This window comes from Triturus cristatus, chromosome 10, assembly GCF_964204655.1.
Source record: "Triturus cristatus chromosome 10, aTriCri1.1, whole genome shotgun sequence".
Taxonomy (NCBI): domain Eukaryota; kingdom Metazoa; phylum Chordata; class Amphibia; order Caudata; family Salamandridae; genus Triturus; species Triturus cristatus.
In genome coordinates, this window is record NC_140593.1 from 90,151,168 (window position 1) to 90,295,346 (window position 144,179).

At 45.4% G+C, this 144,179-nt stretch overlaps 1 protein-coding gene across 2 annotated transcripts; it reads left to right on the forward strand.

The window, feature by feature from the left end:
- The first annotated feature begins 40,236 nt into the window (after positions 1-40,236).
- On the forward strand, positions 40,237-118,249 carry LOC146788927 (uncharacterized). Of its 2 annotated transcripts, XM_085630493.1 has the most exons (10): positions 40,297-40,487; positions 41,911-42,024; positions 47,218-48,903; positions 51,601-51,700; positions 52,135-52,283; positions 54,060-54,172; positions 55,808-55,897; positions 56,701-56,823; positions 57,467-57,680; positions 118,174-118,249. In XM_085630493.1, exons 1-9 carry the CDS (start codon positions 40,421-40,423, stop codon positions 57,632-57,634), a joined length of 2,610 nt encoding a protein of 869 aa, XP_085486619.1. In that variant the 5' UTR covers positions 40,297-40,420; the 3' UTR covers positions 57,635-57,680; positions 118,174-118,249. The 2 variants fall into 2 exon arrangements, with proteins under 2 accessions (XP_085486618.1, XP_085486619.1); XM_085630492.1 differs by lacking the exon at positions 118,174-118,249 and having other exon boundaries at positions 40,237-40,487; positions 57,467-59,203.
- The last annotated feature ends 25,930 nt before the right edge of the window (positions 118,250-144,179 follow it).

Sequence of the window (144,179 nt, forward strand, 5' to 3'; positions counted from 1 at the left end):
TATCCATCAGGATATCCTGCACCTTCTGGAGAAAAAATCCTTGGAAGGTGTCACAGTCAGGCTGGGCCAGACCGCCGCTATTGTCATTCAGCTGCGTGAGTTCCCTTAGAATAATAAAGGTTTCCCTTTGTTTATTCGTAGCCTCCCTGATCCGGCCCTCATAGAAGGCGGATTTCCTAGCCAGGATGGCTCGTTTGTAATTGGCCAAAAGAGTTTTGTATGTTAATGACTCTGTAGGCCCATAATCCCGTCTCCAGCTTCGCTCCACCTTCCTGAGAGCTTGCTTCTTTTCCCTGAGGGATGCATCAAACCAAGGGGCTCCTTTCCCTTTTTTCCGAGTGAGCTCTGATCGTTCTGGAGCTAGTTTGTCTAAGGCAGAGCGAATCCAGGCCATAATGGTCATGGTCTCTGCGTCCAGGTTCCCCTGCTTCATCTTCGGAGGGGGGAAAGAGAGAAGAGTTGTGACTAAAGAGTCGGCCTTGATCTTCTTTCATGGGCGGACCTTCCTCCTTGTTTGTGGAGGGGCCGCTGCTAAAGGCTCCCCCTGGAACCCAGCACTTAATCAGATAGTGATCCGACCAGATGCAAGGGCTAACTTCCAGGATTTCCATTCGGGGAAGGGAGGACCAGACCAGATCAAGGGTATGTCCCTTCTCATGGGTGGGCCCTTTTACAAGCTGGTTTAGATGGAGAGTGGCAAGATTGGTTCCAAACTCGGCCGCAGTGGGCCCCCTGGGGATCTCGTCCCAGTGATAGTTAAAGTCCCCAACCACTACCAGGGACTTATATCTGGATGCCAGATCGGTCAGCAGCTCAAAAAAGGAATCATTAAATTCCGGCGAGCTCTGCGGAGGACGATATACTAAAAGAAGCAATATACATGAGGATTTCAGTGATATTTTAATCCCTAGGACCTCTGCTCCAGCACAGTTTTCTGCGATGATTTGTGTTACCTTGAGATTCCTTTTGAATATGATAGCTACCCCGCCCCCTCTACTATCCATTGGGCGGTTATACCACCGAGCGTCGAAGTTGGGCGGTAAAGCGGCTATAATGTCAGGTGTTGAGGCAGTCCCTAACCAGGTTTCAGAGAGCGCAAGGATGTCGATCTCACCCTCGTCTAGCAGTGTAAACACCTCTAAATGGTGTTTCTGTAGGGATCGTGTGTTAAGTGTGGCAATTATCAGGCCTTGTGACCTTGTGGTGACTGATTTATCCTCTACCTGTAATAGGTCCTCCGACCATAGGGTGGCAAGCGTTAACTCATCTAGCGTAGTTCTCCCTTGATGAAGAGATCTAAGTGTAGCAGGGGTGTAGACCTTCTGCCGACCAGGGGGGGAGGCCCTACGGCCCGTCCTGGCCCGGACGGGCACAGACGGGCTTTCCTCTGGCGCTCCTCCGGCGCGACGCTGCGCGCGTACGCTGCGCGCGACCATACTGGCCTCTAAATAGCGTGTGGTAGGCGGTGCTCGCTCGAACTAGAGCGCAGCCCCATAAAACGTCTTGGGGGCATCTGAGCCCTACTCCCAAGATGGCGCTCGTGCAGGGATACAAACACCCAAGTGGTGAATGGTGCTGTCAACGTTTTAAGGTGCAGGCAATGCGGTCAGTGGGGGACAAGCAGAACAATTTAGTGCGAAATAAACAGTGAGTATACAATTTTAAAAACAAATTCTGAACAATTGCAACACAGCGATAAATTGCAAAGACCAGCGCGATGTTAGCGTGACGGTCAGTCTGTTGACCGCGCGCCGACCAACTGGCCCCTAAATACCATTTGCCAGGCGGTGCTCGCTCGAACTAGAGCGCAGCCCCGTAAAACGTCTTGGGGGCGTCAGAGCCCTACTCCCAAGATGGCGCTCGTGCAGGGATACAAACACCCAAGTGGTGAATGGTGCTGTCAACGTTTTAAGGTGCAGGCAATGCGGTCAGTGGGGGACAAGCAGAACAATTTAGTGCGAAATAAACAGTGAGTATACGATTTTAAAAACAAATTCTGAACAATTGCAACACAGCGATAAATTGCAAAGACCAGCGCGATGTTAGCTTGACGGTCAGTCTGTTGACCGCGCGCCGACCAACTGGCCCCTAAATACCATTTGCCAGGCGGTGCTCGCTCGAACTAGAGCGCAGCCCCGTAAAACGTCTTGGGGGCGTCTGAGCCCTACTCCCAAGATGGCGCTCGTGCAGGGATACAAACACCCAAGTGGTGAATGGTGCTGTCAACGTTTTAAGGTGCAGGCAATGCGGTCAGTGGGGGACAAGCAGAACAATTTAGTGCGAAATAAACAGTGAGTATACAATTTTAAAACAAATTCTGAACAATTGCAACACAGCGATAAATTGCAAAGACCAGCGCGATGTTAGCGTGACGGTCAGTCTGTATAAGTATAAGTGGGTGTCCAGGGATATTATGGTCCTAGGACCCTATTGCCAACATGTTTCTGTCCTGATAGCCCCATAAAGGGTGCGCGGACATTCTTCAGGGCGTGTACCCCCTGTTAGAAAAGACAGGGAATTTCCCTATACTACTATACAATGTAAGGGCAGATAGCTGCTCCTTATTATAAACGTGTCGTTCTGTTAAAAGATTCACTCCATCTGTGAAAAACAAACAAGAAAGACAAACAACAAATACAGCGCGTCAATTCCATTTTACACCTCATCTTTTCAACATGAATAATGTGATTGTCTCTGTATTCTCCACATCATCATGCGTGAAAACTAAAAATAGAATGTGCGCGTGATTGTAGCATAACCACTCGTGTAAGTGACACTCAACATTAGTCGGTGTGTATATTTGGTGGCGGTACTTTCCCGCATTCTATTCATACACACTCCTGTGACGTGTAACTGTTCAGGAAGCGGTGTATATCCGCTTCCCAATTCCACACATTCATTTGTGTGTGATTATAGAACATCGGTCTTCACAGTCAGTCTTCCAATATATCAGCACGAGTTTAAAACCAAATCCACTCCTGTTCTATTCCTCTACAATTAATGCGTATTGTCATTCTCACACATGTCGTATCGTGCAGCTTACCCCGATTTAGGAGAGGATAAATATCATGTGGGACCTCTATACGTGGGGTAGCCCTGTAGTCACACACTGTGGTAATGTGACACGAGTGCAGATCGGTACAATCCCGATCCAGCGATCGCGATGTTTGAAAAGATAGCTCACAATCAGGAAATCCAAAACCATGTCAGGTATCGACATATAAAAAAGAAGAAACAAATAAACTTAGATGAAACAGGTTTACGCTTGCTAGCAAACATACTGTGTCTCAAATGGTTGTTTCATCCACTCAGGTCATTCATCCAAGTTACTCACGCCACCAAGGCCCCGCACATACACCTAGTCGGTATGGGTGCCCACGATCCGCATTCACTCGCGTCCTCATGGCCATGGTTTTATGCTTCTACTTGAACTTCGAGGGACGATCCCGTCAGCTTCCGGAGTCCCGAGTCTCCGCCCCTTTCCGGAAGTGCGTTGTACGCATGTCCCGCTAGGGGGAACATGGGAGGTGAAGTTCATAAGCAGAATATGTGTAGTTCCTTAGTAGTGAATTTATCGTCTACGGGTTGTTTTGTTTCTAATGGTGTCCAATTACATGGAATTCATCCAAGTACCTTATATATGTATATTTATTTCACAGTGTTAAGCACATCATTACGAGTGAAGGACTTATAATCTATTTGATGATGATCAACAAGTTGTTTGCCACCCTATTCGTGTCACGATGTGAGGAAGGGAACCAAATTTTAAAAGTACATATATATCTCAGCTATTATGGGCTTCTATTTATATATATGACATATCTAACAAATGTGGTTATTAGTGAAGGAGTCCTAATACCTGAATGACGATGGCTTGGCCCTATCCTAATAGGACGTGTACATATCATAAGGACATGGTATAAAGTATGGATGGATACTGTTTTGCTTAGAAGAGACAGAAAACGGACCTAGTTGGATGTAATGCTAGGGTATACATAATGGAATATATGTAGTTTTTATAAACAGGTTGAGATTCATATCCTCACATGTATCCCTCAGGAATGGGTTATTACATTATCTACTTATTCCTGTTTAATTGGTTCCAAGGAATGTGGACGTTTAGGCCAGTCACGTGGGTTTTCAATCTATAAACCCCTCTTTGTTCTCGTTCCAACAGTATTTTCGATGTATTACCATCCCCTTTAACTCTCTCAATTACGGACCACCAAAGGTCGCTGTCCGAATGTTTCTTTTCTAGGTAATGGGCAGTGAGTCTGGTTGCCGATATGGATCTCCTGATCGTGCTCCTATGCTCATTAATCCGTACTTTAATTTTCCTTCCTGTCATCCCTATGTACATCAGCTGGCATGGGCATTTAATTACATAAATAACCTTATCTGAGTTGCAATTGGTGTGGGACCTTTGTTCCTATTTGTGGTGCATACCCAGATCAATTTCTTTAGTGTGTTCCGTAAATGCACATGCCACACAGGATCCACAAGGATAGTGACCCATCACTTGTGGCTGATTCCAAAGGGTGCTCTGATGTGGCGTTTTAGTTTTTTGTAGATCTGTATGGGTCAACGTATCTCTCAAACTCTTATTCCTTCTAAAGGAAAACATGGGTTTCTCAAAATTCAACCTGTTCGATGTTAATATTGGCCATTTCTTGTTAATGATTTTCTTAAATTCATTGGAGGATGCATTGAACGTAGTGACACAGATGAGGGTGTTTACTTCTGCCTTTTGGCGAGTTTCAAGGAGGACTTCCCGTGGGGTGTTGCGTGATCGTTTTTGTGCCTTCTCAATGACTCTTCTAGGGTAGGATCTTTCTTCCAGTTTTCTAGTCAGGATTTTTGCCTCATTCTTGTATTCGGTCAGCTCTGCACAGTTTCTCCGTATCCGTAGGAATTGTCCCACTGGTAGGTTCTCTCTTAGTGCGCGTGGATGGGCACTATTAAAATGTAGCAGGCTGTTTTTGTCTGTAGGTTTGGTATATAAGGAGCTCACAACGCCATCGTCTTTTGCACTGATGGTGACATCGAGGAAGGATATATGGTCTTGATTGTGAGTCATGGTGAATTTCAAATGTGGATTCTGTTTATTCAACCACGAGTGAAAATGTCCTAATGTTGTTATGTCCCCTTCCCATACAACAAGGACGTCATCAATATATCGCCACCATTTTTTTATGTTGTTTGAGAATGGATTGGGGGTCCATATACGCTCATCTTCGAACTGACCCATGTACAGACATGCTAAGCTCGGCGCGAAAGTACTCCCCATGGAAGTTCCGTGGATTTGTAGGTATAGTTGGTCATCAAATCTGAAGAAGTTCTCTTTCAGTGCCAGACGTAATAGGGTGATGATCCAGGCCACCGGGGCCTCCCAGGTCCAGTCCTCCTTGTTCAAGATCGTTTGGATCACCTCAATACTTTCCTCTTGAGGGATGCTTGTGTAAAGTGCTTCAACATCTAAGCACACCAGTATGTTCTTCTCAGGGTTGTATGGTACATCTTGGAGAGTGTTAAGGAGATGTTTGGTATCTTGTATGTAAGATCTGATACGTGTGACTAGTGGTCGAAGGAACCAGTCAGTGTATTTTGAGAGGGGTTCCAAAAGTGACCCAATACCAGACACAATCGGTCTACCCGGGGGAGGGGATTTGTTCTTATGTATCTTGGGTATGGTGTAGAAGATAGGTATCCTTGGGTCCTCACAGTTTAGAAAAGAGTGTTCTTTCTTGTTGATCCATCCTTCATTGAGTGCTTCAGTAGTTATTGAGCTGATGGTTTTCTTAAGTCGTGTGGTGGGATCTCTAGAGAGAGGTTGGTAAAATTTGGTGTCTGCCAAGAGGTTTAAACATGTTGTACGGTATGCTGTAATGCTCTGAATAACTGTTGCCCCGCCTTTGTCAGCTGGTTTTATTATGATGTCATTCCTCAGACTAAGACTCTTCACTGCTTCTCTCTCCATTCTACTCAGATTGTTGTATGTGTTTCTTCTGATGGGGTGTATAGGAAGGATTGTGAAAAAGGACAGTGGTGCATACATATATACATCAATCAGATAATTGTAAAATATCCCGACAGTGTTAATGTCCAATCATTAAATGTCAAGTCATAACATATTTACAGATAAACATTCTCTGTCATATATGTCTGACATAAAAATACAGAAGTGTCGCTGTTTCGACCCCTAAGTGGAACAGCCAATTACACGCATTGTCGGCGAGGTCTTCATTAGGACAAAGGTGAGGGTGGGGAGGGGTTTTGGCACTTACGGACAATGACATAAGATTATTTGGGTGGTGCGTGCATAAAAGAGAAAAGATTTTTTATATATACAAATGTCATGGTGATTTACCAGTAAAGACAGCTCTATTGCTTCCGGCTGTATTTGAGAAATGCTGGGCTCGTAGGCTCCTGTGAAAAGAGAGAGGAGACAGGATACTAGGACCTGTGTTCCTAGAGCTACTGAGGGGTAACAAATATACATTATATAAAAATTCCAAGACAACAAACTTACTCAGACTTCTTAAAGATGTTCGAGGTGTTCAAAAAATAAATAAGGGCCCAGGTTGATGAGTAACCTGTGGCTGAAAAACGTAATGCCTATGTCACAAATTAGCCCTCGAAAATAGGTTGAGTTTTAAAACAACATATTACATGCCAGAGCAAGGTGGCACATTTATATAAAAAACAGTACCAGTGATGTGTGTAATCGCGTCTAATAACTGCCTTGCCAACATTGATATGCAATGTGCTTATAACCACTGTTATCAGCTTAAGGAAACCAAACTGTCAGCTTAAGAAGACAAGGCCCAGGCATCTGCATGTGGCTCCAACGGAGATACTAGTATGAAAGGGAAAGCACCAACTGGTTCTTAATACACGAACACATGGATATAACGCCTAATGGGGGTGGTATAAGTAAGATATTAGACTCCTGATTAGGTTAAATAACCTCGTGACGCTTCAGCATAAAAACTGCGGGGCATATCTACAAGGCGGCGATAAAAAATTATCGCCGCTTTTGCGGACGTTTTCGGCCGAAAAGCGGCGATAATTTAATCGCTATATCAGCAAGGTCACGCTATCACGTGAAACCTTGCCTTAGCGCCTGAATTCCAAACACCCATCTCTGCATCTCTAATGAGACATTTCTCCTATTATCAAGCCTCACGCAGAGCAGCATAGCGACAAGAAAAGTAGCGATAACCTCTGTTATCGCTGCTTTCTTTACGCCTGCTTTGAAACTGACTTAGCCATGATATCCTATGGGAGGTGGATATCATGGCTAAGTGTGAGGTCCTATCAGCAAGCTATTGCCAAACTTTCTGGGATTATCACTGGGTTTCCAGCGATAATCTCACGTTAGGCAGTTAGCGTTAGGATTTTTATCGCTTTTGAGATAAGCGTTGCTAATAGCACGCTATCTCAGCGATAAAAATCCACGCTAGCCGGTGATAATTATCCTAGTGCTAAGTGCGCGTAGCGATAGTTATCGCCGGTTGTTGCTGATATGCCCCTACGTGCGCTAGATGAGAAATATGAAAGAAAGCACTCGAATGCAAATACATTGAAAATATGTGCAAAGTAATGCATCTCTGCTCTGTACAGATGCACCAAATGTCAAGAAGCGCGCTGTGTTGCATGCCCCAATTAAACTGGAAAAGTTAAAAAATGATTGTCCCAAATAAACTACGCGGTACGAGCATGGTGAAAATAGCACTTCACTCGCGCTTCAGTAAATGCCATTTGCGTGTCCCTAATTGACTAGAGAAGTTGTTAACTAATGCGGTCTGAATCATCCTACAAACAGTGTAGTACATCATGTAAAGAGATTAAATCTCCTGTCAAAGACTGTGAGCGATAACATACCTCCCGGCTGCTGGCATGAAGGGTGATCAGCGAACACCGTGAGCTTGTCAGCTGAGAGGTTTAAATACAGACCGGAGACGGGCACGTTCTGCACGTTGAAGCATGACTTCTTATTTTACGATCCAGATGCTCGGGGGCACATTATGTCCACAAAAGAAAGAATCCTACATGTCAACGCTCATTCCGAAAGAATTAGTTGGTTGGTATTTAGAAATCTATTAACCGCATCCCATAATAACTCTCTTAAAATAGAAGGTGCACTGAAATTAGGTAAACAAGCATTGGCATAGCCAATAGGTCTCGCCTTTGGGACCTTATAAGTGTTTACTTATCTAGCACAATATCCTTGGCGCAACAACATCAAGTGTTACATGGCTAGACACTTATAAGGTCCCAAAAGCGAGACCTATTGGCTATGCCAATGCTTGATTCACTAAAGTACCTCGGCTTAACACCTCACAGGCAGGACATAAATAACCTCCCGAGATGTGCCAATGACAAAAGTAATTACTCAAGGCAGTCAGTCAAACAGTAACAGCGGACTTCCGGTATCTGGACACCAGTTTATCCTGGGCAATCTGTCTTTCTGTACATTTACAGAAGTATGAGTCATGGAACACAAATGAACTCTTACAGCTTGCCGTGCGCTCACAACTGGACACTGCCTCCAGCCCGGGCACATGCCAAGATGTGTATATGGGGGTGTGAGGAAGGGTGCAGGGAGACTCTTTCTATCCCGGCTAATTAAATAAATGTGTTTTGCATGCAAGTGGGTGAATAATGGACCTAGCACTCGCATTACATTTCCCACAACCCTTCAACGGCCTGTACTACGGGGTATAAGGATGTAGATGCTGGGAGGGGTGCAGGGTCGTGCTCCGGAAGCATTAGGGGCGGGGAGCTTTGATCCACTCCCTCTGTTTACAGTCTGATTTGGCGGCTCAATGGAGTACTGATCTCATAGGATTTAAAAAGAGATTTTCCAGTTTTTCATGGCCACAGGTGCGGGACCACTCAATCTTTTATCCCTCCTAAGTCGTTGGCAGACTATAAACACCTGCTGTTCAGCACCAAGATGCCCCAAAACAAGAAAGTTCCCTTTACAAATGTAAGTTGTTTGTTTTGTCTAGAATCCATTCCAGGGGTTTCTGTTTACATGTGTCTGTATGGAACGGTTCACTTTTGAACTTGGAAAAAAGCATTAATATACCAATAGGTGAAAGCGTGGTACCTCAGTAAAAAGTACGATTTTCTTTGACTGACAGCTATCAAATATTTTACATTTCTTCTGCTGATAAGTCACGCGAGGGCTGCAACGATGGTAGATAGGTCGGGTTTGAGGAAAAACGAAGGCTGCGCAAAATGAGAAATAGTTGCTGCGAAGCTACGTTCCCGAAGACCCGGCGGAGGCGAGCTGCTTTACGGAAGCATCGCCGGCGTAATGCGCATTTTTAGGTCTTGCTGAGTCAGCGCACATGCGCTGCTCGGAGAGACTTTAGTAGGTGAGTTTTCAAAGTGCTGCTGAAGGCTGGTGGTTCGCACGTGCACACTCGCGTGAATGCAAGCTTGTCGCCAGCCAGCAGCACTTTGAAAACTCACCTACTAAAGTCTCTCCGTGCAGCGCATGCGCGCTGACTCAGCGAGACCTTAAAAGGAAGAAAAGGAAATATATATTCCTCTTAGTGGCAGATGGTTGAAGGTCTGCGTGGTGCAGTGCAATTGAAATTGAAGTTCCAATGCCGGAGCCCAACATGGGCGATAATAACTTTCTAGGTCTTGGGAACAATTAATAGCTGTAATATTGGCAGCACATTATTCGGCTTCTCCCATCTAAAATGTTAAACAAAATGAGCACTACCATTCAAATGTAAAGGATTTTTCTGTCTGCATGTCGCAGCGCACATTATAGGTAGAGCATCAATGGATAAACCTGACACATAAACCGATTTATAAACAATTATAGTTTTGGGAACAGTAAATAGATGTAACCTAGTGGTATAATCTGCTTCTTGCACTTAAATTGTTCAACGAAATTAGGGCTACCATTAAGATCCTTCGCATTGTCAAGGGTTTTTCTGTCTGCATGTCGCAGAGCACTTTATAGGTAGGGCATAAATAGATAATCCTAACATATAAATTAATTAAGAGCAAAACGGATCATAGTGGAGCAACGAAATACATGATTGGGGTTGCAAATCTTATTGTGCTAAACGCACTTTTGTATGATGGCAAAGACGCTTAGACTTTTATGTTAAATATATAGCTATATGGGACAAAGAGCTTCATGGATGCGGAGTGAGGCGGCGGCGGCCCCGGGACTGCTAGGGGGATGGCTCTTGCCCCCCCCTACTTACCCCTGATTACCCCTGATGCCCCACACTGCGGCCTTCATGGGACTGCCGCTGGGAGGTACTCGCTACGCAGCTATACCACACACACGGAGTTAGCTGCTGCCACGGCCTGCGGGGGCGTTCGCACTGTCCGGATGGGGGGTCGGACGCGGGGGGCGTGGCCGATTTGCCCTGCCGGGCTGCTCCTTCTCTGGCGCGGGGGGGCGCCCTGCACACAGGGTGGGCGGGTGCGGGCACGGACGCTGGGGAATTCCAGCCTTCTTGAAGGCCCTCTTTCCTTTTTCCCCCTCCTCTGGCCCGCGGCTTCCCACGCACGCTACGCAGTCCTGCTGTGCCCAGCTTGGCGGATGATGACCCTCCTGCTCTACCGCAGAATGATCTCCCCCTCCCTTCTTCCCCCTTCCCCTTGACCCTACTTGAGTTCACGACCCTAACCTTAACACATACTATTGCCATACATACACGGGATAGATATGGACTATGACACTGCATACTAGACTCGCCGGATCTATGCGCTGCCATATAGGTCGCTGTGAGCTATACTGCAACATCCTTGCCGCGCTTCGGCCCACACTCTGAGCATGATGCTGGCGCTCGGCTGCCCGGAGGCCTTTACACTTTGGGGTAACAGCGGCGTCCAATAGGTCTCCGGATCGGGGCCTGGGTGACAGCCGGCGCAACCGTGGAGTGGGCTGGATCACAGCGCCATCCACTGTCGCCGATAACATGCACCTGGGACACCACAAAAAATCAAACACACATAAACAGCGCCACACACCTACTCTCTTCACAACGCACGCGCCTCCCTTCTGTACGCATGCTACCCTGTACAACGCCGCCGGACCCCCGGGTTGTCGGCTGAATGGCTGTGTTCTAACATCTGGAAGCGTACGCTTTGCTTAACTGCTTCGCCGCCTGGACGGTGACTGTGCGTTGTAAGATGATGCAAATGTGCACAATAAAGGTTTTAAAAAAAAAAAAAAAAAATGGATGCGGAGTGAGCAAAGTTAAAGTGTACAATTTTCAAAATATGTATCACAGGGAGAGTACCCAAGTCTTATAAACATAATATTCATGATCATGTGTGTTACACAGAGAGCACAAAATGGGGACACAAAGGCATACATATTGTATTGGTAATTCCAAATATCGTACTATAGTGTTGAATGTGGTCAAACAACTAATTGGCCCTCGTATGGTGTTGCTTAAGGATTAAAACTCACATGTACCCACAAGGTCAAACACCCAATGTGCCCTCCTATGGTGTTACTCAAGGATTAAAACAAACATGTGCCCATTAGGGGGTTCCAGGCCCTAGTCTTTATTTAGAGTGGACAGTTGGGCTCAGGATGTTGGTAGCTGTAGTGAGTACCTGGTTGGTCTTCCTCACTTCCTGTTGACCCCGAAGATTCCAAGAAAGTGGTGAATCTCCGACTGCCTTTGTAGCCTCCCCTCCCTCTGTTGGTGAAGCCGCCTTGTTGATCTTGTCTGTAATAATCCTCCTGCAAATATGGATACGTCTGTTTCTTATCATAAAATCTGATATCCTTGGAAAGTTTATCACATTTTTTGGCTTGGGTATTGGTCTCAAATTCTTTATGGTTTTCTCCAAACATTCCAGTGCTTCCTTTGCATTGGTTAACACATTATCTTGGGAGATTCCCTGTTTGAGATCTGAAATCTCTTTCATCAATTTCTCAACTTGTTCCAAAGCGGTTTCAACACCCAGCACCATCCAGTGGAGCGAGCAATTGTTGGCCACGAAACTGAAACCCCTCCCCACCCTTACCTTTGTCCTGATGAAGACCCCGCCCACAATGCATGAAATTGGCTGTTCCACTTAGGGGTCAAAACGTCGACACTTCTGTATTTTTATGTCAGACATATATGACAGAGAATGTTTATCTGTAAATAAGTTATGACTTGACATTTAATGATTGGAGAGTAACACTGATGGGATAGTTTACAATTATCTGATTGATGTATATATGTATGCACCACTGTCCTTTTTCACAATCCTTCCTTGTATGTATTGATTTATTCAAATACTATGATTCAATTAAAGTAAACCCTTTGGGCCCGATTCACAGGACTAACTTAAGACAAAATCCTAAACTTACTACCATTTTGGTATTCACAGAAGGCACTTACTCATTTTGGTATTCGCAGAAGGCACTTACTCATTTCGGTATTCACAGAAGTTAGGAGTCCTAACTTTAGGACTCCTAAATGCCTTCTGTGAATACCGAAAGTCTTAAAATTAGGATTTTTCGCAGTTTAGTAGTAGTATAGTTAGGACTCCTAACTTTAGGACTCCTAAATGCCTTCTGTGAATATCGAAATTCTTAAAATTAGGATTTTTCTCAATTTAGTAGTCCTAAGTTTAGATTTAGGACTACTAAATTGAAATAATCCTAATTTTAAGACTTTCGGTATTCACAGAAGGCATTTAGGAGTCCTAAAGTTTGGAGTCCTAACTATACTACTACTAAACTGAGAAAAATCCTAATTTTAAGTCTTTCCGTAGTCACAGAAGGCATTTAGGAGTCCTAAAGTTAGGAGTCCTAAATTTAGGACTACTAAATTGAGAAAAATCCAAATTTTAAGAATTTCGGTATTCACAGAATAAGGGGGACATTGTGAGGAGCTGGTATGGGTGGGGTTTTTATTGGTATCAGGTTCCCATGGCAGGTGGTGTGTTGGTGGGGATTGGCTGCCCCGATGCAGCGAGTTCCGCCTATGGCAGGTTAGGTCAACATACAGTTGATCCCCCCATACTCCCTCATGACACGACTTAGAGTAACTATTTTGAGCTTCAATGTGCAGGGCCTTAACTCGCCGGCGAAGCGTAGTGCACTTTTTGCCTTGTTGAGAGATGCTAAATGTGATATATGCCTCCTTCAGGAGACCCACCTTTTGCGGGCGGATTGGAAGCGGGTTCGACAGACAATATTTCTCGTCAGGGCTGGGGAAGAAGGCCCGGTGGCGATTCTCTTGGCTACGCATTTTCAGGGGTAAGTAATGGGGATTCATGCTGAAGTCGCGGGTCAACTTCAGGCCTTGCGCGTGCTCATGGGAGAGAGAGTGCACACAATCGCGTTGGTCTGTAGCCCCAACAACCATCAGGAGGCCTTCCTACTTGAAGCTATAGGCTTAATCTTGGAGACCCCTGATGAGGATCTTATTATAGGGGTTGACTTTAATTTAGTCCCTGTGGCAGAGGTGGATAGGTCAACACTTAGGGTGGGACACACGGGCTCGATTTCGGACATGATGCTTCAGAGACTGAAGGAGGCTGGTCTCGGTCACGCCTGGCACCATCGCTTCCCGACAACAAGGGAATACACATTCTTTTCCACCGCGCATCAGATGTACGCCCGCATTGACCTTTATTGAACCTCGCATAGAGTCACGGCGTCCACGGACGAGGTTTCTAATAGAGTGGCAGCATTCTCAGACCACTCTCCAGTTGTCTTGAAGTTGCATCTCCCTGGCGGTTCCCCTCCGCAGAGCTCTTGGCGCTTCAACAGTAAACTTCTCACGTATGACACTATTGTCACTGAGCTTCGGGACACTATGACAAACTACCTGGAAGAAAATTATGTGGATTTGGTGGGGGTTGACATGCTTTGGGACGCACTGAAGGCGGTGCTCTGTGGACGCTTTATTGCGATTGCGGCGGGCCTGAACAAAGACCACAAGGCTAAGAGGGAGGAACTGGAGGGGCAAATTCGGGAGCTGGAATGGGTGCATCGTTGTACGGGAGCGGTCCAAACTGGGGCGTCTACTCACACAGGCGAGGGAACAATTGCAGGCGTTGGACCTTGATCGCGCTTAATATGCCTTGCTCCGTAGCAAGCAGTGCTACTACGAAGGGGGGAACAAGGCGGGGAGACTTTTGGCTCACGCTCTGCGGGCTGAGACGGCATCACGTCGGGTCACTGAACTCGCAACCGAACGGGGTGAGATCTTGCGCGCCGATGACGACATAGCATCCGCATTTGAGGCCTTCTATAAGACTCTCTATTCGGCCGATAAGTTGGACCCCACAATGGCCATGGAATATGCACAAGCGGCTCCGGTGACTCCACCTGGGGCACTGGTTGCAGCCAGCCTGGATGCTGACATCACCCCGACTGCGGTTTTGCGGGCCATCCAGAGAATTTCAGTCTGTAAGGCTCCGGGGGACGATGGCTTTCCGCTTGACTTCTATAAAATGTTTGCTTCGTATACATCCCTCCTCCTGGCACGACTGTTTAACACCTTCAGCTCCTCTGGGAAGCTCAGCCCCTCGATGTCCATGGCAGAGGCGGTGGTAAGCCCCAAGTCGGGCAAGGACCCTCGGGAGTGCACCTCATACCACCCCATTTCTCTGCTCAACGTGGACCTGAAGATTTTCACCAATATTTTGGTTTCCAGACTATCTCCCCACATGCAGGGCATGGTGGATCCTAATCAATCGGGGTTTATTCCGGATCGCAATTGCGGGGATGGAATGCGAAGGCTCTGCCACTTACTGGACAAGACGCAACTGACCCAGATCCTGCGATTCTCCTCTCGGTTGATGCCAAAAAGGCATTTGATCGGGTCCACCGGACCTATTTGCAACAAGTGCTTAGCCGCTTCGGTCTCGGGGATAGATTTCGGAAAGGGTAAATTGCATGTATCACGATCCACAGGCTCGCATCCGGATTAATGGGGTGGCCTCCCGACCATTCCAGATTGGTAGAGGCACGCTGCAGGGGTATCCCCTTTCCCCCTCTCCTCTTCACGCTCTAAATGGATCCGTTTGCCGAAAGGGTCCGCACAACTTTCAACGATCATCCGTATCCGGATGGGCGATAGAGAACATAAGATTTCCCTCTATGCAGACGATGTGCTGCTTTATTTAACACACCCGTCTCTGACCAGGTCATCACCGGTTTATCTCACTCAGTGTCCAATGGATGGCGAGTATTACCCATCAGAGTTTTTTTTTTTTTTTAAATCACGCGCCAAACGTTACCCTCAAACAGGTCAACACTGGAACGTTTAACGGACTGTCCAGGAGGCATCATACTGTGCCTCTAGGTCATTTAAACATCAATTTTAACTCTGCTTGCTTTGACATGACATAGTCACATTGGAACTTCCAACACCTACCTTTTACAAACAAATTTCTGCTACTCCACAGATTAATTTCATCCTGGACTAAACCACACCAACGATCATCATAGGTATGTTTCAACTTGATGAGCCATCCTTTAGTGGCACACCCCTCCTTAAGCTATCACCGCCTTACTTAGCTTCATTTCCCTCCACAGACTCACTTACAACCTTTAAGTTTTTTTGTGTGCAATCAAGGATACAAGCCACCATCATCTCTCATCGGTAAGCCGGCTATCGAGTGATTAGTCCAAACCTACCTCCATGCCTTTGCACTCTTTTGATTAAGGTTAACATACGGTGATGTTATCCGATAACTACCCACTTTTCTTGCTTCTATTTTTGTTGATTCCTATCAACTACCTTTCTCTTTTTCACACTGATCACATACCGCCGGCCTAACACCCGGAGTCCATTACCACATCTTCCCCCCCTTCTCTCTCTCTTCTCTTTGTCTCCCTCTGCCTATTTCCCATTTTTTACACTAACTCTCTTCTTTGTCTTCTCTGCAACTATGATTGCCTGTCAAATTATGCACTTAAAACTGTGATCTTTGACCACCACCATTTTAAAACATATGTATATTGTATGCAATAACAGCCCTGAAGAAGCCCTTGTTTGCGCAAAACGCATTGGTTGGTCCAATAGTTCACAAACCAAGCACAGCTGAAATAAAACTGCAGAAAAAGACTCTATTTTGACGACCTTTCTTTTTGTGCTAAATTCTATAACCTGTTACTTGTTTGTATTGCCTCTCATCCAATCAGTATAAATATTCATGTTTATGACCAAGGGGCAGCTGGTCATGTGAGGTGGGCAAAATCTCCACACTACGTGACTAGCCTAGGTTGTGCAGTCTTCGATGACCCGGCTGCTCTTCTTCTCCTTTTGAGGTCTTAGAAATTGTAGGCGTCTTTTTGCATTGAGTGTGCGTTAATCAGTGCTGAATGCACTGAGATAACATCTTTCTTACAGGGCCGTGCCAGAGTGCCCCATTGTTTTCCACTGGCACATGTGTGATGATTGTCACAATTTGGGTAACTGAAATTCAACCCCCACAAAGGGAACCTCGCCTCTGTTTGACATTTGATGGTCGGTGTGAGATCAACCAGTGCATCTCTACTGTATCTATTGTAGATCTTACCATCTGAGTGCTGCCGGGCAGCGTGGTTGGTGCTGGCTGCTTCCAGGACGCTGATGGGCGCAGATGGACTTGACTTTGGTGTGCCTTTGGCACACCTGAGGGCGTCCATGCAGCGTGTCTGCTCTTGAGCAGGAGCCCCGACGACCACCACTGGAGTCAAGCTATCCTAGCTGATGACGGCTGATAGCCAGAAACCGGTCCTAGGATGCTTGATTCCGGTCCAGGGAAGACATGGCTTGGCAGTTAGGGCTGGACTGTTCCCATGAGGCACAGGGTCAAGACTTATTTGCATATGGCCATGTCTGAACTGGGGTGGCGTAGTGGGCAAAAGAACGATGGATTTAACCCAGATCTCTTGACTGGGGGAGAATGTCTGCATTGTCAGCATTCCATCCATCATTAGTTTGTTGTAACGCTTTTCGCCCTAAGTGGGATGGGTATTCCCAGACGTGGGACCCGTGCTCACTACGCCACTGGAGTCAAGCTATCCTAGCTGATGACGGTTGATAGCCAGAAACCGGTCCTAGGATGCTTGATTCCGGTCCAGGGAAGACATGGCTTGGCAGTTCGGGCTGGACTGTTCCCATGAGGCACAGGGTCAAGACTGATTTGCATATGGCCATGTCTGAACTGGGGTGGCGTAGTGGGCAAAAGAACGATGGATTTAACCCAGATCTCTTGACTGGGGGAGAATGTCTGCATTGTCAGCATTCCGTCCATCATTTGTTTGTTGTAACGCCGACGACCACCAGAGCACACACAACCCAAAAAATGGTGTCTCTATATTCCGACCAGAAGGCTCCTTTCTCCTCATTTAGGACATGTAAACCCCATTAGTTCAAGTCCTATCTTTTAAATACACTGTTCCCTGACCATGGGGCTGCTGCAGGCCTGCCTTAGGGGTGCCTTACATGTAATAAAAGGGAAGGCTTGGGCCTACAAAGTGCGTGCACTTTCCAGGACAACATGGCAGTTTAAAACTGCACGCACAGACAATGCAGTGGTAGGTCATAGACATGTTTGCAGGGCTACTCATGTAGGGCGGCACAATCAGTGCTGCAGGCCCACTAGTAGCATTTGATTTCCAGGCCCAGGGCACACCTGGGGCATTTTACTATAGCAGTACTAGTAAATCAAATATGCCAATCATGTATAAACCGATCACCAATACAATTTATACAGGGAGCACTTGCACTTTAACACTGGTCAGCAGATTAAATGTGCCCAGAGTCCGAATCCCAGCAAAAGCGAAATGCAGCACACAGTCAAAAACAGGAGGTCAGAAGCAAAAAAACTGAAGAAATCACGCCAAAACATACCAAGTCTAACAGATACCTCCTCAATTGTGGTGGTGGCTGTTTCCAAATTTTTGGATATAGCTTGGTCAATTACACTTGAAGGGCCAAATGTACGACCATGATATTTTGCGAGTCACAAATTTAGCTCAATTGTGAGTCGCAATTTGCGACTCGCAAAATGACATGTACAGAGACACTGTTTGCGATTCTTAATAGGGTTGCAAATTGCATGTCTCAACAATATTCATGAGGCACTCACAATTTGCGACCCCATTGAGAATGGCTGGCCCTCCCAGGTATGGTGTCCTGCTGGGCTCAGCAGACCTCCATGTCTGGGACTGTTTTTAAATAAAGCAGTTTTTTTTAAATTCAGCCCGTTTTCCTTAAAGGAAAATGGAATGCATTTTTTAAAAAAAAATAATAATAATTTGTTTCATTGTTTAAGGGCAGGTAGTGGTCTCTGGGACCACTGCCTGCTCCACAAAAATATTTCCCCCTTCATTTGCAAAGGGGACCCCTTCCATTTTGCAATTGCATTACCACCCTCTTGAAGAGAGCAGTAAATTGCGAGTGTTTTGCGACCGCAACTGCTGTCCCAAAACATTCGTATTTGGCTTGTGGGCTCGCTATTAGGAAGGGAAAACCCCTTCCTAATAGTGAGTCGCGAAACTCTATTTTAGGCGTCGCAATTTATTTGCGACTCTCAAAATAGTGTTAGTACATGGCCCACTAGATTTTTGCGTGCGCAAACGGGTCGCAAACCCGTTTGTACATGCAAAATCTCTTTGTACATCTGACCCAAAGTGTTAGGCACTGCACGAAAGCCATGCCCCCGATGATTCCTTGAACAGCGCTCCTTTTAATGTGATTATAACTGTTGCCTGCACTAACTATAACGGGGGAATTTCATTGGTTTTTTATGAGTAAAATGTCCAGCTAACTATAACATGTGTGAAACCGCAATCCTCTGCTGATGCTAATACTGTATTTAGACACTTATTTGCCCATGTCTTCTTCCATTAAATTTTAGCTATACATATATTACAAATATTTTTTTTTCATAAAGACACATATGTCATCAGCAGAGGATTGCGGTTGCGTGAGTTATAGTTGCCTGCACTAACTATAACGGGGGAATTTCATTGGTTTTTTATGAGTAAAATGTCCAGCTAACTATAACATGTGTGAAACCTATGGTTTTTTCAGTGAATTTGCAAGGTTTTTTAAATGCTAATTCCTAACTATAACGTGTGTGAAACCTATGGTTTTTTCAGTGAATTTGTACGGTTTTTTAAATGCTAAGTTACTTTACGCCGTTCGTGGCGTGCGCGCCCTCTTAACGCAGTTCGTTCCGTGCGCGCACGTTGAGCACGTGGTGCGCTTTGCGCACCGCGCGCCCACTTTACGCAGTTAGTGCCGTGCACGCACGGTGGGCACGCGGTGCGCTATGCGCACCGCGTGCCCACGTTACGCTGGATGGGCCATGTACGCACGATGCGCTTCAAGCACCGTCCGCACACGGAGGACATATTATGCGCTTCGTTGTGAAAGATAATCTATTACATGTTTCTTTTATTATCATGCCATGCACAAAAGGTGCCCTGCGGGGACTATTTGCACACGGGGTGGGGAAAGGGTGGATAATTTTTTTTTTATAATTAATTTTTACCGTACGCGTACGGTAAGCGTAATCGGCGTTTTTTTGAAAAAAAATATAATTGAATTTTTTGCCTTGGGGGTTCTTTGGGGACACCTTATTCAAGGCTAGGTGGTTAGGAGCTGATTAACCTGCCCCTTTACATGTTTTCAACCTTTATTTTTCCTGCCCCCCTCAGAGTGCGAGAGAGAAAATGGCGGCCGCCGCTTCCTGGTTTCGACCGATTCGAATGTTTACTAAGATCTAACAGCCAATCAGAATCGCGCTCGCGCACGGCACCGTACGCGTACGGTAAGCTTACCGTAAGCGCACGGTGAGCGCACCGTAAGCTGCCACAGATATATATATTGATTTAAATGCTATTTTCTCAGGAACTACTGAACAGATTTACACCAGACCTACAAAAGACACTTCCTTGACCTGTAGACTACCTCTCTGCCAAATTTCAAGTAACTCTGTTCAGCCGTTCGGGCTGTAGCTGTGTCTAAAGGTCCTATGGAAAAATGCATGGGAAAAACGCGTTTTGGGACCCCCCTTTTTTCTCAGCCCCCGCTTGACGAATCCCCCCGAGACTTTCAGGGTAGGAGCGGAGCGTAGCGCCCCATTAGTTTTGAAAATTTCGCGAGGATTCGTCGACCGGCGCCAAAGTTATTCCAAATAGAATGTTGCGGTTTTCCTATGGAAACAGGGTCCTAACTATAACTACCTACTGGCGACCGCCAGTAGGTAATATATATATATATATATATTTATATATATATATATATATGTTTACGCAAATTGCCCATCAGCTTTTGCAGGATGCACTCAGCAGCAGGCAACCCCTCTGGTTAAAAGTGACTGCTCGCCTTTCATGCAGGGTTTTCAATCGTTTGCCTTACGCGTTTCAAGACACGAAGTCTCTTCGTCAGAGGCAGCTTTACAGGTGAGTAGCGGGTTGTTCTTATTTTATTTGAATACATGCTTGCATCTCATTGGATGTTTTCCCTTAGTGGGTTGTACTCTATTGGTGACAAAAACATAATGCAAGCTGGAAATCATAGTCCAGTAAGAACAACATGTTGTCTTCCTTGAGTAGGTTCCGACTCACTTGTCATTTTTAAAAGCTCATTTTGTCCCTTGAGTAGGATCCTGGATGTGTAGGCGAGTATATTAAGTCTTGCTTGCTGCGCCATTTCAGTCCGAATCAGTTTCAAACTGCAGCCTCTCACATTGTCGAGATGGTGCCATCCTGCCACGACGGGGCCGCCGTGTAGAAAATGTTTACGCAAATTGCCCTTCAGCTTTTGCAGGATGCACTCAGCAGCAGGCAACCCCTCTGGTTAAAAGTGACTGCTCGCCTTTCATGCAGGGTTTTCAATCGTTTGCCTTACGCGTTTCAAGACACGAAGTCTCTTCGTCAGAGGCAGCTTTACAGGTGAGTAGCGGGTTGTTCTTATTTTATTTGAATACATGCTTGCATCTCATTGGATGTTTTCCCTTAGTGGGTTGTACTCTATTGGTGACAAAAACATAATGCATGCTGGAAATCATAGTCCAGTAAGAACAACATGTTGTCTTCCTTGAGTAGGTTCCGACTCACTTGTCATTTTTAAAAGCTCATTTTGTCCCTTGAGTAGGTGAAGGGCAATTTGCGTAAACATTTTCTACACGGCGGCCCCGTCGTGGCAGGATGGCACCATCTCGACAATGAAACTGATTCGGACTGAAATGGCGCAGCAAGCAAGACTTAATATACTCGCCTACACATCCAGGATCCTACTCAAGGGACAAAATGAGCTTTTAAAAATGACATCCAATGAGATGCAAGCATGTATTCAAATAAAATAAGAACAACACGCTACTCACCTGTAAAGCTGCCTCTGACGAAGAGACTTCGTGTCTTGAAACGCGTAAGGCAAACGATTGAAAACCCTGCATGAAAGGCGAGCAGTCACTTTTAACCAGAGGGGTTGCCTGCTGCTGAGTGCATCCTGCAAAAGCTGAAGGGCAATTTGCGTAAACATTTTCTACACGGCGGCCCCGTCGTGGCAGGATGGCACCATCTCGACAATGTGAGAGGCTGCAGTTTGAAACTGATTCGGACTGAAATGGCGCAGCAAGCAAGACTTAATATACTCGCCTACACATCCAGGATCCTACTCAAGGGACAAAATGAGCTTTTAAAAATGACAAGTGATTCGGAACCTACTCAAGGAAGACAACATGTTGTTCTTACTGGACTATGATTTCCAGCATGCATTATGTTTTTGTCACCAATAGAGTACAACCCACTAAGGGAAAACATCCAATGAGATGCAAGCATGTATTCAAATAAAATAAGAACAACCCGCTACTCACCTGTAAAGCTGCCTCTGACGAAGAGACTTCGTGTCTTGAAACACGTAAGGCAAACGATTGAAAATCCTGCATGAAAGGCGAGCAGTCACTTTTAACCAGAGGGGTTGCCTGCTGCTGAGTGCATCCTGCAAAAGCTGAAGGGCAATTTGCGTAAACATATATATATATATATATATATATATATATATATATATATATATATATATATATTCACTGAAAAAATTAAAGGTTACATGGACGTTAAGTCATGAGTGATGTATGTAATATGTGAGGTCATAAGCAGTGCATTGTGGAGACATAAGTTATAGTTAGGTCCACAAACTATAACTGCTGAATTTCTCTGGTTTTGCATGAGTGAAATGTGAGCCTAACTATAATGTCCCACTTACCTTTTGATTTTTCAGTGAATTTCTAAGGTTTTTAAAAAAAATCTATTTCCTAACTATAATGTCCTTGTAACCTCTGTTTTTTTCCGTGAATTTCGATTTTTTTTTAACTCTATTTCTTAACTGTAACCGGTTGAGGTTTAATTTCTATGAAAGGAGCATCATGCCAGAAAAATCATCAAAGAAGACACCACCATTTTCTACAACACCTCTACCCAACTGTAGCACTTTCTACTGGCTAATAAGTGGGTGCTACCTCGTTGGGTAAATGTATAGTTCATCTTCTACACTACAGCTGTGTAAAGGATGCCACTAAAATGTCTCCAGTGACCTTGTGTGTCTGTAATTTTGCCAATGTAATTGTTTCTCAAGCGTTTTCACCAGATATCTGTAGAAATTAGAACTGCAGAGAAAATTGGATGATTTGTACTTTGCAGAAGTAAGTGGTTCTTTGTTTGGGGGAGAGGCGATTGTATTTCTGGGCATGAGGAACGGGTCTCCAAAATGTGAGATAAGGGCACTAGGGGTTCTTTTAGTAAGCTGTCCCTCATCCTTGGAAAAGGGCGGAAAGACGTTGCATATCACTAATGTATATAGGGTGGGGCCAAATGGACAGGGCTTGTAGGTAAGTTTGCATACTTCTTTTGTAAAAGTTTAGAACACGATCTCTGGCCTCGGGAGCAGATGTAAAGAAAGAACCCCCTTATCACAGATACCAGATTAGATTGTGCGCTCAAGAAAAGCAAGGATACAAACACCTCCATTAAGGATTACCGATAATGTTTCACAATGGGAATGCAGATAAAAGTTTTAACACATTTGATTTGCCTTGGGTGTATCAGGGTCTGAGTGGGTCTGTGAGTATGTATCTGAGTCTCTGAGTAGGTCTGTGAGTTGGTGTCTAAGTCTCTGAGTGGGTCTGTTAGTGGGTGCATCACTGAGTGGGTCTGTCAGTGGATGTGTAAGTGTCTGAGTGGGTCTGTGAGTGGGTGTCTGAGTCTGTGAGTGGGTACATCAGTTTCTGAGAGGGACTGTCAGTGGGTGTGTGAGTCTCTGAGGGGGTCTGTGAGTGAGTGTATTTGTGTCAGAGTAGGAATGTGAGTGGGTGTATGCGTCTCTGAATGGGTCTGTCACTGGGTGTCTCAATCTCAGAATGGGTATCTGAATGGATGCATAAGTCCCTGAGTGGGCATGTGAGTGGGTATATGAGTCTCTGAGTGGGTATGCCAGTGGCTGAATGACCGTTAATGTGTCTGTTAGTGGGTGCATTAGTGCCTGAGTGGGTCTGTTAGTGGGAGTCTCCATCTCTTAGTCGGTCTGTCAGTGGGGCATCAGTGTCTGAGTGGGTCTGACAGCGGGTGCCTCAATCTCTGAATGGGTCAGTGACTGGGTGCATTAGTGTCTGAGTGGGCATGTGAGTGCATGCATGAGTCTCTTAATGGATCAGTGAATTGGTACATCAGTCTCTGAGTAGGCTATGCCAGTGAGTGCATCAGTGTCTGAGTGAGTTTGTGAGCGAGTGCTTGAGTGGGTCTGTGAGTGGATGAATGCCATCCTACCACATTAGTACCCATGAGCCTGGAACTGACAAGCTATAATGTCTCACTTGCCCTCCTGCTCACTCACAGAGGAAAAAGTGATTAGACACCCCAGAACACAACACTCCTGACCCTCTCAGGAATCGCGGTGACAGGACACACCTTTTTGCTCTCACACCCGTACCTGTCCACAAGATCGGACAGAGACACGAGAAATGTTAAAAATATTTATTTTAACTATTGTGATCTAATATGCAGTATACGTGCCACAATGAGTAAGGAGATGCCTAACACAAATACGGTCAGCATAGTGAGTAATCCATAAATCATAAAAGGAGCTGCCATGTTTTTAGACATAAACTGGGGTGGCATGGTGAGCAAAAGAATGATGGATTTAACACAGATCTCTTGACTGGGGGTGAATGTTTTGATTTGTTCTGCATTCCGTCCATTAATTGTGTGCTTTTAGTTTTTTCACCCAAAGTGCACCGGGTGTGCCCTGACGTGGGTCCCGGGCTCACTGTACCACTGGAAGCAAGCTATCCCGGCTGATGAGGGGTGAGCCCCGAAACCGGTCCTAGGCTGCGTGTTTCCAATCCAGGGAAGACCAGGCTTGGCAGTTCGGGCTGGACTGTTCCCATGAGGTACAGGGTCAAGACTGATTTGCATAAGGCCAGGTCTAAACTGTGTGGCATGGTGAGCAAAAGAATGATGGATTTTGCCCAGATCTCTTGACTGGGGGTGAATGTATTGATTTGTTTTGCATTCCGTCCATCAATTGTGTGTCTTTCGATGTTATTAGACAGGGTAAACTAAACCCCCTCCCTTTCTAAAGAAGCAAGGTGATTATGTATCAGGAGATCTCTGGGTGTTTGCAGCAGACCCCGTACCTTTGCATGCACAGAAGAAACTTCTACATCTCAAGTGTAGTTGTGATCTCTTCTCTGAGAAAACTCTCTCCATGTGTGTATTTGCATGTCTGCGCATACCTATAAGACAAAGAGTAATGGTTCCCAAATAACTGCTGCATTAGTGTGTTTTGTCCAGGTGCTAGAGCCTTTACAAAACAGAATATCAAGGGGCATTTTAGTTCAACATTATCAATGGTGCTCAGACTGAATCCCAGGAAAGAAAAGATTGCAAAAACGATGGCAGGTTCTGTGTGAAAGTACAGCGTGGCACAAAGAAAGGTAAGTTTATATAGTAATGTGTGCAAAGCAGAGTGCAAAGTGCTATGTGCTCATGCTAGCATAGACAATGGGCCTGCACAGGACACATGACAACCTCCCCTGGATGGTAGCACCAAGATGACAACAGAAATTAAGAGATTAGCAAAATCAAAGCATGTAAAATGTAATGTCATGAATGGACATGTGTAGAAAAAGTCACGGTAAAAAAAAAAGTCTTCATAAGCAGTCACAGCCTTTTGCTGGGGCTCAAAATACAGGATGCCAACCGAAAAGGCAACGATTCCAATAGGAAGTCCAAACCTTCCGAGGTACAAATGTCAGCTGTCCAGTTGAGCAAGTCAAAGGAACAGACATGCTCCTCCATGCTAGCTGTCGATAACATCATCATGGGACAACCTGTGTTGATTTCGACGAAGCTTAGCTCCAGAAGACGTCATCATCTCAGGCCAGTGGCCAAAACGATGGGTTCTCAACTAGACACATGCCGAAGGAACAGTTCTGGTAATGGTCTCATCAACAGTTCGAAATCCAGGGCAGTTTGTGGCAGCGTAGCCAGGCAAATGTCCAGGGCCTATTGGAAGGGGCACTGGATTCAATGAAACATAGGTTGCACACAGGTGAAGTAAGCATAGCGGAAGGTTAAACAGGACTCAGCATCCAGAGTGTCCAGAACTAGTACTCCAAAGAGTTGGAGCATGTGCTCACTGTACAGCTGCACTGATGCTTGCCCTAGAAGGACCACACAGGAAGCATCCATTGCGGAATAGCAGGAACAACACTATTACACCCAAAATCAAGACAAGCAGCAATGGGAACCCACTGAACATGCTGGACAAAATAGAATGTATAAAAGCTGGCATTACCCCAAATATAGTTTGAAAAGATGTCACGAAACCGGAGCCACAAGTTAAAAAAAATGTGGCAATCTCGTGGTATTGGAGGAATTAAATAATGAGGGTAGGGGGTTGGCTCCCCCTTTATAGAGAAATGTGCACAGTTACAACCACCTTCAACCCTCAAGAAATTCCAGTCTCTGTATGGTGCAGGGAATGGGGTCCCCGGGGTCCAAATCAGCCCAGGGAAGAGGGTCCATGCTGCCCCCTCCCATAAAGGTTTTTTTTAAACATGTGGACCAGCAAGTACCAAACAGCCAGCCCCCTTTCTCCACTACTCTGCAAACGAGCCTCCTGGCACATTGCTACAGTAGTGGCTGCTACGGGGCAGCAGTGATGGGGCGGGTGGTAAAAAAAATAAAAACGGAAATGTACATTTTTTTGTAACTTTTCTTACCGGCAGCCACCTCTCCTCCGTCCTTCTTGTCTTGACGCAGGAACAGGAAGCCCTCAGGCTTCCATTTTCCTCTAGCCAACCACGACGCTGCTGATAGCAGCGTTGTGATTTGGCCTGAGCGCCATGTATCAGCAATGAGATGGGAACAGGAAGCCTGTGCATATTCCTCACCAGACTGTGAAACACAACCTGGTGGTGAATATGCAAAGTGTGCAGCACTGTTTGGTTGGGCCAAACCGTCATGTGCACTTGGTGAGTGCCTGCCGCTCCTCCCCTGCTCTTTGGACAGCCCAGCCCAGCCCCGCCCCACACCTGGAGATCTGCAGGGGAAAAATAAAATAATAACCTGGTGTTATTATCATTTTTTTTTTCATGGGATGATGCTCCTCTACCTTAGCGGAGGAGTCGCCCCTGCATTGCTCGTTGGGGGATGAAGTCCCCTTGGATGTTAAGTGTCCTTGGGAGCCAGCAAACCCTTCTGTTACCTCCAGTAAGACCCAGAGAGTGGGATTGCTCAGAGATCTTTGGAGGCCATTCCCCCTTTTACCACCGCTCTGCAAACGCACATCCTGGTGCATTGCTGGTTGGCAAATGAAGACCCCTTGGCTCCAGAGGGTTCTTGAGGGCCAACAAGACCTCCTGTTACCTCTAGTATGTCCCACACAGCAGGATTGCAGAGAAGTCTTTAAACCCATGCCCCCTTTCTCTACCACTCTGCAAACATGCCTCCTGGTGTGCTGCTGGTGGGGGATAAAGTCCCCTTGGCTGCTGAGGGTCCTTGGGGGCTATCTACCCCTTCTGTTGCCTCCAGTAAGTCCCACGTAGTGGGATTGCTGAGAGGTTCTCGCAGGCCATGCCCCCTTACTCCATCACTCTGTAAACATGCCTCCTGGTCCACTGCTGGTAATGGGATGAAGTCCCCTTGGTTCCAGAGGGTCCTTTGGGGGGACAATTACCCCTTTTGTTACCCCCAGTAAGTTCCACAGAGCACAATTGGTATGAAGACTTCAGAGGCCACACCCCTTTTCTCCACCACTCTGCAATCACGTCTCCTGGCGCACTAGTGGTTTGGGGATGAAGCCCTCGTGGATGCTGGAGGTATTTGGGATCCAGGAAGACCTCCTGTTACCTCCAGTAAATACCATACAGCAGGAATCCTGACAGCTGGTCGGAGGGCCCGCCCCCTTTCTCCACTTTTCTGCAAACGCGACTACCAGTTAAAAAACCATAGAAATTCATTAAAAAAACCAAAGGTTGCAGGGACGTTATAGTTAGGAAATAGATTTTGAAAAACCTTAGAAATTCATTTAAAAAACCAAGGTTATAGGGACCTTACAGTTAGGAAATAGAATTAAAAAAACCTTAGAAACTCACTGAAAAAACAAAGGTTACAGGGGCATTATAGTTAGGCTCAGTTTTCCCTCATACAAAACCCGTGAAATTCAGCAGTTGTAATTATCTGATCTAACTATAACTTACGCCCCAGCAATGCACTGCTTATGAACTCACATATTTCATCACTCATGACATGGTCAGTGACATCACTGATAACATCATTGATGACATCTCAAATGACATCACTGACTACATCATTGATGACATCCTCCACAGAACCACTCACACCCTCCAACAACCTCAAGTGTGCCCACTCACACAACTACTACTGACATACTCATTCACAGACCCATACCAGTACTTCCATACCCACTCACTCCTTCATAGAGTCACTCACACACCCACTTACTCGCTCGTATAGCCACTCACACAACCATTCACAGCTACTCACTCAATCCCCTATAGACCCATACAACCACTTCAACACCAATACACACAAGGATACAATCACAGAGCCACTCACATAATATATATTAGACTTAGTATCACTCAGTAGTAGACTACCTAGTATACTAGGTTAACTTTTGTAGCAGGTCCTACGTTTAACACCCATAAACTCTTAAAAATACACTCACTTGATGATGCCATCAGTGATGTCATCAGTGATGTCACTTACCATGTCATGAGTGATGTACATTTTTTACAGCTCCCACTGGGCGGGAGCGATCTGAGTTTCCATTCCCGCAAGAGGGTGGGCAGGGTAACATGTCTGCTCCCACGCACAGGATCCTTTTTAAAGTCCAAGACTTGCTTGGAAAGGGGGCCCTCCCCAAAATTTAACAATGCAGTTATTGTTTTAAATTATTTTTTGCATTGCCTGCAGAAATCCCACAGAATTCTCAAGGGATTGCTGAAAAAATCCAGATTATTTTTACATTTTGGCCCCTGAGGGGCCCACCCTCCAAGGCCTAAGGGTATCCCTTTATATCTTTTATTTTAAAGGAATTCAGGACAATTCCCCAAGTGCAGCTAGCCACTCAGAGCGCTCGCTCCTGTGGGAGCCTTACACCCACTGGAGCAAGTTGGCCCAAAGAGAAGAAGTCCCCTAGGCATTCAGAACGCTCTATTTTTTTTTTATTGAGCTTGAGGGACTCTCATGAGAGACCATCAATCTAAGCCGTCCAGCTATACAAATAGTTTTGATCCCTAATTTCTCAAAAACGATTTCATGGATTTTACACCAAATCACAACAAGCAATGACAAATGCATTTGAGTTCGCCTATGTTATTAATAAGCTATTTTTTTGTTGTAAGTTGTAGCTTCTTAGGTGGTTGTACAATATAAGTTACGGAAAGTCTGTTAAAGTGTTATAACTTGTTTATGTACAAAAAGGCCATCTATTGTGCTGTTACCAGTGGTATAGCCTGGGTAAGTAATAGCAAAATTTAGAAAAATTAAATGAAAGAGGGAAATAATAGAATTAATTGATGTAATAGCAATAGTATGTGTTTAGAGGAGTTCCGACAACTATTGGGTCTGGTGTCACTGCACCTGCTGCACCATTCAAATCATGCCCCTAGTGCCTGCAAGATAACTGCATTTGTGACTGCCTTTTTAGTAGTAAAATATAGCAACATTTGGTGTTTAGAGGAGTTATGACAACTTTTGGGCCTGATGCCACTGCACCTGCAGCACCATTGAATTCATGACCGTAGTGCCTGTTAGATAACTGCACTTGTGCCTGTGTAGTGGTTAAATGTAGCAATAATCTGCGTTTAGTGGCTCCCTAGAGCTTTTGGCCTTGATGCCACTGCACCTACTGCGCCATTCAAATCAAGCATCTTTTAACTGCAAGATGACTGCAATTGTGTCTGCCTGTATAGAAGTAAAACGTAGCAATATTAGGTGTTTAAAGGAGCTCTAACAACTTTTGGGCCCGGTGCCACTGCACCATTCAAATCATGACCCTGCCTATTTAGTAGTAAAATATAGCAATATTAAGTGTTTAGTGGGGTACCTAGAGCTTTTGGCCCTGGTGCTACTGCACCCGCTGCACCATTCAAATCATGACAATATTGCCTGCTAGATAAATGCACTTGTGACTGTCTTGTTTAGTAGTACAAGTTTGCAATAATCTGGGTTTAGTGGGGTCCCCAGAGCTCTTGGGCCCAGTGCCACTGCACTTGCTGCACCATTCAAATCATGACCCTGTTGTCTGCAAGGTAATTGCACTTGTGGCTGCCTGTTTAGGAATAACATATATCAATCTTAGGTGTTTATTGGGGATCTGGAGCTTTTGGTCCTGGTGCCACTGCACCTGCTTCACAATTGAAATCATGACCCTAGCACCTGCAAGATAACTGCACTTGTGACTTCTGTTTATAAGTAAAATATAGCAATATTTGGTGGTTAATGGAGTTATGACAACTTTTGGTCCTGGTGCCACTGCACCTGCTGCACCATTTAAATGAGGCCCCTTTCAATTGCAAGGGAATGGCAATTGTGACTGTCTGTTTAGTAGTACAATATATCAATATTAGGTGTTTTGAGGAGTTCTGAAAACGTTTTGGCCTGGTGCCACTGCACCTGCTGCACCATTCAAATCATGACCCTATTGGCTAAAAGATAACTGCACTTGTGACTGCCTGTTTAGTTGTAAAATATAGCAATAATCGCTGTTTGGTGGGGTGCCTGGAACTTTTGGTTCTGGTGCCACTGTACCTGTGAAATAATGACCCTAGCTCTTGCTAGATAACTGCACTTGTCACTGCTTTTTTAGTAGAGAAATATAGCGATATTAGGTGTTTAGAGGAGTCCTGATGAAATTTGGCCTCGGTCCCACTGCACCCGCTGGACCATTCCAATAATGACCCAGTTGCCTACTGGATAACTGCACTTGTGACTGCCCATTTAGTAGTAAAATATAGCAATATTTGGAGTTTAGCGGAGTTATGACAAGTTTTGGTCCCGGTGCCAATGCACCTGCTGCACCATTTAAATGAGGCCCCTTTCATTTGCAAGGGAACGGCAATTGTAACTGTCTGTTTAGTAGTAAAATATAGCAATATTAGGTGTTTAGAGGAGTTCTGAAAACTTTTTCGCCTGGTTCCACTGCACCTGCTGCACCATTCAAGTCACGACCCTAGTGCTTGAAAGATAACTGCACTTGTAAATGCCTGTTTAGTTGTAAAATATAGCAATAATTGCTGTTTAGTAGGGTGCCTGGAGCTTTTGGTCCCAGTGCAACTGTACCTGCTGCACTATTGAAATAATGACCCTAGCTCTTGATAGATAACTGCACTTGTCACTGCCTGTTTAATTGTAAAATATAGCGATATTAGGTGTTTAGAGGAGTTCTGCTGAAATTTGGGCCCGGTCCCACTGCACCTGCTGGACCATTCCAATAATGACCCAGTTGCCTAGTAGATACCTGCACTTGTGACTGCCCTTTTAGTAGTAAAATATAGCAAGAGTTTAGCAGAGTTATGACAACTTTTGGTCCCGGAGTCACTGCTCCTGCTGCACCATTTAAATTAAGCTCCTTTTGACTGCAAGGGAACGGCAATTGTAACTGCCTGTATAGTAGTAAAATAGGGCAATTTTAGGTGTTTAGAGCTTTTGGTCCTGTCGTCACTGCATCTGCTGCACAATTGAAATCATGACCCTGTTGTCTGCCAGTTAGCTGCACTTGTGACTGCCAGTTTACTTTTACATTTTAGTAATAATCTGGGTTTAGCGGGGTCCCTAGAGCTTTTGGCCCTGGTGGCACTGCACCTGCTGCACCATTCAAATAAAGTCCCTTCTAACTGCAAGGCAACTACAACTGTGACTGCCTGTTTAGTAGTTAAATATGGCAGTAGTTTGTCTTTAGAGGAGTTTTGACAACTTTTAGGCCGAGTGCTACTGCACCTGCTGCACCATTCAGATCATGACCCCATTGTCTGCAAGATAACTGCACTGTGGCTGTCTTTTTAGTAGTAAAATATCGCATAGCTCTTGTTTATTAACTTTATTTTTAACTCACAATGTTTATTAAAACATTTCGAATTTGATCATAATGACCAAATATATTTGGTTGAAAAAAATCAATCTGATAATGCCTACAAAGTGAAAAGAAAAGTACTGAGGCGTGAACAGGAAATGCTGGAGACGTTCTAATGCTATAGCAGCTGCTTTTCACAACTAAGTAATAACAAGCATTTGCAATGCAATAGGTCTCGCATTTGCGAGAGTTTGAGCTGTTGGCATTGTAAATAACAATGCGTTTTATTTATGTGTTTGTTTTGAAATGCCAATAGTTTAAACTCGATGCGAGACCTATTGCATTGCAAATGCTTGTTCTTCATATGTGCACAAGTTATGATGCTCAAGCATATAATATATATATATATTTTTGTAAGCTGTAGGAGTCACACTATTGGAATAGAAATGTGACATCAAATCTACCTCAGTGGAAAATATGATAGCTAAAGAGAACATGTGGATAACCACACAAGCCTGTTTGGGATTACTAAGGATATTGCTGTTCCATATATATGTTCAACATTTCACTGCTTTCTAGGTCTGGTTTTTGCCAAGACCCTTTAATTTTGCTAATAGTATGTGTATTATGTACTTACTTAAAAGGGGTTTCAGAAAACACTCTTCATTCATAAGCCTGATTTTGTGGGTCGGCACTCTTCACATATTGGATAACTTCACTCTGAGTGATGTGATTTTACCCTTTTACGTGCCAGGTACTAATTTGTAATGTGTATTTTTGAGGCAAAAATAATTTTGTTTTTTTGCCAATATATATTTTGTAGAATGATGCAGGCCTTAAAGTTGCTAAAACCATAGCAAAACAAGAATTGACAAAGCAAACCTATTGGGTTTGCCTATGCTTAATTTTCTTGATCCTAGCATGAAAGAGACCACTCATTTTGAAATGTTGTCTTAGAGTTACCAATGTCTACTTTTTAGTTACTCTTGTAGTCTCATTCTAAATAAAATAATGGATTTGCTAAGAAAGCAACAATATATGTTGGGTCTGGTGTCTCAGTGGACTAATGCACCCACTGCAAAAATCTATCTGTGATGGTCACAATTTCAAATCCTGTTGGCTCAGCTCATACTTTTATCATTATGAGATCTATAAAAGGAGTACCATCACGTTGGGCAACAATAAACATGAGTAATTTCAGTGAGTGCCAATAAATTGAGTACCCTCGGGTCACATTAAACAGCTGTTATGTCAGTCTGTGCAAAGAATGAGTGATTTACAAAAATGCATGTTACATCAGTTAAGAAGTAGGAAACATTGATGTCCACAGCAAGAGTGAAGGATACAAGTGAAACAAGAATTGGCATTGCAAGGCATTAAAGGAATGTTAAATGGTGATGTGAAGCCTTACAAGTAGATAGCATGGGAATGGATATGTATTTGTGTGGAAGCAAAGAACTGTAAAATAATATTGGTGCAGGGTAAAAGGTCAGGTAACAGTGCACTGGCAAGGGAGATATAAAAATCCAGGTAGGTTAATGAGTTCCCTCCTGCCATCTGTGCTGCTGCCAGAGAAAAACACCATAAATTATCTCGTTATCTAAGACACTTTAACAGCTTACAATGTGTGTGTGCCCCTGAAAATTCAAGCTCAGGCAGCTGGAAATTAAACAAATAACACAGCTGGGTGGAGGGCAAGCACTTTTTTGTGGAAGTGCACAACTTCTGACCAATCAAAGCATGTTCTCCTGACTACCCACATGTGGGCAATGGCAAAGCCCCTTTATTCTGCTCTCACACCTGGCGACAGATGCGCTGTCAAGCCAGACCATAAAAAGGGAAATGCGTTCGGTGTCTCCCTCATTTAGAAATCATTCCATTAAAACATAGGTTAATCTTTACAGTTTTCCTCCTGATAACTTCATACACATAGAAACATGTTTTCAATGACATTAGGATTATAGCCTATATTACAGTGCAATTGTGTTTTAGACCTAGCTTATATTTTTTACGTTTAGTATTTGATGCACTCAGAAAAATGTGGTGTTGTAAATTGAGTAAGTACCCGGTATTGCTTTCTTTGTGCAGAAACGTATGCTCGCGAGCTCCGGCTACGGAAGGCGCGAGGTGACGTGATTTATTCTGACAGGAGTTGTGTGAAAAGAACCTTCTGATTCCAAAGCGTGTCAGTCCAGGGAGCGTATCAGAGTTGTTCTTCCTCTCTGAAGAGCAAGAGGAGAGAAGCGATTTTTCACAGATAATTCTGAGCGGGTTTGACTCTTTCACGCCATACCTCAGGCTCCAAGCACTTTCCAGTCCGACACTCATGCAATTGTAAATAGCAATGTTTCTAAAAAAAAAAAAAAACAGACCAGTCGGACAGTGTTTTTCTTTCCTGTCATGTTCTCTTGGAAAGTGCTGAACAAATAAATTGCAGCCCCCACAAGAATAAATCGTTCCTGTACACCACACAACAAACCGTGTTTTTGGATGTTACAGAGCCGTGCGCTTGCCAGGAGCAGTTTCCTTAGGGGTATGTTTTCTCGTGTTCCCTAGAGTTCAAACGATGCTGGTGACCTGGAGGCGGACGCAGCTGTCACACCTGATTGATTTACTTGCAATGCTCTGGCGGAGCAAGTCAAGAAGATATCTTTGGGTTACAAATCAAAGCGTGAAACAAGTCACCCGTGTTCACCCGCCGCAAATTGCCGTGCTTTGTGGCATTAGCATTGCAGATGGTTCATCGGTGGCATCGCAGCGTGGACCTAGGCTGGCGATCCATCTATTTAAAATGCGTGCCGGCGCGGCTGTATGGAAGATGGAAGAAGCAGTGGAAAGCCAATGCACCTGGCCTTGAATTGAAGGCGTTGTCGATGTAGTGAATAGAGGCAGATAATGCGTTTTGTAATGTTAATTTAGGGTATTGCAACTTTAACATCAGCAAGGTATATACTTTGGGCACAAACTTTTTATAAAATCTAAAAATGAAATGTACTCCAACGAAGCAATGCATTGAATCAAATCTGCTTAAAGAAAATTTGCAAAAACTGTAAAAAAGGAAAAGAATCTTTAAAATTTTAAGTGCAGTATAAAAATGTTTGTATGTGTGCATGTATGCATGTGGTATTTGTGTGGCAGAAGTTTAGCAACAAGAACAAGCGGCGCGAAACTGAAAGTGATCGCAATCGCGATCAAACATCAAAGCGGCCGTGCGGCCGCGAAACTGAAAGAAAACGAATGCTTTCAGACTGCCAAATGGTGCGCGCGCCCGGAGCACATGCACTGTAGTTGGCGGCCTGAAATGCACTTGTTTCCACTTCCAAAAGTCGCTTACTATAAGTCTCGCCAGAGCAGCGCTAAAGCGCTGTCTCAGGCGAGACCTAAAAAGCAAGCAATCCAGCATACTGTTAGAAGCTGTCTGCCTTTTCTATAGGAAGAGATCTTATCTTGTCAGTGAATGGGGCTTAAACAGTGTGAATAGGGTGACCAACCGTCCGTAAATTTCACGGACAGTCCATAATTTCGGCCGTCTGTCCGTGAAGGATTCTTTAACGGACGCTATTTGTCCGTAATTTTAACCAGGCACCGGTCGCACCACCCTAAATGTATGTGTCTTGTAAACTGGAGCCTTGGCCCTTGCAGTGAGGGCTTGAAGGGAGGCGCGCAACGCCATGGGGCTCAAGTGCTTCAAAGCCCCCCCACCTCCCCCTTCGTGTGTGTGCCCCCATGCGCGCACACACAGACAGTTTTTGAGATTATCGCAGTTGTACCTGAGTACTTCACAGGTCTTTAAAAGACCATTTACATGTTAACAAGGCTTTGTTTCTTTTTTCACCCCTTCATCTCCAACAGGGGCATGGCGGAAGTCGACAAATCCTTTCTTTGGCTGCGGAAACCCTTGCTTACTGTCCTGCTGCGTGGATATTCTTTTTCTATGCCGTGCAGGAGAAAATAAGTTTGTTTATTTTTATTCACCTTTCCCAACCCCTGCAGCTGCTTATCAGATCAGGCTGCGACACTAAGTTTGACTAATGGAGTAGGTAGGAGAATGTGTCACTATTTGTTTTTCTTTTTAAAATCTGCACAGGCCCAGCGGGACACATACTTCGTGTGTGCTTCATTTAATCAGTTTTTATCGTTATCATGGCTGATGCAGGACAACAATAGGACAATAAAAAAAATGCCCAGATAACGCTGGCTATTAATGATCCTGCTGGAGAGAGCAATCATTTCTCTGTTAGTAGTTTTAAATGCAGATGAACTGTATTTTATGCGGAATCTCAGTGTGTTACTGTCATTGTGACAGAGATCCTTGTGTTACTTGCAGTTCAGAAGTTACAATCCTAACATAGGACAGTGACCAATGAACTGTCATCAAAGAGCTGCATGCAAACCTGAATGGTATAGTTAGAACTTCGCGTTTTTTGTTTTCTGATATAGTTAGAACTTCCTCAGTCTTTCATTATTCTAATGTTGCTAAAATGAGTATGTTTGGTCAGATATACATTTTTATCAGTAAAGCCAACCCCTAACCACTGGAGTACTCTTTAAATCCTGAGTTTGTGCTTCTCCAGACCAAACCCTCTTAAAATAACTGCCCACCAGTATGGATGACGTGATTCGTACACCATGTAATCCTCATTGGCTTATGTGACATTCCCTGTAGGCTGATTTACATACTTGTATGATTCGTTGTCTCTGTATAATGTGTGCGTGGTGTAAAGTACTGACACACACTACACTGATATGAGTAGCGCTACACAACAAATGAAATGCATATGAGAGAGTGGCTACGTAAAGCTGAGGGGCACTGGTGGAGGGTGGCAGCGAGGGAATCCGAGGAGGAGGTAGTGGGAGTGGCTATGGAGCGATGATGGGCACTGTTGGAGGGTGGCAGTGAGGGAATCCGAGGAGGAGGTAGTGGGAGTGGCTATGGAGCGATGAGGGGCACTGTTGGAGGGTGGCAGTGAGGGAATCTGAGGAAGAGGTCATGGGGGGGGGGGGAGGAGGGGGAGCTAGGGAGAGATGAGGGGCACTGCTGGAGGATGTAATGAAGAGGGATTCTCCCGGAAGGCTCGCACAGAGGGAGCCCGAGAAGTGTCAGTTGCCTGATACTCCCACCTCAGAAACCTCCTTTTCCCATCAAAGGAACATACTTAGAAAAAACACTTTTTGAGAGTGATAATATTTAGAAAGAGATTTGGAAAAGAGTGCGATTTACTGGGCCTTGTAAGACTAAGAAGAGATAAAGGAGGGCCCTGAAGCAGGCCTGCCCAGACATATATGCGACAAATCGAGCCCGCAGTGGCGCACCCAAATGCACCCTTGGCCCACCCATATAAAAATTCCTGGAGCCGGGCCTGACTCCGATGCCGTTGAGGTCGGGTGTAACAGACTCCGATGCAGTACCAAAGCTCAGATACCCAGCAGCATTGGAGAGGCACAGCGGGATGGCAACCCTCACACCTTCCGCCCTTGATGAGCTGTTAGGTGTTTGAAGGTGACTGAGAGGGGGGGCTGAAGCTTCAGGCGCAGGAGCATCTATTCAGATGAAAACAGCCCTGAATGGTCATGTGTCTGCAATTTAGAGGGGCCTCACACATTCCCTTTCTGCCCAGGGCCCCAAACGTCCTAGAACCGGCCCTGATTACACCGAGGCAGCACGTGGTGGTTCTCGTCACAGAGCTTAATTACTGTCACTAAACTTTAAGCAAACCTCGGTTCTTCAAGCATGCAGTCTATAATGTAATAAAATAAAGAAATGGCACAATCGAACCCACACTGATTAACAAAGTATGGAGGACAATCAGTTAAATCAGTTCTCGCGGAGTATCTCCTTTAAGTACTGTACATTATCCTGGGCGTAGTTTGCGAAGCAGCTCTACGCGTAGCTACGCAAAGTCACTTTGCACTACGCGAGCTACGCATAGCACTTCGCGAACTGCGTAGTACCCTGTTCGCACTGTGCAAGATGCCGTTTTCAATGATTGCACAGTGCGGACAAGCATCCGGCACTGTGCAATCATTGAAAACGGCATTTTGCACAGTGCGAGCTGTAGTTTTCGGTAGATTTTTACTCGAGCGGCAGCTTTCTCAACGCAGACTGGTAGTTTCTCATCGCGAGCGGTCGCGAGCATACGCGACCACTCGCAATGAGAAACCTGACCTCCTCGCGTTGAGAATCTCGTCGGGTGGTTTATTTTTCACGCTCGCGATCGGCAACTTGAGGTTGCTGATCGCGAACGAGGAAAAAGTCTCACCAGGATGTCATTTTGCTTGCTCGCGGTCGCCAACTTGACGTTGAGGACCGCGAGCCAGCAAAAAATGACCGCTGCACTACGCTACGCTGCGCTACGCGTGTTTGCACTGTGCTACGTGCAATTCGCGTAGTGCGAAGTAGCGCGAACTTCGCAAACTACGCGAGCATAGCATAGTGCTTTGCCCAGGCTTACTGTACATCACAGTGGGGGATGGCAAAACTAACATTTTGGAAAGAGAGCCTGTCTTCTCATTGTCCTGTCCACGAGGGGGTGAGGAGCCCTACCCCACCCTGGAAGAGACCAAGATGATACTAGAATACTGCATGCCCACCCTGGTGGATCCTGTTCCCCCTGCTGTGATGGCTCCTGCCCCCCCCCCCCAGTGATGGCTCCTGCCCCCCCCCAGTGATGGCTCTTGCCCCCCCCATGTGGTGGCTCCTGTCCCCCCACCTGTGATGGCTCCTGCCGCCCACCCCTGTGATGGCTCCTGACCCCCCCCCCCCCCCCCGTGGTGGATCCTGTCCCAGTCCTGGAATGGCTCCTGCAGCGAGGGTTAAGTTCTTGATGGGCCTCTTCTCAAAAAGGCTCAGCTCAAAATTAAAATGAAAAGGTGGGCGAGTGAGTAAGTGAAGGGATGGGTGGATGGCTGGATGAATAAGTGAAAGGGCGAATGGATGAATGATAGATTGAAGAGATGGATAATGAGAGAGGATGGATGGATTGATGAGTGAGTGGAAGGATGGATGAGAGAAAAGGTAAATAGCTGGATGTATGGGTGGAAGGGTAGCTGGATAGGTAAAAGGGTGGATGGATGAGTGAAAGTATGGATGAGTGAAAAGGTGGATGATGAGTGGGTGGATGGATGAGTGAAATGATGGATGGATTGATGAATTGATAAGTGCAAAGGTGAATGGATGGAGGGATGAGGAATGGGTGGATGTAAGGATGGATGAGTGAGTGAAAGGTAGGGTAGATGGACAAAAGGATGGATAGATAAGTGAAGGAGTGAAAGGATAGATGGATGAGCGAAAGGATGGATGAGTGATAGGGTCAATGGATGGATTCATGAGTGGATGAGTAGATGGATGGGTGGGTGGATGGATGGATGGGAGGAAGGATGGCTAAGTGAAAGGGTTGTTGGGGAGAAAAAGGGAGGATGGATGGATGACTGAAAGGGTGGATGGGTGGAAGGATGAGTGACTGAGTGGATGGATGAGTAAGTGAAAGGATGGCTGGATGGGTGAAAGGGTAAATGGCTGGATGGATGAGTGAATGGATGGGTAGAAGAGTGGATGCATGAGTGTACAGACGGATAGGGTGAAAGGGTGGATGGATGGATAATGGATGGATGAGTGAAAGGATGGATGAAGGGATGGATGAAGGGATGGATGAGTTTAAATGATAGATGGAAGGATACATGATGGATAGGTTTGCAAATGGTTGAATATGTTTGGATATGGCTGGGCTTACGTATATACTATTGCGCGACCTCCTCTGATGTGTCTGTAAAATGTACCTATTGTCCTGAATTTTGACCTCCTGTCCTGAATTTGTGTCCTGAATTTTGACCCTTTGTCCTGAATTTTTACACTCACCGTCCTGAATTCGCACCAATGCCAGTTGGTCACCCTAAGTGTGAACAACTTTAGTAGAAGTATCATAAATGCTTGCATACAGGGAATGTTAACAAAAAAGAGGTTCCACACAAAAGCAAATGAACACAGTAAAATGAACACAGTAATTCGGGTTATGGGAACTGATAAGAGTCCTCTTTTAAACTATATTAAATAAAAGAGATTTCACAAGCACAGCGAGGTGAAACCTAAAAAGCATGTTTTCTAAACCAAGATATAGCTTCCTCCCAAATTTAGTGTAATTCTTTTCAGCAATTTTTTTACTGTATGGCTTTCTAAAAAAATCAATAGAAAATGCTGGGGACTTTTCATTTTGGGACCCCCTTTTCTTCTCAGTGTTTGCTTCACAGATCACCCCAAAACTTTCCACAATGAAACTAGTAAAAAAATACATAGTTTTGTGAAAATGCAAAAGTTATTAGAAAACCATATAAAGGCATGTATTCCACCTACACCCTTGAAAATGTGCCTCCAAGGCGCTAGGTTGGGGAAAACCTTTAAACCACACAACAACGACTCCCATTGGTTTAGTCCTGACGTATTTAAATTTGTAGAAGACTGGGAAGGAAAAATAATCACAGGGACCACGAGGAACCAATCGAAACTCCTTCTGGGATATACAGGATATTCCAGAATGTGCAGGCAGTGGCCTTTGGGAGTTGCCAATGCTGGTTTATTGAAAGGTGAGCTGGCCGCGGGGAAAGTCCACGCCTGCCCTCAGGTCCTGCGCGTGTACACACCAATGCCGGTGCTATTCCGGTTCCTTCTATCTTCCGAGCGCCTCCCTGTAGCTCCTCCCCCACCAGGAAGGCCGCAGCCACGAGGATGAATCACTGAGCAGCCCCACAGCAGGCTTCACTGGCACACCCTCCGCTGTTCACTTAAAGCGCTGCCTGGCCCGGGCGGCAGTACTGGTTCATCCTCGCTCCAGAGATCCACACTCATCCCCGCTGAGCACAGGCGCCGAATCCCGACGAGCTGCAGGATGACGGTGCCAGGGAGGGCCCCCGAGCCCCTTCACTACTCGGTCGGGATCCTGTCCGTCTCCGCAGGTAGGAACCGTGCCCGCTGTTTACGGAGCTGGCGACGTTAAGCTATGTTAAGTAAGATAGCTCGGTGACTTAATGCGCGTGCCATAGAGACCCGTGTACAATCTAGTGCGTCCTGAAACTCAGAACTCGCGTCTGAAACTCATTCACTGAACTGTGGGAGGTAGCAATTTCACAGCGCTTAGATGCCCAGTAGTGTCAAGCGCCGTGTGATTATTAAATTGAAAATTATACGTGGGCGTACAAACAAACCCTCAGTTGAACTCTGGAAATTTAGCGTTAGAAAATGAAAAACTAAGAATTGCATGGCTTTCCATAGGAAGGCAATGCTGAATCTAGCGCCCAGAAACAACGTCGTGATGTCCTTGTGTGATGTCATGTGCATAAACTGGCGTCATAGTCTGACTCCGGGCCCCTGAAAGGACATCAAAGAGTGGGGCCCGTCTGTATATTGATGTCCAGGGACAAGATGTCACCGTCTGAAGTCAGGCTCCCTGAGTGATGTCACTTTCCAGTGTCAGTGATGCCGCCGCCTGAAGTCATGTTCCCTGACAGGTCACTGTATGATGTCATGTCCTGTGCAATATATTAATACTCTACCCAGAATAGCCAAACTGTGAGGTCACTCCAAGGCTCCGGCTTATGATCCGACTAAGAAAAAATAAAATTCTCCGCACTAAGGAGCTTATTTAACTATGTAATTATGTTAATATGAGAAAAAGTGACGTACCGGCGGCGCAAGGGGCTATTAAATAGGCCCCTAAGTCGTTGGTGAGTCGATATCTTTTTAATATTACAAATAACAGTCCGTACTTCACACACATTGGCAAAACCAGTAGGTGTGGCTTTTGTATAGTGCTTACAGACCCAGAGCATACATGAAACATGCACACATAGATGGACTTTTGCAGGTACAGCAAAATAGTTACCGGATTTCGTGCTCTGACAGACCAGCAAACATCCAAGAGTCCAGACACACATACAAACACACACACACACACAGGGGGCCCGTGTACACATTTAATATGCAGACACGAGGCAGGGCGTGTTATGCATGCTCACACACCTCACATGCACGCACCTGTGACCAGCCGCAGAGATGCCCAATGGCTCCATGTCACATGTGACACCTTCAGACACTCTTATACCACCTTCCTGTACACACTTTCATTTCAGTAATAGTGTGTGCAGTTGGAAAGAACGTTTGTAGTTAGAATAAGTGCCAGGGTGGTCAGTTTCCTCATCAGCATGGTTCAAGCAGAATGGATTTTAAACAAAAAGGAGGAGGACCAAGCTAAAGAGTTCTATTTATTAAATGACGTATTACATTTCTTAAAAGGCCATTGGCTGGGCTGCTGCCCGGGAAGGAAGTCTACAGGGCGTGTGTGCGTTCAGTATTTCAGGGCTGTTCTTCCTGTATTTCCAGGGTCTCTCCTGCTTGCCGTGAGTTCCTACACCTCCAGCAGGTCGCCGCCCCTCATCCCCAGCACAGCCCTGGGGGTCCTGCTGGTCACAGTGGCAGCTCTTCTGGGGTACACAGGTAAGAGCACAAGGGGGTGCATCCGATTGTGAGGGGTCTTCATTGAGCTCGTGGGCACTAGGGTGTGATTAGGCTGAACTAAAACAAAGTTAATCTGCTAAATTAGTGGAGGACTATAGTGCCTGCCAATGAGGAATGAAACAATGAATTAATTAATGATATAATTTATGAAGCACAACTACTCCCCGCGCGCGTCCATGTGCTACGCCCAACAGGGACAGAGTTCAGCTGGAAGACTAGTCTGCACGCGTTCAACTGAACTAAAAAGCCAAGTTTTTAAACTTTTGCAAAATTTCTGAAAATTCTCCTCACCCTTAGAGAATCCAGGTCATATTGCATAAGTTAGGGGCCAACAGGAAGAATGCTCTTCTGCCTACTTTACAACACCGAGTACAAGGGATCACCAGCATCCTTGCATCTGAGCAGGGGCGGCTCCTCCATTAGGGCGGAGGAGCGCCGCCCTACTGCTTTCTCGCCGTGCGAGAAGCAGAAACATAAAATGGTATTTTAAATACCATTGTATGTTTCTGCTTCTCGCACGGCGAGAAAGCAGAATGGTATGCCTGGTTGGGGGCGGGCGGGAGGCGGGTAGGGGAGGAATGGCTTGCCCAGTGCCGTGGGCCCTGACTGTTTGGTCGGCCCGCTGGGGCCGACCAAACCAGTCATGCGCACTCTGCATTTTCTCTATGTAGGCTGCATGCAGCCTACATAGAGAATATGGCCCCCCTACAGGCGCCCGGCTGGGCGCCGCCTGCACCAATCACAACCCTGCCATTGCAGCGTAGTGATTTGCTTAGGGGAGGGAGGATGCCTGCTTCCTGTTTCTGCCGGAGGCAGGAAAGCAGGAAAGCAGCAGGAAAAGGCAGGACCTGGCCAGGAGCGGAGGCGTCTTGGGAACCGGTAAGGTATGTTAAAAAAATAAAAAAACTTAACCCCCCACCCCTCTCCTTCACCCGGGCGAACCCCAGCGCGACCCCCCAACCTGCCTCCCCACCCACGAGTCATGTGAGCAGCAACTGTATCTGAGAAACACCCTAGGCCTGGGCGGAGTTTGCGGATTAGTGGAATTCCACAAAGTGACCCAAAAACTCTGCTGAGCTATCCGGAGTTCCGCTTGCAGCAGAGTGTGTTAGGCTGCGCTGTTCACGCTGATTTTTGGCGCCGGGTGTTTGTCCCGCACTGTAAAATCATGCCAAACGGCACCATGCACAGCACAAGAGGGTGCTGCTTCTTTCTGCCGCTAGCGTAGATGTTCGATACAAGCGGCAGATTCCTCAATGTGAACTGAATTTTTCTCAATGCGAGCGGTAGCAACCATCAGCAACCGCCGGCAGTGAGAAATCTCGCCGGGAGGTGGTCTGGAGTAAGATTTTCCTCGCTCATGCTCACCAACGTTCACGAGGGAGTATAAAAACTCCACTCCGCTGAGTATTTTGGAACTCTGCGTGCTACAAGGAGCGCGGAGTGGTAGCGGAGCGGTATTTCACGCCCAGGCCTAGAATGCCCACAGCACAAGCACCAGGCACAGAATGAATTCCGGACGTGGACAAGCTCTAAACACCAGTTCTTAGGGGAAATCATATAGCTGAGCTGAAAGTATTCAGTAGTGTCAAAAACCGAGTGTCTGCAGTTAAGCTTAAGTTGCTTTTACTACAAGGTTAATACTAACAGGAGAAAAACCACAGCTCAAAAGCTTCATGTCAAATTAATACAGCAGTTACCATTGTCATTAACATATTCTTAGATTTACTGACCAAGAGGTGTCTCCCATGCCTAAGTGGCAGAAAAATGTTTGCCCCACCTCCAAAAGATGGCGTCCAGGGTTAAGATGAAAGTGCTGCTGATCCCAATAACACACCCAGTAAAATGCCACTAACAAAGTGACGGAAGTGAAAAGAAAGTCAGGCTCGCTTTAAAGAGTGAAGCAAACACTACGAATTGTTAATCTATGGGTCGTTGGTGAAGTTTACCTCACCTGCCAGACATATCTTGCTGATATTTCATAGACACTGTAAAGGTGTGTGAGCTGTTAGGCCTTTTTCCTAGGCTCAGACGAAATCTAAACTACGGTGGCCCAATTCATATAAATTCATGTTATGTTTGGTATGGAAAGTTCCCGAAATTAAATCATTACACCACGTCCTGAATAGCACCACCGTTTGCAGCAAAAGTTTTGCAGTTTAGCGTAGAAACAGCGCAAACAACCAGAACAGGAGCCACTGTTGTTCACAAGTGTGTTTTTCGTAAATGACGGATTTGAACGTTCCATAATGGCATGTATTTGTAGCAACATTTCTCAAAATTTGTGCAATTATGTTAAAGCAAATCATGCAAATTTTGCACATCGGGTCTTGTGTGTGCCACTGACGTCACAGGGCTATAGTTACTTTTACACTGCTGAGTCCTCATGTGATGAAAAGTAATCCTACTTGGGCGTGGACTAGCAAACAGGTCTCACTAAATGAGGTGCAAAGGTCACAGTGACATTTTAGGCTGCAGGTCAAAAGTCCACTGTGACGCCTGGACGTTCTCATCACTTCTCAGGTCTCTACATTTGTCTGTCATTGCTTCTGGGTGGCTGGCATCATCTTAAACATGTGCCAAGTGCCCTATGACGTGCCAGCTCTTCATCTTAGTTTTTCAGTGGGTGGTGATACAGCTCAAGGGATTTGACCACAAGGTCCTAAGACAGTACCAAACAATTCCAAATGACTTGGAAAGACCAGCCTGGAGAGTAGGCCCTTTCTGAGGGGCAAAGATGGGTGGGCGGAAGAGACGTGCCTCAGAGTCAAAGAGCCGGAGTCCAGTTAGCGGCGCTACTGTGGATCCGAGAGTCACAAACAGCGGCAATGGACTCAGCTCAGGGAGAACACGTATAGCGCCAACTCCACCCAAAGTGAGCATTTAAAGATCCCGAGATTCAAGAGACCCTTCAAACCAGGGTCCCTGGCGGTGCCAAATGATGGAGCCCATGTCTTGTCACTCACTAGCGTTGGTCTTGGCTTTTCAGTGGCAGGTCCCCCACAAGACCTTTAGTACCAGTTGTTTCCATTAATTGATTCCCACTGGTAAAAGGAGGACAACAGATGAGGGTTCGGGTCCTATCACACCATTAACCTGCAGTCTGGAAGCCTAGGTCCCAGAAAGATGGTTCACATGTTTCCACAATTAAGATGACCAGCCTCAGCCAAAAAGGAGGCATCAAAAGGAAATTGCGGAACAACAAAAAACGCTTGCGTCCCTCCGGATGGAAAAGGGTTGATACGAGCTATGATAACGTCGCAAGGGTGAAGGAGGCAGGGCAGATTCACCAACAGACACAGTCCATTGAAGGTCTAGAATGTATTCAGCCATCACAAAATGAGGATAATGTTAGTGTGGTTGTGTCCAGGTGGGACTCCCCTCTTGCATGTTTTATATGGGGGAAACTGCCCAATTCTTGCTTTTCTCTCCCCACAAACTAAGCACAATACTGTGTCTACTCTTATTGGCTCCCACTTGGATTATTATAGGAACCTAGCCATTGGCACGAAAGCCTCCTCGTAGGGTCACCTACACATGATTCAAAACCTAGGGACCTCCCTGGAGGTGAGAGCTTCTCAGCTCAGTTATTCCAGCCCATCCTAAGCTCCTTATAATGGCTGCTGATTTGTGCGATTAATATTTTTAAGATGCTGCGCATTGTGCCCAGAGCTATATACAGCACAGCCCCAATGTTCATAACTAAACATTGATCAGATGCTGTCCATCCAGAGTTCATCATCATATCCTCTTGGCTTCCCAGCTGTGTCACTTCCTCGACTCGCCGCTACCTCCAAGGCAGGTCTCAGCTGTGCCTTGTAGTTGACCTCCAAGTCAGGGCTGCAGCAGCTGGGCAGCCCTCGAGCATGCTTTTTAGGCCTGGCTCAGGAACAAGGTAATGTATTCCCGGTTTAATCCTAGCCTTGGTGGAAAACCACAACTTTTGAGCTCTTGTCCTGGTCAGACTCTCCTCCGAGCTGGGCTTCAGAGCTCTTTCTAAGTCTAACATGACAGAGCATGAAATACAGGTATTTTTGACAAATTAGGGGCACTAGAGGACACAAGGGCCAATCACACGTTGAAGCCTTTTAAAAAAGCATAACTGTAGCTAGTCCCCCGCTGACCACGTCTTCCATAGAACACCCCTTCCATATTAGTTTGGAGGGGGTTGCACCAGTGGTCAAAGGGAACTCAGACTGGACCACATATAGCTATTTTATCCTTGGTGTGTATTACCTCTGGGAAGATCTGAGTACTAAGATGTCCAGGTAGGCAAAACATGATACTACACTAAGATGAAACTCCTGCATGGTCTCCGTGGTGCAGTGCCCGTCCGATCTCCATGCTCCGAGGGCAGTGAAGTCTGAATGGCCTTCAGCGTCAGTCGGAGAAGAACCATTTTGGGCTGCATGTAACATTTCCATGCAGTCTCCCTGCACACACCACACCTGTACAATGTACTTACAAGTGAAGGAACCTAGTTATGAGGGACCCTAACTAATATTACTATGGAAAAGACCAGTGCCCCCACACTAATCACTACTACCAAACAACCTTCTTCCCATGCACAGTAGTCACCCACCACTGTGTTCACAGAAACCTCAAGTTCATTACAACTCACCCTTAGGATCTGCTGAACTCTGAGAGCTCCTGCCAGGGAATCTAACGGGCACAGTATTAGGGTCAATGTTTTTATCACGCAAGTAGGCTGGGAGTAAAAGAAAAATAGGGTGATTTGACAAAATGTACAATATTTTCTTTTCACGTTCCTTATTTTCCTGTTTTCTCTATGGTTTCTTTTTCTATTTTCTTTATTTATTTCATTCTTTGTCCTGTTCATTTCTTTTTTCACTCCTTCTGATTTTCTACCCACCTTTATGTTTTTAACATTTCAACTGTACTCCTTCCGATTCCTTTTGCTTGTTCTGTCTCTCACAAATATACTCTCTCTCATGCTCTCTCTCTGCTTCTCTCATCGGCACAGTTTCTCTTCTCATCTTTGATAGTATCTTCTTTATCTTTCCCATCTATCCCATTCTGCCCTCTACATTCCTCTCTCCATTTCAATCCTTGTTCACCTTTTCATATTCTCTTTCTCTTTGTTCCTGTAAATGGCAGTCAGTCTTTCACTAGCTCATTCTTTCATGTGACTACTCTCCTTCTCTCTTGCAGGAGTCCGAAAGAGCCAAGGACCAATCCCTTTGTTCGTGTCCTTCTCCTTGACGGTCTCAGCATTATGGTGCAGCAAGGGCGTTATCTACATTCTGGAAGGACAGAAAGTCTTGAATGGAATCCCTGATCTCCGGAATGCCATGGTCCCTGGGCTGGCTGCCTTCGCCCTTGGTCTACTTATCATCTGTGCAGTTGGGGCTCTTCAGAAGGAAGTCGTTCTCAGTATAATGGCCCTGGCCCTCTCTCTCTCAGCTGCTCATGAGATTGCCACGTATTATGACAGTAGCTTTGGCTCGTCTGCCGTGGCCTGTAGCCACCTTATTGTTTGCATCATTGGGGTTTACTTTGGTGCAGCACGAGCTATTCATATCCTTACTACGAAGCGAATCTCCATCCCTGGCACTGATATGGCTAAGGCTAAAGCAGATGATAAGTCCCAGCCCAACGTCTCCAGCAGAAATGATTTAGTGGTAATCGGTCTTCTTCTGAACATGGCGTCTGCCAGTGTTTTTGGCTGTAGGGTCCTAGGAGTGACCACCAGCCTTTTTGTGGGGCAGGTGCCCTGGCTCTGGACAGCAGCACTCTTCCAGATTGGCATTTGTGTCCTATCGTATCGTTGTTTTGATCCCTTGTCAGCCACATTCTTTGGCTTCACCTCTATCCTAAGGTTTGCTGAGGGTTATTCGTTGCTGTACCGTGTCTGGCAGCCCGAAGAGCCTGTTTTCCCAGTCCCATTATTGGTCATTTTTGCTATCTTGTTTTCTGTCCTTTCCCTTTTTATTGTTGGGAAGAGTTTGTGGGACAGCCTGTATCTGCTGTTTTTTGTAGCATACTGCATAGCTGTAGCTTGTAAACCCAATGGTTTCTTCCACGGAGGACCCCAAGGTGTGAATGTGGCAATTTATGTGGCATCAGCTATAATGGCTCTGATTAAACTTTACAATCTGAAAGCGCCTAAGAATATCCCAGTGGGGGAGGGGATTTTCAAGAAACTGTTTTCTGCCATGAGTTATTTCAAATTGCGGCAAGAGAAAGAATTGCATTTCCCCTACCTTGGCTACTCTAAGTATGCTGATGGAGAAGTGTTGGGTCATGCATGCAGCGTCCTGGCAGCCTTTGCGATCACTATGGCTGTGGATCCAATGGACCCACGTGCCACCGTGGTCCTTCCATGGGTGGTGGTCGCTGGTGGGATTCTGAAGCTCGTCTGTGGCTCAGTTGCCTTCTCTCGTGGGAAGACCCTAGAGAGCTGTGCATTTATTCTCTATGGATTTATGTGGATCATCTGGGGCCTTACTAGATATGGTGGCCTCTACGGATCCACCAGGGGTTTTCACGTGGCAGTAGGCATCATCTGTTTCATGCTCTTTAATGGCTTCATCATCTTCTGCACACTCTTCCTAAACATAGCTTGGTTCCTCTATTCCCTCACCTTTGAGCTCATCCTCATTAGTTTCTTGCTGGATGCAGTCAATGCACTCCCCGTTGGGTATGACATTGCTGTCACCATCATTTTCGGCTTGGTCAGCTTCTACTGCTTCCTATCAGGGCTGATCGGTAGCACCTTCGAAGAACCTCAACTGCCTATGGGCCGCCCCCTAGTAAAGCTTCAAGGCTGTGACGGTGGATCCTCAAAGTGCCCTCATCTTCCTGCCAGGAGGACTACATCTGTCAAGCAGATTGCAGGTAAGGATACTCCATGGTCGAAACAAGTCAATGAATTGAACGAAACTAGAAATGATTGACATAAAGTAAAGCATGATCTTTCATCTTGAATTGCATTCCACATTTTCAACATCTGAATGTTTTTCTAGATTTGGGAACAGTCATATTCTAATGGGTCATGGAAATACTTTAGCATATTGTGGGTTCTAGTGATCCCTTAGTCTTCATTGACAACAGGCACACTTGGGATCCTTCCAATTAGCAAACAACCCCCTCCATCCTTTTGATGCCGAGGCTTTAGCATACTTAAAGATCCTGAATAACCGACTTCCGCAATGAACTGGTGCACATCCAGTGTTACTCTAAATACTTTTCAAAAACTTCCTAAAAGTGATTTACTCGTTTTAACTGGGCCTAAACTCATATATATATATATGGTATACAACGAAACGAAAGTACCATTTGATGTTGTTCAAATCTATTCTGAGGCACTGCCAATGTAGCTTCCACTATGACTGTTTAAGTCACCTCTTAGACTGTGATTAATTATTTCCGTTCTGCCAATGCACAATTAGTATAAATACACTTTCGATTTAACTCAGTATTTGAAAACGAGGCCCGCTTTATCAAGTTGTGATTAGTTATACTCAGTTAGCCGCGTGTTTAAGTACATATGTATTCAACTTAGTTCTGTTAAAATGGCCGCTATGTATGCATATGCTGTGGATGAGACTCTTCGGGACATTTTCGCTTTTTATCGTGCATGACGATACACTTTCTTAGAGTTTGGTTAAATACGATTTTGTTTGAATTGGTAACTGACATTGAGAAAGGCGTTGTTCGCTGAAACACGTCTGTCATTCTTCGTGCTACTTGCCGAATAAACCTTTATTATAATTTCCCTAACGAGTGCCTCCAGAGTTTGTCCACAGAACCGTGTATTGTGTATTGTTATATATATATATATATAGATCTTTCCTCAAACGTCCAATTGGCAGTGGGAGCTATCTTTCCTCAAACGTCCAATTGGCAGTGGGAGCTATCTTTCCTCAAACGTCCAATTGCCAGTGGGAGCTATCTTTCCTCAAACGTTCAATTGGCAGAGGGAGCACAAGAAAAAAAAAAAAAGATCCTGACATAGGCAAATCAATAGGAGATTGGCCTTTGATATCATTCAGAAGAGCACCGAATCTATCAGACCATCTGGTGAGGAGCCACTTTGAAGCCAAAAAAACAGAGTCATGGCTACAGTTAAGATCCAAAGGCTTTACAAAATGTTCAACATGCAAGGCCTGTAAACTTGGCAAAAATCTGTAGAACCTAATAGACCCCACCGGAAAAGTGTTTGAAATAAAAGAAACTATAACATGTGATTCGACGTTTGTGGTGTACATGCTCCAATGCCTTTGTGGAAAGCAATATATAGGAAGCACGATATGCCCCCTAAAAAAGCGTATATTGGAACACATACGTGCAATTCAAAACATGGACAACACATATGCCATTGCGAAACATATGTCTACCCATAGCGGTAAAACCTGGTTGGACATTAAATACTCAGGATTGGTAACAATCCCCCCAAATGAACGAGGAAGGAATCGTATACAGAAACTACGAAGATTGGAATCTCGGATGATAATGAGATTCAAAACCAAATATCCTCTGGGTTTGAATGGAGATGAGGAAATGTACATTCACTTACGAGACTGAAAGAATAAACAGAATGCAGGAGATAAGGATATAATAATAACTGATAAGAAATGGGTTCGATTTGATGGAACTCAATTGTTAGATTGTTGCTGCTTATACACAATTCTTCAAAATACAACAAACTATATGTTGGAATAATTATAAAATCACTGCATTTGATAAAATTTAATGTTGAAAATGAGGTAACATCAAGGTGAGATTGGATAGACATTGAATGATTTGAAAATTTGTAAACAGGTGAAGCCCATTAACTAACTATAATCGAACAAATGTTTTGTTGCATGATTTCTTTCTGGCTGTCCTGCGGATAGAGATGCCACAGCAAAGGGTAAGGGCACTCAGCCCGCTACCATAAATAGGACACTCAGTCCATAATTACATTCCAGGGAGATCGACTGCTTCAATACGCAGTATGGGTCACTTTAATTCGAGGCTTAGCCAATAATTAACTTGCGCGTTGCTCTTACTCATGAGATGAGCGCATGACGGGTGTAACATTGATTATACCCCTTGCAATGTGACATCTCAGCCACCGGCCATGCCAGAATCAATGTAGCCAACTGGTGAATAAAGTTATATATAACGTGGCTAAAAGATCTACTACATAACCCACAATGCACCAGTATTGGAAGTATATAAAAGTAAAAATTGAAAAATGACTAAATCAATACACTACCGTGATCAGGAACTACGGTTCGAAACTCGTAGGAGAAAGACACGACTTAAATAAATAATATCGTACCATCAAGAGGAGTGCCGTGCCTTTATTTTCGTGAGAATATATATATATATATATATATATATATATATATATATATATATATATACATTCATACATATATATATATACCATGCCAATTGTGACCTAAAGACCTCTGAACACAATCAAGGCCTGCATTGTGAATACAGGAGCAGAGCGCTGACAAGTGAATGACTGTATTTCTATGAATGCTCTTAGAAGGTCGCCCATGTGTTTTTAACAGGATGGTCCCTTTTGTTCTGTTGCAGAGATCCTGAAAGATGGAGGAATCTGTGGCATCCCCACAGACACTGTGTATGTGGTGGTGGGAGCCTGTAATCGCCCGTCTGCCGTTGAGAAGGTGTATAGGTATGTGTTCAGTTGTAGACCCTATCTTTCAGTCTTGCTATCGGGTACTGAAACACTTAATTTTAAGATAAACCCCTAAAATGAAAATACATTACCAAATAATGAATCCTGGAAACATATTTCTGATTAGGAATGCTTTGTGGTTGCATAGGAAGCTTTCCTCAGCGGTCCCGATCAGCTAGACAGAAGAAGAGGGGTGCCTTGTTTCTCTTTTACTATAAACTGTAGATACAATTCAAAGAATCTGTCTTTTTTCCTAAATGGTTTGCTAAATTTGGAAGTTCAGGATAAGAGATGTCTACTGCAATGTCTGAGAGGGTGGTTACAGTGTACACCCTTGTTTCGGAAAGTGTCATTTAAAGAGAAGGACCTACAGGAAGAGTGCTCCAAGCTTCCTTCCACACATTTGACATTTGTCCTAATTTTCCATCCAGGACAAAACTCAAGCCCAAGGATGCCCCAATGTCGATCTGGATCTCGAACCTGAAGCAGCTGGAGCCTGCTCGACATCTGTTCAGTCCCCTGCTGTGGGACTTCATGCAGGCAGTCTGGCCAAATCAGATCAGCTTGGTCATTCCAAGAGGTAAGCAACTGGTTCAGAATCCACAGGGAATTTAGCACTTTGTTCACGATCACCCTTCAAGGTGATAGTTTAATCGCCTTTGTAGATCCACCGAAAACATACACATTGAGTTGGAAGTCACAACAATATTCTTGCTTACTCGCTCTTCCATTTTCAATACCCACTCTTGGTACACACATTTGACACAATGTGTAGCTTTACCCTCCATAGTTAATATTACTTTTGACCTATATCTATCCCTACTTGCTCTTTTTGTGTTTTTTGAAACGCCATCTCTTCAGGAGAGTGTTGTGTGCACTCACAAAATTTCCTATGAAACAGTGTGTTTTCTTGATACCGCCAAGAAGCCTAAAGCCTCATACCTTGACTTTGACCTCTTCCCGTAATCTGCTGCTGAAAATATTGTTGAATATTGTATCGTATTTAACCCCACCCACATGTCCTGTTCCTCCTTTTCTGTGAGGTATACGCAACGTCTGGTTTATTTTAAGGTTTTACGTCGTTCACAGATCACTTCTTTGTAGATTAACCACCACATGGAGCTCACCTAATCTGTTAGTAGGACAGTCCAGATTATTGCAATATAGTGTATAGAATCTTTTCTGCAAAGCTCAATCCTAAATTTCAAGACCAAAACATTACCGATCAAATACCACAACCCTTAGAAACAGCATCAGTGCAAATCTGACATCACGGAGAGATGGCAAGGTAACATTCTAAATCTTATCCCCAACTCGCGAAACTGTCCAGATCGAAGCTCACAAAACTTCTATACCATGACCTACTTACCAACCGTACCAGAAAAAAAAACATCTAGCTGCACCTTAACAACCCACTAGCATAAATTAAAACACAACAAACACTTAGGCATGCTCCTTGTGTACGAAGATCCTGACTTCATGACACAATAAATACTTTGTTGAAGCACCCAAAAGTGTGTTGAGATACCTAATCAGATGGTGTGCAGTAGGGCCTGCACTACCTGCGTGATCGATTAAGTTAATTATTATCCTTGCATGTGACACGGACCAAATTTCTTCCTTGCACCATTTTGATGTCATTTGTAACAATACTTGTGAAAATAAAAATTCTGTAATTATATACTGCAAAACAAAACAAATAGCCCAAAAATATGCTTTATCCCAATACGGTTACAGCGCTCAGTAAACTTTATCTTAACCAGCCGGTGGAGGTATCAGGACAGCTGACCAGGTCAAGTGCTGGCACCAAACTACAGCTACCTTCCTGACTAACCTCCCACAATGCAAACAGAAGCTGATCACTCACTTCTTCAAGGGATGCTGCCCCCTACATACTGGACTGCAGCTTCTCTGTAAAATGCCCTGAATTGTAGCCTTGTCTCTCTCTCCTACTGTTGTTGATCACTAGCTAATACTGCTAATTCTGCACTGTACATATATCTTTCACATATAGACACACATAACCTACCCAGCTGTACATGTGCTTCAATTTTATTTGTCAAAAGGCTTTTTTGACTATCCTACGAGGTGCCATGCACAGCACCATAACATAAATATATTAATAGCATTTGTAATACTGTCTCCCATCATGAATGAGCTACAATCCATCAGGTCACTTGGGGTAGTCATGATACAGTACAGTGAACCATGATGTACGTGAGGACCAATGTGTTCTTGTGAATGGTCAACAAATGGACCCAAGTAATTGGTGCTCAGGGGTTAAATGACCGTTGGGTGGTCAAAGGGTATTATCACATTTTGCTGATCTTTCCTCTGTTTTATCTTTAATGAACAGGGGACTGGTTGGACTGCTTTGGTCTGAAAGACTCCGCACAGTACATCGGCACTGCTGAGAGCATTGCCATCCGGATCCCAGACTGCTCTGTAACCACACATCTGATAGATCAGGTGAGTGACTGCCTGACACTGCATTGGTAGCACTGCAAGAGTGGGGATGATAGAAGCATCTGTGTATCTTGCAAGTGTGACTCAGGCTAACTACCTTGACTTTGAAATGGTGCAGCAGACACAAATGTTATACTTTGGGCCGTGTGGGAGGGCGGATGCAGCACAATGCCATTTGAGAGGGTATGATGAAGACACAAATGTAGATCCATTAAGATCAGCTGAAATGCAATCCTTTCAGTAGAACGAGTGGCAGACATCACAATTGCATTCAAGACGGGTGATGGGTAGGCACATTACCGGTACCTCTGTGAAGGTTGGATGGTACAAACATTGCTTTAAATACTTCTCCATGTCTTTAAAGACAATGGGGATCCTTCCCCATACCATCCATTCCATTTGTAAATATAATAATTTGGAACCCACATGATGCCTTTAAAGTGGATAGAGAAGTGTATGTCTTTGAAAGTGTCGGAATGTTGAACACCACCTTTGCTTCAGGAAGTCTGATACAGCTCTGTGCTCTTCATATAAGCTGGGCTTACACTTATAGAGGGAGTAATGAGAATTCATCCAACCATCCTTTGATAAGGTGGTTGTAAAGGTAACTCACTATGCATCACTGTATCCTATGGTGTATTCAGTGGCCAAGCACCCCATACGAAGGAGGCTCCCCTCTATGCATGTGGAAGAATGACCATACCCATAGGTTCTTTGAGACAATGAGTTGGTTGGCCTCTTGCCATGCCCTTCATAAATATGAGGCGTAGGAAACATTTTTGTCTCTTTGTTTTGGGATTTTCTGCCAAAGTATAAATGCTCGCCCCTCTTAAATAGCGGCCCACTATTTTGAGTGTAACTGACATACCCAGGTGACAAATGCAAATACAAAATGGTGAACTTGTATCACTCCTCAGTGGCGCTCTTTCTATAGGAGATGTATTCTTGAGCTGAGCCAGTCACAGAGCTTTTACTTCCTAATAAAGTGAACTACTGAAATCTGGACAAGGCACAGACCCCTTCCCTTTGAATTGGCCTTTACTCCCACCAGTAATGAAAACACTTTGCCAATCCTACTCTCCGTAAGCTTAAAATATTTTATTGTTAAGAATCTATCAAATGGTACACTTGGTTAGCACGTCAGAGGATATATCATAGGGAAACAAGGGAGATAAATTCTCCTAAAGTTTCAGGACATGACTTGTTAGTCATCGGAAGAAATGCATCTAATGATCTTCAGTTTAAGGGGGATTGTCAGCCGGGTAGGTTTTAATCCTTCTTCTTTACCAAGTTCTAAGCACCAGTTGACTTTGAACACTGAAAGCGGAGTGAACCCACAAGTAAGCTTCTGTCTCCCACCTTGTGATTGAAAACTAACTTCTACGCGGTCATAGTGCCCGCAGCTGTATGGAAAGGGCAAGCTCCTGGCCCAATTAATATAAGTACAAGTTTCTGTTATACTTTTTAACTGACACAACAAGGTCTTTCTTCAAATGCTGTAACCAGAACACAGCATGCATATGTGAGCATGGGTATCTTCCTATCCAGTTGCAAGGAATGAAATGTTGAGAGTGTTACAATGAGTAGAGGCTGTGAACTGTGAAGTTTTGTGAATCTTCTATTTTTGTTTCTCACCAGGTTGGGCCCATTGTGGTTTCTTCAGCCAATCCAAGTGGTGAAGCCGACACCACACACCACAACCAAGTGTATGCCAAGCTTGGAAACAAGGTATCAATTGTTATAAACCTCAGGGTTTCAGCATTTTATAGTTGGGTGGTATCCAAAGTATTGATTGAGTGAAGAGACACCCTTGTAGAAGTAGATAGCAGAAAAATCTTCCATAGTTAAACACTCTTAAAGGTCAAACAGCAATTTTCCAGAGAAAGCCTGAGAGGTTTGCTTGAGAGTCTTAAACATCTTCCCTTGAACCTGGTCAGATTCTGCTCTTCCTGGACCGATGGAAGCGCCTGAATAACCATAGGAGGCGTGACTGGGACAAATAAAGGTTTTTATAACAAACAGAGTATATTTCTAGATCTGTGTTAAATGTTATTAAGCCCACATAATGCAGCATGTTCCATTCAGTAACAGAATAACTGAGAGGGTAAATGTGCCTTTCCTGGGGATCTTTTTGCAACTTGAGTTCATAGGTTGGGGAGCAGCCGTTGTATTATTGTGAATGGAATAAAATAAATACTGTTATTTTGGATGGCAACAACATCTCTTATTAAAAGCTCCAAAAGACATCTGGTCCTTGTGTGCACTGTATACGGCCGCAAGTGCCTCATGTTGTCTTCATATTGAAATTAGGTTTGTATCTTTTTAATTGAGGTCTGAGGGTTAATTTGTTCTAATATTGGCATAGATGACTTAGTTTATGCTCTTTGGACAGAAACTATATTCTAGCCCTGACATTAAATGATTACACACTTCTAATCTAATTAATAATACCAGTGCAGCCTCACCAGTCACCTCCTTTGCTACTAGACTTTATATTTCATCAGGAGCTCATGTATGGCTGTTTTTCTTAGGTTGATGGAGTCCTCTGTGATGGGGCTTCTCCGGAGAACATCCCTTCCACCATTGTCAATTGCACCAAGATCGACAGTGGGACCATTGGCTTCTTTCGGATAGGAACAGTGCCCAAATCCCAGGTAAGCCCACAATAGTACAGTGCAATGGCACAGTTCAGACATCTAAGGAGTGTAAAGGATGCTAAAGGCGCCTGTTGAATTTTTATTCCAAGGTAACACATTGGGTGAGGGTTACACAGCAGAGGTAAGGTCTGGAATACTACAAGATTGTGATAGAGAGAAAAAAAATATATTTCCCGTTGATTCAGGCAGTCACTGAATATGAAGGTTCTTTCTGGTTGAATGAAGCAACCTGTATGACTCCAGAGCTTCTATGCAACATACAAAGATCTAGAGTCTAGAAACTACTAGCAGTGTCCTGAAAGTGATGGAGAAGGTATAAGGTGCAAAATTATATGTTGTACCGAGCAGTATAAAAGAGCTTGGCCATGGGAAGACAACCCCTAGGACACTCTTGTTTATTGTAAAATGTGAATTCTGAATGTTCTTACATATGAATGTTATAACACATGGCAGAATGTCTGACCATTGCTCACGATGTCGCAGGATATAACATTGAAATAGTAAAATTGTAATTCTACTTGGCATTAAAGCGAAACCCTTGAATCCATTAAACTGGAGGCCAAGCACCATTATTAAGGGGGAAGGAAGTGGAGAAACTACATTCCACTTTAACTAACCGTATTGATGGCTTTTGTCTCAGGTGCTGCAACTCTTTGAGGAGGTCCAGAAGAAAATTGGCTCTGGCCAGGTGAAAACACAATCGTTGAAGCTGCCAAATATGTCAAGCACCATCACTGATGGGTCTGAAGACACTCTGCAAAAATCCTACATCAATGAAGCTTTCTCCACTGAAGACGAGCGGCTGTGAACATCACATTTCTAGAGACTAATGTTCACCTAAATGAGGGCTAACGGTAGGACTCTTAAAGAAGCGGAATCTATGGAGTAAACCATACTGTGAATTGTGGTCCCTTCCTGTTTGAAATGATCTAGCACTGACATCAAGAACATGCTCATCTAATCATTGTAGCTGTGAAACAGTTCCTTGGTGACTTGGGGCTCATTGGCAAAAGTGCACAGTGTGCATGGACTCTACCTTACATGGTCCCCGCATGGTTTTTTGAACACCAGATTTCAGCCCTAAACCGGCGCCTAGTGTTTTTTCTTGCACAGTCATTATCTGTTGTATAGATTTTGTGTCTATAGCTTTTACAGTACAAAGACATTGAATTCAAAATGTTATTATTTGAAATTAAAATGAAAATTTGAAAAAACTTAGACGTTACAGCATCTACAATACCATATTCCATTGAACATCTATCTCCCAGAGATTTGTTTGACCTGACAGGCCTGATTGGTGTATTTACTCTCTCCACCAGGGTGCAGAGGACATAACTTCTGCCACACTGATGGACAGAGGACTGCCCTATATAGAGATCACTGCTGGCCCAGCGATGGTCTCTGTACCTTCAGATGAACTGCTGCCATGGAGGTTCCTTTGAAGGTATCCAAAGGTTTGATGGATGGCAGCCATCAGGTACACCAAACATTTTGTTTTTCCAAAATGTTCTTCCAAAGTTTGAGTTTGTTTTTGTCAGAACAAATAACTAGTAACCCCAACTCCAAGGGAGATGTTTCCCTGGATGTGGGGGTCATTACTTCAATTTTTCTGTTTGTCACCAGCCCGTTTAAATTTTGGTCTGCTGGATTGCATGTCATGAGTCTTCTGACCAGTCCGCAACATGGCCTCCTGGATAAGTGTAAGCAAAACTTGGTTGAGCCACAGGGAAGCTGTCTTGGTGATACAGGAATGAACATTTATGTTGTGGAATTTTTTTTTTTATATATCGAAAAGGACAATTCATCTTTTATATTTTTTTATTGATTTTTTTAACTTATTTTATTTGCACTCTGGGGTTGTCACAATATGAAGATTTTGTTACAAATTAGTGTTCAACTGTACGTTTGAGGTAGAGAAGGTTGTTTAAGCGAGAACATTTGTATCCAGCCTTGCAACAAAATTTGAAAATACTTTTGCTGCAGCAGCAAATCACTTTTTTTCTAAATGTTTTTAGAACTTTATTTCCAGAGATTAGTCTGTGAAACTATAAAGTATTAAATAATGTATGGCAATTTTCATAATCTTTTACATGTTTGGTGATTTTCCATTGGATACCATCTGCTGTTCCTGCTTCAGCAGAGCCTTCTAGCAGCTTTTGAAAAATGAACGGCGTACGCAAATGGCCAATAACCTTATTAAAAGTACAGTTGAGCGCTGTGTTGAAAAGTATAAAAGCAGTCCACATCTATTTGTATCACAAATGAAGTTTGTAAATTTATTTTTATTGGCTTTGTAAGCTGAAATACAATGTACATTTTTTACAAGTGTTGATTAAGTACTGACTACCTAAAATTAAATTATTTTTAGCATGAAAAACAATGGACGAATTGTGGCTTTTATGAATATTGCTACATTAATTCACAGTCAAAGTTAGCAAGAATTCTCCAATCAACCTGTAAAGATTTCATGCAGCACCTCTATTATCGATATTAATTAATATCTATATTACATTTTTTTGTCTCTGTCCTATATTGAGGATTAGGCAAAATGCCTCCATAAAAGGTTGATTCCGTCCACAAGTTCCAGCAAGCTGCTTCTCATCATATGACCTCTGAGCGCCCTACCTCTGAGCGCCCTACCTCTGAGCTCCCTACCTCTAAGTTCCCAACCTCTGAGCGCCCTACCTCTGAGCGCTCTACCTCTGAGTGCCCTACCTCTGAGCGCCCTACCTCTGAGCCCCTACCTCTGAGCTCCCTACCTCTGAGCCCCTACCTCTGAGCCCCTACCTCTGAGCGCCCTACCTCAGAGCTCCCTACCTCTAAGTTCCCAACCTCTGAGCGCCCTACCTCTGAGCGCCCTACCTCTGAGCGCCCTACCTCTGAGCGCCCTACCTCTGAGCTCCCTACCTCTGAGCCCCTACCTCTGAGCTCCTTACCTCTGAGCGCCCTACCTCTGAGCTCCCTACCTCTGAGCCCCTACCTCTAAGTTCCCAACCTCTGAGCGCCCTACCTCTGAGCGCCCTACCTCTGAGCTCCCTACCTCTGAGCTCCCTACCTCTGAGCGCCCTACCTCTGAGCTCCCTACCTCTGAGCTCCCTACCTCTGAGCTCCCTACCTCTGAGCTCCCTACCTCTGAGCTCCTTACCTCTGAGCGCCCTACCTCTGAACTCCCTACCTCTGAGCTCCTACCTCTTAGTTCCCAACCTCTGAGCTCCTTACCTCTGAGCGCCCTACCTCTGAGCTCCCTACCTCTGAGCTCCCTACCTCTGAGCTCCCTACCTCTTAGTTCCCAACCTCTGAGCTCCCTACCTCTGTGCGCCATACCTCTGAGCTCCCTACCTCTGAGTTCCCTACCTCTGAGCTCCCTGCCTCTGAGCGCCCTACCTCTGAAGCTCTTCTGGTTGATACAGCATTAAAGTAAATTCACCAAAATGACTGGGGTAGCTGAATTGACATCTCACATCCTGTGATCTCCAGTGACATCCAACACTTGATACAATGACTCACACTTAGCTCCTTGACCACTCTTGTTTGCAGGTGAGGTGCTAGGGAAATGGAGCCTCAACTTCAGTATGTATATTGGGATCCTTGTTGTTAATGACGTTCCCTTCATGACCCCGGGGACCAAGGTAGAAAGTGCAGAGGCAGTAAAAGAAGGGAAACCACTGGCTGCCCCTAGCACAGTACTAGAAATGGTAGCACAGGGAAAGAATGGACAATGATGCACATATCCCTGGACAATTAAAAGCGCTTTTATCATGGCTTAAACTCTTAATTCATGAAAGTCAGACCAAGGAATGCAAAAATATTAAAACTATTTGATTTCTTTATTATAACTTAAGTGTGCAAGTGATATATGGCCAAAGCATGATAATCTAATCTGACAAGTTCACCACCATAAAGCAAATCAGTTCTCCACATGCTGCTTCTGGAAAGTGTATTGCTATTTCCAAGGATGTGGTTTAAAGTGGAGCAGTAGATGGACTGCCATTGAAAAACAGCAGAAGTCCCATCCATTCACCAAGCATTCCCTCACTTTATTATGATGGGGGGGGGGGGGGTGATTCTCCCTGGCAGAGCCTCCTCAGGCTCCATCATTGTGGATATGGTACCACTGCAAATAGTGGTGGACCAGCCTTTCAGTGTTGGGTGATTGTTCTGCATCAATCAATCAATCAATCAATCAATCAATCAATGAAGAAAGGAGCAAAGCAACATTCATTACTTGAAGACAATGCCATCTGAAGCAGGCGGGCACATGCATGGAGGGTCCTGCAATCCTATGTGAAACTGCAACCAGCGGCATATTTGGATCGGCCATTTTCCTACTATCTAAAGTCTACATTTATAGCAATACGTTTTGGTAAATTGCCATCAAATGCAGACCAGCCAAGTTGGAAATATCAGGGCCCAAAATCATGTTGTCTCTGTGGAGCTCCAACGCAGGATTTTATTCGCCTAGTCTGTATCTGCCCAGCGTTAGGCGAGGATCAACAGAAATTGTTGAGAGGGTCATTGAATACAAGAGGTGTCCGCTCCTGCAGAACTGCAATATTAAAATGCCTTGACCCGGAAGATCCACAGCTCAACTGTCGCTTGATCAAATTCCTAATTAAACATGAGGAAAGATCAAATTAAGACCAGTGGGCAGGCAAAATGGTTTTATGATGTACCGTTAGAGACCAGACTAAGGAGACCACTCAATGCCAGAGGTATCTACTCTTGCGGAACTGTTATATCAAAATGTCCTGGCAGGGAAGATCCTAGCCTAGCCGCGGCCTGACTAACCCTCATAACCTAGCAAGAGGAACATCCAAAATGGTTGTAAGAAGCAACACTTTAGGTTCCACCGCAGCCTTTTCAGGTGGATTGAGATCTGGACTTTGCCTTGCCAATTCTAAAACCATGATTCCTTTCCTTAATACTGGTGTGTTTTGGATAACTATCCTGCTGTATGATTCTCTCTTGGTTAAGCTTTAGCTTTTTAACAAATGCTCTTAGGGTTTCTTGTAAAATGTGTTGCTTTTCACAAATTCCTGGTAGCCGAGTCTCCTACTGTGTTACCCTGCAGAAAAACAAATGGCAAATCTGAGATTATGTTTTAAAAATTAGCCAATTTTAACAAATGCTTTGTTAAATTACACAGGAAGAAGTGCAAATTTTATGAACATAAATAGTTTACCCGTTTAGAATATAAAAATGAAATCGTTTTTTAAGGATATTTGTATTTAAGTTGCTATGTATAAATTGTTATGGTTTTAATTAACTGAACAATAAACAATTTACTTTCAATCAATCAATCAATCAATCAATCAATTCAGCTTTATTTCAACTCAAAAGGCCATAGAAGCACATAGAAAAAATAGTATTCAATATAAAACATAAATACTTAAGTACATGAATATGGTTAAAATACAAGTTATAAGAATGACAGGATCCAAGACTAAGCCGAGAAAGCGCAGTTTATCATGTTCCTACATCAACTAGGAGTGGGGTTTCCACTCCTGGTTTGCCCTAACTTTCCACATAAGAAGTAGGTAACGTGTTAGTGAAAAAAGTAATGCCTTACTGAGATCAGTTCTTAGTATCATTGGGGCAAATTTGTATTCTCTAGCGCCTAGGGACTGGCACAGAAGTGATATTCAGCATCGCCTACTGCTCTCGTATGCCGGGCAGAAAAACAGGACATGATCTAGGGTCTCCTTGAGGGCACCATATGACAGGCAACGGCTTTCACTGGGTTCTTTAGCCCATCTAGCTGTAAAGGGCTGGAGGGGAAGTGTCCCTTAGTGAAACTGCAGAAAAAGACGCCTGGCCATAGGAGGTTCAATCTCATGCATGAAGTTTTCTCTGCTATAAACATCCTTAACTACAAGGAACGCATAGGTCAGAGAACTTCTGCTTTCATCAGTATTTGCTGCAATATCTATGTGCTGCCAAAAGGCTTTTTTGATGCTGTTCTTGGAGTTTACAGCTGACATGTTTGGGATACTCCACATAGTTGAAAAGCGAATTTTCTCTATGAGGGATCTCACATACTGGATCCAGAAAATGTTTTACTAAAGTCTGCAAGACCGAGATTCTCAACAAGGCTTTCCGGGTACTGTTGGCGCTCCGGAGTAGTCCAGAGCCTCTTCCAGTACAGGATCAGGCAGATAACAGTTTTATCAGATCAATCAATCAATCAATCAATCATAGCATTTATAAAGCGCACTACATACCCGTGAGGGTCTCAAGGTGCTACTGGGGGGGAATGCTACTGTTCGAAGAGCCGGGTCTTGAGGAGTCTTCTGCAGGTTAGTACGTCTTGGGTCTGCCGTAGGAGGATGGGGAGGGTGTTCCATGTCTTGGCGGCGAGGTGGGCGAATGATCTGCCGCCGGCGGTCACTCTTCAGATGCGGGGGACAGTGGTGAGGGCGCGGTCTGCGAAGCGGAGCTGGCGGGTGGGGGTGTAGAAGCTGAGTCGGCTGTTGAGGTAAGCTGATCCGGTGTTGTGGAGTGCCTTGTGTGCATGGGTGAGGAGCTTGAAGGTGATCCTCTTGTTGACAGGGAGCCAGTGCAGGTCTCTCAGGTGTGGTGTGATGTGGCTGTGGCCAGGGATGTTGAGGATCAGGCGTGTGGAGGCCTTCTGGATGCGTTGGAGCCGTTTCAGGAGTTTGACCGAGGCTCCTGCGTAGAGGACGTTTCCATAGTCCACTATGCTGCTGACGAGGGCATGGGTGACCGTCCTTCTTGTTTCGGTGGGGATCCATTTGTAGATCCTGTGGAGCATGCGGAGGGTGTTGAAGCAGGAGGAGGAGATGGCGTTGACCTGCTTCGTCATGGAGAGGGACAAGTCGAGGATGACCCCTAGGTTGCGTGCGTGGTCAGTGGGTGTTGGAGCTGTTCCTAGTGCAATCGGCCACCAGGAGTCATCCCAGGCCGAGGGGGTGGATCCGAGGATGAGGACCTCCGTCTTGTCCGAGTTCAGCTTCAGTCGGCTGTTCCTCATCTATTTGGCGACGGCCTTCATTCTTTTGAGGAGGTTGATTTTGGCGGTTTGGGGGTCTTCGGTGAGGGAGAGGATCAGCTGGGTGTCATCGGCGTAGGAGATGATGTTGAGGTTGTGCAGTCGGGCGACGTGGGCGAGCGGTGCCATGTAGATGTTGAACAGCGTTGGGCTGAGGGATGAGCCCTGGGGTACGCCGCAGATGATCTCTGTGGCTTCGGAGCAGAAGGGGGGGAGGCGGATGCTCTGTGTTCTGCTGGAGAGGAAGGAGGTGGTCCAGTCCAGGGCCTTTTCTTGCATTCCAGCATCGTAGAGGCGTGTTCGTAGTGTGCGGTGGCAGACCGTGTCGAAGCCAGCTGACAGGTCCAGGAAGATGAGGGCCGCGGTTTCTCCTTTGTCTAGCAGGGTCCTGATGTCATCGGTGGCGGCGATGAGGGCAGTTTCGGTGCTGTGGTTGCTGCCGAATCCAGACTGGGAAGGGTCTAGGATGCTGTTCTCCTCGAGGAAGCTGGTCAGTTGTTTGTTGACGGTTTTCTCGATGACCTTCGCTGGAAGCGGGAGCAGGGAGATGGGTCGGAAGTTTTTGAGGTCCTTGGGGTCCGCCTTGGGTTCCTTGAGTAAGGCGTTGATCTCGGCGTGTTTCCAGCTCTCCGGGAAGGTCGCTGTCTCGAAGGAGACGTTGATGGCTTTCCGGAGATGGGGTGCAATGGTGGTGCTGGCTTTGTTGAAGATGTGGTGTGGGCAGGGGTCTGACGGAGATCCGGAGTGGATGGTGTTCATGATCTTGATGGTGTCGTCGTCGTTGGTGTTGGTCCAGGAGAGCAGGCGGTTGGTGCGGATGGTGGTCGTGGGGCCGGGGGAGGCCCTTTTGGCAGATCTGATGAGGTGGTGGTGTCTCAATCAATCAATCAAAGGCATTTATAAAGCGCACTACTCACCCGGAGGGTCTCAAGGTGCTGGGGGGGGGGGTCCGCTACTGCTCGAACAACCAGGTCTTGAGCTTCTTCCTGAAGGAGAGGTGGTCTTGGGTCAGGCGTAGTTCGGTGGGGAGGGCGTTCCAAGTCTTGGCGGCCAGGTGGGAGAAGGATCTACCTCCTGTTGTCGCTCTGTGGATGCGGGGGACGGCTGCGAGGGCGAGACTGGTCGAGCGGAGGTGGCGTTTGGGAGCGTAGAAGTTGAGGCGGCTGTTGAGGTAGGTCGGGCCTTGGTTGTGTAGGGCTTTGTGTGCGTGGGTGAGGAGCCGGAAGGTGATTCTTTTGTTGATCGGGAGCCAGTGCAGGTCTCTCAGGTGTCTGGAGATGTGAGTTCGTCTGGGGACGTCGAGGATGAGTCTCGCCGAGGCGTTCTGGATCCGCTGGAGTCTCTTCTGGAGCTTGGCGGGGGTACCGGCGTAGAGGGCGTTGCCGTAGTCCAGTCGACTGGTGACGAGGGCCTGGGTGACTGTTTTCCTGGTCTTGGTGGGGATCCACCGGAAGATCTTACGTAGCATGCGCAGGATGTTGAAACAGGACGAGGAGACGGCGTTGACTTGTCTGGTCATGGAGAGGGAGGAGTCCAGGATGAAGCCCAGGTTGCGTGCGTGGTCTGTCGGTTTGGGTGCGTTGCCCAGGGCAGGGGGCCACCAGGAGTCGTCCCAGGCGGAGGGTGAGGAGCCCAGGATGAGGACTTCCGTCTTGTCTGTGTTCAGTTTCAGGCGGCTGGTCGTCATCCACTCGGCCACGTTTTTCATCCCTTCGTGTAGGTTGGCTCTGGCGGTGGCGGGGTCGTTGGTCAGGGAGAGGATCAGCTGGGTGTCATCGGCGTAGGAGATGATGTTCAGGTTATGTTGGCGTGCGATGGCCGCAAGGGGGCTCATGTAGACATTGAAGAGGGTGGGGCTGAGCGAGGAGCCCTGAGGGACGCCGCAGGTGACTTCCGTGGCTTCTGATCTGAACGGGGGCAGGCGGACTCTCTGTGTCCTTCCGGTGAGGAAGGAGATGATCCATTCCAGTGCCTTCTCCTTGATCCCGACGTTGCTGAGGCGCTGCACTAGGGTGCGGTGGCAGACAGTGTCGAATGCCGCGGAGAGGTCCAGGAGGATGAGGGCCGCTGTTTCTCCGTTGTCCAACAGGGTTCGGATGTCGTCTGTGGCAGCGATGAGGGCGGTCTCGGTGCTGTGGTTGGCCCGGAAGCCTGACTGGGAAGGGTCGAGGGAACCAGTCGTCTCGAGGAAGGCTGCCAGTTGCTTGTTGATGGTCTTCTCGATGACTTTGGCAGGAAACGGGAGGAGCGAGATGGGGCGGTAGTTCTTGAGTTCGGTGGGGTCCGCCGTTGGTTTCTTTAGTAGAGCGCTGAGTTCGGCGTGCTTCCAGCTCTCAGGGAAGGTGGCGGTGTTGAGGGAGGTGTTGATGATGTCCCGCAGGTGGGGTGCGATGACAGCGTCGGCCTTGTTGAAGATGTGGTGAGGGCAGGGGTCGGTTGGGGAACCGGAGTGGATGGAGTTCATCGTGCTGATGGTGTCTTCGAGGTTGATCGGTGTCCAGGCGTTGAGGGTGGTGGTGGGGGGCGTTGGTTTGGTCGTGGGGAGCGTTGGTTGTGTTCTGAAGCTGTTGTGTATGTCAGCGATCTTGTTGTGGAAGTAGGAGGCGAGGGAGTTGCAGAGGTCTTGCGATGGGGTGATGTCGTTGGTTCCGGCGTTGGGGTTGGAGAGCTCTCTGACGATGTTGAAGAGTTCCTTGCTGTTGTGTGCGTTGTTGTCCAACCGGTCCTTGAATGCTGTTTTCTTGGTGGCGTGGATCAGTTGATGGTGCCTTCGGGTGGCGAGCTTGAGGGTAGTCATGTTGTCCGGCGTTGGGTCTCTTCTCCATGCTTTCTCGAGGGCTCGGCAGTTCTTCTTGGAGCTCTTGAGTTCGTCGGTGAACCAAGGGGCCTTCTTGCTTCCGGGTCTGCTGGGTGGGGTCCTCAGAGGGGCGAGCTCGTCCGCGCAGGTGGAGATCCATTTCGTGAGGTTGTCGGCGGCTTGGCTGGGGTTCGGTGAGCTGGCGGGAGGGTGCTGGCTCAGGGATGTGGTGAGTTGTTCGGCTGTGATCTTGTTCCAGCTTCTTCGTGCGGCCTGTTGCTGGTGGTGGTGGACCGTGGTTCTTTTGAAGGTGAAGTGGATGCAGCTGTGGTCCGTCCAGTGGAGTCCAGTGGCGTGGCTGAAGGAGATGTCTTTGCTGGACGAGAAGATGGCGTCGAGTGTGTGTCCGGCGAGGTGGGTGGGGGTGGTCACCAGCTGCTTGAGTCCGAGGGTGGCGAGGTTGTCAAGCAGGGTGGTGGTGTTGCGGTCGTTGTTGTTCTCCAGGTGGAAGTTGATGTCCCCGAGGAGGATGTAGTCGGCCGAGGGGAGGGCGTGCGGGCTGATGAAGTCGGCGATGTCTTCGCTGAATTGAGTGCGTGGTCCCGGGGGTCGGTAGATCAGGGTGCCTCTGAGGGTGGTCTTGGGGTCGGTGTCTGCAGGTGGCATTCTTGTGGGCTGCGTAGCTTTCCGGTGTTCGTTCACGGATCCAGTTCTTCTCTAGCTTTCGGCAGGTTTGCTTGGAGGTCTGGAGGTCTTCAGTGAACCAGCTGGCTTTCTTGCTGGTGTGGCTGTTGGGGGGCTTCTTGAGCGGGACAAGGGTGTTGGCACAGTCGTCGATACTCTGTCTGAGGTAGCGGGCGGCGATGTCAGGGTCGGTCGGGTCTGCGGGTGGGCTCCGGGCGAGGGTGGTGGATAGCTGGTCTTCGGTGACTTTGCTCCAGCAGCGGCGTGGCATCTGTTGGGTGCGGTGGTGCGGGGTGGGTTTCCGGAAGGTGAAGTGGATGCACCGGTGGTCGGTCCAGTGGACCTCGGTGGTTTGGTTGAAGGAGACGTGGGAGCTTGCGGAGAAGATGGGGTCAAGCGTGTGGCCGTCGGAGTGGGTGGGTGTTGTGACGAGTTGTCTGAGTCCGAGGTTGTCGATCAGGGTAGAAGAGTTGGAGTCGTTGTTGTTCTCGAGGTGGAAGTTCAGGTCCCCAAGGAGAATGTAGTCCGTGGAGGCGAGGGCGTGTGTGCTGACGAAGTCGGCGATGGAGTCGCTGAACTGTGGTCGGGGTCCGGGTGGTCTGTAGACGAGGGTTTCTCTGAGTGTGGTGTTGGGGTCGGTGTGGATCTGAAAAGTGCAGGTGCTCGGCGGTGCTGAGGGTGTCGTCGGTGTTTGTCGAGACTTTGAGAGTGTTCCTGTGGACGATGGCGATTCCTCCTCCTACTCTGTTGGTTCGGTCCTTGCGGGTGATCATATAGCCTTCCGGGATGGCTATGGCGATGTCGGGTGCCGAGGAGGGGTTCAGCCAGGTCTCCGTCAGGAAGGCTACATCCGGGATGTTGGAGTCAAGTAGGTCCCAGAGTTCAACGGCGTGTTTGCGGGTGGAGCGGGTGTTGAGAAGGATGCATCTGATGTAGTTGGGTTCTTTGGCAGGTGGGGTGGCGGGCCGGATGCTAGTGAAGCTGCAGTTCCGGCAGGAGAAGGGTCCTTGGGTGCGCTGCGGGGCAGCCAGGCAGCAGGTGCGTGATCATCCGACGTTGAGTGCGTGGAGGGTGCTGGAGTCGTAGTGGGGACGGGCATCGTGGCGTTCACGGGGGCCAGGGGTTATGGCGCAGACGGACTTGCCTTAGGCGCAACCGCGCAGCGGCCGGCATATGTAGGGGTGGGGGGACGGACGAGCGGCTGGGAAACGGGAGCGGGGCGGGACGCGGGATGGAAAAAAAATGAACGGCGGGAAAAGCAGGAACATAGCGAGGGGACAACGAAGGGCACCGGAAGTGCATGGCAGGGAATGCAGACAAAAATACAAAGCAAAGCTTAACTCACAGGCACAAGCTAACTCACGGGCACAAAGGTTAGCTCATGGGCACAATGCAAGTGCAGAATACAAACAGCTGACACAGGCAGGGGTGGGCTGAGGGGAAGCTCGAACCCTGTCATGGAGGGCTGGCTTGGAGGAAGGCAGCGCTGAATGCCGCAGTGCTGCTGGGAGAGTGACGTCCCGAGACCAAGGTCTGAGGACTCCTGCGCGCTCCCCAGCGGCGGCCGGCATATGTAGGGGAGGGGGGAGCGGCTGGGAGGCGGGAGCGGGGCAGGACGCGGGATAGAAAAGAAATGAATGGCAGGAAAAGCAGGAACACAGCGAGGGGGCAACGAAGGGCATCGGAAGTGCGCGCTCCGAGCAGGCAGGGAATGCAGACAAAAATACAAAGCAAAGCTTAGCTCACAGGCACAAGCCAACTCACGGGCACAAAGGTTAGCTCACGGGCACAATGCAAGCGAAGAATACAAACAGCTGACACAGGCAGCAGCGGGCTGAGGGGAGGCTCAAACCCTGTCACGGAGGGCTGGCTGGCAGGAAGGCAGCGCTGAACGCTGCAGAGCTGCTGGGGAGAGTGATGTCCCGAGACCAAGGTCTAGGTGGTCTTTGAAGGAGGCAGATAAGAGTCTCATCCAAAGGTCGAGCCTAAGAGGAAGCAACAGGGTACAAATAGAGACACCTCCGGGCTGCCTGATGAACTGATTTTCAACAAATCAAGAGAAGTCCCATCCATATGGACCCACAGCTCGGCACCATACAAAGCTAGCCGCAGAGCCTGCGATTGCTAGACTTGTAGGGCCAGGCTTGCTGGACCGAACTGTGATCTATATGTCATCTTGGAAATGCCCTCTGCAATTTGCTCTTGTTTGAGCCTCCTCTGGGTGATGCGTGCCTGCCACCCCATGTGTTCTGTAACTGTAATGCCCAGGTAGGTGAAAGATTGCACCCTTTCAAGGGGAGACTCTGCTACAACTGGGTTAGCCCTGGTTGAGTGCCCTGGGTTTAGAATCATGTACTTCATCTTGCCTATATTGATTTCCAAGCCCCAATTTCTACAAAATCGTTCAAAATGATCCAGGAGCTTTTGCAAGCCCATGGGGGATTTTGACAACAAGAGAGTGTCATCAGAGAACATGAGGGCAGGAATCCTCATGTTCGCCAATCTAGGGGTGTCGTTGTCAATCTGCCCCAGATAGTCTATAAGGCTGTTGATGTAAAGGAAAAAGAGTTTTGGGGCAAGTACTCAGCCCTGCCATACACCTCTGCTTATGGGAAAAGACTCAGAGAGCTCCCTAGCCAGGCTACACCTCACCTGCACATAGTTGTTCATGTACAGCCTCACAATGACATCAAGTACATTGCTGGGTACTCCCATCTCGTGTAATACCCGCCACAGGGTGGGTCTGGGACCAGATCAAACGCAGAGCAAAAATCAACAAATGAAACATACAGGTGTCCACCCCCCAGAGTGGCCCCCTTCCAGTAAACCATCAGGAGACAGAACACCCGGTCAATCCTGCTTGTGGCCTCTCTAAATCCTGCATGTAGCGGTGATAGAATGTCTTTCCTAACCATCCACTGCTCCAGTCTAGCGAGTATGACTCTATAAACAGCTTTTGCTAGCTGTCGATAAGACTTCTAGGTCCATAATTTGATGGGTCATTGTTCTGCTTGGGTTTTCGGATCAGATAGAACCCACTCATCAGGGCCTCACTAACCCAGCCAGAACGTTACCCCCTCCCTAGAACCTATTTACAATCCTACATAATCACATATATCTATCACCTAAGGACAGGGGATTCCTACTATGTATACCAAGATCTCACAATCGGCGGCCTCGCAGTCCCATACGAACCCAGACCTCTCTGCCCATACGACAGTATCACAAGTGGCGGCCTCGCGGTCCCATACGAACCCAGGCCTCTCTGCCCAGACGACAGTATCAGCACAAGTGGCGGCCTCTTGGTCCCATACGAACCCAGACCTCTCTGCCCAGACGACAGTATCAGCACAATCGGCGGCCTCGCGATCCCCTACGAATCCAGACCTCTCTGCCCATACGACAGTATCACAAGTGGCGGCCTCGCGGTCCCATACGAACCCAGACCTCTCTGCCCATACGACAGTATCACAAGTGGCGGCCTCGCGGTTCCATACGAACCCAGACCTCTCTGCCCATACGACAGTATCACAAGTGGCGGCCTCGCGGTCCCATACGAACCCAGACCTCTCTGCCCAGACGACAGTATCAGCACAATCGGCGGCCTCGCGATCCCCTACGAATCCAGACCTCTCTGCCCATACGACAGTATCACAAGTGGCGGCCTCGCGGTCCCATACGAACCCAGACCTCTCTGCCCAGACGACAGTATCAGCACAAGTGGCGGCCTCGCGGTCCCATACGAACCCAGACCTCTCTGCCCAGACGACAGTATCAGCACAATCGGCGGCCTCGCGATCCCCTACGAATCCAGACCTCTCTGCCCATACGACAGTATCACAAGTGGCGGCCTCGCGGTCCCATACGAACCCAGACCTCTCTGCCCATACGACAGTATCACAAGTGGCGGCCTCGCGGTTCCATACGAACCCAGACCTCTCTGCCCATACGACAGTATCACAAGTGGCGGCCTCGCGGTCCCATACGAACCCAGACCTCTCTGCCCAGACGACAGTATCAGCACAATCGGCGGCCTCGCGATCCCCTACGAATCCAGACCTCTCTGCCCATACGACAGTATCACAAGTGGCGGCCTCGCGGTCCCATACGAACCCAGACCTCTCTGCCCATACGACAGTATCACAAGTGGCGGCCTCGCGGTCCCATACGAACCCAGAAGTCTCTGCCCAGACGACAGTATCAGCACAATCGGCGGCCTCGCGATCCCCTACGAATCCAGACCTCTCTACCCAGATGGCAGTCTCATACGACAGTTCATCCTATGGTTACCATAACATACAAAAAGGGCTCACTATTCATCAGATCACACAAGGATTGCCAGTTTGAGTACAGCCTGTTCTCAGGTTCGAGGGGCTCCTCTTTCCCTTATTCAGTTACCACTTACCTGATCAGGGTTAACATCTGTTCATGTAGCCGCAGCTGACTAGAAGAATAGGCTACCCTCTTATACAAGAACACGCAGCACATGTTGGTTCACTACAAACTGGATACTTTATTACTCATTACATACATAATCACATAACATTACGATATAACACATAACCTGCAAAGAAAAGTGAAAGATTAAGTTGTACACTCTAATAAGAAAGGGTCGACATCACCTTAGTAGTATGTAGCCTGCACTCAGTGGTCATCTAGGTTCCCTTCTCGTTTGTATCTCGGCTCGCCTGGAATCACCCTTCTTCGAGTCACTGGGACCTCTTCCTTATCGGCTACTCTCTCCTCTCTGGCTATTCTGCTAGGAAAGCATCTGTCTCTCGGTTCTTCTCCGCCTTCAAGATGGCGTCTGTCTTCCCTGGAATAAGTAGTAGCTTTACTGCTAACGGCCAGATGCCGCCTACGGACTGAACATGTAACTGCCTCAGACTTTCACTAATATAGAGGTGCATTTCCTCATGGAAAATTCCGGCCCGTAACCTGCCGCCCACCAAATTCTTGTACCTCCCCGTACCAAGGACACGTTCCCAGCCGGCCGGCCTGATGTAGTGTCTTCGGCATGAAGAAAAATACAATCCTTCGATAAGGGCCGGCCTGAACCGGTTCTCTCCAAGCGAATAACACCTCATAACTAAAACATAGCTTTTGGCCTAGAAGCATCCCAAGCTGCCGAAGCAGAAAGAAAGATGGAGTCTCTCCCGTTTGAGGCCTACCAGGCCTGAATTCAGCACAGCTCCATGAAATACCCTCACTATAGGACAGGTTATCCCTAATACTAACGAATCTATCCCCTAGGCTATATATGCAAGCCCTGATCTATGGGGAAGAGCACAGAATCATATCAAAGTGCCTAGTAAATAGGCTCCATTCACTACTCTAACCCTTAGGCTTGAATGATAAGAGACTGAAGTCACATCCAATCACTTGTTAACACAAGAAGGCCAGGAAAATCGAGCAGAACAGTCATTGGGGCCCTTTCTTGTAGATGGGTATGATTTTGGCCCCAGCCCATGTGGGGAGCAAAGGATCCCCTTTTAGAAAAGGTGTAAATAATGAAGAAAAGTAAGCACCGCAGATGTCGGCCTCCCTCAGAAATATGTCCCTGGTAATGTTATGTAGACCTGGTGCTTTATTGGGTACTATACTCAGCATGGCTAGACACATTACACGCTCTGTTATTCCTTGGTCATAGAGGGCACACCTTGGGCCGCTACTTCAAGGATGTCAGCCTCCCCTCCTATAACCTTTATTAATCAGCACCAATTAACCCTACGCCTATTACTAGTGATCCTCAGTCTCCTGTCCAGTAGCTCTGCACAAAGTTCAGCCTGGTAAACAAGGGTTAAATTCAGCTTGAGAGCTGGAGCATTTTGTGGTCACTGTCCTGTTGAGGCAATACTTGCAGGTCTTCGAGATATGGCATAGTTGGAGGCCCAAAAAAAGATAATCAAACTGGTTGAATTTGGGCAATTAAAGGTATGAGCCCCTAGTTGATCTGGACTGGTTCTGCCATTAGAGGCTTTCAACCCCTGATTTATGGTAAGGGCATTGATCTTTATTGCCGTCGGAGGGCTGTGACTGACAATAAAATATCCTCTTCCGCTGAAATGGACGGGATATCAAGACCCAAAGGCTCGAACTGACAATTGAGGTCACCCCCCACAATTATTCTTGCGTCTGGTAATTGGAGTGATATATGTGCATCAAGTTGGCATAGAATCCAGTTTCTTCCAGCCGGTCTGCAGTACACGTTATATATTAGGTATGTTTCACCCTGTGGGGCCTTAAGGCACATACACAGGAAATCAGGGGGGGTCCAACCATGATTTCTTTTACCATACCCCTCACTGTAGTCTTAACCCAAATCGTGAGGCCCCCAGAGGGCCAACCCTTGCCTACAGTGGTGGCGACCCTGGTATAGTTAACATAGCCAACCTGAAACTGAGGTTAGAGGGACCATGTGTCTTGAAAGAGGCATTCGTCATACTGTTCGATAAACTCACACCAGTCTGGATGTACTATTTTAGAACCCAGACCCACCACATTCCAAGAGATGAGTTGGACCTTCCAGAGGGCACCTGAAACAACAATGGTTGGATACATTGAAAGATTCTCTACCTGTCCATAAAGACTATTGGGGGTGTGGGGAAATCTAATGTGAGTGATGGTGGGAGACACTTGGATATCATTGCCTCATTGGCCAGAACTCTCTCCCGCCTCTAAGTCACTCAGCATGGAGAACCTATTAAAACAGGCAATATGACTGGGTGCGGCCATAGGGCAGTGGGGTTGTGCTGGATGGAGGAGTGGTGGCCTATAAAAAAAATCCAAGAGGGAGAGCAACTACGTTTGTTTCAGCAAGGTTGTGAAGTGCCTTAGTGTTCAAGATATTATGTACGCATACAGACCTGCGAAAAATTTAAACAACCTTCAAAATCTTTCTTAGATTTTCCCACCCATCCCACCCTCCTGGCCATTATGATTTCATTCAATCCCCAAACATTGAAATGCTTATGCTTGGAGAGACAATCAGCAGACTCGTGCTGCCCAACCTTCAGCAGAGGAACCCCAGCCAAAATCAGGACATAGGGACAAGCTGCGGGGGAAAGACTCAGGTTGACGAGACATACGAATAATGACCAGGGGCCAGTATGGGTGACACCGTAGTGGGCGGGGCAATGGGGATTGTGTTGATCTGTGGGCGAGCATCGGGCTGAAATGCTTTACTGTCCGGGTAGGCAACAATTGTGGGTGGTCTAGGGGTCTTCTCGGCTAGCTGGATAGGGATAGTGGTACCAGTAAGATGGTCGCAACGAGCTATATTCAGGAGGTTTGGTGGGGTATAATTAACGGTGCAGGCCCTTATGACCTTGCAAAAATTTGTGAAAGGCGGGTAGCACAAAGCTTTCAAGATTATCCAGACGGTCCAACACAGGTTTCTCCAGTATTTTCCCAAATTTGCTGCACAATGCAACAAGGGTCGGGGAAATCCAGGGGGTCCATGACCTGTATGTTGTCAGTCTGCCATTCTGCATTTTGAGGGGGCAACATGAGCATTGGTTGAATTCATGTGAGCAGTTGATTCTTGGGGTTTGTAGAATCTTTGGTAATGGGGGGTTATTTCCTCTTGCTGCCCTCAATCTTTCCAGGTTGTTTTTTTCTCTTGACTGATAAAATAGGGGCTTGTTGCTGCAATGGGGAGCTGACCAGTGTAGGCGCTGGATGGAGTGCTGTTTCAGGTCTAATGACCGTACCACTAGGAGCTGGAATGGTGGAGACCCTCACTTCAGAGTTTCTGGCAATTGCATTAACTTAGTCAAGGCAACGACCCAACAATGCTCCGCTGTCAATGGAAAGTCTACGCTCAGTCAATTCAATCTCATTGCTTTCAATCCCGACAACCCGCTCCAGCATGCTATTGATCAAAACAGAAGGGTGGGCAACATTACCACCATCTTTGCGTTTCCCGATGGATTTCTGAGTGATCAAGCCAGCCAAGCCACCAGACTGAGCTGTAGGAAAGAAGGAAGGAAAGGCCCTATCCGAGCAATGCAGCCAAGAGTCCCAACTGTAGGGAGTACTCAAGAAGATCAAGGAGATCAATCTGACAAACTGAGAGCATGTCTGAAAAGTGTCCAGTTCTTACATTGCTGAGAAAAAGATCACAAAAGGTAAAAATCAGCAAATCGAACAGTCTTTGCAGAGAAGAAATTAACTGCCTGAGATCTGAAACAGAAACTTACTTCTGCCCCTGGTCTTGCTGCTGCCACACCACACACACCATATGCACCAGCTTTATTCAAGAAGGATTGAAGTCGGGAGTAGATCGCCTATTGTCAGACTCAACTCTCTGGGCTCAGTACTCCGTGCTAGAGCACTCTGACAGCAGAGGACCTGATGTGTTATTACTTCTTATATTCCTTTGGTAGACCCCCTCCTGTCGCTTCTGGCCAGTAACCAAACTCCTGCCTATTCAACTCCTCTTTCCGGCATTGAGTGGGCACCAATACAGATAGCAAGTAGTTGTCACCTCTTGGCCCTGCTGAACACCTAGACCTACTTACCTCCGCAAGGGGGCCAGGCGCAGTGACGGTAAAGCAACCACTGGTGGTACAGGCACTGACGGAATAGGTTCCTCATTGAGGCTCAAGACTCTGGGTGCACCAGGATGCACCAACACTCACTAAGTTCATCGGAGACACTGGGAGTCACTTGACTCGCTGGATGGGCGGGGCAGGAGAAGGATGAATAGAGTCAGGAGCTCTCCCATGTAGCTGGTTCATAGTATCAGCAATGATGCAATGCTGGTGGTAGTTGAATGGGCTGTCCTGGTTCAGTCTGATGTGCAGGCTCAAGGATCACAGCTCACAGCATGCGGCCCCTCCCAATTCTGGCTGTCAGAATAAGACTCAGCTAGGCAGACATGCAGAGGGGTCAGATGTGCAGATACAGGATGTGGGACACGGACACAGTCACCTGGGGGTGGTCATCTCTTCTCCTCCTCAGCATTCTGGCCCTCTGGCTCCCTCTGCGCATTTCACAGCACATCTAAGATGGCGTGTGACACAGGTGTGTGGGCGGGCATGGGTGCAGCTACAGGGAGGAGGTTGTTATGCATCCATTTTCTTTAAGCATGTACACCTTTCATAAACTTTTGTTCCATTGTGCTTCTCAAAATGGTCATCCTTTAAACCCCTGTTCCTTGTAAAGTTTGCCAACATACTCTACTGCCTCAGTCCACCTACCATGAAGAAGATGTCTTATCGTTGAGCATCATTAAAGCTCTCTTGGTAAAGTTGTCACCCCTCTACACACTATATTCAATGCCTCAACCACTCAAGGCATCTTCTCTGAGTTCTCAAGACAAGCCAGATCCTCCGATGAAGGAATTGACACTAGTACCTGATCACTTTTCTGGTTATTGTTCCTTCACTCTCATGCCGATCATCAGAAAATCATTGAAAAAACATTCTACGTGCAACCAACCAAGCGATAAATACTGATCTGGCTTAAGATCACACTGCAGCAGCGGGACAGGTACATTACAAATTATAGACAACATCCTGCTGACCACAATAAAGGTCACCCCTACCTCCTGATGTTGCTGGACCTCTTATCACCATTAAAACCATTGATCATCCTATCCTCAACACCCTGAAATCGTGAACAGAGTTTACTGATAATATCCTTCACTCTTTCTCCTCGTACCAGTCCCAGTTGGTTCACATGGCACCTTCTGGTCCCATGAGATCTCTTGTGGAGTTACGCAGGATTTTTATTTGCTCCCATCATCTTAAACCTCTAAATGTAACCCTTTGGGTCTATACACTGAAGGACACACAACTCTACTTGAAAGTCACCTTTGTTCTAGGCAGTCAAAGCCTTAAACACTGGTTGTACCTCTCCCAGTCATTGATGTCGAGCACCTACCTTAAGGTCAACCCCACAAAGATGGAATTCCTACTATGTGTAAAGAACAACAAGCAGCAAGTACTCTAAACCTTGCTTCATGACATGAATCTTGATGGATTTGGGGCCAGTTGTACGACGTGATTTTGCATGCGCAAACGGGTTTGCAAACCCGTTTGCACATGCAAAATCACTGTTGGCATGTACAATTCCTAAATAGCAAGTCACAAGTCCTTCCCTACCTAATTGCGTCTGCAATTCAATGTACAAATGTTTTGTGATCGCAATTGCGGTCGCACAACACTCTCAAATTACCAACCTCTTCAAGAGGGTGGTAATGGGGTTGCAAAAGGGAAGGGGTCCCCAGGGGACCCCTTCCCCTTTGCAAACGCAGGGGAAAATATGTTTTAAGGGCAGGCAGTGGTCCCTGGGACGAAAAATGAAACAAAAACGTTTAATTTAAAAAAAAAAAAAATGCATCCCTTTTTCCTTCAAGGAAAACGGGCTGCATTGAAAAAAAACAGCTTTAATTAAAAACAGTCCCAGAGATGGTGGTCTACTGAGCCCAGCAGGCCACCATACCTGGGAGGGCCTGCCATTCCCAATGGGGTCGCAAATTACGAGAGGCTCATTAATATTCATGAGCCTCTCTATTTGCGACCCCATTGGGAATCGCAAAACAGTGTAATAACACTGTTGTACATGCATAATAGCGCTTCGCAAATTGCAAGTCGCTAAAGACTCACAATTTGTGAAGCGCTATTTTGCGCGTCATACATCTGGCCCGCCTTGATCCCCAACTTTCACCCCATGCTAAGTTACTCACAATAACTTTGGATACTGCAAAAAACACCAAGACAGCCTGGTACTAACTGTCTCTATTGAAGAAAGTGAAACCATTCCCTCCAGAAATCAACTTCACTACTGTTGTTCAAAGCGTTCTACTGCTGCATCTGGATGGTGGCAACAGCCTGCTCGATGGCCTCCCAAACTCCACACGGGCCAACTTGAAGGGCATCATCCATACTGCTACATGCCTCATCAAGAGCCTGAGGAAATTTGACGACTTAATGGAACTCCATTGGAACTCCATTGGCTCCCCTACCCTGCCCATGCCATCTTCAAAACTATGTGAATCATCTACAAATAGAACAGAGGCTCATGCATACCTTTCGATGGCAAAAGGCAGAAACCGGTCTTGGGTTGCTTGTGCCCTGTGAATGAGCACCTGGCTTGGCAGTACAAGATGAACTGTTCTTTTTGGAGCAGGATCAATACTTATTTGCACATTGCTGGCTCTAATCTGAGGTGGCATGGTGGTAAAAGAACAATGGGTTGGAGTGCCACCCTGAGCGACTTCTATGGGCCAATTAGGATGGCGCAGCGGTGCTGGGACCGGCCGCCAGTGGTGTGGCGGTCCCGCACCTGCAATTAGGATGACACCGCCACCGTGGTGGTGGCATCTTTTATTCCCAGCATTGTGGTGGGCGGTGCTCACAACACCGCCCGCCACAATGCTGGGAATGCTCTGTGTGCATGGTCATGCACAAGGTGACAATGTAGGGGGGTACCATAGGTACCCCCCACGTGCACACCCCACTCACCCCAATACCCTGGGGGCCTGCAACGGGCCCCCGACAGCAAAACCTTCATTCCTTTCCGTGGCGGCATCGCTGTCGCAGAAAGGCTGCTTCCTGCACCCATGCTAATATGGATGGCGGTGTCTAACCACCATGACTAGCCCCTTTTCTGCCCGGTCGACTGGTCAACCGGCGGAAAACCGGTGGACGGTCTTTCCGTCCGCCGGGGTCCCCCCTGCCATACTAATATGGCGGGGGGAAATGGGTGGCGGGCGGAGGGAAATGTAGGGTGGATCGCCACCACCATGTGGGCGGTGGCGATCCACCCTACATCGTAATCAGCCCCCTAGTGTTTATACTAATTGCAAGCATTCCTCCCATCACCTTACATGTTTTGGTGTGTATTTCTGGTGACTCTGATAATCAGTCTCCAGAAGGGGAGGGAACATCACCTCAAGCCTACACATGCTACTGGAGAGCTGTGGGTCTGCTTGAGACCATTTGCCTGAGGAGAAGGGAGAGGGAGCTACTTGTATAAGCAGGAGCTGCATGCCCAAGGAAGAAAATCCCAGCTGCCGAATCCAGAGAAAGGAGCATTTCTGGAGAAGTATGTAGCTGTGGGAGTGTGGCGATGGATACAACCGCATGCATTGTGTGGTTGAAGACAGTTCACCCTCATTCTCCCTCAGTTAGGGGCCGATTTATATCTTGAGGCATAGACATTCCTTTACCATTGTGACGTGGTATCAATATGGTCAAGATAATGGTCCGCACGCCAAATTTGGATGCGGTGGACCGTAGGTTTAATCACAGTGGAGACTACTCTGTCTCCACCAAGATTAAACCCCTCCGCAGCCCTGCGTAGTAAGTGCCATTGGAGGCATACCTCTAATTCCGCCCATCGAATTTATATGGGTGGAATGAGATGTCAGTTTTAACTGTCCATCACTGCCAGGAAAACCCTGGCAGTAAGAGGCAATGAAAACTGCTAAATGCTACCCTTGCCATGGGAGAGGACTCCCATGGCGAGGGAAGAATTTCCTTCTTTATCTTCAAAAGGAAAATCCTTTGAATAAAAAAAGAAAACAGTTTGCTGCAGCAAACATTTAACAGCCTTGACAGGAATTGCTGTAACAGCAGTTACTGCTAATACTTTAGAAATTACCTCCAGCTTAGAAGTCGATACTAAGAGGCCCATTAGTATGTCGGGCGGATCGCCACCGCCCACATGGCGGTGGCGATCCGCCTGACATTTCCTCCAGTCCGCATGCCAATTCCCCCCGTCATATTACTATGGCGGGGGGGACCGTCTGCCGGTTTTCCACCAGTAGGCAATCCGCCCGATTGCCTACCGGGCGGAAAAGCAGTTAATATGGTGGCGGTGTCTGGTAGATACCGCCATCCATATTATGATGCCAGCGGGGTGTTGCCTTTCCGTGGCGGCAATGCCGCCACAGAAAGGCAGGCGGTCTTCCACATTGGGGGCCCGTAGCGGGCCCCCAGGGATTCTGGGGGGTGGGGGGTGCGCATGGGGGGTACCTATGGTACACCCCTGCATTTCAATGTCCAACGTGGCAGGCGTTACTCGGTGCCTGTCACGTTGTGCATTGAAAGGCACAACTTGCTTTTGTGACATTGCGGCAGGCGGTGCTTAAAGCACCACCCGCCACAATGTCATGAATGCGGGAAGCGCCGCCAGTGTGGCGGGTGCATCCTAATTGTAGACACAGGACCGCCGCATGCATTGCGGGCGGTCCCGTTTCCCGTGGGTATGGCGGGCGGGCCAAGTCCGCCTGCCATACTAATGACCCCCATAATTTGGCAGGCGAAGTAGTCTCGCCCTGGTGTTCATTAATTCCTCTGCCAGACCAAAGGAGAGTACTCCATCCAACAAATTAGAAATCGGCCCTTAATCTCTAACTGCTGAACAAAGCATTGACTGAGAAGTTGAATTACAGATTTGGTGGAACTTTATCAATTGTATTACAACCTCCTTAAGAGAATTGCATCGTCAAAGCATACAGACAAACCTAAGGGACATAGAACTCAGGAAAGCAGTTCCATTTCACAATAGAGAGCCTGCACCTGTGCCTTCATTTAAAGCGTCTGCCTGCTTATGTAATAATCCCTGTAGCATACAGAACATTGATGTGTGGGAATTAATGGAAGATAAAACTGATAAACCACATTGGAAGAACCCAAATCATGGGAAACCATTGTTAAGGAAAGACAATATAAAGGAAATACAAAATTATCCAAAAATAAAAGTAAACATTTTATCAGAAAGATCATTTTAAGGACAAATACAAAATTAAATTAAACTTGGGTGGGGGTTATGACTACTGTGGGGTTTTTGGGTTCAGTGATGGGTAATGTTTAGGAATATGAGGGGTTTTTAGGGGTTAGAAATAATTGGAGTTTGGGCATAGAATTAGTTTTTAGGGTTCCGAAATGGGTGGGGTGTAGAGGTGGTGAGGGATCTTTAGGGTTCACTGATAAGTGGTATTTAGGTAGGTGAAGTGTTTTTAGGTTTCAGGCATGGGTAGAGCATAAGGGTGTTGAAGGGTTTTAGGGTTCATGCAGGCTGGAAAGAGTTTAGGGCTGGTAATGGTGTTTAAGGTTCAATTATGAGCAGAGGCTGGGGTGGTGAATAGTTTTTTAGGATTAAGGATGAGGTGGAGTTTAGTGTGGGGAGGGATATTAAGGATTCAAAGCTGAATGGAGTTTAGATGTAGAAAGGGTTTTTTCAGGGTTCAATAATGAGTAGTTTAGAGTGATGATAAGTTCTTATTGGTCGTGGATGGCTGGTGTGTAGGGGTGGTGAGGGTTGTTTGGGGTTTACTGATGGGTGGTGTGCTGAGATGTTTTAAGAAGTATGGAATGGCTGGGTTTTAGGCATAGAATAGAGGTTTCAGGGTTCAGAGATAGTGGATTTATATGGTAGAAAGGTCTTTTAGGCTTTTAGGGATAAGTGGAGTTTAGGTGTGGTGAAGAGTTTTAGGGGGCAGGGATTGATGGTGTTTAGGGGTTTGTCAGGAATCACTGATGGATGGTGTTTGCGGGTGGTCATGGGTCAGCGAGTTAAAAGCTGGCAATGTAAAAGATATAAATATGAAATAATTTCATCTTAATTAAAGCACTATAATAAACAAAACCTTTTCTGAATGTAAGACCTGCTACCATTGCATTTACACTTAAAAAATAAGCATTCGAAATCCAATTTTAACCAAAAAGACGGTTCATTGACAAAACAACGACACCCAAAACATCCCCATACCACAATATCGAGTTATAAATATAGATGTCAAAAATATCGACATCCTATATTTATAAAAACAAGTACAAAAATATCAAAAAAAATATCAATGACATAAACATAGATGTAAAAAATATTGTTTTTTATACATATATATATATATATATATGGGAGAGTTAGTACACCGCTGCACGGTCCTTTCACCGTAACCTCCGAAGAAGCTCTACAGCGAAACGCGTCAGGCGACGTGAAGGGCTGCTTGTAACCAACCCACTTGGAGAATATTGTCCATACCCTGCATTTAGGCTGGTAACCTACGCCGTTCCTCGAGTGCTGCTCGCAAAGGATACCATTGTGACTCAATATAATGGCGGCAGTCCTGCCGCCGAGCTGGCACCACCCCACATCCACAGGGGGCTGTGAAGTCGGATGCACCGGCAGAATGGAGGAGCGACGAGGGATTTAGGACAGTTTTCCTGAGCGGGGGTCCAATGAGGACTTCATCTTAGCAGAAAATGTGCAACAATGATTACTAAAGGTGAAATAAATACTACATCTCCCACAAAGCCTGGAATTATTGTGATTGGTAGCCCCATGCAGGGGCGTGTTTAAATTGGCTAATATGGGAGAGTTAGTACACCGCTGCACGGTCCTTTCGCCGTAACCTCCGAAGAAGCTCTACAGCGAAACGCGTCAGGCGACGTGAAGGGCTGCTTGTAACCAACCCACTTGGAGAATATTGTCCATACCCTGCATTTAGGCTGGTAACCTACGCCGTTCCTCGAGTGCTGCTCGCAAAGGATACCATTGTGACTCAATATATATATATATATATATATATATATATATATATATATATATATTTACATATATATATATATATATATATAATAACATAATACACTAAATAATAAAGTTAATTAGAAAAAAAAAATACATTTAGGCGATGATTCCGATCTTGTAAAACCCGGGTACAAATGGTCGTACGGAGCGTTTTCTCCGTACGACTCGCACCCGGGAATTCCACCGTACAAACCAGCAAGTACGAATCGTACAGAAATACCATATCCGTACGAATCGTAAAAAACACAGTGCGGCTAAAAAATACATACAATTCCGATCCTGGACAGCGCGTACGCGACGTCCGCACAGAGTCAGGCAGCATTTTACGGACCAGCAAGTACGATTCGTACCCACAGCACTCCGCATGGCTATATGTTTACGGGAGCCAAAAAGTGCCGGAAAAGCTAAGTACGCCGCGATGCACGAGGAAAAGGGGGCCCGGTACGCACCATACACCCAGCCCCCCATATGTACGCACCATACCCCCAGCACCCCGTATGTACGCACCGTACCCCCCAGCCCCCCGTATGTACGCACCGTGCACCCAGCGCATATCCCCAACCCCGTATGTACGCACTGTACCCCCAGCCCCGTATGTACGCACCGTACCCCCAGCCCCCCATATGTACACACCGTACCCCCAGCCACCCGTATGTACTCGCCATACCCCCAGCGCGTAGCTACATGCTGGGGGTATGGCGCGTACATACGGGGGGCTGGGTGTACGGTGCGTACATACGGGGGCTGGGGGTACGGTGCGGACGTACGCGGGAGGGGAGGGAGGCTGGGGGGGGGCGTACAGCTCGTACCCCAGGCCCAAGTGTACCCGGGGTAGGGGTCGTGCACAGTTCGCTCCGTACAGGACGTTTTCCATACGCTTGTGTATTCGGGACGCCAGTACAGATCGGACTTGTGCGCTCGGACTTCAGTTTTACGACTCGTACGTAAAACTGTCCGGGGACGTGTCGTAGACTTTTCCCGAGGTCATTCGTATGTATTTTTCACGTACGTATCATACTTCGCCGTTTGTACGGGTCTTGTACGATTCGTACGTAAAAAAATACGGATACCAGTCGGTCGGTACATTTTTTTAACGGATCGGATTCGGCACCCAAATATACATTTTAACAAAAATAATAAATAAGCTGAATTTGAAAAAGTTAAACACACATATATAATAATTGTAATATATATTGACTGCAAAACAATTTATAAATTATAATGTTAAAAATATATAAATCTAACAAATAAATATATAAATATATACCTATAACAGAAAATTTATGTTAAAAAACATTTTATTATTAATTAAAACATTAACTATTTAAAAATATTCCCACTCAAGTCAGTGGAGCAGTAGGGACAGTGTTTGATAGCGGACAGGTAAAAATTACTATTCCCACTCCAGTCAATCCAACAGTGGGGAAAGTGTTGGATAGCGGAGGGGATAAATTACTATTCCCACTCCAGTCAGTGCAACAATAGGGAAAGTGTTGGATAGAGGAGGGGGAAAAATGACTACTCCCACTCCAGTGAGTGGAACAGTAGAGAAAGTGTTGGATAGCGGAGGGGTACAAATTACTATGTCACTCCATTCAGTTCAACAGTAAGCCTGGGCAAAGCACTACGCTACGCTCGCGTAGTTTGCGAAGTTCGCGCTACTTCGCACTACGCGAACTGCACGTAGCACAGTGTGAACACGCGTAGCGTAGTGTTGCGTAGTGCTGCGGTCATTTTTTGCTTGCTCGCGGTCCTCAACGTCAAGTTGGCGACCGCGAGCAAGCACAATGACATCTCGGCGAGACTTTTTCCTTGTTCGCGATCAGCAACATCAAGTTGGCGATCGCGAGCATGGAAAATAAACCTCCAGGCGAAATTCCCAACGCGAGGAGGTCAGGTTTCTCATTGCGAGTGGTCGCGTATGTTTGCGACCGCTCGCGATGAGAAACTACCAGTTCGCGTTGAGAAAGCTGCAGCTCGAGTAAAAATCTACTAGAGCAGAAGAAAATTACAGCTCGCACTGTGCAAGATGCCATTTTCAATGATTGCACAGTGCCGGTTGCTTGTCCGCACTGTGCAATCATTGAAAACGATATCTGGCACAGTGCGAACAAGGTACTACGCAGTTCGCGAAGTGCTACGTGTAGCTCGCGTAGTGCGAACTGCACTTTGCGTAGCTTCGCGAAGTGCCACTTCGCGAACTACGCCCAGGGTTATTTAACAGTAGGGAAAGTGTTGGATAGTGGGGAGGTAAAGATTACTATTTCGACTCCAGTGAGTGTAACAGCAGGGAAACTGTTGGATAGCGGAGGGGTAAAAATTACTATTCCCACTTCAGTGAGTGTAACAGTAGGGAAAGTGTTGGATTGGGGAGGGATAAAAATTACTATTCCCACTACAGTCAATTCAAAATTAAAAACAAACAAAATATCAACAACAAGAAAATATTGGAAAAACAAAATACATTTGAAAAAATGTATAAATATGTTATAAATTAAAATACAAATATATTTAATATTATAAATTAAAAAAATACAATCATATTATAATGTTAAATACATATAAGAAATACCTACAAATATTATATTAAATAATGGATACAAATATTTTTATAACAAATATTTTTAGTTAGACATTATTTATAAACAAAAACATTATTCCATACATTTATTTTATTTACATCTTACCCTATAACACCACACAATTCACAACCCACATCTAACTTAAAAATATAATGTACTTCCATAATTAACATAAATAATTGTCAATTAAATAAATATTAATAAGTAAAAAATAAATTAAAGCACATAACAAGTAACTCCCCACCCTTTACCCCTATAAACCCCACAATCCAAAACTAAAATTATTTACCCAATTCCCATATTTAATTTTCAATTAATGAGGTAATATTAATTATGAACTGATTATTAGTTAATTAAAAATAAAATACTTCTCACCCTTTACCCTTATAAACCCCACAACCCGCACCTGAAAATAATTACACAATTTAAATATTTACTATTCAATTAATTAATATTAATTAATAACTATTTATTAATTAATTAAAAATAAATTACTTCCCACCCTTTATCCTTATAAACCCCACAACCCACACCTAAAATTAATAAAACAATTTTCATATTCAATTGTCAGTTAATTAATAATAATTCGCAAGTAATGAATAGTTAATTAAAAATACATTACTTCCCATCCTTTACCCCTATAAACCCCACAACCCAGACCTAAAATTAATTACACAATATCACAATTTAATTTTCAATTGGTTAATTAATACTAATTACCAACTAATAATTAATTAATTACAAATAAATTACTTCCCACCCTTTACCCCTATAAAGCCAACAACCCGCACCTAAAATTAATTACACAATTTCCATATTCAATGTTCAATTAATTATTATTAATTAACAAAAAATTCATAATAAATTAAAGATAAAATACTTCCTTCCCTTCACCCCTATAAACTCCACAACCCGCACCTAACATTCATTACACAATTTCCATTTTGAATTATTTTCAATTAATTAATTAATTAATAATAATTACCAACTAATTATTAATTAATTAAAAATACATTACTTCCCATCCTTTACCCCTATAACCACAACCCGCACCTAAAATAAATTACACAATTTCTATATTTAATTTTCAATTTATTAATATTAGTTAACAAGTAATCAATGATTAATTAAAAATAAATTACTTCCCACACTTTACCCCTATAAACCCCACAATCCACACCTAAATTCAATTACACAATATCACAATTTAATTTTCAATTAATTAATTAATATTAATTAACAAGTAATAGTAATTAATTAAAAATACTTTACTTTCCACCTTTTACCCCTATAAACCCCACAACCCACACCTAAAATGAATTACACAATTTCAACATTTCATTTTCAATTAATTAATAAATATTAGTTAACAAGTAATATTAATAAATTAAAAATAAATGACTTCCCACCCTTTACCCCTATAAACCCCACAACCCCCACCTAAAATTAAATACACAATTTCCATATTTATGGGCTCATTACGATGACAGACGGAAAATCCCTCCGACCGCCGTGCCTGAGGGAAAAAAATGCCCGATTGTACCGCGGCATTTCTGCCGGTCACACTACGATGAAAAGCACGTAAAGTCCATCTGCGGCGGACGGAATTCACAAAAATCAGTCCGCCATGGTCAGAAAAGCACCAAATCCGACCGCTGCAGTCGGGGAAAGCTGATCAATGGACCAAAAAGACCGCACCTTCTGCGGAATGACCGCGCAGCCAATTACGATGAGATAACGGAGCTGGTGTAACGATCATGGTTGTTCCGACCACCGCAGTCGCGCTAAGGCCTAATGAATGGCAGACGGAAACAAACTTCACTACAATGCTCAAAGTCTGCCTGTATTATCCGCAGCCCTCAATAACATCAGACAGGCACCAATGACACACCACAAATGCATTTCTGAAATGAAAGCCATGGTCAGCATGGAAGATGCACCTGGTGGTCATCACTCATATGGACACACCCACATACCACAGTCTTTAAACCAACCCCTTCCTGGACCAGCATCCTTTGCAAAATAGGCACAGGGAGAGGCAGAGACACAGAAAGAAACAAGACACCATTTTGTCACACAGCACACTATCGCACCCACACAACTCCACACACCACCACTTCACACCCACACACCTGACACACCTGACACATCCTCATCACCACCTTGCACCGTGCACCTTTCATTCATTTGCACCATGGCCAATCCCAAAAGGGCCAAATTCTCAGACAGAGTTGAAAGTGCTGGTAGATGAGATAATCAGGGTAGAACCACATTTACATGGGAACCTGGTCCAACAGACCCCACTTGTGCGCAAAAATCAGATGTGTGCTAGGATCTACAACAAAGTCAATGCAGTAGGGACCACCCTATGCACACTGTGTGACATCAAATGGTGGTGGACTGACCTCAAGGCCCGGGTCAAGGCTTGGGCACAGAGGAACCACGAAGCGGTCCAAAGAACTGGTGGTGGCCCTCCCATTCCACCACTAACATTCACCTAATTCGAGGAGAAAGTGCTTGCCATACTGCATCCCGAGAGTCTCACCGGAATCGAGGGGGGAGTGGAGTCTGGTAAGTACAAACAAAATGACCACATCCCACTGTAACGTACTGTTGTGCACAACAAGTGAGCCTCAATTAGCAAACCAAATCAAACTCATGTAGAATGCAATATGAATGTCTCACAAGGCTAGCATTTCCTCACATTGACTCACCTAACAGGTAGGTAGTCAGCTCATGCACCCCGGCCTCCCTCCCAAACAGCATGGAGTACCCTCACCACCCCAAAGCCATGTGGCAGCCATCACTGTCGACAGAGCCTCCTAACAGGTAGGTAGCCATCTCACTGTGGAGGGGGTTGTTGAGACCTGACTCCAAGACCACAACTGCCACAAGGCCCTTTGTACTCCCTTCCAAACAGCATGGAGCACCCTCCACACCCCACAGCCATGTGGAAGCCATCACCCTCCCCTGCTTCACTTAACAGAAAGGTAGTCATCTCATGCACCCTGTACTCCCTCCCAAACAGCATGGAGCTACATGACCACCACATCCCTCACTTGTCAGCCAACCCTGTGAAGCTCCATAAGTTGAAGCCAGTGCACACACAGATAATGCATTGAGAGGTCACATGAATCACAGTGTCATTGATGAAGTCACATGTAACTGCAAAGCAAATCCCTGAATCGCAATGGCCAAAATCCAATGTACAAGTCACATTGTCTTAAAGCATAAAGCCTCACATCAAAACAACACATGCATGGAGACTCAGTCACACATCACTAAACACAGGAGGTCAGTGCAAAAAGCACAACAGAAATCTTGGATTTGCGGCATACTAGATAGATACTCATAGAAAAGTCACAAATATCCTAGCATAAACTGAAGTAGATGAGCCATAAGTTACTACCAGAGGACATGTGCTTGGAAATAGAATATCTTTAGTGGCGGAGCACGCCTACCGCGAGTTTAAAAAATGTGGTTGTTCCCATTGGCTGATGGCTGATGGCTATTCCTCATAGGCAGTGATGCATCGCGGAGGTCAGGAAACGCTGAACACAATCCTGCATTATTCAGTTGGGGCCAATGCCAGTACCCGCAGTGACGGAGCATGCCTACCGCGAGTTTCAAAAATTTAATCTGTTGGTGGTTCCCATTGACTGATGGCTATTCCTCATAGGCGGTGATGCACCGCGGAGGTCAGGAAGCTGAAAAAGCAATCCTGCATCATTCAATTGGGGTCAATGCCAGTCCTCGCAGTGGCAGAGCACGCATACCGTGAGAGTCAGTAAAAAAGCGAACAACAGAACTCATGAAGTGGCAGCATAGTAGACAGATATTCATAGAAAAGTCACAAATATCCTGGCATAAACTGAAGTGGTTGAGCAACAAGTTGCTACCAGAGGACTTGTCCTTGTAAATACAATATCTCTACATTTGAAAATGTTGCTTACGTCATGTCACATTGCTAACGAGCAATGTATGTACCTCTACATCATGTTCGACTGCTGACAAACTGTTATGAATGCCAAGTAATGTCAATGTCAACAGTCATGTAATCTCCAATGAAATGTGCAAAACATGAACATCAAAGTTGTGCTGTGTACTGAATATGCTGACAATATAACCTCGGTTCAACAGGAGATTCACCATCAACACCAGGCGAAACTGTGACCAACGAGCCGAGCCAGTCTCCCCCCAGGAAGGTGACCTCTTGAACAACCTGGACCCTCAGGCGTGGCCGTGCAAGACCAGTCTCAGGGTCTTAGTGTCCCTACCACCACCACAACTCTTAAAATGGCAGCAACAACGCTGACCCTTGCAACAACGACCTATGTGGTGGCCACCTCCAACATCACTACCGCTGCCTCCAAAACTGTCCCCGTGGCAGTTGCTAACAATACCACCAGCCAGCCTGGAAACGCTGGGGACAGTGTGCCAGGGCGTTGTCAGGCAACGCGACAGGTCTGTGTTTGCAGAGCAGGTGGGAGGGCAACCGGGGAACAGTCACAGGAGGACACTGAGACTGAGGCCCTGGCGACCCTTAACACAGGGCGGGGGGTAAATCAGGTTACGATGGCAATGGTGATCCGACCGACATCGTAATCAGCCCCTTGGTTGGGGGATGAAGTCCCCTTTCCTCATGAGGGTCCCTGGGGGCCAAATAGCCCACCAGGTAACTCTAGTAAGACCCACACAGCTGGATTGCTGAGAGTAGTCCGAGGCCATGCCCCCTTTTTACACCACTCTGCAGATGCGCCTCCTGGCGCACTTCTGCCCTGGGGATAAAGTCCACTTCTGACCTGAGGCCCTCAGGACCTCATCGCCCCACCAGCAGTGCACCAAGATTCGCATTTGCAGAGTGGTGTACAAATGGGCGTGGCCGCAGACCACCTCTCTGCAATCCAGCTCTGTGGTGCTTACTGGAGGTACCTGGTGGGCTAGTTTCCCCCCAGTGACCCTCAGTATTCAAGGGGACTTAATTCCCCAACTTAGGAACGCACCAGGGGGTGCGTTTGCAGAGTGGTGCAGGGAGGGGGCGGGGCCTCCGGCGAGATTCCGGCTTTTAAAAAAAATAATTAAATTTATATGGGGCCTGTGTACCCCCCTTCTTTTAGTATTTTTGGAACCCTGTGGACCGCATCCCCCAGGGCCTGTCCCCTTTAAAAAAAAATGTTTTAAACCCTACCTCATCCCCCGTGGCCTGTCCCCTTTAAAAAAAACATGTTTTAAACTCTATTCCCCGGGGCATGGCCTCCCTTTTTTATTTATTCATAGAGAAGGGGAGCTGCCTGGCCCCCCTTCCCTGGGCTAATTTCGGGCCCAGGGACCCCACACCCCCGGGCATGGCCTCCTTTTTGCTAAATTTATTTCTAGAGAAGGGGGGGCACTTGGCCCCCCTTCCATAGACCACTAATGGCCCCGGGGACCCCATCCCTGGGCCGGCCTGCCATTTTTTGCCTATTATTGAATGTGAGGAGGGGGTCACTTCTGGCCCCGGGGACTCCATCACCCGGGGCTGGCCCTTAGCGTTGGGGACCGTGGGGGAGCCCCAATACCTCCATGGTCCCAGCCGGCTCCCCGCCTCCTGCGGGAGCCAGCATTGGTTTTGAGCAAGGGGAGCAGCTGACTTGCAGCTCCCCTTGCTCAAAACTAATCCTGCTTTGCTTCGTTGAAGCGAGAGCAGGATTTCCTGCTCTTGCTTCAACGAACCAAAGCAGAGTTTGCTATGGCAGGGCAGGAGCCATGCTCCCGCCCTGCCATAGCAAACAGCAATGTCCCGGGGGTGGGCACCCCGGGACATTGCAGGAGCCGGCCCCGGGGGTGGCTTTCCACAGGGCCATCAAGTGCTCTAGGACTATTTGCATAGCCCCAGGGAGGTGTTGGTCCTCATGGCCGGGGGGACACAACGGACCTCCATATTTAAATATTCAATGCCCCGGGGAGGTGGTGGTCCCCGGGGCAGTGTGGGGGGGTGGCTCAAGTCCCCCAGACTAAATATTTATCTCAGCCCCGGGGAGGTGGTTGTCCCCGGGGCTTGGGGGGCCCGCGAGGCCTCCCGTCCTTCTAGTAATAAAGCCCTGGGAAGGTGGCAGTCCCCGGGGATGCCCCCACACATAAATAATAAAGCCCCAGGAGGTGACGGTCCCCGGGGCCTCATTCTGAGATATATATATATCTCAGAATATGGGTATGGACTCTGTAGTTATAGTTAGAGTTACCTAGAGATAGGAATTCCTCAGATCAGGTAGTAGTACAATACATTGTAATGAAAATCAGTTATCTGATCACCCATGGGTTTCACACTGTTTTCCACCACAAACTGAAAGAAGGTTGGGAGCACAAAAAATAGGAAAAATGGGCTACCTCATCGAAAAATGACAAAACTGGGGTAAAAAGTGTATTTTTTTTATTCAGCTCTGCATATTCCTGAAAGCTATGAAGCTGGTTACTTTTGCGCAAAAACAATTTGTTGATGCCATATGTAGGAAAAAAACAGATACTTTTATCTGGAGCACTTTTTTCTGTTGTTCCCTCCAAACTCCAAATTTAACTATATTTTGCCTATTTTCTCAGTCAGCTCCAGGCGAATCTACAAACTCTTGGTACCTTTAGAAATCCCAGGATGCTGGAAAAACAGTATGCAATTTTGGTGTGGATACCTTTTGTCGAGACAAAGTTATAGAGCCCTAAGCGCAAATTACCCCAAAAATACAAAAAAGGTCTCAGCAGTGGTGGGGAAAGGCCCAGCAGTTACGTGGTTAATATTTGGTTATTTACAAAAAGAAAAATGTTTTAAATACTTTGGTATTTAGCAGTTTTCATGATATATTTGTGTCTTTTATGTTTGTAACATTTTAATAATTATTTTGTGTCTGGTTTGTAGGAAAGAACAGAGGCACATGTTTTAATATATTTGTATAAATTTATAATTTACTATATTTGCACTATTTTATAATGATATTATATATATTTTAAATGTATTTATATTTTTTAATATGTTACGTGTTTATATATATTCTATTATATATATTTGTTACATAGTTTGTATTGTTTTAATTTAAGATTGGGAATAGTCAATCTGAACCTCACAAAGTTCAACACTTTCCCTACAGTTATTTAAGTATGAGTGAGAACTGTACATCTGACCTCTCCAAACTTCATTCTTTGCCTATTGTTGTTAAGGTTTGAGTGGTAATAACAAGTCAGACCCCTATAAAGTCCAACTCTTTCGCTACTGTTGCTTAGGCTGGAGTCAGAATAATAATTGTGACCCCTCCAAAGACCAACACTTTCCCTACAATTGCTCAAGGTTGGCGTGTGAATAGTAAATCCGACTCCTCCAAAGTCCAATGCTTTCCTTACTGTTGCTTAGGTTTGAACGCCTAAACTAAATTTCACCCTTCAGAAGTCCAGCACTTTCTTTACTGTTGCTTAGGTTGGACTGGGAATAGTAAATGTTATCCTTCCTAAGTCCAACGATTCCCTTCTGTTACTTAGGTAGCAGAGTGAATAGTAATTTGTGTAGCTCCGAATTTTAACAGTTTTTCTAAACTTTTTGGTTAATGGGTACGTTGGAATAGTATTTTTTTTATTTATGTGTTTTTTGGTTTTTTAATTGAGCTAAGTTGTTTGTCATTTATTTCACAATTGTTCCTAAATTAGTTGTGTGACAGAATTACACTATTTTTACCTTTTGTATTAAAATTGTGTCTATTTATATGACTGTTTGTAGGATTTGTATATTAGTATTTTTGAATTAGCAATATTTTTCATTAATATTATTTTTATTTTGTATTTAAGTTCTATAGATATAAATTTACGATTTTATTTTCTAGTTTGGTTTCATTTTAATACATTTAATTTTAATCATTAAATAAATGCATTGTATAATTTACTTTTATTCTTTTTTTAATATATGAATATATATATATGTTGTGTTCTCAATTAGTAGTCATTTTAGTTAACATTTATTTTAAGTATTATATTTCTTTATGGTTTATTTGTTGTTAAAAAATGTTATGCTATATATATTTTTATATCCAAAAACCAAGAGGGGCTCCCCGTAGTAGTGGGCTGCGTAGCAGGCTTTTAAACCCTTTTTGATTACTATATATTTTTATATGTAATATGTTAATTTACAATAATGGTCAATACTTTAAAGAATATGTACTGACTAATGTTGGTAGAGCTGGCCACTTTACTTTTGTACTCAACATGTTTGTACTTTACATTGTAAGTATGTAGATATTTTTGCTTAACACATTTTTTCAGCTTGAATTTGACATCGTGGAATTTTGGACCTGCACTAAGGGCCTGATTACGAGTTTGGCTGTGCGGGAGCACAACCGCACGCTCCCGCACTGCCAAATCCGTGGTTGAACTGTTAATCCAGATTAGGGAGTTTTCTCCTGGTCTGGTGGCTGGTCTCTTTGGCGTTACCACAGTGTTTGTACCGCAATATGAACATTAAAGTCAGTACCTGCACGGCATAAAGTGCTGCAGTCCATGGCAGGCAGGTACTGAGGTGCATGAACACAGGGGGGCACAACGTGTGTGTCCCTGCATGCTTCCTCAGGCCCAGAGGCATCAGGGGGACCAGTAGAACCCCCTTTGTTTGCCCTCCACCACGGTTTTGATGGTGGTGGAACCGCCATCAAATCCACGTCGGAGAGGAAATTTGTAATATGATTGGCTGGTCCTGCCCCGCATATTGCAGCCTCAAGATTACCGCGCTACCACCAGGAATCTCTGATCCTTCGTGGTCCCAGTGCAGCCGACCGCCCTAGTTGTAATATGGCAGTCAGAAGATCCCCACCACTAGTCTGGCGGTCCATGGACTGCCAGAAGCATAATTAGCGCCTAATGTCATAGAAGCTCTTATGGCACAAAGAAAGCAAAGTAAGTCATCACAACCCTCCCCAGAAGAGCTCTCTTGTCCAGGGATCTAGCCATTCATCCTTCCATCAAACCCCTGACATCCACCATTTCAAATGTACTTTCTGTTATCTATTAATTTTTTCATTCATCATTCAGTCTTTCACCCTTCATTTTGTCCTTCCATCTGTGTTCCCATCCATATCCAAACCTTTTCAACCATTTGCAAACCTATCCAACGTCTATTCTTCCATCCATCATTTCACTCATCCATCCCTCCATCCACCCTTTCACCCAATCCATCCATCATCCATCCACCCTTTCACTGAATCCATCCTTTCACTCATCCATCCACTCATCCACCAATCCATCCATTCACTCATCCATTCAACCATTTACCCTTTCCCCAAACCATCCTTTCACTCATCCATCCACTCTTCCACCCATCCCTCCACTCCTCCATCCAACCACTTACCCTTTCACCCATCCAGCCTACCTTTCACTTATCCATCCATCAACCATCCACCCTTTCACCGAATCCATCCTTTCACTCATCCATCCACCCTTTCACCCAATGCATCCTCTCACTCAGCCACACACTCTTCCACTCAAGAATTCCATTCACTCATCCATCCAACCATTTACCTTTTCACCCAAGGCACCCTGTCACTCATCCATCCACTCTTCCACCCATCCATCCATTCACTCATCCATCCATCCATCCATCCATCCATTCATTCACCCTTTCACTTATTAATTCATCAATCCATCCATCATTTCTCTCATCCATCCACCCATTCACTCACCCATTATCCACCCTTTCACTTATCAATCCCTCCTTTTACTGATCTATCTTTCATAATTGGTGGTGTGAAGGGTGGGAACCCCCAGGACAGCGCACGCATGCGCACACCACTTTTCTTTCACATGCCCTACTGCTCACCTTACTGGCACGATCAAATCTTTTCTACTGCTGCCTGCAGTCAGTCTGGTATTTTTCTAAATGGCCCTTGTAATTTTTATTGGAGCTGTTTGTGTTTATTCTTGTTTACAGACAGACATGCACAAACATTTCTCTATGTCTCTCATTACAGACAATTAAAACAACAGATTGATTTACATTTCTTTAACAGCTTCATAGCGAGATAAAGCGTCCTCCGCTCCTTTCACACTACAAAATGAAACAAAATGAAATGGCACCGGAGAATAACAAGATCTCACAATTTATGGAACACAAGCAGGTACAGTTGTTAGATGATACGCGTCTTCTTATGCGAGAAGGGCGAGATTATGCTTTCAACTGCACGGATCCCCTACTTGCATTTTTTCCAAGACCGAAACCCCCCAGGGCACCCCCACTGCCTTCTCTGTGCGCCCCAACTGCAAGAGGAGACTTCTTTTAACCTCGCAGTTCTCTTCTGCTTCTACCATTTGTGTCATATTTAAGCTTCAACTTTGAACGTTACCTTCCGCTGGGCTCCTCAGTGATTTTGAGCTAAGGCGCTTTAGAGGTTCAGGGTGGGATGTATGCTTTAGCAGCTCAAACTGGCCATTGTCATTCTGTATGTGACAATCAGCCGCAGACAGAAGGACAATGGGCGGGAGGGGCGGCGAGGAGGAGTGCGAGGCGCCCCATCGGGGAGCTGAGGCCGCTCGCAGGGAACAGCGCTGCTCCTTGCAGGGCCCAGAATTACGGACAAAAGGCATCCATAAAAGCAAGGGCGTCCGCAGGGGGGCAAGAAGGGGCGCTGGGGGGGGGGGGCAAGTGCCCCTCCTTGAACCCCCCTGCGGACGCCAATGCATAGTGCGTACCTGAATCATATTTTAACGCGATAGACAGGGAGGTGAGAACACTACTGTAGTGTCCTGCGAGACACGTTCTAGTGGTTCGCAGGAAGCTGTAATCCCAGCCACTACCTCGAGGGCTGGACACACTGCACCCGACACCCATCCATCACGGGTGTCACGAGTGACGTGGCCCCGCTAATAAAAAGGCCCGGGTGCACGTGCTCGTGGCCAGTTACTATACCACAGACCCTCAGCAACAGGCGCTCCAACGCCAGCAGCACGCGACTGGACGTCACGTCGCCCAGCTAGCAAGGAGCGCGCCGGAGCGAAGGCAGAAGCCGGCGCCCGAACAGCGCCGCCTCGAGGTCCAAGCACCACTCCCTGAGTACCAATGGACTGGAGTCCGAAACCGTTGCCACACAAGCCGACTACATGGAACCCAAAATCTCCTGTGAACCTGGCCTACACCGGAACCGCAGCAGCGAGCGCAAGTCGTGGCCAAGACTCATCCACCCGGGAGGGTTGTGCGTGCGACCAAGCAACAGCTCCTCGGCGGTCCTGCAGCTGCCCCCAGACGGCACACCAGCAGCGGCTCCAGTGCAGCCTTCCTAATGTCCCGCAGCAACTCCAACGACGGGCCTCCCCTGGCGGGAGAGCGAGAAGAGACATTGCCCCACCGACAGGGTACCGGTCACAGCCAAGTAGTTTCCACAGGGACCGTCGGTCCAGCAACACCTCCGTGAACTCTCACGTTAGACTCCATCCATGGTCATGACGCAGCCCACCAAAAGAACTGTTAGACCTCACCACAGACCATCACGGACGTCAGCCAAGAGGGAGCCATACAAGACTAGGGGTGGGCGGAATTTGCGGAATTAACCTTCGCAAATTATCGCGAGAATGTTTAAAATTATCGCAAACAAGCAGAAATATCGCGAAGATGCGGAAGTTTTTTTCCGGCATGTTCGCGCGATTTTCTGCATGGTTGCGGGTCGCCAACTTACCCATGTGGCTGCTTGCGGGCGCGGCCATCTTGTTTTGAGTTGTTCTCGCGGTGCATGATCGCGAGAAGAAAGACGTGATCGCGCGACGCATGACGTCACTGCGGGCGCGAACTGTCGCGAGACAGCGCAAATGGCTAAAAACAATACAACATCTCATGGAGAACGCGACCGGATCAAGAAAACTTGTCGGCGAACGCAGGGATTCAGGTAAGGCGATCGCGCGCGCGCGAGAATGTATCATTTTACAGCGCGAGCAAGAAACAAATTATCGCCAAGCTGCGGAAACCGGAATTTTTGACATTTTCGCGCTCTCCGCGGAACGCAAAAATGTCAAATTATCGCAATTTCCGCGAACGGAACGAAATTTTTGCCCAGGCCTATACAAGACATGCCACTGTCAGCGAACGGACGGTATGCAAAGGACGTCTCCAAGCCAGCAGTCGTGTCCTGAGTCCTTCAGGTTAAAGTACGGGTGTCTGCGGAGAAGGTCCTGATGCTAGCCAAGTTCACCAGCCCATGTCTGCTGTCGTCCTGCCACCTGACTCGAGAGCCGGATGGACCCTGTGGTATTTAACTAACCGTTTGTTCTTCCCCACAGGTTGGACTGACACGTTTGTTTGTCCTTCAATAAAGTTGGGGAGGAATGTAGTGTCCTGCGAGACACGTTCTAGTGGTTCGCAGGAAGCTGTAATCCCAGCCACTCCCTCGAGGGCTGGACACACTGCACCCGACACCCATCCATCACGGGTGTCACGAGTGACGTGGCCCCGCTAATAAAAAGGCCCGGGTGCACGTGCTCGTGGCCAGTCACTATACCACAGACCCTGGTGTCCATCTCCGTCATTATCATAATGTGGGCCTGAGGCCCGACTTTACAACTACTCTGGGACAGTAATTAGCTAGTCTAGGGATGGTATGATAAGGGAATTGCCTTGCCTGACATCTGGGCATACCACTGGGCATCCCACCTCTCGATTATAAGCAAATGGGTATTTGCTGGGCAGCAAGAGCCGACGTGCTGCATGGATAGGTGGCTGATGGGTAGTGGGGGATACAGAGAGGCACTGTGAACACCACCTCATAGGCAGCTACTCACTAGCCCCAAGGCCATCACAGGTACCTGAATCCTATTTTAAAGCAATAGACGAGGAGGTGAGAACACTACTCTGGGACCGTAATAAGCTAGTACTGGGATGGTATGATGAGGGAATTGCCTTGCCTGACATCTGGGCATACCACTGGGCAGCCCACCTCTTGATTATAAGCAAATGGGTATTTGCTGGGCAGCAAGAGCCGACGTGCTGCATGGATAGGTGGCTGATGGGTAGTGGGGGATACAGAGAGGCACTGTGTACACCCAAGGGTTCAATAAATATGATATCATAGGGATATCGCAGGTGGGTGACCAGGAAAAGGGGAAGAGGGGAAGGTACTCAAGTTTATTGATCCACAAACAAAGTGGGGTAGCACAATAAATTGATACAAAAAACACCTTTGTGGCACACGGAAACACAAGTCAAGGTCATCAGATCCCAAGGGTTTGATAAATAGGATATCATAGGAATATCGCAGGCGGGTGACCTGGTGAAGTGCCCTCACGTTTATTGATCTACAAAAAGAATATGAGTTTTCCCATCGTGAATCCTTTAGGTATACCCAGATTCGGCATACATTACAGTCAGTGATCGGGGAGGCTGGCGATATACCTGAGGCCTCCCCATTGGAAGAAAGTCTACTTACAGACAATCTAAAGAGCAAAGTAATATCGCTCACTTACAGGAAGATAATCAATAACTCGCCGGATCCGTTGAAGCGCCTTTTATGAGCGATGGCAGGCAGATCTGGGGGACCTCGAGAAAGAAGACTGGGGGATGGGCTTTCCTCCCCGCGAGATGTTGCTAGACCATCGCGATTGAGGCTAGTTCAGCTCAAAGTTCTACACAGAACGTACATCTTATGCACGTCATTAGTCAGAATGGGGAGAAGTAGCGAGGCAGAGTGCAGAAGGAGATGCGGCGGGATAGGCACCTTTTATCATACTCTTTGGGAATGCCCTATTATACCGGCATACTGGAACGCAGTCAATGGGGTGGTCAGCGAAGTGTGTGGAGGGGCTCTGGCTCTGTCGTTGAAAATATGTTTGCTAAATGTTTGGGAAGCCACGGATCTGACTCGTATGGAGCAACTATGGGTTTCCACTGGATTTATAGTCGCTTCACGCAGTATTGCCCATAAATGGGGAGTGCCCAAACCACCGACCCCAAAAGAGTGGGCACGAGATATTGATTGGTGCATGTTTGCTGAAAGGTCGGACTACGTAGATAGAGGATGCCCCAAAAAATGGGATAAAATATGGGGGAAATGGAATACGCGTAGAGACAACATCTGCACCTCCCCTTCGGCCGAGGGCAATGGCCCAAGATGGTCAGTGCACACTGCAGATTCTGTCAATGGTGAGGGAGGGAATGGGTGAATATGGACTGACCAGTGATTATGAGGCAGTTACTTTTTATTTGATGTGTATTGTCATGGCTATATTGAGAACTGCTGTACCAACTACGAAAATAAAAAGAGTGAAAAAAATTAAAAGCTCTTTTCACTATGCAAAAGCTAATGCAATTGACATTGTCTATGGTTGTTCATACATGCAACCCAGTAGCTCAGACTGTCCTTTCTACATCCCATATATAGACAGTGTTAGTTTTATCCAATATAATTACACTCCATTAACCCCTTCCCTGCCCTGTTGACATAACAGACATCATAAAAAGGTGCAGCCCTTATGGCCTGCAATGTTTGACCAAGGTCTGTGCAAAGATTGTGAAACTGTCCAGAACATGAGAGTGCAGGCACCCCAGCCGAACTGACTGACCACAGAAAGTTCAGCGTGTCTCTGATGAGTGGGTTTTAATGGGGGCATTTCTGGGCTGAGCCTCAAGAAATGCCTCTTACAGAAACTGTGAGATAGCCCTCTCTCACATGGGTGTGGTGGTGGTGGACCAGCATGGCAGGCAGGGTCGGGTAGCATCTCCAGGTACAGTGCATTGGCAGACTGGACCATTTTTCAGTCTTGTGTGTGCAGCAGCATCAGTGCATGCACAGGCTTGACCTCACTTTCCAGGAAGTGGAAGAACACGAGGTTAATAAGATTGAGGTGAAATATGTTGAGAGTATGTTGTGCCGCGTCAGACGAGCTGTTAAAACACCTACATAACGCCCTGGTATCACGAGGGGTAGAATGTGTGTCACTAGGTAAGGTGGAAGCTGCCTGAGTTAGGAGTTTAGACTACTCTTATGACTTTTGGACTCTTTGACTAAGAAGAGATTATCTGCTTGCTTCCTGCGTCATTAACATTATTTCGCAGGGAACTTAAACTTCCACCTTCCTTATCACATTTTGCAACGAAAAAGGGGGTTTAGTGAAAACCTCAAACACCGTCCTCTTTCTCACCTACGTCGGTAATGTTCCCTCCGAGTTTAGAACGTCATCACATCAATAACTTTCCCCACATCCTCGAGTCAACAAAGAACAAGGAAGAAATGCTATAATACCTATCCAGACATGAAATATAGACAAAAGACTAGCAAGGAATGATTAACTTGTTTATCTCCGATCATCGTATCCGGGCTTCAGAGCAGAGGAAGCTGTCAATTTCTTTTGACCACAGTATGTTTGGAATATATATCAATAGTGAGAGGATGTGGCCTAGCGGCCAAAGCAGTCGACCTTAAATTTGAGGAACTGGGTTCGAGTCTCAGCAGCGACGCTCACCATCCTGTGATTCTGGGCAAATCACTTAGTATACCGGAGCCTAATGGAATGAATATGTCCGTCTGTAACGCAACTGGTGCTCATGTAAAGCGCTCTGAGTCTGAAACCTTCGGGTGCAGTTTGCGCTATATAAAACTACCCAAAAAAATGCGGTCTGAAAAAAACATCTGGTTTCGGTGCATTGGGAAGGGTAGGTCCGTGGGCCCTGTGACTTGAAGTGCGCTTTCCAGAGGCATTTTCCACCCTGTAATCTAGAAAGTGCTACAAGGCATTTTAGAAAAGAAGAACATGGACTCTGAGCAATATCTGGTAGAAAGCGGCAGCATTAGTAACTGTCGAGATTCTAAATTCTGACAGTTGATAAACTTTATAGATGAGTCCGGACCCCGATGGATTGCGAAGATCCCAGACTAAATAATCTTTCTAGAGAAGCCCAATATATGGCCAGCATTAGCCAGCATTAAGGCTTGAAAATATGTTTGTTTTCTAGAGTAGCTTGGCATGGAGTCAGTGAGGAGAATTCCCCGTAGGAGACCTATGTCATGGAAGCGTTAGGCTAAGACCATCTCAAGAGTATGATTGGTTCAGAGTTATTTAGGGCTTGCATTATGTTACTGATATTTATAGTTCCCTCACAATGCTCCTCTATGTCTGTCTCTTTATCTTACTCCATGCACTGATATCCCGGTATGGAGGTGTTTGCAAGGAACACATGATGCACACCTTGCTCTTACCTGCACCGGGAAAATCTATTGCATAAGTGAGACATCCATGGGGCTCCAGTCTTGTAGAGTACACACATCTCTCACAATGAGTGCCTAGTCTAGAGTATACACATCTCTCACAGTGCACCGTGGTCCAGAGTACAAGCACCACTCACAGTCCACCACTGGTCTATATCACAAACATCTCTCACAAAGCACCACTCTTGTAGAGTACACACATCTCTCACAATGAGTGCCTAGTCTAGAGTATACACATCTCTCACAGTGCACCGTGGTCCAGAGTACAAGCACCACTCACAGTCCACCACTGGTCTATATCACAAACATCTCTCACAAAGCTCCACTCTTGTAGAGTACACACATCTCTCACAATGAGTGCCTAGTCTAGAGTATACACATCTCTCACAGTGCACCATGGTCCGGAGTACAAACATCTCTCACAAAGCACCACTCTTGTAGAGTACACACATCTCTCACAATGAGTGCCTAGTCTAGAGTATGCACATCTCTCACAGTGCATCATGGTCCGGATTACAAACATCTCTCACAAAGCACCACTCTTGTAGAGTACACACATCTCTCACAATGAGTGCCTAGTCTAGAGTATACACATCTCTCACAGTGCACCGTGGTCCAGAGTACAAGCATCGCTCACAGTGCACCACTGGTCTATATCACAAACATCTCTCACAAAGCACCACTCTTGTAGAGTACACACATCTCTCACAATGAGTGCCTAGTCTAGAGTATACACATCTCTCACAGTGCACCATGGTCCGGAGTACAAACATCTCTCACAATGCACAATTGATCTACATCACAAACATCTCTCACAACGCACCACTCTTGTAGAGTAAACACATCTCTCATAATGCATGCGCAGGAAACAGTATCTCCTACAGCCACACCAACGAACTCCTCTGGACCGACCACCACTCCATCCACTTCTCTTTCATCAAACCCACCGCACACCATCACGCCCACTGTTTGCCCAACAGAAGCTGTAACAGAGTCACAGAAGATCAACTCACCACCTTCCTCAACGACATATTACCACTGATAGACGTCAACACCACAGCACGCAACCTCCACCAATGGATCGCAAACTGCGCCGACACCATTGCCCCCTCAAGAAAACCAGTGGCAAACAACACAATAAGAAAGCAAGTTGGTTCAACCCTGCACTTCAAGAGTCTAGACGCGCCTGTAGACAGCTTGAGAAGACATAGAGAAAGAACAAAACCCTGGAAGCCTATGCCCCCTTCACAGCAGCCACTACTGCACACCACCATCTCATCAAAACCACATGGAAGAAGGCCCTCCAAGACAGAATCACCAACAACACACACAATAGCAAATAACTCTTCAGCATCATCAAGAGTTATCCAAACCCAACAGTGAGGCACAGACGTCCCACCGTCCCAAGACCTCTACAACAGACTCGGCACCTTCTTCTACCACAAGATCAAGACTATCTACAACAACTTCGACACCCAGGGCCACCCCACCACTCAGCTAACCGCCACAACTGTTGCCGACCCCCCGACCAACTCTGCGCAGCTGGGCCCCACTCACCACTGATGACACCATACAGACCATGAAATAGCATCTACTTCAGAACGCCTTCGGACCCCCGCCCGCACCGCATCTTCCACAAAGCCACCTCTGCCATCGCACCCGAGCTATGCCGAACCATCAACTGCTCCCTTGAGACCACCACCTTCCCGATGACTTGGAAACACGCCAAGATCAACCCCCTCCTGAAGAAACCCTCTGCGAACCGGACTGACCTCAAGAACTTCAGGCACCTCTCCCTGCTCCCCTTCCCAGCCAAAGTCATCAAAAAAGCCATCAACACCCAGTTCGCCAACTTTATCGAAACCAACCACATCCTGGACATCTCCAGATTCTGAAGAAATCATAGCACCGAGACCGCCCTCCTCGCCACCACCTACGGCATCTACTCCCGCCTCGACCATGGCGAAACAGCGGCCCTCATCCTTCTGGACCTCTCGGCACTCTTCGACACCGTCACCCACCGCACCCTAGCCGCAAGACTCCACGACGCTGGTTTCCGAGACAAGGCCCTCACCTGGATCTGCTCCTTCCTCAGCAGCCAAACTCAACGGGTTAGACTACCACTGTACCTCTCAAAACCGACAGAGATCAGCTGCTGAGTACCCCGGGGCTCCTCCCTCAGGTCCACCCCTGTCAACATCTACATGGCCCCCCTCGCAACCATCTTCAGGAACCATGGGCTCAACATCATCTCCTATGCCGATGACACCCAGCTGATACTCTCCGGCACCAAAGAACCCACTGTTGCCAGGAACAACTTCCATGAATGAATGAAAGCCATCGCTGCCTGGGTGAAGGACAGCTGCCTGAAGCTCAACACGGACAAGACAGAAGTCCTCATCCTGGGAGTCTCCTCCTCTGCTTGGAACAACTCCTAGTGACCGTCTGCTCTAGGAAGTCTCCCTACCCCCAAAAACCATGCACGAAACCCCGGCATCGTACTGGCCTCCTCGCTTAAACTGGACCGCCAGTGTGAGTGCAGTCTCCTCGGCCTGCTTTAACACACTCCACCTGCTTTGAAAGACCTTCAGATGAATCCCCACCGAATCCAGGAAGACAGTCACCCATGCCCTCATCAGCAGCAGACTCGACTACGGCAACACACTCTATGCCGGCGTCACTCAGAAACTCCCCAGAAGACTCCAGAATATCCAGAATGCCATAGCAAGACTAATTCTTAACAACCTCACATCACAGCCACATCACTCAACACATCCGTGACCTCCACTGGCTCCCAGTCGACAGAAGAATAACCTTCAAACTCCTAACCCACACATACAAAGCCCTCCACGATGCAGGACCAGCATACCTGAACCACCGCCTCACATTCCACGTACCCAACAGACACCTCTGCTCCACCCAGCTTTTCCTGGCTACCGTCCCACAAATCTGCAAGACCAGAACCAGAGGAATGTCCTTTTCCTACCTCGCCTCCAAGACATGGAACACCCTGCCCATCCACCTCAGGAAATCACCCTCGCTGACGCAATTCAGGAAGGACCTCAAGACCTGGCTTTTCAGATGAACTCAGCACTTAGTCTGATCCTCTCTTAATGTACCCAAATGTATTATTAAAAGTATTTTTTCTAGGCATTTCTTTGAAAAAAACAGACTAAATAGTTTCACCAAAAACAGTCTGAGAAAATAAAGAAACAATTGAAATCTTTGAAAATCCAGGAAACCAATACAGAAAATCAAAAGAAAATGCCATCAAAAAGGTAAGAAAATCAATCAAAAAGCACAAATAAGAAAAATAAGAACTTATTTTTTTATACATATATTCTCACTATTATTCACTAGATTAAATAAAAGAAAATCTACCACTACTAAAATATGAAAAGCCAACCAACGGCAATAGGTTGCTAAATCAAATGAAGTGTGTATAATTTAGAGAACATAACACTGAAAGCCGGGATCATTTAATGTGTTTCAACCCTTTTTGTAAGGATATCATTTTTGTATTATTATTTAATTTTAGAGGCACATTGCAAGGCACCATATAGTCCAACAACTTCTCGTATTCAATTAATAGCACAAGAAAAATAAATAGATATCAAGTAACAGTTAATAAGGAATCTAGTCATGGAGTAATACTTTCAGTGCAAACATATAGCTAATCGTCAAATTCATTCTACTAAAATATGATCCCGCATTTTACCACATCTCTTTAAACTGCCTACCAGAGGATTTCAGAGCATACAGATAAACAGTTGCACATTCACTTTGGAAGGCAAAATGCAAAACTACTAATTTCCATATTGCAATTCCAGTGTCTTGGTTCCACAGTTTAAAAGATTGAAATGAGCTACGAATACAAAATCAAATGAGTAGGGAACTTCCTCCTCAGTCCAATATTTTATCCAAAATTAACATACCTAAAAATACTTACATTAACATTTTCTAAAATAACTATTCTTTTTGATAACCTAGATATCAAATAATGCTTACAAATATTTTCTACAACTAGAATCCCTTTTACTAATCGAAGAATTGAAATTTAGTAGTTGAATTGAATTTTGATATTTTTTCTAGGAATATTAACATCAATAGCATCCAATGAATGCATGGTTGGTGTCATGCAAGCATTCCTTCACATGCGCATTATTTTGTGGCAACTGAAAAAAAGCAAATACAATTTAGCCTCGCTAAAATAATAATTGATTTCAAGCTGAGTAATACGTGTCTTTAAAAAAAATATCCACCCACCATAATTCAGGGATGTCTTTTCCATTTTCATAGTCAATACAAAAAGTTCTCTGTCAGAGTTATTTAGAACTTTTCGCAAATTATAGTTTGAATGAGAAACAATGCCAGTGTTGGGCTATGTAGCCCCAGAAAACATACACTAATATTTTAGAGCATTAATTCAATTGATCCAAAGTAAATGTTACATTAATAATGAAGAAAAATTGTCTCCTCCTCCAATTTTTTTTGAGGAAATTTAATTGGACATCTAAGTAGATTAGGTTGCAGATGTCTACCAAGATTTTACATAAAATGGTGAAGCAGTTACTCAAACGTCTTGGAAGGAGGTGAAAAAACTAACGATGCCACCAAAGGTTGGCATAACTCTTTTGTTTCTACAACAGACAAAGTAGACCTTTCTATTTATCATTTCCTGGAGTCACTTTAAAACAAGTATTTTATCTATACTTTGGAAACACGCATTATTCCGGAATCTTGGTGAGGCAGCATCTTCCAGCCAATATATAAATCAAGGGACCGTTCAAACCCTAATAACTATAGATCAATCACTTTAAAGCCAAGATTTATGCCTCAAATCTATTTCTTGAATTAGAAGACTGGGCTACTCGTGCAATCAGAGTCCCTGAAACCCAGACAGGCTTCAGAGCAGGAATGAGTACCTTAACTAATGTATCATCGGTTACTCTTTTGGCTGAACAAGCAATAATTAAAACCAACAAACGCTATGCTAGTTTCTTCAATCTAAAAGCTCCCTTTGAGAATGTCCCCAGGGCCATGCTAGGGGAAAAAGATGGCGCAATGGGGAGTGCCAACGAAACTGTTGAGGCAATCGATCTTTATTCAGACACATGGGTACAAAAGCTAGGAGATGGCCGAAGCATTACCAACAACATTTCTACGAATATTTGCTTAAAACAAGGATGCCTCCTCGCACACTGTCTTTTTGATATCCACACAGCAGAATTGGACAATCACCTGTCCTTAGTGTCAGGAGAGCGCCCAAGGCTAGGTGAAGAACACATTAGAAGCTTACAATACGCCGACGATGTTGTACTGTTTAGTAAGACCCCAATCGGGCTACAGGGGTTGATTGACCATTTACTGACCTATACCACAAATTTGTGCCACGGACTTAACTACATTAAAACAAAGGTACTATGTTTTAAGGGCCCTCACACCAACGGACAGACTAGACCTACTTGGTGGGCAAATGGAAATGCCCTTAAACTGGTCACAACCTACATATACCTAGGAGTGTATCTAGATTGTCACCTGAATTTCAAAGAGCATTTGTCATCTAGGCGAGTCACAACTAACAAACTGACGGTTGCATTTAAAACCTTGCAACAGACGAGAAGAAACTCTACAAACCCTCTTTTGCAGGTCGTGGGAGCAAAATTCATCCCCTCCATCATGTGTGGCTTGGAACTGCTTAAGGGCAAAGATGCTGTGAGTTTGAACACCTTACAAACAAGCCCATTTAAAATATCTTTGCAATCCCGAGTAATGTTTCGCAAGCTCAAATCAGGGTTGAGTTTGGTCTCCAACACCAGGGCCTGGTCAGACATGTTGCGCTAATAAAAATCTACTGGAGGATGAGGGCAGCAGAGGAAAACACTTTGGCCCACCAGTGCTGGCTTGAAATAGAAGAGTAGGGTCACGCTAATAAATCTGTGTTTTCAATACTACAACAGGCAATGGCAGAACTGCAATTACAAGAGGCCTGGAGCACTTCAATGGAATACTCTGTTTTTAAATGAGTAATCAATAAAGCAGCCAATTGCCAATCATTCATCACAGTTAAAAAGCCACCTTGGTAAGTAAATGGCGTGCGTGGGTGGATTTGCCCTCATACACAGCTTGGGGCCCTCAGCCATACCTGTCCACACATTTTTCCAAGACCAAGAAACGCGACCTGATGCTAGTCAGGCTGGGCGTTCTTCGCTGTATGGACACAGTCTTGGCCTACCATGGAGTGTTGGCTTTGAGGATGCAGTATGGAGACATTGCTTCATTTGTTGTGCTCAGTCCAGCCTTATTATCACTCAGGATGTCCATCTTTAAGACTGCTAGAAATAAGATCATGTCTACGCGCTGTAATTAAGCTATTTGGAGGGATTTCCGTCCAATTAGCATGCAAGGCTGTGAGTTTCTTGACGCTCGCAGCCAAGGAGCTGAAAAAGTTGATCAAACCTCCAGAAGCTCATATCTAATCAGTCTCATGGGAATGAAATTGACAGATTTTAGGGTCACAATGTTTTGTTTCGCAATTACGAACATTCGAATCCAGATGCCTCTGTCTTCTAGTTGAGTTTCAACTATTAATTTGATAAGTAATCCAGTTTGACAAGTCACAATTTAAGAGGACATTGAAAAAAACACACTGCACTCTACAGCTTATGTTTACATGCATGTAAGGTTAGTGAAAAGTGTTTAGAACTATTAGGAAATCTAATGCACAAAGTATGTTCGCATATCCCACATCGAACTTTAAATAGACCCACTTTTGATTATAAGAACATTAAAGTTTATATTTTTACGTATGCCGCCATGCCTTAGCTCTCATGAAAGTATACATGGACATTTTAATGGTTAAACCCATTTATGCTCACATGCCTCGGCTCTCATGCAAACATACATGTAAATCTATCAGAGTCAAAAAGCCCATACAGCCCATCTCATGACAGGCTCTGTGTGGTTCCTGTCTTTAAGATGCAAGAATTAAATACAGGATCACACATTATTATCACAGGCCAACTGTAATATACTCTGACAATGGCACATTATTAAGTACTGCCAGTTGGATGTATCCTGGGAGGCATTAGTTCTTTTACAAAAGAAGAAATGTATAGTTTTCATAGATAATGGTTTTTTTTACATCTATTTTTACATAACCACTGCTTAATTTGTGCCGGTGCTTGCCGGTGCTTAGCAACGGCACCTAATCATCAGGGCCGGGTCTACACACTCAGGCGCACGTAATTGATTTATACAAGTAATTTACTTGCTTCGCTAAAGCTACGGGACTTGGCAGTGGCAAAACTCAAGTGTTTTACTTCCTGAGGCTGTCTGACTCCGGCGGACACACTGTCTGCAGACTGTATGACTTGCCTTCACTTCACACTCAATGATCATCAGATTCTTCCACATACTGCTCGCTCGCGTTTTGCAAAATTGCGGCTCGATTGTTGATGCACTGTCAGTGGGCGCCGGGCGGGCGGGCTGGGCTCGATTTTGGTTCTCGGGGCCGGGATGGGGGCGGGGGCTGTACGCGGCGCAGATTTTTTCAAATTCGGGTTTGATTGCGCACGCCACGCATTCAGTGCCACGCCCCAGCATAGCCGCACCTAGTCTTGTGGTTCTTCGTTCAACGGCCGCGGCTCAGCGCTCACTGACACTCACTACAGTGACCCGGTCGGACGACGTTGTGACTGAGCCAGGACCTTGAGGTCTGGCAACAGCTGCTGCACCAGGTGAGAGTGAGACAGGGCCTCCTAGCAGGCCTACGCCCTAATCAATCGGAGAAAGAGACAGTTAATGAAGCTGCGCAGCAGCCGGCAGCGGTGCATAGAGAGAGTCGTACTGTCCCTCTCCGGCCGCCTAATGTGATCACTACAACTTCCGTTCTCAAAATGTGTGAGTTTCACAGTGTTGCCGCCATTTCTATGGCAACTCAGAAGTAGGAACTATACTATCAATGAAATAACATCACACCAAAAGTGAGCGATTCCCACACTCTTTCTCAGCCATTTTGGTATTATGGTCATGACAATGGGGAGGTCTCATTTAGGTTGTGTGTGCCACTTTCAGGCCATGTCCATTCCCTTGTTTCACACACCTTTAGGCAGCTGCCTTATCTCACCCTATCCACCCCTCTTCCAGAATGCAGCCCATCCCCCACGCCGGCCATTTTTAGTACCCAAACTACTCATCAAGACGGCTTTTTTGTGGGTAGGTCGGTGGGTCAAATACCTAAGTGAGAATAAACCGAGGGTGAGTGCTTGGTTGGATAGTGGCGATGGATGGATCCTCTGCATTCGATGGCACCATGGCTGGCCATCTGTAATTGGATTGAACGTAATGGCATTGGTTGAAATGTGCTAACATAAATGTGTTCAATCGAGTAGCGTCTCTTCTAGAAACCGGCGGATTGGGCACAGGCCAGACAGGTATAATTGTGTTCATATGAGCAAGTTTAATAAGGGAATACCTCTTTTCACACAAAACCGAAATATTAGGTTGACAGCCTTATTTCTGTACTGTTTATCACAAGTTCGTTCTATTGATTTGTTCGTCATTCAGGTGGCCTTATATTGTATGCCAGAAGACCGCAATAAAATGTTGTATATAAAAAAAAGACAGTTTCATAAATATGGATTCAAATGCACATTTTTTTTTTAACAAGTATTGCATTTCTAATTTTGGAGTCATAAGGAATGCCTAGATAAGATCCGTGTTAATAGTGTCAGAGATTCCTAGTTTATCTTATTACAAAGGAAATGTGTTGTCCTGTCCCACAAGTGGTATTTGGTTGGCAAAGCGAGGTTGTACAGTTTTTTCAGTTTCCAACTATAGTATGCGCAAGATATTTCTTTTCATATACAGTATATGACAATCACCACAGGGTTTCATTCATTTTTTGTAGAAAAATCGTCAAGGTTGGTAAATACGCATTGGGTCGGACAGTCCTAATTTATCCAGATGATGATATTTCCAGTATTGGATGCAGTAGCGGAGTTCTGCAGTACTGGCACATGAGGCAGTAGTGAGTTTCAATGCTTGGCTTTTGCGAATGGTGTTCCTGAAGTTAGAAATGTTGAAAGCAATTGATTGGTACAATATGTGTGAGTGAACATTGAAATGCCTGCTCTTTGTCTGGGCTTTGATAGTATCCTCTGTTGTGCAGGGCGTGGAGGAATAAAAGGGAGGAGACTCTTGACTGACAGCAGTCGGAGAATGATGATCACAGGGCGTGCATAGGGCCCTGATAGTGTGAAGGGATATGTTGAGAAGGAAGAATGGTGGTTAAGAATTACATTTTGTGAGGTTGGTTTTGTGTAGCTAAAAGTTGGTGAGGGCATTAGAGGGCAAAAGTCCTGGTAGGGTACTGAGAGGATTTCACTGATGGCCTGGAACATAGTCACGTCAGTATTGCAGAAGGTGAGCTTCAAGGGATGCCATTGAGTCATCTGGCATAATGTTTGGGCTGGTATAGGGTCATTTAGGGGAATGAAAAGTGAGGAGGTGTGAGCCTAAATGTGATGGTGGTTTGCATCTTTGGAGCAGGGCGAGTGGGAAGTCTTAGGGGTCTTCTGCTTGCTCCAGCAAGGTGAGAAATAGTGTTGGAGGAGTGCCCCGCGGCTGTTGCATTAGGTTATTTGACGGCGTAAGTTGTAAAGAGAGGGCAGACCTCTAGATGTAAATGTAGTTTCAAGCTATCACACAGGTTTACAATCTCCAGATCCGTTTACTGAATCTTCATGATTGTTTATGTGAGTGTGAGTTCATCAGAAAAGATAAATCCGAAAATCCTTCCCCTGGTTACGGGCTTGTGAACCTCAACACAAGTGTGTTCCTGGTGAATGAATCTAGTGCATGTGAATGGGAATTTAAAGAAATCGCTCAATTGTTTCGTATGTCGTCCATCACCATTTCAAACTAGCGTATATCTTGAGAAATGACTCGAACAACAATCCTGGCGAGACACAAAAAATTAAATCTAGCTAACTCAATGCCACAGCCAGCATTTGGGGGCCTAGACCAGTCCAGAGTGCCACGGCCACCCACGTCCCAGGTCCCACTCACAGTGCTCACTCAATTGATCCCCGCCACTGTCTCCGGCTGTCCCATTCTCAACATCCAGTCCACTCCCAGCCAGTTTGCGAAGTGTGTTGTGGCCTGGAAGCGCCTCTGACCTCAAGCTGACCTGTGCGTGCCCTGCCTGAGCCGAGGAGATAGAGATTCATGAATGATGAATGAATCTCCAGGCAGGCAGGCGGCAGGCCTAATACAGCAATGAGCAATCAATCAGTTAATAAAGCTGCGCAGTAGCCGGCAGAGTCCCGAGTCCCACAGCCACGTGACACGTCCCAGTGCCTGTCCCCGGCCCTTCCCAATTCCCATCCCATCCAGTCCACTCCCAGTGCGAAGTGTGTTGCAGGCGGTTGGGCGCTCCTCGCCTGTGAGCCTCAGCCTGACCTGCCCTGGCTGAACCAAGGGGATTCATGAACATGAATCTCTTCAAATGAAATCTCAGTATATTCTTTCATTTGATTTTTCTGACTGATATGTTGATCATTGACTGGTGGTGTGACTGGACAGCTGTTAGTTCGGTGTCGGGTTGGGGGGTGGGTTGGGTTGGCCGGTTGGGGCTGTGTGTGCGCGCTGATTTCTTTTCAGATTGCGCATTCGCCGTATGATGAGGTTAAGGTTGGGCTGGCCCAGCTGGGGCATTATATGTTCCGGTCTGTTTAGATTTCTGGTCTCTACTGTACTGCAGCATTTTGGTTTTATACTTTCTTAGTACAGCGCTGACGGTTTCAAGTGTTTGGTTTAGGGCCCCTAGGGGTGTGTTATTTTAAAGGTTTCAATCTCTGGTGTTTTGGCCTCTGAAGTACACACGGACGGGTGTGTTAGGTCTTTATGGTCTCTGGGTGCAGTAAGAGTGTGGCATCACTGATGCAATGCAACAGTCAACACCACCAGGTGACTTGAGGCAGGGCCGGCCGGTCACCATGTGGTAGTGTAGGAATGATGAGCAGTACTGATGATGAGATGCACTGACCGGCGGCTGACTCGTACTATCCGCTGCCGCCGCCAGCCATACACAGGCACACTGACTGTAGTACACACAGGTTTTTTTTTTACTGAAAACTTACTGGAAGTGAAACCCCAGCTTGCAATGCGTCGAGATAGACTGCTGCAGCCTGCTGCTGATGATAGCTCGCCAAGCTCGGGGTGCGGTGTATACAGCCTGCTGCTGCGAAGATTGGTACACGAGATGAGGGTCATGGTCATCTGCATCATATAGGTGGTGGTTGGTTCAGGTCCATGCTGAGAGGACCACAAGACTCCCAAAGTCCCATGTTATCTTTAGCACTACAGCAGTAGCGCGGACACTATAGACAGCGTATGGCACCCATGTGGATTGCTGTTGATTCCACAGGGCAGGCTGATATTACTGTTTATGCATTGGGCATGCCGCATGCCATCATCATTCACAATGCACTGCCATTGATGGGGCGGCTAGAGATTCTCCACTCAGTGCTGCTGTGCACCATGGTGCAGTACTGCCGTGGTAGTGCTAATGAAAACCTGTCAGTGTCACTAAGATGTCTCAAGTTTGGGACTTTTTAGATGCCCCAGCTGGCCCTGCTGAATTGTGGGTGCAGAGCAAATTGCAGCTCCCTCCAAATTATTAAAGTGCTCCGCTAAAGGAGGCACATCATCTCTCTTAATAATATTGAGATACTCTGCTAAACAAGGCCCATATCTTTGTTCACATTTTTACAATGCACTCTTTATCTGTATATGTTTGTCATAACTGTGTAGATAGGTAGGTCAGAATTTCCATAGCAAGAGCTTTGTTGTTAATTCTGGTGGTGCTCAACGAATCTGTATAATGTTAATACACTTATCACCACCAGGCACCAGCACAGTGGGCACTGTACAAATCGATACTGACTAATCTAATTCAAAATGGCCCGGCCGGGGTTCAGTTAATGTTAAACTGTCCCGCCCTGCCCTGTCCTCCATTCACAGATTCCTCCCTGGGCCCTGCTTCAGAGTGGCTAATAATGCTAAAGCTGACAAAAAAGGGCCCAAGCCAGCCTGCCCTCGTAATATCCTCCATTCCTCCCCCGCTGCAGAGTGTCTAAAATCAAATGTTAAATCTGTGCAGGCTTGCAAAAAACGGCCTCATCTGTGTCTCGCTATCGCTCCTCTCGCAGTCCTGGAGAATGCCCGCTATCGGGGATGGCGCAGACTGCAGACAGGAAATTAGAACCTCAACCTAAGCTCTAACTGTGGGTGCGATGGGCCTGACGGCCCATGGCTCCATTGCCTGCCATTTGAGCAGTAACAAGTTGCAAATCAAGATCAGTATAAAAAATATGATGAGCCATATATAAATAAATCCCATTAAAAGCAGGATGTTAAAAAATCTGGTTGCCTTCTTTCCTGTACCAGGCAGTAAGTAAGTAGTTGCACTCGCAGCACACCTAATAATGAGCACAGCATAGTCTTAAAGGCTCTTTAAGTGTGCAGCGTGCCTTGGTTTGTGCTTGTACATTTGTAATGTGTAATCGTGCCCAGTGTGCCTCAATATGTATTAAAAAAAGAGATGATGTGCAAAAAGACTGACAGGAGTAGGTCAACGTCAGCCATCAGCCTCGCAGTGTCCTCCATTAATTTGATTCAAACTTCAAAGCAATCTATAACGTGCGCCGCCTGAGCATTTGATTAAACAGGCGGCCCGTGAACTTTTCGTGCCACTGACTTTCTTCAGTGAGTCGTGCGGATGTATTTTTCTCAAGAATTGTTTGCTTTTATTTATGGAGGAGACTGGCAGAGCTGCAGTTTGTGTCTACTAAGTAGACAAATACCTTGGCCTTCACGAAGTTTATTTATGCCTCTCTACTTTCTTAACTTCCTTATCACTAACAGCCACAAAACAGAAGCATGGTAGCAAGAGGGAGGTGAGGTGAGGAATAACTTAGAAGATGCCAGTACGGAGGAAAGGGTAGGAAGCAGAGAGAGAGAGACAGAGGTAAAGAGGGGTGAGCCCTGAGGTCACATACCAAGAGAGAGATGACAGAGCAAGAGATGGGTGAAGAGAGAAGGAAAGATATATAGAAAGACAGGGTGTTGAGGGAGGGATAGGTAGACTAGAGAGAAACTAAAGTAAAGACAATAAGAGTTGGAGGTAGACCGGGGGGCGTGGCGGGGAGATTTAGAGAGAAAACTAGAAGCAAGAGAGCGAATCCTGGGGACTTTGCTACATTATGCTCCCAAACAGGGCGTTACATATCTGTGATTGTTCAACAACTTTGAGCGATGTTTTTAATTTACAGGACAACAAGGTTATGGTGAAAATGTCTCTATTTTGCTCCAGAGAAAAAATATTTGTCTAGTGTGGCCTGCAACAAAACTGTATTCCAAATTATCTACTTTAGGACTTCGTTTCTTACTCCCGAATGTCATTACATTGAAGTTTATTCATCAAATGTGTAAGTTTGATGATGTCTTAAATAAGCCTGCACAGGTGCTCAAGTCCGAACATAGATGTAAAGTTATCCCTCACTGATACACCCTAATAGTAGCTACAACACACAGCTGTTGCAGGAATTTCAACAAAGAATCTCTGCCAGCACACACAGTATCTCTGGGAGAGACTCGGGCTAGCTTGCCGTTTCACATTAAACACAGGCCTACATGCTGCCTGCAAAGTGCCCTTTAGGCCTTGCTTAACCCAAGGCACGGGTCTGCATTTTGTCTCTGGGTAAGTCATTTTTCCCCATTTCGAGGGATGACGGCTCACCTCGCTAGCCCATTCCTGAGATTGCCTTAAGTTAAAGTGCCAAGCCCTGGAGGAACCGAAGAAAACATACCGAATGTGACGGCACGAGTAGGGTCCCTAAACAACCTGTGTCTTCCTCACAAGACTCACTTTGCTTCAGAGACCTATGTGAAGCCATCTTGAATCATTACTGCTGTTTCGTAGAGCTATTCCTACATACATATCATTAACAAATAACAACTAGCAATGTCACTGGTAGCCACTCAACTGTCCAAAGCATCAGCCGATATGCAGGTATTCTACCAAAGCACTGGATAGAGCAGGAAGTTGAGGCACTTGGGGTTGGTGAGTTTAGGATTGTGGAAAGATTTGGTTCATACAGTTGAGTTCACCAACACCACTCAACAAGCAGCGGGCTTCTAAATGCTCCACTGCAACATACCACACTCTCACCACCTCCGCCGGAATGGGCAAGGCTCATTTGCTATGTTTGTCCTTAGTGTGATGTTTGCATTTTTCTCAATCTTATGACTTCATTCAGTGATGCAACATTGAGGGCAGCACCAACACTCTGAAAATTGTTCCAGCCCCACTGGCTTGGGTACCTTTCTTTGACATTTTCATGCTTTCTGGCCTGGCTCGGTGCCTTTGTCTGCCGTTTCCATGATTTCTGGCCTGGGTGCCTTTGTCTGCCGTTTCTGTGCTTTCTGGCTTGGGTGCCTTTGTGAGACATTTCTATGCTTTCTGTCCTGGCTGGGTGCCTTTGTGTGACATTTCCATGATCTCTGGCCTGGGTGCGTTTGTGTGACGTTTCCATGATTTCTGGCCTGGGTGCGTTTGTGTGACGTTTCCATGATTTCTGGCCTGGGTGCCTTTATGTGACGTTTCCATGATTTCTTGCCAGGGTGCCTTTGTGTGACGTTTCCATGATTTCTTGCCAGGGTGCCTTTGTGTGACGTTTCCATGATTTCTTGCCAGGGTGCCTTTGTGTGACATTTCCATGATTTCTTGCCTGGGTGCCTTTGTCTGCCGTTTCTATGCTTTCAGTCCTGGCTCGGTGCCTTTGTGTGACATTTCCATGCTTTCTGGCCTGGGTGCCTTTGTGTGACGTTTCCATGATTTCTTGCCTGGGTGCCATTGTGTGACATTTCCATGTTTCCTTGTCTGAGTAATTATGAGTGTGAGATTTCCATGCTTTCTGGCCTGGGTGCTTATGTCAGGTCATCATTTATGATTTACTATGCTTTGAAAGTTGATACAGCTAAATATGTAATGGAAAATGTGTTGTGCACCATTTTGGTTTTTCTTTTTGCAAAATGTTTGAGGGGAGAATTCCCCATCATGCAAACACCTCTGACAGTCATTAAGCTTGCTGTGCTTGTGTGCTATGCATCGTATGGGGGCTGGTGTAACAAAACTTGCCAGGGCTGCTTTGGGTTCCCAGTCCGGCCCGAGTGTCAATTAATTAATTTTTGTGAATCACAGTGTGTAACTAACTCTGCACACTGCCACCTCACCCTGCTTTTGTTATACCGGAAGCCAAAGCTGAAAATTGAGGCAAACTCTATAGACTTTGTGTCTCTTTCGAGTGAGCGCTGCAGGGCAGGCAGGAGTATGAGTTGGAAAAGGCCTGAATTTGGGTGGGCAAAGTAGGAGGAGGATCCATTTGGATTGTACTTGTAGTCAGTCATGGATGGTAATATATGTGCAGATGCAGAAATGTCTTTGATGCAAACTGCAAATAAATATTAATTGTGCATGTTACTTAGACGAATTGACATCGCACTTCGCACGTCAAGCATGTTAGCTTTCACTTTGCTTGCCTAGAATGTCACACACTGGACAGAAGAAGATTTCAAGCTACTTCACAAAATTTAAGCCCAAAAAAGATGAGGAGCACCTGCAGTTCAAATTTTACAAATCAAGCACTGTACATAACGTAACGCTAAAAATGTCATCTTGTTCACTAGTTTCCACAATTATCATCTCCTTGATCGATTTGTAGCACAATATTCAGTTACTTGTAGTCTGTGATTCCCCTGAGCAAAAACCACGCACTCTTGGAAGAACCAGCTGTGTTGATTTCCTCAACTGCGCGCAAAACGGACTTGAGGATTTCATCTCTTTTTTTTGTTATTGCTGTTTTAATTTAATTACGCAATATAGTTTCACTCATCATGCTTGGATATTGACACTGTGCATACTTGGATATGATATTATAAAATGTTTTATGCAATTTTTTGATTGACAAAAGGTGGCTCTTCATTATGTATGAGATGTGATGCGGATGTCTTTTATGGTTTAGGAAGCCAAATAAAGTTATATCACCCAATGTGTGTGTGTGTGTGTGTGCGTGTGTGCGTGCGTGCGTGTGCTGGAGCAGAGTTTTCATTTAGAAAATTCAGGGGCTTTTGAAGCTCTAGTATATCTATGCGTTTTATTAATTATTAATAAATAACAAATTAATTGTTTGTCTTGTGCAAGTGTGTTTTTATTAATCAATCTGTTTGTCTTAACATAAGAGAAAGTTACACGAGGGTTAGCATGTGTGTGCTGTTTCTGTTTTCTAAAAAATAACGTGCAAGTTTTCATGTTTAAACGTTGCTGTGTGCTGTTTATTTTGAGCACAAAACGCTGTCTGAATTAATGTTTTTTTTATGTTGCAAAAGCTAGATAAATACATACACATAAGGGTATTAGTGGGGTTAACACTGTTTAATCACTATGCTGTAGTAACATTTATTTTGTCTCTTTAATTAAAGATGGTCTATTGTGGCCTATGGAGGCCTGTGTTAAGATGGCTGAATTTTGAAGCCTGCCCGTGATTTGTGAAATGAAAGACGTGACGAGGGAGACCCCTGCTGGAAATGGTCCTGAAGTTGACTGACCATGGTCTTTGAATGAAAATTTTCCATGAGGACGCGTGTGTGTGTGTGTGTGTGCTCTGCAGGGCAGCACACATGCAGAATCGGAAAAGAGAAGAAATAAAAGCCTTTCTCCTTTTAACTCCTGCTTCAAAGTGGTGTTCTCTTTTGCTGCAAAACCCTGCCTACTATTCTCAGTTGAGATCGGTTTGCATCAAAAAGCAGGGGGTGGCCTATGTACTACCCAAGTAACGTCCACCTGACGCAGAATGACGCAAAGCAGCGCAACTTTCCAGCACAAAACAACTTTTGCGCAGGAAGTACATCCAACAGGAAAGGTTTCGCACTGGTTTGTGTCACTTGTGTCTCACAGACCAGCACAAAAGGTTTGTGAATCCGGGCCTTGGTGTCACCTGCAGCAATTTGCTCAAGTCTCTTGCAAAATGCGTGTTAGGACCTACGAATATCAGCTGCTACATTTATACCAATGAGTGTGTAAAAATGTAATTCCATCCATACGAGTCGTTGTGTTGTACCAGTGCATAAGTCGCGGTTCAGTAAATGCGAAATCCTTGCGTTCCCCTTCACAACGTGACAATTATGATCCCTTCTTTGACCAAAACACCTTTTATGTAAACAATCATAAAGCCTGTGTAACTTGTTGTCATCCTGTCCTGTTTGCGGTCCCCTCTGGGCAGGGAATTTCCCCACAGCCCTGAGACAATAAGGAAACGTAAAAACCAACTAGCACAGACACTATTGTCCCTCCTGCTTTGAAGTGATATCTGAGGAGGTGTGTGACACATTTTTATGTGATGGAAACTGGGTTGAGAAACAACGAACACCCTCATCTTAGCCGAGGGGCGGGCTGAGCACACGGACTCCACCCGGTAATTCAGAAGGTTATCACCCCATGAGGCGGAGATGCGGGACAGGAGAAGCTAATATGGCTGTCTGAGATGGGGAATCATCAGAAAAGGCAACACTCCTACTTGATGGCATAAGTTGTGTGCGTGTAGAATTGTGAAGTTCGTGAATGCACAGAAAGTAAACTGATCGTGGCTGGGAGGATGATTGTAAGGTGGGCAAAAGTTAAACTCAGAAACACAAGCAATAAGATAGAATGGAGGCAATCGAATTGTTTATTAAGGATGCAAGACAAATAGGGTGGCTCTACATGAGTGCAATGGGAAAAATTGTGGACAGGGACCAAGGATGCAAGGGATGCTGGGATCTGTAGTTTAGAAGCGGATATGATGGAACGTTAGGAGGGGCACTCACTCCCACGATAGGACCTGGTGAGATCACCTCGTTAGAATGTATTCCTACTGGCACGATTGCCACTCTACATAGACTTTGGGGTCAGTGGTAGATTGGAAAGGGGTTCTTGATGGTTGTATCCTCAGTTGATTTCTAATGCTTGGTCACCACTGTAAGTGGTAAGCACATGCCAGCAAGGTATGTGCACTGGAACAAACACATTGAAAACCACGGCGAGGTGCAGTGCTTAATTTGTAATGGTGTTTACCCGAGCTGACCACATTTACTCTTTGTAAGGAACTGGGCTATTTCTGCTTGTGGCTTTCAACACAGATGCAATAATTAATCTAGATGGAAGTGCTTTATAAGAGGCGGTGCTTTCTAAGGCGCTGAATACCTCAGAAGCAAGAGGTGAGGTTCTTGACACAAGTCTAGGTCGAAGAAAGCTTCTGTCTACCATAGGAACCCTAGGAACACTGAGGTCCCCATGCCCACCCACTGAGCTACACTGACCCACGCACCCCTTTTTATCACACTAAGAAAAGTACTCTCATTTCACATGGTGTGAATATTGACCTTGGTAGCAGAAGATAAGCAAGAAAATGTATACTTGTGTAAATTCTGACGACTCTTCTGTACTGTTTTGCACGGGGTGTTATTACTAGCTAAAAGCTGCTGCTCTATGCGAACATAGACCCAGTGTGTGCACAGTTTGCGGTTGTCTTCCAACGAGCGCAGCCCCATGCACATATATGGCTTTATAGCTACCTGTCTCACACCCTTTAACCTGTCGCTGCACATTAATGGTGAGATTCTAGCTCCTCGTCACCAAAAAACTGAGCGCTATACCCCTGGTGGTGCAGCTGGTGCTGACACCACACATCTCATAAACCAACAGGCCTCCAGCATCAGCCCTTTTGGTGATGTAGAGTCTGCCCTTTTCACAGTGCAAACCTGGCACCAGGGCATTTTGATCACTCCACAGAACTATACTGCTTTGCACATTTTTAAGAAACAGGGAGATTAAGTGGTTTTCCCAGAATCACACGATTTTGAGCTGAAGCCAGGGAAGTGTCTGTTCCCTCACAGTTCATAAGGCCCAGACGAAACCCAAAAGGGGTTTTCCTATCACAATAGATTAATGTAGGAGAGCCCTTCACCTCCTTTCGAAAGCATTTAGAAAGGGGTCTGAAGGGAGGTATAAAAGCCCTGATGAAGGCTGAGTGACCCATATGGGCAGGATTTTTTCAGCTGAAACATGTTGGCAATATAGGATGTTGAAACCATTCGACTTTCATTGAACATCCGAATCTCTGATTTTTAATCATGATATGGTACTCCGTAAATTAAAGGAGATATCTGGGGTATACCCATAATCATTTTTACTTCAGCTCTGGATCCCTGTTTCTGTCCAGGACCAGATCATCTTCGAGCTCCCATTTGGTTGATTGAGTCAATTCAGATGGTATTGACCTATTCGGATGAGGGCAGACACTGATGATAAAGCAGTAGGGTGGTGAGGTATCTTCTCTTGTTATTTACGCATTCTGATAGGTTAACAGGTAAAACTGAAGACAGAATCCAGTCTTCATTGAGCTACCACACCGGATTGGTTGGGACGAGTTCTATTTGGGAGGCCGTGTGGAGGTAATGGACAAAAACGTATCTCTTTCCTGTTGTGTAAAGCTAAAAGGTCTGTTCACAGCTGTAAATAAAAAAAAAACTGATACGCTGCTACCAGGGCTGTATATCAACAACCCAGGACATGGACAGGAGGCCCATTGCATTAAAGAAGGTTCACTTGTGCACCCCTCCAGATCACAGACCAGGTCTGGACCTTAGCTTTACCATGGGCAGATCTAAGCCTCAGTGCACACACTAGATTAGCATGTGATCTTGGCCCACAAAAAGTCAGGATACTTGTTTCACATGTAGTCAGGCAACTTAGGGTAGTGGTGCGTTGCCCCTTTGACAAATGGGATTCGGTCATTTGAACACCATTGCATCTGGCATTAAAAGGCATTGTGCTTTATTTGTACTTTCAATATTGCTTATATATTTAGAAATATATGAAATTATGAATTGGTTTACCACATGAACAAATGAAAAAATGTATTATTCAATTCCAGCATGTATCGCTAAAGTTCGGTTATAAATAAACATGCATGAACAAAGAATGCACATTGGTTTGTACACGAAACACACAAAAGGTGGTGGGAGGAATACTTACAATTTGTCTAACCACTGGCGATCGCTCGGGATAGCATCCAAACCATCATTCTTTTGCTCACCATGCCACCTCAGTTTGGACCCCGCCATGTGCAAATCAGCCCTGATCCTGTTCCTCATGGGAATACTCCAACCTGAACTGCCTGGCCATGTCCTCTATTAATATTGAAAACATAGATTCCAATGTTCATAACGATACATTCATATGTAAGAACAAAATCGCGCTCTATTATCTAATTCACGCATCATGACCTCTTCAGCAACCCGACTCAGAAATACGTAGTCAGGCAGGCTCTGAGACCTAGGTCTGAGATTAGTGATTGACAGGTCAGAGGTTGGGTGACACGTAGTCATAGACAAACGTGTGAACAAGGAACTCGGGTCATCCCTCAGAAAAGTGAAGCTACACTATATTGGTCCTGGGAGATTGACCCCAATAAAGCATAAATGGTCGGAAGGGTGCTCGCATTCCAAAAAGCACCATAAAGTCAGATGCCACATGAAGTTAGGAACACACAGCCAGTCAGGACACAGCACACACAGTACATGTAGTGATCATACTCCCATAAAGCCTGACATCAGAACACGTTACCCACTGGTTTCCCATGTGACCACTAAAGGTCGAAGCCCATTTGCATTTATTATGAGGGGCCTTATTTATGACTCCAAAGACAATGCCTCTATTCTTTTACCAGAAAAGGATTGACGAAAACACTTTATGATACCCACAGGAATGTATAAAACCTTGTTCAGATTGATTGTACTTTGAGATAGGCCTCAGACCCATTTCTGTTACTGTGCTCCCGGTCGAAGTGTTTAATTAAACCAACTGTTCCTGTTTTGCCAAACGCCTCTTGTCCTTTGTTTTTTCAAGGTAAATTCGTATTCAAACATCAACTCCCTGAGCTGTAAACAAGCATCCTGGGACCACTTTCAGGGTATCACCCCTCATCAGCCAGACTACCTTTAATTCAGTGACACAGTGAGCATGGGACCCACGTCTGGGCATACCAATGACACTTTGAACGGTAAATAGGTTTGTGAATGGCAACGTTTTCGTGGCTAAATTACACCTATTTTTTTATTGTTTGAGCACACATGAAAGGCGGAAAGAGGAAACTGTTTACATTATAATTGTAATTGTATTTATAAAGTGCTTACTAGCCCTGGCGAGGCATTGAGGTGCTTTTTGGCGAGTAGCAAGCTACTCCAGAACTGAAAGGATTAGTGGTTGACTATTATATGGAAATATAAGTTGTTAATTTGATTGAATAGGCTCAAGGAGGGATAGAGGCGGTAAGAGTCTAGATTCCATTATTGTGGGTGTTTATATTAGTCAGATGAGGTATGGGATGAGTCAAAGCAGGGATAAAGGAGGAAAGAGTCTAGAAAAGGGTTATTAGGGAGGTCAAAGTAGTTAAATGAGGTTTGGAATGAGTCAAAGGAGGGATACAGGAGCAAAGAATGTAGGAAGTGTTATTTTGGAGATCATAGTAGTAAAATGAGGTTTAGAGAGTCAAGGAGGAGAGAGTCTAGAAAGGGTTATGTGGGAGATCATAGTATTAGAACAAGGATTGCAGTGGGAAAAGGAGAGATAAAGGAGGTAGGAGTCAAGAAAGGATCTTAGGGAGATCCTATTAGTAGAATGAGGTTTGGAATGAGTCAGAGAGTGGAGGTAAAAGATATATTTGGAGAGATATAGGATGAGACATAGAGTAGTACATTGGAGGAAGTTGAAGGTTTTCTTTCTTTCTTTCTTTCTTTCTTTCTTTCTTTCTTTCTTTCTTTCTTTCTTTCTTTCTTTCTTTCTTTCTTTCTTTCGAATAAAGTGATAAATATAAAGTTACATAACTGAGGCTATGCAGGGAGCATGGCTAGCCAGCTGATGATGGCGGACACTTGAATTAGCAGCTCCTCATCAGCCCAGCATAAATCCTGCCTTTCTTTTCACCCTGCCAGAGCTTGTAGACTTGCTTGGAGCGGTGCAGCGGGGATTGAATTCTTTTCTGATTGGAGCCCCGGAGCCGCCCAACACCCGGTGGGTCAGAGGCCAGGCCAAAGACGTGATAGCGGAGCAGGCCTGAGCAGCTGACCGTCTGGCATGCTTCTAAGCCGCGCAGTGAATTCACATATCCCAGCAATTGGCAGTGCTGCAGCCTATACCACACAGCCCCTGCACTTGTCCTGGATTTGAGACCCTGATGCCAGTGCTGTGGAGCCGGTGGCAATACTCAGCTGCTGCCAGAGCTGCGGCCAGAGCTGCAGGCCAAGTGCGGGCAGGTAGCGTAAGTTTGAATTATGCATTGAGTGCTGATCCTTACCACCGCATATTGCGACACCTATGCATTGCTACAGTGATCTGAGCCTTAAGGCCTCCACAGTATAGTCCCTACTCCTGCTGTGAATTTTTCCACTGGTATTTATGCTGCAGAGACCGGCAGCACTGATCAGCTGAGACATGGGCTGAGGACTGAGCCTGGTGTTGGTGCTCCCCAAGGGAAAAGCCCCATTGTGCAGCTGGAGCAAGTCGGCCTGCGGACGCCTGGTGAGCAGCCAAAATATCGAAACTAAAATATCTACCTACACTAATATCGAGTTTTAAATATCGAAGGGACAGAATATCGATGTCAATAATATCTATGGACAGAATATCGATCCTAAGGTAAGTATTTTAATATCGATGTTAGTAATATCGAAGTTAGTAATATCGACATCAAATATATCGATTTTACTAATATTGATGTTACTAATATCGATATTTATATTATTATGTATTTTAATATGTATTTAATATGTATGTGTTATATGTTTTTAGTTAAGTGTTCTACTGGTTTTAACATATATGTATACAATTTTTATATGTTAACAATGGTTTTTTAAGTCAATTTTGTGTTTTAGTACCGTAGCGGGTTGTGGGTTTATAGGGGAATAGGGGGGGAAGTAATTTAATTGTATGGAATTAATTATACATTTTTAGGAATTATAAATTAATTTTAATTATTTTTTGCGTTTAAGTTCTGTAGTTCTGTAGCGGGTTGTGGGTTTATAGGGTGGGAAGTAATTTAATTATATGGAATTAATTATACATTTTTAGGAATTATAAATTGATTTTAATACATTTTTGCGTTTAAGTTCCGTAGCGGGTTGTGGGTTTATAGTAAGCCTGGGCGTTGAACTACGCTCCGTTCGCGGAGCTTGCGAAGTTTAGGTAACTTCGCGATTCGCGTAGAGCGCGAAGTTGCAGATTGCTATGCAATCTAGAGCGTAGCGTAGTAGTTTTGCTTCCTCGCGCGCTCAATATTCATTCTCGCGCGCGCGGTAACGTCTTACCTTGATTCTGCGATCGCCAACTTGCTTTTCTGTCTGTTCGCGAGCGCCACGAGATTTGTACTATGGCTGCCCAAGCCCGCGAGAGTGTGCGACCCCGAACACGTCATTGGTGCGCGCGAGCTGACTTCCGGCGGCTGTTTTGGTAAGATCGCGATTCCGAATATGGAAAAACTGCAATCTGGCAAAGAATATCTCGCGAGCTTCATAAAACCTTCTCTAAAATGATCATTTTGCTCAGAAAACTCCTCAGATTGTGATCTTGCTGTAGTCTTTTGTGTAAGAAAGAGTCCTTTAATTTTTTTAACTCTTTGTTTTCAAGAGGAAGGAAGTGCCCCTGAGTCTACAACTTCCTGTTCCTGTCCAGCAGGCTCCTCCCACGTGCTTTGTGCATGTGTTGTTCACTTTCATTTGGATTTGGAGCTGGAAGGATCACTTTTTGTGTCTGTCTGCTGCATCATACCATTGGATTGGATTTATTTGAGGAATTTTTGATTTGAGATTTAATTTACTACAAGTAAGTTGGAGAATTGTTGTGTTTGTTACATTGGGGATCGTTTGTACCTACATTTTTCTGGGATTTTTATTGTTTTAAAAAATTATTGTTGTGGTGGGTGGCCTGTACTACTTTCAATAGGGGCCTAGTTGTTTTTCTCTGCAATTTCAGCCAGTAGGGTATCCATGGGTCCATGTTTTGTGGTGTCTGTAGAATTTCTACATCATGTAGGGCATGGATGGCATAGGATTGAAATGCTAAACGTGGCTGTGGTGTATTTCACTGTTGGTGTGTGTGTGTGTGATTTATCTTTGTTGGATGTGTGTGCTAGTGCTTGCGGCCTAGTAGTCTTCCAGTAGGCCCAGAGGTAGTCAGCCTCCAATCTGTGGTGCGTGACTTAAATGTACAGTTGGTGTTGTCTGGTGATTTTCCTTTACTCCATGGATGGCTTTGGATTTTATTGCAAAAGGTGTGTTTGGGGTGGAATAGCATTTTTTGGGTGTGTGCTAAACAAAGTGGGCTTTTTTGGCCAGCATGTAAGGCAAGGGATTCAGCTCGCGAACTTTCGGTAACTCTGCACAGCGCGACAACGCGGACTTACAGTTTTCGTCATTTTTGCGCTCGCAATATGCGTGTTCGCGCACGCGAGAAAGCCTTTTTGTACAGTTCGCGATCCAGAACACGCAGCTTTTGCAATCTGGCAAACAATATCTCGCGAGCAACATAGACCCTTCTCAAACGCTTTTTTGTGCATTTCTGCACAAAAAACTCCTCAGGCTGTCATTCAGCTGTAGGTTTGGAGCAGGGAGAAGCTGTTATTTGTCTGGAAAACATTTTTATGAGAGGGATTAAGTTCCACAGACACTACAACTTCCTCTTCCTGTCCTTTGCAATCACTTTTTGTTTGTTATTGTGGTGGGTGGGCTGAGCATGTGTGTGGCGGCCATTTTAGGAAGGCATGCATTGTGCCTTTGCCATAGGCGTCCAAACTTGTGGCCTAGTCGTACAGTAGGCCCAGGGGTACAACTCAGCAATCATCACGGCGGGTTTTTGTTCCTTGCTATTCTTCTTCCTAAGTGTACACAGTACAAATACAACAGGATCCCTGGACTTGTCAGTCTCTTAATGGCTGGCTATACTGTTGATGTTGTTCACTGACTTCATGAAATTTAATAATTGTGATGACCACCCACGAGACACTAATAAGTTATATATTATATTATGGATCTTTTGGCTGATGTTCTTCTGGCTTTTTTGCTTTTAGGTGCACAAAAGACAGAGGTGTGTCATCATCCACTGTTGTGGTGCCAGACCGACGTCCTGCTGCTGTAGTGTACACAACGTGACGTGTCAGTGACCTGACCAGGCATCTCTGCAACTTGTGCAACTGAGTGCTGTTTTGACATCTGTTGAAGATGCCCCCAAAGAAAGCAGGTAGCAGGTCCTCCGGTACCAAGAAAGTTGCCATGGAGAAGAAGGAACAGAAGAAGAAGGAAGTGTCACTTAAGTCTGGTGTGCCTCACAAAACCTTTTTTGGTTCACCAAAAATGACGCCTGCAGCAGCGGTGTCGGGGGGGCAAGCTGGGGGCAGCACCTCCAGATCAGTGGGCCCAACCCACCAACCCATGCCCAAGCAGATGAGTGTGGAAGAGGTAGCCAGCCTTATGGTGGAAAGCAGTGATGCTGAGCCTGAACTAAACTTACCGCTATCTCAAAGTAGTACACAATCAACGCAGGAGGGAACATCATCAACACAGCAGATAAGTGGTCAACAGCCGCAGCCACCGCCCGCAATAGTAGCTGTTGTTCCTCCCGAAGTAGGGGCAGTTCAGGAAATTGAGCCTCATGCAGAGGAAGAAGAGGAAGACACTCCTTTAGAAATTGCATTGGCTTTTAAATCCCCAGCAACGAAAAGGAGGGTTAGTACATCAAGTTCTTCACCAAGCCCCCCTTCTGATGATCTAGATGTCACTTGGAAGCCACAAACTGAGTCTGAGAGGGAAACACATCACAAGAGCAGGCATGGGAAAAGGAAGGTTCCAGAAAGCCTTACACTTATGGATGTTGATGCAGAAGAGCAGGATGATGATGATGATGATGCCCAGTCATCACAAACATCACTCCCGGGCCTGAGGAGATGGAGAGCAACATTTTTACATTATCCAAAATGGATGCGAGGGATGTAGCACGCATACCTCCAACACAGGTAACACCAACACAACCTCCAGCTTCCATATTTACATTAGCAAAGGGCCGGCAGCGTCCTACATCCAGCACAACAAGCACCACCTCAGCAGAAGTAGGTAGTGGTCCTGCACAGAGTCAAATTCAACACACACCCTCCAGTTCATCCGGCATTGGAAGTGGGAGTGGCACCTCCAGCAGGAGACAAAAGTTAAGCTCCCCAGTGTGGGACTTCTTTACGGTTAGCGAAAAGGAGGAGAACATTGCTGTATGCTCCGTTTGTCATTCCTGTGTTAGCCTGTGGAAAGCTTGGTACAAACTATGGTACCGGAGGCCAAATGACCCATCTGAAAAAACACCACGCAATCCAGTGGGAGGAGCACCTTAGGCTCATCAAAACTGGAACCATTGCTGTTGGGCTTAAACGATTAGAAAGTCCGCTCACGGTGGAACAGGAAGAAGAGGGAGACATTCTCTGTGCTAGTGGTACACAAAGTAGCCCTGTCCCCAGCACTGCAGTGGTAACGCCCACATCCTCAGCCACATCTCATTGGCACAAGAGTAAGAGCCAGCCTGAGACACCAAGGAGTACTGCTGGCCCAAAAAGTGCGACGTCGACCACAGGAAGGAATACCATGCAGCCTACCATTCTTAGCATGTTTAGTAGGCCGGAGGGGCAGTACGAACGCAACCACCCAATAGCACGTTTGTACAATGCTAAGCTGGCAAAAATGTTAGCACTGGACCTTCTCCCTTTTTCTTTTGTTGAAGGGGTGGGTTTTCTTGAGTTTGTGACCACCATCTGCCCAAAATGGAAAGTTCCCAGCCGCTACTATTCCAGCACTACATCACGACGTGCTGGAATTGCTTGGAAAAGCCTTAAAGAGTGCTGTTCAGAGTATACACCTGACAACAGACATGTGGACCAGTTGCCAAGCCACTGATTACATGTGCATCACTGCACACTGGGTCTCTTTTTCGGGTGTTAAAGATAAGATATCTGACGGCGTTGTTGACACCGCTGAGATTTTTAAAGACACTCGCAAACATGCAACTGTAGCCATGTTTGCAATGGAGAAATCTCATACTGCTGCTAACATTTTGGATGAGTTTAACAGCAAGGTGTTTGAGTGGCTGCGACCAAGAGGTCTTACCATTGGTTTTGTTGCCACGGACAATGGCAGTAATGTAGTTCGGGCCATGAAAGATGGTGGCTATTTCAGGGTGCCATGTTTGGCACACTGCATTAACATTGTTGTGCAAGACTTTCTGAAAAATGAAAGCAAAGTCAGCAGCTTACTGACCACCTGCAGAAGAATATGCACACATTTCAACCATTCTTTTAAAGCCCGGAAGGAGCTGAGGGGGATTCAACGTGAGCATAAAATGCCAGTCAAAGCACTCATCCAAGAGGTGCCAACACGTTGGCACTCAACGTATTACATGCTTGAGCGTCTGTTTGAGCAGTACATACCACTTAATGCTTATGTCATGAAAAGGTCAGGGGATCCTACTGTGAAAGGCATGAGAGTTGAGATGGCCCAATGGGACCTTGTCAAAAGCCTGACAGAGATGCTACTTCCTTTTGAGGTCTTCACCCGTGAAGTGAGCCGGGAGGACTGTACTATGGGCCAAGCTATCCCATTGTTGTACATGCTAGAGCAAGAGCTGAAGGAGGTGGCAGAAATGTACGCAGGTGTGGATGACAAAGTAGACGCACATTATTTGGCAGACACCTTATCCGCTCGCTTATCTCACAATACAAGGATTCAAAATAACATTCTGTCCGATCCACATTACATTACTGCCTCAATTTTGGATCCACGTTACAAATTATTGCTGCACAGTAATGAAGTCATTCCTTTTTCAGAAGTGAATGTTGCCCAGTACAAAACTTTGATAGCTGAGGAAGCCACTGAGTTTGAAAACGAAAGGATCTTCATTAAAGGCCCACCCCTCCAGGGCAGAAAAAGTACTGCAGGGCACCCAGAACGAAGTTCTACTTCAGAAGCCAAGAGCAGTGCGTTTGCCTCCCAGCAGTCAACACTGCCAGCAGCAATAACATCAACAGCACCAACAGGATCATCAGGCACATTTACAAAAACGGCAGGTGATTGGTTTCTACGGAAAGGGTATTGCACATCCATGACTGATGCAAAGGCAAAAGAGGCCCAGGAAATCGGAGCACCCCTGAACATTGAGCGGATGGTTCAGGCCTATCTAGATGACACAACAGAGGTCTACATGGAGCAAAGCCCATTGGTGTATTGGTATGGGAAAAGAAGCCAATGGCCAGTGCTCAGCAGGCTGGCGATAAAGTATGTGGCTTGCTCTGTTGCAAGTGTCTCTTCAGAGCATGTTTTCAGTGCTGCTGGTGCCATTGTTACTGTCAAAAGGACCAGTCTCTCGCCCAAAAGTGTAGAGAGGTTAACCATGATCAAAATGAATCAACACTTTATACCACCAGAGTACAAAATACGTGAATCACAGGAGGAAGAGGAGAGCGACTTTGATGACATAAGTAGTGGATTGTTAGACGTACTGCTGTCCGAACCACCAGAGTTTGAGGACGAGCTCCTCTTCCCTGACAACTAGGCTTTCAAATTGTTCTCCCTTCCTTTATTTGTGTGTGACTGTGTGTATCTGTTTTTCTGGTTCAAAATCTACATTCACAACAAAGCCATCAACAGTCTCCTCTTTTTATTTCCCTATTGGAGTTGCACATCTGTGCATAACTGTCCACTCCACTCCTCAGGGTCCTGCTCCATGTTCCTTACTCTCCCTAAGTACATTTCAAGCAAGTCAGACATTGGATGGAGATGGAGAATAGTACAATACAGGTTGCCTCTAACAGTCCCTCCATAAGAAGTGAAACGTGACTCCACCTATATTCCATTTTGTTTCCAATCCGAAAGAAACTCATCACTGACTGGCAGAAGGCTAGGCAGGCATCAGATCAGACAGCCAAAGAGAACACCAAGACAGGTAATGAGTGATTATTGTGAATGATGGTGGCATGCATTGCATTGGATGCTGGCTGACTACGAAGAATTGTGCATGCCATGAAGTAGAACTATACTAGTTTATCGACAAAGTAAAAGTGACTCAGGTGTGGTGACAGTTAATGTTTCCTTGTTGTTTAATAATGACCACATTGTACTCCTACCACTGCAGGTGCCGGCCAATATCCGTTGCAATTTGGTAATATTGAATATATTATAAACTTAATCAGTCACTACAGACTGAGTTGGTGTTGGAGAATACGTACCACACGGTCACCATCATTGAGGATGCTGAGCATACTATCTTTGCACACAGTCAGTTGGATTGGAGAAAATTGATGGAATAACTGCGTTTCATGGGCTGACTTAAAAGGTAAAATGTTTGAACAAGAACCACAGCAGACCTAGGCTAGATGTCCGTGTAGTGGTGTGGACTGGAGTAGAGTGTAGTGGTATGACGGACAGTGGCGCATTGATTTAGTCACTTCATTGGGAAAATTCTAGGTTGCTGCAGTGCATATGACATTTCTCAGGCGCGGTCAAAATATAAGTAAGGGGTAGGGTGCCTGGCCTGTGCCGCGGTTCTCCTGTTCTGTGGCTGTGCTGGCTCCTGAATCCTGTCCCGTTGTTGTTGTACCTTAATGCTGTAGAGTAGACACACTATGTAGCCTATCCAAGCTGCCTCAGTCTGAAAGTGTTCTCTCCAGAGTGTTGTCTTGCACTCCACTGTAATTGAGTTTATTGTTGTAAATGCTGTCATTTTTCAATACCCCGTTTGTATTTCCATCTAGACTTACAGGCTGGCCTTTACCCTGTGCTACAGTGGGAGAAACGACTCACACGTACCTTACCAATCCGCATCAGGCAGGCAGTGGTACCCAAGATTGATGTGCGGAGTGTCCATGGAAGGGAGGACCAAGAAGAATGACGAGAATGATGCAACTCCACATTTGGACCAGGATAATACAGTAACTTTAGTATCATCATTCGTCTTTACATTTATTTGCTTGCTTTTTTCTCTTTAATCATTACGACTGTGTGTTGTGGTTTGTTTGTTAATTGATCCAACTTTTTTTTAAATTTCCTTAGCTAGCTTGAAAAATAAAAGTAAGCCCGCTACAGCATGTAATTGGGTTCGGTCTGAGCTCTGAGGGCGTCAGACAGGCAAGGCAACTTTCAATTTCGTCCCTGACTGTACTGTCTCATTGGGTCATAGTAGTTATAGTACAACTCATTATCATTAACCATCAAGTTATCCTCCTCAGCATGCATGCATTTGCTTTCTCTCACTTCATACTTTGATTTCTTTGATAATGGATCATGGTCGTTTTACAAGATTGTGTTTTACTTTTGTTGTGTCCATGCATATTGTCTGTTTTTCTTTCTCAAACCTTTCCCAAAACCCCACTTCCCATCCAATCATCAATCCCTAACCCTCTTCCCCCGGGCTGTGTGATTTATATTGAGGTGTGATGTGATGACTATGTACACCAATTGATCACACGCTTGCTGGGGCAGATGTGGTGAAAGCAACACTAATTGAATTTCAACTAAGGCAGGGCAAGGATCTTCTTCTGCTTGACCACCCATGCTGTAGTTTACTTTGTGTTCTGTTCCACTCCTCCTCCCAGAGTCTCAGTCAAGTGACTTTCTCTTTCGTTTTTCAAACGCTATTGCCAGTGTCTACTACTACCACCACAATAATGGCATCTACTCCGTCAATTTGGGAAACCAACCATGCAGCCATCAGTGTGCCGAACTTCATCATCAATCACAGGTAAGATAAGTTTGGTGGGAGGTATGAACTAGGAAGCGAGACTGACAGTACTATTATGACAATTAAAAATAACTCAGTGAGGGGTACTGCATCTATCGGTTTGTGTGTTATAAAATCGGCAGATGTTTTAAATCAAACACTGGCTGTGGGCATGCAGCAGCACGGAAACAAAGTAAACAACCATGTAACTTACATTGAATTCGGAAAACTGTAACCCACCACAAAACATTAACATCGTATAAATAAATAGTAAGTATATTTTTAATGTCCCCTAACAAAAATAAACTATCCCGCTCTGACCTAACCCACCCCCCTCCCTAATCCCAACGAAACAAAACGAAAGTCCAAAGTCCCAATGTCCGTAGAAATCCCCAACGCCCACAAACCCATCCACCAACAAAAGGAATTAAAAAAGGGGCAAACGACGAGGTCCTCTATTGTCGGCGGGCATTAAGGTGTTTGTCCACCAGGATCTTTACCCGCTCCTCCATGTTCTCCTCCAAGCGGGCCATCCGGCGGAGCAGCTGGCGGCGAAATGCCCTACAGTTACATCCAGGGTGGGGGGCAGCAGTGCTGGAAATAGAGGCGCGGCGGCGGGCGGATGCCGGACCACGGCGCCATGAAAGTGGAGGCCGGGCCTGACTGGGGCCCGGGGCATTGGAGGAGGCTGCAGCTGCAGCCGCCTCCTCCTCCTCCTCCTCCTGAGCCACCAGCCGGCGATAATGCTTGCAGATGGCCTCCAGTTTCCGGCGCTGGGCCCTAGCGGCCAACTCCTTCCTTGATGGTTTAGTGGAAGGAATATCATCTATATCAAGAAAGAAAAAGAACATGTTGGAGCCAATACTCTTAGCAAAACAGGAACACTAAAATCATTCAACACATAGTGTCACAGTATCACTAGCAAGCACAGTTCATAACATTTGGGATTTGGTGGTGGGGTAAGTATCTCTAATCCTACTTCCTTGGACTCTAACATTTGTGACCGTTTCAGACATTATTTATAAATATAATCGTACTATGTATGTACTCCGGTACACCAGTCGTGCTGTTCTTATCTGTAGTTTAGCCCAATTACATAACCTTGTTGTAGGCGGCATGCCAGGTCCATCAGCTAAGCTTGCACCCAAGAGAAACAGATATGAGCCACATGATGCAGACTCACGTTAGTTTTATTTACTACTACTGTCTGCAGGTGGGGAAGCTCATCTTTTTGTCTGACGCCTTACGGCCGTTGGCACTGGTCATACTCTGTTACATGAGGGCAAATGGCATGCACAATTTCACTTACACCCTGCCATGGGTACTACAAAAAGGCTGAATATTTATCGGATCCAACGATCATTGCTTATATTATTCATATTATGGATGCTGCTAGTGCTAATACGATATACGACGTCAGGTCGGTAGCGGTCGGTGGTGGGAGTGCTGCCGGTCGGTGACGTGGGAAGGTGCAGGGTGGGGATAGTAAACGATGGATTAAGGACATTCACAGGTAATTAAAGAATACATAAAAAAAAAACATTGCTGCACACAGTAGCACACACTGCATCGCATTCGGCGGTGCAGTGCGCACCTTGAAAATAGTTTTATTTATTTTTATGTTGATTACCTGTATTTGGCCGTAACAGTAATACACAGTTTACTCGCCAGTGCCACCCACCCGTCCCCTCCCCATGTCACCGCCCGCCAACAATCCCGCCACCAACCGCTACTGCAGAGGGTACTTTGCTTTCATTGATTGTGTAACCAATATACATAAACATTAAACAACAGATAGGCCACCCTTTGCAGGCTGGCTGCCCCAATCAAAAATACATTAATAATAATAGGTAGGGAGTGGTCCCCAGAGTGGGAGGAAGGGGTTTCCGCTTGATAATATATGACGTGCTTGCAAACTACTGCAAGTGTACTGTATGCTCATAATACTACCTTGATTCCCCTAGGCTTTGCTACTGTCGCGCAGTTTCTTTTACACTTTCTTCAAAGTAAGAATCTCCAGTGACACTTTCCACCTATACTGTCTCTTGGTGATAGTACATCCAGGCATACATCCATTAAAGTAAACGTCTATCCTTTTGTATATATCTCTTAACAAACCTTAGTTGGTTACACCAACAAACACCCATGCTTCTGCTCCTTCCTTCCTTGCCTTGGCTTTGAGTTTGAACCAAAAACACCGCTGATTCTTGCTATCTAGTACTATCCACCCATACTGTGTCGCCCACCCAGGCAGGCATTCTTTCACCTTCCACCCATCCTTCAACAACCCATGCATCTGATCTTATTACTATCAGCCACCTATGCATGCTTCCAACAACATATCCTTCTCTGCCGGTCAGTCATATTGTTTATCTCGCCCGTCCTTCCACCCTTAGTGCTTTCCCTCTATGTTCAACACATCCATGAAGGTCATCTGATCTGAGTTTGTCTTCTCCATAAAACATTCACAGCTGATTTTGGAGTCAAATAGAAGAGGCCATTGGTTACTCTACTCACGCTGGTAATGCTACGTAAAGGGTGTCTTCTTCAACCGTTGTATAATAAGTCGCACAGTACAGTGAAATAGTGAACACAGTTCCATCTAGCTGTAATGTCAAGAAGTAATGAATATAACTTACCGCCGCCGGCCACTGCTGCTGGATCCCCCCTGGGCCCTGTGTCTCCTGCAGGTGCCGCCAGTTCGCCTGCCCCCTCCGGAATGGCCGCATCGCTGGCCCCGACGGCACTGGTGGATGGTAGTGTGCCTAGAAAAAAGCATCACAAATTTTTTAGATGCCTCTAAACCTCCCCCTATTTTAAGTGTTCACTTGGAACATTGAAAAAAAAGTTAATGCGATGCAACATACATCAGCACTAGACAGTAAGTACAGTCAGTAGACAGACACTAGTAGGATATGGTTCCACTTCCTAGGGTCATCTAGTCCTACTCTACTCTTTTGAAAGTTAGCCTGAGCCATGAGTAACCCTTTTAGATTCATCATGTCGACTACTACTCTTTTGGTGCATATTATACCTGCCAGTTTATTGACATGTGCAGTAGATGCCTTTAAGGCCGCTTGACTGTTGCGTACAAGTGAAGAGGTCGAAAAAAAAACAACTTATTGACTTTGTTTAGTTTATATTGCTTAGCCATCACACATACATGTTACACTTTTTGGCATGACTGCAAAATGCTAGCATTCACCAGTATACTATCTAACGGCTAACTCGCAGCGTTTTTCTCATATATCATAGGCGGAAGATTCCCTTCTACAAACCAGAGATTTACAGAGCATATTGGATGCAAGATGATGTAACCAGTATTTCTACGTTCTACGGTGAGGGGTCTTCCAGAATTCAAAAGATCTTGGCTCTTGTTCTTGTTGTCAATCATGCACTTGTAAATGTTTACTGTTTTAATGTTAGGCTTTTTGCTGGCTTATTGACTATGGCTGTCGTAAATTAAATTTCATATTAACGATGTACAGAGTTTGATACTTGTTTCAAATAAACCTTTTGAACTTACACATAGACTCTGTGGTATTTGGTGTGGTGGAGTGGACTTACACAAGTGTGTGAGCAAAATGGTGTTTGTTATTATGTTCTGGGTTGTCTCTGTCTCAGTCATCATCAACATTGTGTATCGTCTTCGTGGGGGGGTCGGGAGTGGGACCCTAATGTGAGACACTATAGCTAGTCGGTTAGGGGATCCTGGGTTCTTCGGACTGAGGTGTGATCAGTAAGATCCAACCTCCCATCAGCAACATCCTATTTTGTTGTGCATAGTTCTGTATGTGGCTCTGCAGAATCCTAGACAATAGTAGTATCATGTACTATCCGATCAAAAATACTAGTCAAATATCTGGTTGGGCATTTTGTTTGTGGTAATTGTCAAAGCCTCAACATTGAGAACACTTGAAGAGGACAACCCAAAGGACAGGACCCAGTGGCTAGAGCTATTGGTCAATCAGAGTTTTATTGTTGCAAAGAAAACCTTCTATTAAAGAGTGGGCAACTGTGCAAGCTTCGCTACACACAGAGTAATAATAGTAATAGTAGTATTAGTAGCACAGAGAGTCATAGCAGAGGGAGTTAGAAGCAACTTCGAGGCAGGGATAAACAGAATTAGTAAACAGATAGTCAAGGTCAAAGAAGTAAGCTTTTGTAAAAAAGAGATTCAGAAAGTGGAACCATAATTTAGAGTTTGGGAAAAAAAGATGCAGTAACATAACATTTAGGGAAATATAAATGTCAATCTAACCAATGGAGGACTTACTTGGGCCAGCTGCAGGAGCCTCAGTAGAGGAGAGGTCCTGGGGTTCCCCCGCCGACTCCGACCCCGTCTTCTTGCCCCTGGGTGGTGCTGATGATCATGTAAAATATAATAAAGAAAGAGACCAACATTAAGGAGTGCTGTAAGAAAAATAATAAATCATTTGGAAAAACAATAAGTCAAAGAACATTTTAGGAAACAACAAGTGCAATAAAATTGACCTATCTAATCAGATGGATCGACTACTGGCTGCTTCCTAGTGCATTTACGGATCGTCTACTTATTTATGAACACTCCAGTGTTCCTTGATCATTCTGATTCCAAATACTAACAAAGCCTAGTAAGTACCACTTGACCTACACCACCTATTCCAGACGGGCCAATTGTTCACTAAGTCTGCACTTCAATTTTTTTCAGCCATCAAATGCATAGATGAGATGGAGGACACATGCATAGTTGCATACATTAGTGCATACATACAACAAATTGTGGGTTGGTTGCATAATGCTGATCTAGTTCTGCTACTGACTGACCATGCTAAGCCTACCACTCACTAAACAAAGTACAAAAGGTTCGACGGAGGACTGGGGTAAGCAGCACTCAGTGACAGAGGATGCGTCACGCAGACCGCATAAAACAATTAGTAACTACTACTAACAAACTAAACCTAGTATCAAATATCCATCCACCACTATTTCACAGTAGGACAATGGAAGGACTAGAGTCTCTCTAGCAAATCGCATTACCTAACTTCAGTTCTGTAAAGTAAACTCTTACATAATCAGCATCAGCACAAGCTAGCGCAAACTACGTTGCAAACAAGTAAGAAGAGTACCACCGTGCACCTGGGTCCTTAAATCAAAGAACATTTTGCTTTTTGGAACGTAATTTACCAGCAACGCTTGGCACGCAGCAGTAATCTTGTTGTTCATCTAATTTAATATACACAATCAGTTACTCACCAAGCCCGATGACCTCGACACCTAGCAGGTCCAACAGGTCCTGCTCCCGGTCGAGGATGTCGGACCACCGGTGGGCTAGCTGGTTGTGGGTGCGCCGGATCCCAGTGCACCGGAACACGGCCCGGCGCACCTTCGCCCACCGACGGTGCCGCTCCTGGGTAGCGTACCCGGAGCCGGGCCTGCCGCCTGCTGCCAAGGTCAAGGGGAGGAGGCGCTGGATGAAGAAAACACGAGCCGCCACCTCCTCCTCCCCAAACAGTTGCCGGGCCTGCACCCCTGCAGGACGCATTCTGCCTCAAGGCAGGCGGCGCTTCTCTGCGCCTGCAGGTCCCTTGCCCTTGGGACTTGGTGTGCCCTTGGCCATGGTTCTGGGGTGGGTAGGAGGCGGAAAAGAAAAGTCCGAAGGGGAAAAAAAGTTAGGGGGAAGAAGATAGAAAGAACTTTATAAAAGTAACAAAAACACAGTAAAAGTAGAAATAAAATGCAAAATATAAACTGAGGCAAACAGAGAGATAGATAATAACTAAAAAAAGTCAGGAAAAAGGCTTTAAAGACAAAGGATTGCTAAGATAAAGGGAGGATAAAAAAGTAGGCCCAGAAACATGGCATAGAGTGAAAAACAAGATGGGCGCGCCCATTCGCGACCGCGTGGGTAAGTTCGCGTGATATTTCTCGCGAACATGTACTATTTATCCTGAACAAGTAAAATGCGCTCCCGAACACGTCAATGCACATCGCGAACACGCTATCCGCGACCCGGAACAGGAAATAAGGCATCGCGAGCGGGCGGGACTATAGAAAAACAAGATGGCCGCGCCCATTGGCGACCGCATGGGTAAGATCGCGAGATATATCCCCCGAGCTCCCCGAACATGCTTACCGCGCTCGCGAACAAGAAAAAGCCATCGCGAACAGGTTGCCACAAGCAACTACGCAAGCTCGCGAAGCTTCGCGAAGGTCGCGTAGTGCAATGACATCTTCGCGAAGCTTCGCGAAGCGCGACTACGTGAACTACGCCCAGGGTTAGTTTATAGGGAAATAGGGTGGGAAGTAATTTAATTGTAATTAATTAATAATTTATTTTCATTTATTGGTATTGATAATTATATTATTGTTAATTAAGTATTAATTGGTAATTAATTTTTATTAATTGGCAATTAGTTTTAATTAGTTGATTAATTGATAATTATGTTAAGTGTATTTTATTAGTGGAGTGTGTCGTGCGTTTATAGGGGAATAGTGTTGGAAGTAATTGAAATCTAATTAAGTAATTATTAAATTAGTTGTTGGGTATTGATAATTAATTAATTGGACAATAATTATTAATTGGTAAATATTTTAAATTATAATATTTTGGTTATGAAAAAGAATTAATTGTTGATTAATCATTAATTGTGAATTAAATATAATTAAATATTATGCATTGATATTTCTAATTAATATATTAATAAGTAATTATTAATTGGTAAGTAATGTGTGGCGTATGAAAATATTTAATAGTTCAATATTTTTTAATTGGTAATTAATGTTTCATAATTATTATTTTGCGGTATATATTTTTTTAATTGGTTAAATATATTTTAATTGGTATTTACTTTTTAATAATTCATATGTTTTTGGTTATGAAAAATATTTTATCGTTTAATATTTATTATTTGGTAATTAATATTTATTAATTATTATTTATTGGTAATTATTATTAATGTATTGTTAATTAATTATTCTTTGGTAGTTATGTTTGTAGTAATTATTTATTGGTATTTGTAAATAATTTTGAGTTATTTAATAATTAAATCACTAATTATTTTAAATAATTATTTTATTTATAACTGTTATTTTTAACTTCTACGCTATACAACACTTTCCCTACTGTTGCACCCTCTGGAGTTGGAATAGTAAATGTTATCCCTACGCTATCCAACACTTTCCGTACTGTTGCATTCTCTGGAGTTGGAATAGTAATTTTTACCCCTACGCTATCCAACACTTCCCTACTGTTGCACTCTCTGGAGTGGGAATAGTCATTTTTACCCCTACGCTATCCAACACTTTCCCTTCTGTTGCACTCTTTGGAGTTGGAATAGTAATTTTTACCCCTTCGCTATCCAACACTTTCCCTACTGTTGCACTCTGTGGAGTTGGAATAGTAATTTTTACCCCTACACTATCCAACACTTTCCCTACTGTTGCACTCTCTGGAGTGGGAATAGTAATTTTTACCCCTACGCTATCCAACACTTTCCCTACTGTTGCACTCTCTGGAGTTGGAATAGTAATTTTTACCCTTACGCTATCCAACACTTTCCCAACTGTTGCACTCTCTGGAGTTGGAATAGTAATTTGTACCCCTACGCTATCCAACACTTTCCCTACTGTTGCACTCTCTGGAGTTGGAATAGTAATTTGTACCCCTACGCTATCCAACACTTTCCCTACTGTTGCACTCTGTGGAGTTGGAATAGTAATTTTTACCCCTACGCTATCCAACACTTTCCCTACTGTTGCACTCTGTGGAGTTGGAATAGTAATTTTTACCCCTACGCTATCCAACACTTTCCCTACTGTTGCACTCTCTGGCGTGGGAATAGTAATTTTTACCCCTACGCTATCCAACACTTTCCCTACTGTTGCACTCTCTGGAGTTGGAATAGTAATTTTTACCCCTCTGCTATTCAACACTTTCCCTAATGTTGCACTCTCTGGAGTGGGAATAGTAATTTTTAGCTCTACGCTATCCAACACTTTCCCTATTGTTACACTCCCTGGAGTGGAAATAGTAATTTTTAGCTCTACGCTATCCAACATTTTCTTTACTGGTTTTTTTTTGGAGCTGGAGTAGTAGTTTTATTCTCTCTGATATTTAATATTTTTTGTATTATTTTAGCTAATGTAATATATAATTAATTTTAACAATATTCAAATTAAATGTAATTTTTTAAATGTGTTATATATAATTATTTAATTTTTATTCATGTTATTGTTTTATGTGTATGATGTATTTGTAATTTATAATAATTTTTAACAAGTTATAAGTTATTAAAACAATTATTAAAATTTATTATTAAGTATATATTATATATTATATGTATGTTTAATTAATGTTTTATTACATTATATATATTAATTATCAATTTTAAACATTATAACATATATTTAATTATGTTTATTTTATTTATAAGTATTATTTGGTTTATTTTACATATTTTTTTTAACTAAAAAATACTTGATATTTTTAATAACGATATTTTTGACATTCTATATTTTATTTTCGATATTTTTGTACTTACCATGTTGTAGATCGGATCTCGATATTCTTGTCATCGATATTTTTGTGTCGATATTTTTGTAGGTCGATTTTCTGTCTGTCGATATTCTGTCAGACATTCCGGACGCCTAGGAGGAGGGGTTGATTTCTGGTTTCTCAGTTCCTTGGGAGAGTCAGCGAGCCAGGGTGGCCCTATTGGGTGGACTGACTGTACTGCTGGACTTGGCTGGGCGAGGCTGCTACTCACTGATTTTGTGATTTTGCCTGGAAGATCGGTTGGTCGCGGCTGAGCGCTAACTCTGTCCACTTCTGTGAGGCGCTCCTGTTAGGGAATGAGGGCTTTGGACTATTGCAGACCTGCCTGGCCTTTGTACAGGCTGCTGTGGAGGAAGTAACCCAGTGATTGCTTGAACGCAGTGTTATATTTCATATAGGTACCTTATATAGGCGGAGGTAACATCACTTCCTGTCACTTATATTCTTCCCTACATTACATACATAACTGTTCTTAGGCACTGACCTTTTACCTAGATACGACACTGCATTCAGAACGTGGGTTTTCCCTAGTTCGAATCTCATACATTATGCATGAGGTTTCTTGGAAGCACAGCAGGAATACCATCACCTGTATAATATCTCTGTATAAAGTTCAGGCCTGACGTCATCCTCTAGGCCGACACAGTAACACAGCAAGGTAGGACCTCTAGGAGACCTGTGGGTATATATACATCATGTCTTGCTTTAGAAAGACAAAAGAGACCGTGACTTCCCGGCTGACACACTGACCAGAGATGCTGAGGTTCCTGCATTCAGACACTCCAGCTCGCAGTGGTCTAACAGCCCTCATGGGGTGTCCAACTCAAGACCAGGACGGGGTCCCATATTCTCTCATTCTCAGGTAATGGGGTTGACTAGATCCTAGAGGGCTTCTTAGCATAACACCTACACAAATGTTAGGTACATTTAGGTACATCTACTTAGGGAGGCATAGTATGACTACACACTTATTATCATGTATTTTATGTACTTGTGTATATTCATGATTACTGTAAAATGGTAGAACTGTACCATACCTTTACTTTCATAGTACTGCTAATCATATATCTCTGCTACTGTCTAATAGTTGTTGCATGTCATCTATTTTACATTAGAATAACAACTGTTCAATAAACCTTTATTGACAAACTCCCAGTATGTTTATTCTGTGTATCCCTGACACAAACTAAGTGAGCATGAGTGACTGAGCGAAAGGTAGTATATCGTTTCCACGATCCTGACGGATCACGGTTGTCATGTTCTGAGGTTGCCAAAAACTATTCTCACCCCGATAAGAGGAGATTCGAGATTCTAGTGGAACTGTGAGCTACCTGATACAGACAGCCTCACGTATCTAGTGGGGGTGCACAGAATCAGTCTGCCACCAATCCCACAGTTTGTTATCCGAACGCGCAGATCCTGTATACGTAATATAGGAACTACACGACATGGCGCCGCCAACGTTGGTTGGGTACTCATTTAACAGTAGAATCTGAGTGGTTTAGTCGTGCTATTCTCAGAGACCCCTACTCACAAAACACCTGAGACGTCTGGAGTGGGTGAGCACAAACTCCGCAACAGCCGAGTAGGCAAAAAATCCTATTTATTAGCTGTTTGTGAATCAAGTTTGAAGGACACAGAGTTCCTAAAATTGTGCATACAAAACCTTTTCTTAGTTCCCTTGGACAAACTTCTTCTTTACAAAAATGACTGAGACAGGAGATGACTAAAGAGTAGATCTACACCTCTCAACCTGAGAAGAAGATGCAGATGCAATTCCGATTGCAGAAAAATTCAGAAATACAGTCACCCTGAAACTGCTAGAGCATGGTTTAACACCTAGGGGTGGCATGTAGATTTTGTGATTGAGGCACACAAATCAAACAAAACATAGGTATTTTATTCGTGTGTTACATTCCCAGCAGCAAATGCAAGAACAAAAACATTTCACTCTTACACAGAAGGAGATGCACCAGAGGAATATTGTCTGTTGGAAGACATTGAAGTTCTACTCGCGTACCAGGAACATTTATACTAGTTTAAAGGTGCCCTATCCCACATAAAAAGATTATATATTTATTTAATATTTTATTTTTATTTTAAAGGTTTTATATAGCGCTGGCTAGACCCGGAGGTATTAGAGCGCTTTACATGAGTATCAGACCATAATTGCAGGTTACACCATTACAAAGGTTACACAGTTATTTGAGCCAGGCAACATAGTGACAAGTAAGGTAGCGACAAACCAAAAGGACATATACGTAAGGGAAAAAGCAGTCAAGGGGAGAGATTCAGGGGAAGGGGGGTAGGAGCAGGAGAAGTAGACAGAGAATGGAGGAGGGAAAGAGAAGGGGAGGGTGAGAGACACAGCATGGAAAGAGGAGGGGAGGTTGGCGGGGACACAAACCGGTAGACGAGTCAAAGCTGCGTCCAAAGTCCAGTAAGCTGTGATCCCAGGGGAAGTTTTATCATTTCCCCATCTCTGTTGTGAGAGGCTCCCTATACGCAGTGGACTCTCTCAGAGGGGTCTCTGAGACTCCAAGGCCTACATACTGGATCCTTCCCCAAAAAGGGGAGAGGGAGTGCTTTGGCAAGGGATGCCATACCATACCTCAACTATGAGTAGCTCCCTAGGCGCTGTGGACTCTCTCAGCAGGTTCACTGAGACTCCAGAGTATAAATATTGGATCTTTCCCCAACAAGGGGAGAAGGAGTGCTTAGTCAAAGGGCACAAAAGGACAGGGGGCTAGGCGGTGTAGCAGGCAAGGGGAAAGATTCAGGTGAGAGGGGATAGGAGCAAAGGAAGTAAGACAAAGAAAGAAGGAGTGCTAAATGGGAACAGATAGATAGATAGGAGACAAGGAAAAAGCAAAGTTACAGAAATATGATGGGGGGTGGGCGAGACAAGGAGACGGGGAGAAAAAAAAATGCCCAAAGTCCGGCTGGGTAGGTGACGGTCAGGGGATGAACCATGGCCCATCTCCTCAATAGCTGAACAGAGCAGCTCCACCGGGCGTCAGACATAGTGCTCGGACTCCGCTGTCAGGATGGAGATCAGGAGTACTCAGAGATTGTCAAATTTGTGTGTGGGGGATTAGGGGGAGAAACCATGAT

Bases quoted from the DNA above. Each gene is read 5' to 3' on its own strand.
- LOC146788927 (XM_085630492.1), top strand. From the start codon at position 40,421: ATGACGGTGCCAGGGAGGGCCCCCGAGCCCCTTCACTACTCGGTCGGG. The intron at 52,284-54,059 runs GTAAGCAACTGG...TTTAATGAACAG, and splicing joins CAGCTTGGTCATTCCAAGAG to GGGACTGGTTGGACTGCTTT. The intron at 56,824-57,466 runs GTAAGCCCACAA...CTTTTGTCTCAG, and splicing joins GAACAGTGCCCAAATCCCAG to GTGCTGCAACTCTTTGAGGA.